The sequence below is a fragment of the Lygodium microphyllum genome, chromosome 6, assembly GCF_053477565.2.
Source record: "Lygodium microphyllum isolate KBCC chromosome 6, Lygodium_microphyllum_v1.1.10, whole genome shotgun sequence".
Taxonomy (NCBI): domain Eukaryota; kingdom Viridiplantae; phylum Streptophyta; class Polypodiopsida; order Schizaeales; family Lygodiaceae; genus Lygodium; species Lygodium microphyllum.
This window is the reverse complement of record NC_141140.1, coordinates 145,279,970-145,424,148: the sequence shown is the minus strand read 5'-3', so window position 1 is coordinate 145,424,148 and position 144,179 is coordinate 145,279,970. Positions and strand designations below refer to the sequence as shown.

Here is a 144,179-nt window from a genome sequence, read left to right as displayed (position 1 = left end):
CTTTTCAGCTCCGGCCTTGGCTCCAGTTCAACCGTGGCTGCCCTTTTGGCTCCTAATGCTGGGGTGGTCATGGCCACCTCCCTTGCCAGCTCCCGTTCCACCAAAAATTGTAGCCAAGTGACCACATTGCTCTCGTCGACTTTTGGGGTGGAACCTTGGGTGGCAGTGGCCAGGGGTGTCGTCATGATAGGAGTGGCTGGCATGGAAGGTATGAAGAGGGGGAGAGTTGGCATCATCGGATCCTTTCCTCTTCCTTCTGCAGGGGGCAGGGGTGCAATTTTCGGCACGCTGGTACTGGGACCGGGTGCCTCCGTTTGGTGCAGGCCCTCTACGCCTTCCTCGTCTCTTCTGTGCTGCTCCTTGATGGAGCGACGGGTTGCCAGCTCTATTTCTTCCTCTTCCTTCCTTCTCAGCTCCTCCTCGATCTTCTTTTTTCTTTCCTTCTCATCCTTGACTGACTCCCTTCGAGCCCTTTCCAGATCTTCCTTCTCTTTCTTCTTCCTCTCTTCTTCTCTTTTTACATGCAAGGCTTTGGTTCGTTGTTCCGCATGCCTTTATGGTGTAGCCTGGGATTCTCTCTCTTCATCTGCGTCCATCTCCGTTTCATCAGACGACCTCTGCTGCTCTTCTATGTGAGGCGGGGACTGTGACAGTGACTCGCCACTTTCTTCGTCGCCTCCCTCTTTGTCTTCTCCTGCTTGTCCCTGCCCTAGTGCTTCTTGGATGATTGCCATAAGGACACCTCCAAACCCTATGGTGGAGGCCTTGGAGGATGATGCCTTGCGGGTCGATCGAGAGGATGGGGACTCCCCTCCCATGGCTCTTCCTCCTGTTGCCAGGGCCTTCGCCAAGGCCTCAATTGTCTTCCTCACGAACCCATCAAGGTTCACCTCATCCAGCGATTGCGCCGCAATGCTGTCGAGCAGAGGTACATTGATTCGGGTCATTATGCTGTTGTACCTCTGGCTTGAGAACAAGGCAAGCACCATCTTTGCCTGCAACTGAATTTCTTGGTTGGGGATGTCCGCCAGGCTAATTCCGTCATTGGTGTGAACCTTCACTTTATCCATCCCCAACATGGCATAGATGTCTCTTTTCGGCTTCCTTTCCACCTTATTCGGCAGCCCTACTGCCCTTTCCACCAACTCGGGGGTCAGCTCGATCTGCACCTGTCTGGTGGCTTCATTGTCACGCACCGTGACGGTGCCCCTGTTCCTATTGAAGGTGCACAAGAAATTAGTGCACAGTGTGTAATCTACCCTCCGGCCCACTACGTCCAGGTACTTCTGCAGGTGGCACTGCTCTATGATTTGGCATACCGCCGGCTCTTCGATGGCTACGTCTTCAAGGTTGAAGACGTGGCATAACTTTAACTGGTTGAACGCTCTTGTTTCCACCGTGAGGCCGTACTTTACTTGTTCCTCCTCCGAGAAGGGAAGCTTGCCCGCTTTGTCCTGGCTTGCCATGGTCGCCACCTGCACGTTCAACCATTTCCATCTTTAGTACTTTTGGCAACTAATTTGCTTGAAGAATAAAAGCATAGCAGATTTTATTGAACATAGCCTTAACTTTGCCTTTCAGACTTTTACCACCACCTTTTACCCTTGCATTTCAAATTTAACAGGCGTTTCACACTTGGTTTACTTTTTAGATTCTATTTCATTTATTTTTTACATTCCACCTTCCACTACATTCCACCTTACTACCCCTTCCCCCTTTGGAAAAGAAGAATCCGTCCCAGGATTGGAGGTTGCGAGGCCAAGGCTTTCATCTCTATTTATGTAGGAGCCAAGCATAGAAGTTGGGGTTATATTCCAGTTGAGCGGCGCGGTCCAGATCAAAGGGTCGAATCCTGACGTGTGTGATGTACGTGAGGACATCTATGAGGAATTCACCGGAGTCGACCCAACTTGCGATGTGGAGCTCTGCCTCTGTTAAGAGGTGGTCAAGATAGGGATGCCCTGTGATATGCTCGTCCATGGGTCGACCCCGAAGAGTGGTTAACACTCTATATGTTGTAGACGCGACGTAGGTGGGATCATACTCTGCCATTTTGATGGCTCGGCGTTGTTCAGCGTTGGTCATTATGCGACATCCGTCAACCTCCCATTGCAACCTAAGAGCGTACCACTGCCTTAAGAAGGGTGATCCAGTATCAGCAAGGTGGGATAACCTTGCGATCTCTTGGTCGGTGATAGCAGACGTTGTCTGTGGGTCATATGATGTGATGAGGCATTGCTTAATGGCTTGCTCTTTGGAAACCTCACTAGCGAGCAACTAGCGGGCAGAGCGAGAAGCCTGTGCAAAGGCGAATTCAAAAGTCTCCCAAGAGCAAGGCATATTGCGCACTTCTGTTGCAAAGGGTTCCGCTAATAGACCCAAGTCCAAGCAGTCATAGCTGAGGGCCAGCGATACAAAGGTTGCATCGAGCTGTTTGATGCAATCCACCACATCATCTCCGGTGTCCTCTGCAAGGCGGCCAGCATTAGAAATGAATTCCGTTCATAGGAGGGCGTAAGGCCGACGGGTGGTTGAGGTTTGCTAGAACTAGAAGTCCTGACAGTACAGAGTTGCGGGGCTGGGAGTCCCTTTGAGCCGGCAGCCTGGCTGTTTGCAAGAGGGGTGGGTTAGGGTCGGTCACAGCAGTTGGGCTGCTGCAGTCAGCTTGGCTGCAGAGAGTCGGGTTGACTTGGTCGGATGATGCCACCTGTGGTGGTGGCCGTTGCTTGGGCCGATAGGTTTGTGCGACTCTCTTGGGCCGAAGTGTAGAGGAGTCGGATCACTAGGGCTCTGGAGAGCACTGCGGCCTATGGTATTGAGGTGTTGGGGGACATGGGCTGATCAGGCTTGAAAGTGGCGTAGGACTAGTGCCTTTGGCTGTAGGGGCCTTGGGGATCCACAGCGAGGCATTCTCCTCATAGTAGCCTTGCGCACACAGGAGGGTTTTAGGGACCCATATTTGCTTAATCACACGGCGCTTCCGGTGATTGCATCTCGGTTTCCTAGATTTAGAGTTGTAGGTCTTATGCAGACAGTCGCGTCTACGGTTTATGGGAATCGGGGAGCGTCATACGCACATTACCCCCCTCCTTAGTCTTGCCTACGGATGTTTCTATCGGTGGCCCTGCGGACGGTGACGGTGTTACGCAGCCCTTGCTGAAGGCAGTGACAATGCGCACGTTGCCAATTGCTAGGTGGATGCGCTGCGACTCATAATCAACATTGCAGTGAGTCTGCTTTTTGAAGGTTTGCCCGAGTAGTGACTCCATGCCTGCGTCCGTAGCACTCGGCAACACGTAAAACAGCATTGGAACAGTTTTAGACTCGATAGAAACAGCGACTCTGCACTTGCCGAGAAGTGCATAAGATTGAGCCTCGTATGAGCTTAATTTGGCAGTTGTGGGTTGAAGCAGTGGTTTGCCAAGTTGGATCCAATGCTTGTGCGTTAAGACATTGAAATCTGCTCCCTCATCAATCAAGGCGTTGAAGGAGCATGTTTGCTTGGTAGTGACCGTGACACGGAGATAGGCGGGTTCTACAACTTCCTCCTTATTCTCGTAGATTTCAGTGATTGTGGCTACTCGTATTTTGACCGGCGGTTCTAACATTGGTGGCTCATGCAAAGAATGAGTGGGAGGGTAGTACTTCTTGACACGGCTACCATTGAAGAAGCCTATTCCTTCACTGTCCAGGGTCTCAAGCTCGACATTACCGGTTCGGCTGATTGCCTAAACCTTGAAGGGTCCAAGACCTCTGAATTTGATCTTTTACTTATGTCCTTTAACTGAGTAGAGGAGCACTAAGTCACCCTGCTCAAACTCGCGCTACTTGACATGTTTGTCAAATCAGCTCTTGCGTCGGGCTTTCTCGCAGATAAGTGCGTGGGTGGCTAGAAGACGAGATCCTGATAGGCGTTCCAGCTCAACCAAGCATTGCATCCATGCTTCCTTCCCTTCCCATCATTCTTGGAGTGCTATTCTCAGGCTAGGGATGAAGAATTCTAATGGTAGAATTGCTTCAGTCCCATAGGTCAGCCTAAAGGCGGTTTGGCCGACGACTGTTTTATAAGCTGTGTGGTAGGCCCACAAGGCTACCATCAACTTGTTGTCCCAGTCGCTTCGTGAGGCTAAGACTACTTTAGTCAGGACATTGATGAGAATTTTGTTAGTTGATTCTGTCTAGCCATTAGCCTGAGGATAGTATGGTGAGGATTTGCGATGGATGATAAGAAAGGCGGATAGGAGATGTGCTAGCACTTCGTTGATGAAGTGTGTGCCTTGGTCGCTAACCAATTCGATGGGGCAACCGAAGCGCAAGATCACTTGCTCCCATAAGAACTTGGCAGTCGTCCTAGCATCGTTTTTTCGTGTGGCTCTCGCCTTTGCCCATTTCGTGAGGTAATCCGTGGCCAACACGATGTACTTGGCTTGTGAGTACTGCGCCGCAAGGCTGATGGGTCCTATGAAGTCAATTCTCCATTTTTTGAAGGGTTGGCGAGCAATAACTGGGGTTAACTCCATTTTATCCTTACGAATTGAGACTTTTGTCCGTTGGCACTCGTCACAATGCTTGACGAATCGCTTAGCATCGCAGAAAAGTGTGAGCCATCATAGTTGGGACTGCAGCACCTTCGGTACTGTCGTGTCTCCGCTTAAGTGTCCTCCTGCAATGCCGTTGTGCGCCTCTGAGAGCACATCGTGCATCTCATGCTCACATACGCACCTATGTAGCAATCCGTCTTGCCCTAGCCTATAGAGTTGGCCTGCAATCAGCTGGTAGGGCTGGATCTTCAGGATCAAGTGCCTAAGTCGTGCCTTTTCTATTGGTCGCTCAGGTAGTCCGTGCTCGAGCACTTGGACTATGTTGTCTACCCAGTATGGCGTCAAATCAGCCTTAAATAGGTCTCTCTCGCTGGACAGGTGGAATAAGTGGGTGTCAGGTAACTCGTCAATGATGCCCTGTCCAGCGGCTTCTCCTGTGGATATACGGGACATGTGTTCAGCCATGTAATGCTATTTTTCCTTTCGTACCACCACGGAGAAATCGAACTCCAGGAGCAGGAGGAGCCATCGACCTATACGTCCTGTAACACAAGGTTTGTTCACTAAATAGAGTAGGGCTTGATGGTCCACAAAGAAGATGAAAGGGGTGGCCAACAGGTAATGTCGGAACTTCTTCACGGCGAACACCATGGCTAATCCCTCTCTTTCCGTTGTCGAATAATTCATCTCCGTCTCAGTGAGTTGCCTCCTAGCAAAACTCACTCGGTAATCTAGATTATGCTCACCAGGTTGGCACAACACTGCCCCCATGGCAAACTTAGAAGCATCGATGTGTATGTGGAAGGTAATGGTCCAGTCTGGGGCTCATAGAATCGGTGTTGTTGTCAGAGCCTTTTTCAATTCGTCGTATGCCCGTTTGCGTAGTTCAGCACAAACCACCGATAGTATCCTGTGTGACCTAAGAAGCATTGAAATCCCTTGTAATTAATTGGGGGTGGAAGGTCAACGATAACCTTGACCTTCGAGAAGTCAAAGGCAATGCCGTTCTTCGACACCACGTGTCCTAAGATGCATCCATGCTTCACCCAAAACTGACATTTCAAGGGGTTCAGGGAGAGCCGTTCAAAGACTGCACGGAGTTTGTCTAGGTGTTCAATCCAGGTCGAATGGACACACAAATCGTCGACAAAGACCTCTAACTCCTTGCAAAGCATGTCTTTGAAGATGGTGCACATGAGGCATTGGAAGGTGGCAAGGGCATTGGTCAACCCGAAGGGCATGACTATGTATGCAAAGATGCCCCACTCAATGGCAAAGGCGGTCTTGTGCCTGTCTGCAGGATGCACTTGCACCTGGTTGTACCCTGAGAAGCCATCCAGAAAACTGTAGGCTTCCTTGCCTACCACCCTCTCAAGCATGTGCTCGGTGTACGGCAAGGGATAGTTGTCTCTCTTTGTAGCGGCATTCACCTTCTTGTAATTGACGCACACTCGAATTTTGCCGTTCTTCTTCATCATAATGACTATGGGTGATACCCAGTCTGTGTGCTCAATTTCGTAAATGAATCCAGCTCTCATTAGCTTGTCAATTTCCTCTTTGACAGCATGAGCGTGTTTTGGATTCATGGGGTACGGCCGCTGCTTGACCGGCGTTGCGTCCGACGTCATGGGTATGTTGTGAGTCACAACACTCGGATCTACCCCCCCGTAGCTCTTCTAAGGACCAGACAAATACATCTATATACTCCCGCAAGAGGGCGACAAGACTCAACTCTTCTTCACCAGTCAAGTCATCGGCAATGAACACTGGTCAGGGTATCTCCCCTTCCAGGGCTAGGTTCACCTCCTTGACCTTGGCTGGTCCTTCGATTGGTTCGCTCATCTGCCCTTGACGCTTGGCACCTGGCAGAACTACTACCTTATCCCCTTTTTTGAATTTAGTGAAGTGTTTAGGGGGGTCTTGCGGCTTTCACTGCTCTTCTGATCGTGCATCCCTGGGGTGCTTTTCCCTATCCTGCTTTGACCGTCTGCGTCTCAGGTGGACGGGTAAGTCCCCCTTGGTGCGTCTGGCCATGGGCGGCCTAGGGATCTCTAGGTTGCTATCTGAAGTAACTTCTGATTCAGAGTCAAACCCTCCATCTTCGCTAGAAGAGGTGGTCTCCCCTGGTGGCCACCATTCGGATGGCGATTCGATTCTAAGTATTGATGTCGTTCCTGATTGGGCTAGGCCTACTTGCTCAAGGTCTATGGCCCCTATACATTCCAACCACGCATGATCACATTTCATGCGCATGACTCCTTGCTCCAGTCTAAGGGCCTGCCTTTTCTGCGGCTTGGCGTCTGCTCGTATCTGCTCAATTTCCCATCCTTCAGTGTCGTACTCTATGGTATCCACTTCACCCTCGCTCTCATCACACTGAAGGATTGGCAGTCTTCGTATTCATCGCATGAATCTTTGTCATTCGACTGCCCATCATCTCCTAGGGCTTGCTATGCCCCGTGTCGTTGGTCTGGATCCAGAGCCCAGTTATACATGAGGTTCAGCTCATGCACCCTGATCCATTGCCACTTAGGATCCTCTAAGAGATCCTGAAGCGGTTTGAAGTTGGCAGCCAGGTTGCCTGCTAGCTGGTCTGCTAGGTATTCCAGTACCCCTTGGAGTTCCCTTTTGTTGGATGGCACTTGGAAGGTAATAGGCTTAGGCCTTCCCTGGAGGCTTGCTGCCATCATGTAGACTGGTGTAGAGAGCGCTTCGTTTGTCTTGCCGATCGTGTAGAGAGTTCCCTTTTTTTGGATGGCACTTGGAAGGTAATAGGCTTAGGCCTTCCCTGGAGGCTTGCTGCCATCATGTAGACTGGTGTAGAGAGCGCTTCGTTTGTCTTGCCGATCGTTTTGATGGCCTACTCATACGCCTCATGGTCTGAGAATGGCAGGTCAATTGTAGCGAGAACGTGCATCCAATCCCGCTCATCCTCTGGGCATGGGACATACTTAGTCAAGGACCCATAGGGCTTCCTGACCTGAGTGTTCCCTTTGAGCATAGCAGAGATGGCGTCTAGGTCGACTGGTGAGGTCTTCCAAGTGTCCATCTCTATTCTTACGGCGTCAGTTCTATTGCCAAGGAAGATCAAGCCGTTACCCCAATCTTCGATAACTCTAGCATTGCGCATCCAGGATCGGCCTAATAGGACATCGTAGTCCACGTGTCCTAAGATGCATCCGTGCTTCACCCAAAACTGACATTTCAAGGGGTTCAGGGAGAGACGATATAAGCGGCACCGTTCAAAGACTGCACGGAGTTTGTCTAGGTGTTCAATCCAGGTCGAATGGACACACAAATCGTCGAGAAAGACCTCTAACTCCTTGCAAAGCATGTCTTTGAAGATGGTGCACATGAGGCATTGGAAGGTGGCAGGGGCATTGGTCAACCCGAAGGGCATGACTATGTATGCAAAGATGCCCCACTCAGTGACAAAGGCGGTCTTGTGCCTGTCTGCAGGATGCACTTGCACCTGGTTGTACCTTGAGAAGCCATCCAGAAAACTATAGGCTTCCTTGCCTACCACCCTCTCAAGCATGTGCTCGGTGTACAGCAAGGGATAGTTGTCTCTCTTTGTAGCGGCATTCACCTTCTTGTAATTGATGCACACTCAAATTTTGCCGTTCTTCTTCATCACAATGACTATGGGTGATACCCAGTCTGTGTGCTCAATTTCGTAAATGAATCCAGCTCTCACTAGCTTGTCAATTTCCTCTTTGACAGCATGAGCGTGTTTTGGATTCATGGGGTACGGCCGCTGCTTGACCGGCGTTGCGTCCGACGTCATGGGTATGTTGTGAGCCACAACACTCGGATCTACCTCCTGTAGCTCTTCTAAGAACCAGACAAATACATCTATGTACACCCGCAAGAGGGCGACAAGACTCAACTCTTCTTCACCAGTCAAGTCATCGGCAATGAACACTGGTCAGGGTATCTCCCCTTCCAGGGCTAGGTTCACCTCCTTGACCTTGGCTGGTCCTTCGATTGGTTCGCTCGTCTGCCCTTGACGCTTGGCACCTGGCAGAACCACTACCCTATCCCCTTTTTTGAATTTAGTGAAGTGTTTAGGGGGGTCTTGCGGCTTTCGCTGCTCTTCTGATCGTGCATCCCTGGGGTGCTTTTCCCTATCCTGCTTTGACCGTCTGCATCTCAGGTGGACGGGTAAGTCCCCCTTGGTGCGTCTGGCCATGGGCGGCCTAGGGATCTCTAGGTCGCTATCCGAAGTAACTTCTGATTCAGAGTCAAACCCTCCATCTTCGCTAGAAGAGGTGGTCTCCTCTGGTGGCCGCCATTCGGATGGCGATTCGGTTCTAAGTATTGATGTCGTTCCTGATTGGGCTAGGCCTGCTTGCTCAAGGTCTATGGCCTCTATACATTCCAACCACGCATGATCACATTTCATGCGCATGACTCCTTGCTCTAGTCTAAGGGCTTGCCTTTTCTGCGGCTTGGCGTCTGCTCGTATCTGCTCAATTTCCTGTCCTTCAGTGTCGTACTCTATGGTATTCACTTCACCCTCGCTCTCATCACACTGAAGGATTGGCAGTCTTCATATTCATCGCATGAATCTTTGTCATTCGACTGCCCATCGTCTCCTAGGGCTTGGTATGCCCCGTGTCGTTGGTCTAGAACCAGAGCCCAGTTATACATGAGGTTCAGCTCGTGCACCCTGGTCCATTGCCACTTAGGATCCTCTAAGAGATCCTGGAGCGGTTTGAAGTTGGCAGCCAGGTTGCCCGCTAGCTGGTCTGCTAGGTATTCCAGTACCCCTTGGAGTTCCCTTTTGTTGGATGGCACTTGGAAGGTAATAGGCTTAGGCCTTCCCTGGAGGCTTGCTGCCATCATGTAGACTGGTGTAGAGAGCGCTTCGTTTGTCTTGCCGATCGTGTAGAGAGTTTCCTTTTGTTGGATGGCACTTAGAAGGTAATAGGCTTAGGCCTTCCCTGGAGGCTTGCTGTCATCATGTAGACTGGTGTAGAGAGCGCTTCGTTTGTCTTGCCGATCGTTTTGATGGCCTGCTCGTACACCTCATGGTCTGAGAATGGCAGGTCAATTGTAGCGAGAACGTGCATCCAATCCCGCTCATCCTCTGGGCATGGGACATACTTAGTCAAGGACCCATAGGGCTTCTTGACCTGAGTGTTCCCTTTGAGCATAGCAGAGATGGCGTCTAGGTCGACTGGTGAGGTCTTCCAAGTGTCCATCTCTATTCTTACGGCGTCAGTTCTATTGCCAAGGAAGATCAAGCCGTTACCCCAATCTTCGATGACTCTAGCGTTGCGCATCCAAGGTCGGCCTAATAGGACATCGTAGTCCACTCCCTTCATGACTATAAAGTCGACAGAGAACTGGACACCTGCGATCTTCACTTGCCAATTCTTCAAGACCTCGAATGGCTTCACTCTCATACCGTTTGCTAGCGTGACATTAAACCGAGCAGCTTCGACAGGCGGGTTTCTCCAAGTCTGCAGCACTGCATGGCTAAGCACACTAACCCTGGCTCCCGTGTCTACAATTCCCTTCCTTGTTGTGTCACCCAGGGCTAGGACCGGGGCAGGACTGTGTGCATCTCAGAGCCCTCCCAAAAGGCGTTGACGTGCAAGGATTTAGGCACGAAGTGCAGCATCAAACTTGGCAATTGTGTTTCTGCATCTTGGTCTTGAGGGTCTGCCGTGGCCTGCTCTTGCTATCCCTCGACCCACTACTTAAGGTCTTGCCATAGGGCAGGGTGCTGCTTAAGCAGGTCCCCCAGGCTAAGTGTTACAGGCGTGGTCAAGAGGTCGTCAGACACTCATCCTTCTCTTAGCCTAGACTGTCCGAGCCAATGGCCGCGGCTGATCTGCAGCTCTATTGCGTCTAGACTTGGTCTCAATGGCACTCCTTGTGGCGCATTGGCTTCGGCCGACTTAGGTTGAGGTGGTGACATTGGCATGCTCATGCTAGAGAGATCATCGATCTCGTCCTCTATGATGGGTTCAGCATCTTTGAGATGCTGTTGATCCTCCCTCACCCATTCCTTCACCTTTTCTATGTCATCTAATTGTCGCTTTGGATGCGGGTATTCCCCTATCTTAGCGCTTCCCTTTTCGACTGTCTTAGGGGCTGAAGTCTCTACCTCTGCGTCTGAGACTTTCTTCCCAGTAGGTAAGGTCATAGCACTCTCGGTCTTTAATGCGACCTTAGCTTCCGATCTCTTCTTTTTCCGCCTGCGGCTTTTCTTTCCTATTGAGGTTGCATCAAGATTGCTAGGCCCTGGCAGAGAGATGCCAGCCTGCTTCGTTTGGGCTCGGGTCATAACTCGCAAGGGAATAGGTGTGGCCTCCCCATCGGGGTTTTCGACACCAAACAGCCCCAATGGGATGGATGGCAAATTAGCTGAGCTAGAGGATGACTTCCGCTTTGGGCAGTCTATGAAAAGATGGGTGATTCCGCACTCTGCGCACCTTTGGTCAGCCTTGTCCCTGTTTTGCTGCTCTCTTTCAGGGCAGCGTGATGAGACATGACCGGGGTGCCCGCAAGTCCAACAAGTGACCGGATCATGTGGCTGCCCTCTTAGGCCTCTACCCCGTCCTCATCCTAACACCATCACCACCACAGGTTGATAATCCATGAGGACCGCATTGCCCTCATCGTCATGTGAGACGTAAGGGTTTATGTAGGTCTCTTCATCATTCGGCTCCTCCACATAGTGTACTGGAGCGTCACTCGATGGGTGGGTCACATAAGGACCAAGCAGTCTAGGAATGCCAGTAGGATTTATGTCCATTCTAGGGACTGTTGGTTTCATATCGTTAGGTGCGGGTAGAGCCAATGGGGCTCCCCTTCCGAAGAATGGCTGCGGCCTGTTAGCTAGATAAGGTTGGCCGTAGGGTTGCGAGTATGGAAGTCTTCGTGGCAGTCTGCAATGTGTGATATCGTGGCCGAACCGACCGCAATTATTACAAGGTCTTGACCTAGGGTCTTGACACTCGGTCAGCAAGTGGTTTCCACCACAGTACACGCACTGGATGTGCGGGCGCATTGGTCATCTCAACATGTCTTGTATCTTGGCTAATTCCATCCTGACCACAGCCAAGCCTTGGTCTGTCTCGGTGGCCTTCCCCTTATCTTGGGATGATGGGTTCGACCGCTCACACTAGAGGTTGACGTTCTTTCTAAGCTTCGCGGGTTAGTCTCTTCTGGAGTTGAGCTCCTAGAGCTTCGCTCTTTCAGCTGGTCATCGACTCTAATGGCTTCCTCAAAAACTCTAGCCACCACGTCCCTCTGCAAGCTTGAATTGCTTGCCAATGCCTAATATAACTCCTCATCTCTAATTCCGTTGATGAATACAGTTGAAACTGCTCTGTCAGTCAGTCGCTCGCCTAGAGGGATTCTCTTAAAGAGACTTCTCACATGGGTCACATAGTCGCGGATGTCCTCCTTCTCTTTCTGCTTGACATTCATCAAGCGTACTAGCAGGTTATCAGAGTATCCGGGCTCAGCGAACCTCTTGACGAAGAGATCCTTGAGATTATTGAAGTTGGCTCGTTCCACAGCATCCAAGCTTATATACCATGTCCTACCCTTGTCGCCTAAGCAAAGCCCAAATGCTTATGAACATTGAGTCTAGTCGTTGAGGCCGTTCGCTTCGCAGACTTGCTCAAACTGCTCAACAAAGCTGTATGGATCGTCATGCGGTTGGTACTTGTCGAGTTGTTTGGCAATAATCGGTATTTTGGCATGGCTCTTTGAGCCCTGGTTTGCCCCTAATCCTGCAAGCAGAGACCTCGCTAGTGCAGTGGCACTTTGCTCTACTGCGGTGTTATTGAGCAGCTGTTTCATGAGGAGGTTGCTCAGCGTTAGGTCTCCCTCTAGTGCTCTCTCATGGTCTATTCGGTTCCGGCCAGTCAAGTTCAGCACTCGCTACACCTCATGTAGCTCCATGCTTTGCCTTTGGCTCCTAGCATGTTGATCCCTATTATAATCAGCTATGCCTTGCAATGCCTTGTGGGCTAGCCTTCTCTCCTCCTCTAGGTCTACAATGATTGCATCTGTCATCCTGCCACGGTGCTCATACCGGGCGTGCGCATCCTAACTGCTCATCATCTGCTGTATAGCATCTGGGAATACACTCAAATCGAGCTCCTCGGTAGACCGATGGTTTGAGCTCTCTTCCATCATGGTCGAATTCTTGCGCCTCGCTGCACTGTCGATCAGGTTGACTAGTCGTAACAGATCCTTGTCATTGGTGCTCCTTGCTTGGTTCTACCCTGCACTTCGCATGTTTGTCTATGTCTTGGGTCCTCTCCTATTAGTGGGTTCCTTGAGCGATTTATCTGAGTGAGTTCCTTTGATTATTGAATACAATTCTCAATTTATGGTCACTCGGTGAGTGTGTTGTTCATCGTGCACTTGTGCCCAATCAGGCTTTCAACTTTCCTAAGTGTACTTCAAGTGCGGAAATTCAATGTGAATGATGCAAGCAATTTCCCAACATCTTACTCACTCTTGCTTGTTTCAGGCCTGGTAGGCTTTGTTGCTCAAGTCCTGGCCGTTCTAGTGGGTTCTAGGGTCTACGTCGCTTCTCACCGTTCACTAGGGGGTAGGTCGCTGGGGAGTGCTCCAGTACTATCCCTTGGTCTTAACTCCTACATCGGGAACTACCTACAAGGCGTTCACCATGTCGTCCTAGAGCGGCTTGCATTCCAATCGCTCGTGGGGGTTAAGTTTTGATGTTTTCCCCCTTTTCTTTTCTTTTTTTGGGTGTGTCCAACTCTGGGAATCGGACGTCTGATTTACCAGTGGTCTGATTCTAAGAATCGGACCAAGTGGGTCAGAGTTGAGTAGTCCGAGTCTCAGAGTCTGAGTGTCCGATTTTCAAAATCGGACGGGCGAGTGTCCAATGAATCGGACAAGGGTGGTCCGATTCTGGATTGGTCCGATTTTGGGGTCCGATCGGACAAGATGGTCCGATTTCTAAAATCGGACGGGCTGGTCCGAGTGTCCGATTCTGGGTGGTTCGATTATGGGCTGGTCCGATTCTAGGAATCGGACCGGACTGGGTGGTCCGATTGCTGACGTGTCCTAATTCGTCCGATCGGACAGGGTTGGTCCGAGTCCGAGCATCCGAGTTGGGGCGTCCGAGTGTCCGAGTATCCGAGTGTCCGAGTTGGACGGATTGGTCCGATCAGACGGTTGTCTGAGTCCGATTCTGGGAATCGGACACTGAGTCGGGTGTCCAATTCCGCCGGCCCGACGAACTTTCGAGCACGGATTCGTCCAAAATCTCCAAATATCTATTATTATAGACCACAAAATTCACCAGTAATGATGTTGGAGTGGTGAGGGAGAGATCTATGTACCTGGGGATCACCGAATGTAATGTCACTCCGTGCCCTGATCAATCGAACAGTCGCCCAAGCTCTCTCTCTCTCTCTCTTTCACTCACTCTCAGTTGGTTGCAAATGAGGATTCCCTTGCCCTTCCAGAACTTATACCCTGCTGATCATTCCCTGGATGCTACAGATCACTCTCCTAGTGATTCCTACACATTCAAATGCGCATTTCCTCCATTTTTCCCCTGTTTTTTCTGATTTTCTCCCTGTTTTACAGCAACAAACCCTCTGCCTCTCGAGTGTGATTTCCTACTGTTAACCTACTCTAAACACAACATAAATCGAAAGCAAAACACTGAACTAATTTCTCCATGTTTTCCAATCATCAAACAACCAGAATATCCCAAAATACTTGCTTGTTTTGAAGATCGAAAACACCCAACTTCCTACCTATCTCAAGCTCCATTTCGGGGATGAACACCCTACTTCGATGCTCGATATGAGGTGCGCAAGTGCTCAAGCTTGAATCCATTGGTCCCGACAAACGGAACCAAAATGTGAGAGCTCTCGCTCAATCGCCAAGACCCACGGACCGCTTATTATTTCAAGAATTCCAAGTGAGCTCTAATGGCTATCTCTCACCTAGCCGATGCGTCGTCGATCCTACGAGTGTATGAGCTTACCTTGATGCCTGATCGAGTACCCTTCTCTCTCTTGCACTCCGATAGCTCCACAATTCTGGATGCTAGCTCAAGCATCCTCAAGCCTCCTCCATCTCCAAGCTCCATCCTCCATAGCCGTGCACGCAAGAGAAGAGGAGAGAAGAGAAGAGAAGAAGAGAAGAGGAGATGGTGAAGAGCTTCACCCTCTTGATCCCTCACTCTCACACACACTCACTTCCTCACTCTCTCATGCTCCCTCTCTCAAGAGCACACAAGCAAGAAGGAGAGAAGAAGAGAGGAAGAAGAAGACTCTTTTTGCCACACACCAAAGAATGAGCTTCTTATTCTCTTTTCAACTTTATATACAAAGCCCTAAATCCTTTTTGGGTGGTCATCCCTCTTTTACATGGCCGGCCGTAGCCTACGGCCTTTTTCCCATTTTCCACCATTCTAATTTATCCTATTTCCAACTAGTGCATACACTTTGCACAGGAGCGAGCCTAGCGCTCTTTTACAAAGATTCGGGGGCACTCCCACATTTTTATGGTGCGCCCTTTTTCTCTTTTGTTGTCTCGGGCCAACACCGAGACTTTCTGAGGGTCGTGCTTGAACATTCAAATTTTTCAGGGAGCCTTTCTCTGCTTTTATCCTGCGCCTTTTTGCTATTTCCGTTTTTTTTCCATTTTCTGCTCCTCTGTGCTACGGAAAACATGGTAACACCTACACTCAGTAAGAGCCTAATCTATGCCAGTCAGTTGCATGGTGCAAGACATTATGTCTCTCTTGGGGATACTTCATGGAAAATCCATCGTGGTTGCTTGATATTGGCCAGAGGTGCTAGATATGGCAGTGATTATGTAGTGTATGTCTCTCATGTGGGAGATTTGATGGTTGCAGTTACGCAGATACCACATGCATTGTTATGGCATTGTCGCCTAGGCTATGTACGACACACTGAGATGAATGCTTTATGTGATATGGGCTTATTGCCTGCTCTTCCTCATGATACATTCCCTCATTGTACTCATGGTCCGTGCAGAGCCTCTTTGGCTTATGGCGATCGTGTGAGGCATGCTCCTCTAGATCTAGTCCATGTTGCAGTATATGGACCTATGCCTTCCCAGTCACTTGGTGGAGTGTCGTATTTTGTGACCTTCATGGATCATGCTACCCACCGTGTTTGGGCTTACCCTTTGGTACGGATTGAGAATGTTGTTACTATGCTTGACAGGTTTATGGATTCTGCTGGTAGCAAACCTAGATGCTTGCAAATGGATTATGAGAGTCATGCTATCTCTCCCAGCTTACGGATGTTGTTACTATACTTGATAGGTTTATGGATTCTGCTGGTAGCAGACCTAGATGCTTGCAAATGAATTATGAGAGTCATACTATCTCTCCCAGCTTACGGATCTCTTGTCAGCAATATGGCATTGATTTCTTATGCCCACGGTATTATGGGATTGCTCATGGCATGTGCCTGACTTTACAGGCAAAGATTGCTTCTATGCTTACCACAGCTAGGTTGTCTTATGGCTTTTGGGTTGAGGCCCTTATGATAGCAGTCTACTTGGTTAATCAGACGTCGTATTTCTCTTTGGATGTTATTACTCCGCATGAGGCATGGAGTGGCATGAGACCCTCCTATGATCACTTGAGGATGTTTGGCTGCCATGCATCTGTCAGTATGCCACATGAGCCTATGTCATGCAGATGCATACTCCTTGGTTATGGAGATGGTGACTTTACGGCTTATAGGTTTTGGGATTTAGATGCCCAGCAGGTTCTACGCAGCCGTCATACTGTCTTTTATGAGACGCAGACACCTCTTAGGCCTCTTGATGTGCATTCAGTGCGCTTTATGGCTGGTTCTACAATCGTATGTCAATCTTTTGCTTTGCTGAGGTCGCATATTGTCTTGAGACCCTATTTGACTTGTGTCCAAGATGCTGGCCCTCTTTTGATGATTGACCTTGGAGAGTCTGTATGCTCTCCACTGTCTTTTATGCATTGTGATGATGCTATGTGCCACTGTGATGCTTTACAGCCGTGCACTTATGAGTTGTGTTGCTTGCTTCATGGGAAGTAGTCATGGATTGCTCTATTGTCTAGATCTATGGGATCGCTTATCTCCTGGATGTCATGGACTCAAGGATGCTTGACTCTTCTTGTGAGGAGGTTCCCACCACTTATTCCACAGCTCACTTTCTGATTGGGCGTTGGGTGAGATGTTATGATTCCTCACCCTGTCTCTTTTCTTTTCTTTTGTTTTTTCACCCCCTAGCCCATTGGCCTTTTAGTGGGAGGTTATTGGGGTAGAAGGCCCTTGGGCCTGCCCGTGTACAGTGACCACCCATATTCTTTATTCACATATATATGAAAGTGCAATAAGACTGTCATAACATTGTTGACATCACCTACATTGTGTGTGCTCTTCTCTCCCGCATCTCCTACATCCCTTTCACTCAGTCACATGCATTAGACTATTGGATGCTACCTTCACCACACTAGCTAGGAGCTATGAATGACTAGTAGGGCTCCTAAGTGAGACGTTAGCAGCAGATGTATGCTCCTTGCCATGCACCCGAGAGGAGTTTGAATTCATGTTTGTCAAGATTCCCATGGTACCGAGGAATTGATCACCACCAAAATCTCTCGAGAGCAAGCTTGCACACAACGACTGATCACATCCTATAATAGGAGCAAAGTCTCTGCAACAAGCCAAGATCTAGAAGAGGTGAAAAAACTAGATGGCTCTGACTTTTCTTTTCTACATAAATGGTATGCTCTTCGTCTCCAATGGGAACAAGAGGGTTGCCAAATTATGACCAATGCCGAGCAAAGATGGGCACCCCAAGTATGACCCAACCTATGTGGCTCCTACCTCTTTTAGAGTATTGGCTATTGATCACAACTGACTATTAGAAGACCACATCATGGACCACCCCTATTTTGATCAAATCCTGACTAAGGAAGTACTTCATATCGCTAGTAAGATGAACTCTAGGGACTTCCTCATTGATATCCTGACCTACATTACACACATAGGCATCAGATCTCATGACATGGACCATCACGCCCACTTGGAGTATAGCCCAAACTTCTACAATTGGCTCCTAAGACGAAGTAAAGCATAGCACACATGTGCTTCATGCCCTTAACCCTTCGTCCTCCAATCCTATAAAGTATTTTCATTACTCCTAGGGGGAGAGGGGTAAGGTGGAAAAAAGGACACAACTTGAACCTTAAACCAAACTTTAAAAAGTAAAAAGGACTAATAAAATTCAATTCGTACTTAAGGGTTCATGGAATTCTAGGTTGAACTACGTGGACTGCTTGAAGCAAAAAAATTCATTTTGTACTTGAGCACTTCATCTTTTCATAGCATATATTCATAACCCCCTCAACTTTTCGCAAAAAGTCATTTCAAGTAAACTAATAATGAGTTGTTGAATCATGACAGGAACCCAAGATAGTAAGCTCCCATTCATAGAAGAAGTGCAGGTAAAATACGGCCTAACAATGGAAATAAGGGCCTTTAATCAGCTTAAGTTTAGAAGCATCTAGAAGTTAGAAAGCGTGGTGATGAAAGACCAAGTTGTAAAACAAATCGTCGACTAGGTAATCTTGGCAAATACATGGAGAAGGTTGGTCAAGCCATCGACTACAACAAGTGCATGGGGTTTCTGCAAACTTTCGATGAGAACATAAACCATGGCATTACAACAGTAATAAGACAAGGAGGAGAGACTTGCAAAGTAGAAGTGGAGTTGAGCCCCGAAATAATGGAAAGAGCTCTAGGGTTGGTCAACAAGCCTGAGAGGCATCCAAAAGAGATATCTACATTATGCTAGGGATGGACAAGGCCCAAGTGTACATGAATGATGGATTTAGCCTAGCCAACATCCCCAACCTCGACATCAGGCTACAAGCAAAGACAGTCCATGCTCTATTCTCCAGTGAGAGGTACAATGCCTTGATAAGAAGGATTGGAGTGCCACCATTCAAGAGCCTCATCCCAAAGTCTCTCAACAAAATCAATTGGAATGGCTACATGAACAAGACCATGGAATCCTCAGCAAAAGTGCTAGCCACAAGAGCCAAAGCAACACGTGGGGAGTCTTTGACTTCCATAGTAGAGATGGCAAGGAAAAAGCTAGCAGCTAAGGCCTCCAACATAGGTTTTGGATGTGTGCTTAGCGCCATCATCTAGGAGGTTGTGGGGGACTTGGAAAGACAAGAAGTGGTAGAAGAAACCCCCAAGTGCTCACCAGCCCACAATTCACCCATGCAATCACCCAAAAAGAGGAAAGCTCCACCCCAAGTCTAGCAGCAACAAGAGGCCTTGAGCGAGAGAACCATTAGTGGGGAAGGAAAGGAGGGCTCAATCCCATCGTGCCAAGGCACAAAAAGAAAAAACAAGCTGAACATCCTAGGGAAGAGAAAGAAAACCATGGCAAAAGGAGACAAAGAAGTAGAAGTTGCACAGAAGGAATCAAGAGAATTAGAAGATGAATGGAGAAAGAAGTAAGAAGAGGAAGAGGAGCAAGTAAGAAAGGTGGAAGAGAAGTCAAGAAGATAGAAAGAGAAATGAAGAAGGAAGCAAATAGAAAATGAGGAAAGGCTGAAAAGAGAAGAAGATGAGAAAATGGCCCTAGCCTTGTGGTTGTTGGTGGGGCAAGCCTTCCAACCTGAAGAGCTCACAAGAAGAAGCCCAGGTGATGAGCCAGGCTCCAACACTGCAGCAGAAGAAAGAGATCAAGGGCCCATTGTGCCAGGCAAGGGAAAGGCCCCCATGAACCCACCACCACCACACTAGTCACCACCTATGAGACTTCAGAAAGGGGAGTGGACCAAAGCAATGTGGTGGCACGGGTGTAGTACTTGCTGTACTCGATAAAGTAGCTTGGCCAAGTGCCCATTGGCAAAGCCCCAATAATAGGGACAAAGAGACATGCTATCGTGGATGTAGAATCTAGAAAGGACGCAAAGAAGTCCAAGATTGAAGCATCCACAAAATCCATGACATTGGTCATACCGGTAGTGACCAACTACGACAAGTATGTGCACAAGATGAAAGAAAATAGGAAGGCCACCATGGCGGAGTTGGAGGTGGAAAAGGATACATTCATTGCCTACCAACTAGAGAAGACAAATCAAATAATCATCTATCAAAGGCAGATAAACGACCTAAAGAAGGAATTAGAAGCAAAGAAGAAAATGGAGGCAAATAAGGAAGAAGAAAGTGCAAAAGAGCTACAAGTGGAAAAGTTAGAGGAAGGAATGGCACTAGAAACAGATTTCTCAAGCCTCATACACGAGCAAAAGGATATGGATGAGCAATTTGAACAATTAAAGAACCTAGGAGAGGAGCTCATCAAGGAGTTGAAGAGGGTAAAGATACAAGCCCATGTAGAGTTCCAAAAGGAGAGGAGGCAAAAGAAACAAATACTAAAGGAACTGCAAGAGATTAGGGCCTAGAAGACATGGAGTCAACTAAAAAGCTGCTAGAGATGGAGAAGTGACTCCTTAGGACCCTCCAAGAGCAAGAATGGCTAAAAGAAGAGCTAAATCACCACAAACACAACAAGAAAAAGATGCGTTCAATATGGAAAAAACAAGAAGAGGTGGTGACAACACTGTCACAAGAGCTACGGCTAAGTCGAGGCAAGATGGAGGAGAAGGCCAAGCCTGGGAAGAAAGGAACCTTGAAGAGTCGGGGATCTATCCGAATGCCTTGCCCTAACAGAAAGCAAGAGAATCATGGCGAAAGCAAGGGCCAAAGCAATGAAGGCAAGGCTAGAAGTCCAGCAACATGCCTTCCTAAATACAGTACTTCATGTAACTATAACTAAGGCCGGGGATGATGGCCCTATGGAAGGGCTAAAGAGGAAGTTGGATGTTTAAAGGAGAGCCATAAAGTATGGCTCCAAGAGCACACCCCAAGATCCAGTAGTAGCCCAAGGCTGGCACAATAGAGGCAACTTTTGATGCAAGTGGGGCTCTCAACAGAGGAGATAGAGTAGCTCAAAATTGGAAAGCATGAGCACCGAGAGCAACCAACCATAGTGGCCCAAGCAGAAACACCAAGGGATGAGGGGCTCGATTTTGAGCAACCTGATGACATTGAGGTACATCCCGATAAATAGAGCCTTCCCCCACCTCCATCAACAAAAATAGAAGGCCAAGAAGATGAAGATCCTACCACTATAGAGAGAATGATCGAGGCCAAAAGGAAACACAAAGAGTTGGCTGACTTCATGAGGAGAAAGTTTAATGCCAGAACACAAGACATGCCCAATGTCTAGATGCCACAAATCAAGGAACCATTGCCTATCAATTGGGCATTAGAATTAAACCATTGGAAGCAGCAGGAGAACGGGTGCAAGCCATTTGAATTTCAATTCTTCTACACTTTTGCCTTGAATCAAGTGCTACCCCCTCAAGTGATTGAAGGAGTCATCTAGGTCGGAAGAGGCTAGGGAAGCAGTGGGTAGATGAGAGGGCTAGAAATCCCACGTCATGGAGAAGAGAGCCTATGAGGTACTGGGAAGATAAGGTCACAGAAGATCCAAGAAAGGTTAAAGGCTATGAAGCCCAACCTAAATGGTGCTGAAAGATCTAGGACACTTGAAAGAGAGCGACGGATCGAAGGTTGGACTCGAGAGCTATGGCGGGAGAGCAAGAGCAAGAAAGAGAGAGACAAGAAATGGGAACTCCAACAGTCATAATGTGTGATCGGGCCTTCCTTTATTCAAACTGTCACTAAAAGAATAAAGAATAAAGTGACAGTGACGGGCGCTCGCCACCTGCAGTGTGCAGTGGCGGTGACTGTCAGTGTAGTAATACACAAGCGGCTAGGCAGAGGCGCCTTTACCCCCAACAACCTCCCACTTAAAGGCGAATCTGCCCCAGTGAGGAGTGAAAAGAAAAAAAAAAAAGACAGCACAACATGTACACGTGTGCAACAGGATGAGGAAAGACGTTATCTCATCCCACGCCCATTGACCTCCTGAGGAAGGCAAAGTGCTCTGTAGAGAGGCTTTTCGTGAGCAGATCTGCAGGATTCTGGTCAGTCGAGATATTGACAAGATCAACAAACTTGTCCTCAATGACCCCACGTATGAAGTGATACCTCACCTCAAATGTGTTTCGTCTTCGCATGGAAGACCAGATTCTTGGCTAACTGAATAGCACTCATAGAATCTGAATGCAGTTTAGGGATAGCATGAATACCAAGGTTAGCAACTAAACGACCCAACCAAATGGCCTCCTTGCAAGCCTCAATGGCTGCAACATACTCGGCCTCTATAGTAGAAAGGGCCGTGCATTTCTACACCCTGGACATCCAAGAAACAGCACCTCTAGCATAGGTGAATACATAGCCGGAAGTGGACTTCCTACTATCTGCATGTCCTGCATAATCAAAGTCAGTGTATCCCACAACTCCTGTATCCTGGCTGCCATAGCATATGCACATATCTGCAGTGCCCTTCAGGTACCTCATGATACCCTTCACGGCATCCCAATGCTTCTTGCCAGGTGTAGCCATATAGCGTGCCACAACACCAACTGCAAAGGCAATATCTGGACAAGTGGCTATCATGGCATACATAAGACTGCCCACTGCGGATGCATAGGGAATCTTGGCCATCTCCGCCCTCTGCTCATCTGTCTGCGGACAATCAGCCTGTGATACCTTCACATAAGAAGGCAATGGATAGCCAATAGGCTTTATGTCCTGCATGCGGAAGCGCTCAAGGACTTTATGAATGTACTCCCTCTGTGACAAGTAGAGGAGTCCCTGATGCCTGTCGCGTCTAATGCGCATACCAAGTATGTGAGCGGCATGTCCCAGATCTTTCATCTCAAAGCTCTTCTTGAGCTGAGCCTTAAGAGCATCTAGCTCATCATGAGCTTTTCCTGTTATTAGCATATCATCCACATAGAGTATCAAAATCAATAAAGAACCATCACGGGCTTTCTTCATGTAAAGACACGGATCCATAGCACTCCGACTGTAACCATGTGACTGCATAAAGGCATCAAACTTATGATACCACTCCCTAGGTACATATTTCAAGCCATAAATACTTTTCTTCAATTTGCACACTAGGTGTTGCAAAGCCCTTAAGCTACTCCATATAAATCTCCTCATGCAAGTCCCCATGTAAGAAAGCCATCTTGGCATCCATCTAGTATAAATCCAAGTCAAGATGAGCAACCAAAGCCAAGACTAAGCGCAGGGTGGTCATCTTAACCACAGGAGAAAAGACCTCGTCAAAGTCCACACCATGCTCCTGCTTAAAACCCTTTGCTACCAATCTAGCCTTCTATGCCGGCTTGGGCCAGGGGTACTTTTTAGCTTGTACACCCCCTTGCATGGCAAAGCCTTCTTGCCCGTAGGCAAGGAAACCAAATCCCAAGTGTCATTCTTATGTAGGGAGTCTATCTCAGACTGCATAGCCCTCTCCCAGGAGTGACTGTCACCACTGCGCATAGCCTCATCATAGGTGAAAGACTTTCATGTATCTGTAACCAAGACATAATGCATCGAGGGCTGAAATCTATCAGGTGGACATCTGTCTCTAGTAGACCAGGCTCTGCTGCCTGCCCAGCTGCCTGTCCAACACCCTGACCATGAGCATCAGCTGCAGCTGTAGGTTATCCAACTGGCTATGCAGGAGCTCTCGGCTCCTCCTAAAATATGACCCTGCAGATCTCAACAACTCTCTTAGGCTGCCTATGCATTTTGTCTTCATGGAAGACTACATCATGACTACGGATGACTTTCCGTGCTTGCGTATCCCAGAGACGATAACCCATCTCGCCTGCATCCCCATAACCAAGGAAAATGCATTTGACACTCTTGGGATCCAGCTTACTTCTCTTGTCCTTGGGCACATGGCAAAATGCCTCACATCCAAAGACACGGAGATGCACATAAGACAGAGGTTTTCCAGTCCATACCTCCTCTGCAACCTGGAAATCCGAACCACTAGAGGGTGATCTATTTATGACATGCACAGCTGTACTAACTGCCTTAGCCCAAAATCTCTGTGGTAGGCCTGCATGGCTAAGCATACTGTGTACACGCTCCTGGATGGTTCTATTCATCTGCTCAGGCAAACCATTCTTGGGGGGTGTAGGGGGTGGTCAACTGGCACTTAATACCCTTCTCATCACATAACTGCTCAAAAGCACGTGAGACATACTCACCCCCATTATCTGTCCTTAGGCATTTTAGCCTATACCCAGACTGGTTCTCAACCAATGCAAGCCATCTCTGAAACACAGCCAAGACATCGGATTTTTGCTTAATGGGATAAGCTCAAACTTTCCGTGAAAAATCATCTATGAACGTAACAAAATACTTTGCACCACCCATAGACTAACAAGGCATGGGCCCACAGACATCCGAATGTACCAATGCCAAGGGCTCACTCATGCGTGGCCTATCAGACTTCTTATGCGTAGACCTAGTCTGCCTGCCATAAAGAAAATGCTCACATGAATCAAAACATGCATAATCAAGGGGCGATAAGTACTGCAAACCAGAAAGAATTTTCATTCCCTTCAAAGACATATGGCCCAAACGGGCATGCCAAAGAGATACATATGGGATAGAACCCACAGACAAAACATGATCAAGGGAAGAAGCTGATACAATCAAGGGGTAGAGACTACCAGCCCTGACACCTCTCGCAATCACAAGTCTGCCCACGAGTGATCTTCCATGCAGAGTCTCCAAAACATAGATGATATCCTACATCATCAAGCTGTCCAGCTGACATGAGACTACGTGTCAAAGCAGGTACATGATGTACATCCTGCATAACAAAATTGCTGCGAGAAGGGAACTGCAATCTAACATCACCAATGCCCACAATATCAAGAGAGCTATCATCACCCAAGCACACAAAACCCGAAACAGTACGGTATGAATGAAACCACTCTCGACAAGGTGTCACATAAAAGGACGCACCTGAGTCCAAGAGCCAACACTATGCATACATAGAGTGTATCTTTGTCATCTGCGAAGCACTAGAAGAAGCTACTAGGATATAATCATCATCATCAACATTCTCAGGCTGCATAACATTGATCTCTTCAATTTTAACATTGGACTTTGCAGGTACTATGCTGCGATCAAAAGACTTATCCTGCACTTTGTCTTTTCCCTTATCTTTGAGCCTTTCATTGCGCAATTCATGGCATTGTGGCCTAATATGGCCCTTTTTCCCAAAATTATTATTCTTCTTCTTCTTCTTCTTCTTGCTTACTTGAGCTTGTGCTTGAGAGAGAAAGTGAGGGAGTGAGTGTGTGTGTGTGTGTGTGTGTGTGTGTGTGTGTGTGTGTGAGGGTGAGGGACTACAGTGGAGAAGCTCTCCCCCTTCTCCTCTCTTCTTTTTCTTCTTCTTCTTCTTCTTCTTCTTCTCTCGTGTGTGGCTATGGAGCTTGGAGCTTGGAGCTTGAGGATTGAGCTTGCTTGAGGTTACACTTTGTATCATGGAGCTACTAGAGAGCTTGTGGGAGGAGGCAACTTGATCGAGTATGAAGGTAAGCTCACTATACTTATAGGTGTGACAGTGTGCACAACTATGTGAGAGGTATCCATTGCAGTTGGCCTAAAATCCTTGAAGTAATAAGCGGTTCATGGGTCTTGGTGGTTGAGCGAGAGCTCCCATAAAAAGTGTCAAAAGCGCTTTAAAAAATAAGAGTTGCCATGGAACATTATTCTATTGAGCCCTCATGGAGTCCAATAGCCTTTAAGGGAGAATAAGAGATGAGAGAAACATCATCCAATGCCCATCAACACACAACAATGCAGAAATAACTCACATGTTAATCTTTTTGTAAGTATATGTATATGATTCTCATATCTGAATATCTTAACAAGTCACATAAGCTTGTCCTCGAGAACCTCCCTAATGAAATGATACTTCACATCCACATACTTTGTCTTTGCATGGAAGATTGGGGTCCCTACTAATGGTAGCACTTTCATTGTCACTATATAGAATAGAATCTTTATTCAAACTTTCCATAGACAAGAAAGCCAAATAGTCTCTTTACACTCTCTTGAAATTGTAACATACATAGCTTTGAAGATAGATAAGGTCATCTATTATTGTAGATGAGAGACCTAAGAAAATACACCTCTAGTAATAGTAAATAAGTATCCTATACTAGATCTCCCAGTGTCTACATTCCGTTAAAGCTTCCATTTGAGTAACCAACAACTGATGCATCTTTCCTCCCAAATGAAATGCATTAATCCTTTATACCATTCAAGTAGTGCGAGATCAACTTCATTGCCTTCCAATGCTTCTTGCTAGGATTAGCCATAGATTTGTTGACAACTCCTACTACAAAAGTAATGTTTAGACAAGTAGCTATCATAGCATGTATATATCAAACTATCGATTGTGGATACATATGAAATCTTCTTGGCTAAGTTTCACATATGGATGCAATAGAGTAATGCTTAAGCACCTTATTGTCATAGTTCTTTTGACATAGAAAGGTAAGTTTTTGTTCTCTATCTTAAATTACATTCATGCCAATAATATGATTAGCATCACCCAAAACCTTTATGTCAAAAGTTTCATGTAACTTTTTCCTCAAAGCATCCATATCATGCATGTGCTTTCCAACATGGTAGTATATCATTTGCATATAGAATTAAGACAATAATACTCCAGTCAAGTAGCTTCTTTATGTATATCTATTTCATCTCTCCCCATTTTATCTTAAGACTTCATGAATTCATTGAACTTATGATGCCATACCCTTGAGGCTTGCTTGAATCCATAGAAAATTTTTTGAAGTTTACGTACAATCCACTCTCTACTACCAAACACAACAAAAGCTTTTGGCTATTTCATACAAATGTCCTCACATGAAGATCACCATGCAAGAATGCTATCTTGACATCCATGTAAACAAGCTCCAAGTCCTCTTCAGAACCAAAGTAAGAATGACAAGTCAACCATCACTAGACTTGCCATGTACTTATGTAATGCATCTCTTTGAGTGATCTTCATCATGTAAACCCATTTAAGAACTTTGTTATATTTTTGTAATGATCCAAATTGGTGAGCATAACATAGTCCCTAAAGGGAACAAATCAATCTATAGGACAAGAGACTCTTGTAGATTATGTCAAGAATGGCTCTAGATTTTCAAAGTGACCCATTGCTATTGGTCTTGCTCACTATTTTCAAGTTCATTACCAATATATGACCCATTTATTGCATCTCTAAATGGTTGATATACATGTCCATCATCCTAAAAGATAATCTTATGGAATTCCATAATTTTCAAAGGTTTCTTGTAGATCTTATCCTTAATAAAGATAGTATTAATCCTATATACAAACTTCTTATCTTTAGGATCCCATAATTTATATTCCATCTCACCTACATCATCATAGCCAAGAAAGTTGCATTGCCTGGATTAGGATTGGTGGGCTTTTGATGCTTCTCTTTTACATGAATGCATATATGGATAGAAAAAAAATAAAGTTCCATACAGGGGTTTCAGATTAGCTTGATTGGTAGAGCTTCATAATTGAAATAGAATTTTGAGACTTTCACAAATGGAAAGTGGAATCGACACGATAGATTCAAGGAATTACTTTTTTTTTTGTTGATTGATTATATTATATGGCTTGTAATGGCAAGGATTGGATTAGCTACGAATAGAATGAAAAATTTAAGGTCAAAATCTAATTTGTATAGCTAGCAAAACCTTTTTGGGTAGGAGTATAAGGAGCTGTTGTTGACACTTAGAAGAGAAAAGATATTGAAAATAAGTGGAAGGAGAAATCAAAGTGAAAAGAGGATTGATCAAGGGTGCCAAACATTATTTTTTCAGTTGTGTAAATTTTAAGGAGTTTAATGTATTATTTTAGGCACCATTCAACTATAAGGTGCTCATATAATATTTTCCAACCCATCATTTACAGGTGAAATATATTTACTTTTGTAAACATTAAGTGAGAGATGGACTCACTCCCATGTAAATTGTAAATATTTCTTGAGGTGACATTAGAAGACTTGTAATGAATGTGAGGGTTGTGGATAATCTCCATTTTCTTTTACTAAACCATGTCCACAAAGGGGAAAGTGTCACAAAGGAGGAGGATCTATCACAAGACCAATGAAAAAGGGTAGGGCACCCAACAAAAAGTAAAAACCCTAACCCCAGTGTAAAAATGAATAGAGAGCTCATTCTTATATGTGCAACTTTTAAGTTTCTACTCTTTTGTTTTCTTATTTGCTATCTTGTGGTAACCATTACTTAAGAGTGAGGAAGAGAGTGAGAGTGTGAGTTAGGTGAGAGTTGGAAGTGATGGTGAAGCTCACCTTCAACTCTTACTTACCATCTCTTCTTTCCCTCTTGCCTTCATAGTTCAAAGGATAAGAGGTTGAGGGAGAGAGAGAGAGAGAGAGAGAGAGAGAGAGAGAGAGAGAGAGAGAGAGAGAGAGAGAGGGGGGGGGTAAAGGCTACTCCATGACTCTTATGAGCACCAACAATTGGTGAAGAAGCCCACAAGTGATAGCAACTAACCCCACATCTACTAATTATTAAATCTAATAGCCCGTGAGTGCAAGAGGGAAGTCGTGAATGATTATTGCTTGCATATGACTACTAATAAGGAGCTCACAATGAATAATTGCCAGCATATAACTAATAAGAGGAAGCCTACAACTACTAGAATGTTGCATACAATCCCAGCAAGTGCCCATGATTGATCAAGCGGCCACTATATTCCTAGTGACTCATGAGTGCTTGAGAAGCCATGATTGATAAGAATCTATCCATTAAGTTTGCTCGATATCAATGGAGGGAATCCATATATGCCAAACTAATTCTTATGGTGTAGATATAGCAATCCTAAGGGGAATCCCTCGTTCCATGGCAATAAGAGGTGAATCTTTCATGATTCAATCTGATTTTCCCTAAAAATCCTTTTTTCCAAGGTTACTATTGAATTGTCACTTACCTTCAACAGGTGGTATATCTAACGTGGTAGATAATGTCTCAACCATGTGCTATTATTAGCTCAATCCATTAATCATACATGAAAATGAAAGTGTTGGAATTGTCATATTTGGAACATTAGCAATGATTATGCAACATTTACCCATCTTCACACTCCCAAGTGGTCTATTTGGGTGTTGATTTGTGAACATATGAGCCCAAAATACACCCTTTCTACAACCTTGGGCTTCATCGTGCTATGCTCAACCAAGGTGGAGTCGAAAGGATGTGACAATGGGAGCATAAGAGGAGGGCATATAATTTTGGGAGGTCGCTAGATTTTATATATATATATATATATAGAGAGAGAGAGAGAGAGAGAGAATAGGGATCTCAAGTTAGTTGTACTTGACAACATGGTACATCAACAAGTTGATGTGTTGTGTCATGAGACACATGCTCCCAACCTCATTGTCAATACAACATAGCAATGAGTTGCTCAATCGATCTCACTTGGTAGCCACCACACAACTAGAGTAAGTTAATACAATCATCCAACTTGGTCATCACAAGCTTCACACTCAAGTTCATCAAGTGTTGACTTGACCTTATCTAGCATCCACTTAATCACATTCTTCTCTCATTGCCACATGTACTTGGGCGCTACCAACATGCACTTATGATTGAAGCACAATTTATATTAGGAATGATTTCAAGGAGATGTGGCCACCACTACCAACACCACCATTTCTACAACAAGCATGTCTACAAAGTGGTAGCACGCGGTTTCACAAGAGGTATCCAAAATGGTTGGAAGTGCACAAATTATGGTCTCAACACTTGTGCATGAAATAAGTGATGATCCATGTAGCTACACTAGTGATGGGCTATAGAAAGTATATAGACTAGACTAGATTGTGCTTGTATATGCCTTGATTTGCAAGAAATGGAGAGTGCTTGGAAGCCATAGCTAGCATGCAAACATTTGTACTTCATATTCATAAGAGTTCTAGGCCTTCTTGTGAAAAAGAAGACACACTCATGCACCAACCCTAAGCTTTCTTATGGAGATGTATCAACAATTCTTTATTGACCTAGATTGCATCCATCCTAGGCCTATGTTGTGCAACCCTTTCTTTTTTGGCCTATACTTATTTTGCAACTCATCTAGCTCCCATGTTGGACTTTCATCATGCCCCAAAATGAATTTAGTATGCTCACACTATGTTACTCATTGTAATAATATAATTATGTCTACTAAGCCATCTTTGATTGATGTAAACAATGGAGTGAAAGCTTGCTTAAAATAAAAATATACCAAAGAAGCTCGCATAAGCAAGCTCGCCAAAAAATTTCCCCCTACTCATAAATTATACATAGGTATACCAATCATTACTATCACACAACAATTATTTGTATTCCTTCCTCCATGACATAACACCATTCAAATACTCTAATCGCAAACCTAAGGAGAGGCCACGTGTATAGCACAACTTATCTTTAAAAGAGAGATAGTAGATGGATTTAGAGTTATGGAAAGAGAAGAAGGAATAGTTTCTAACTCTTTAAAATGCTACCAAAGTCATGTGCACACCATGTGTATGCTCAAAATAAATGTATTGCTTGCAAGCATCACAATTGGTTAGTATGAAGAAAAGTTGAAAGCCTTCTTGACCATGTGAAGCACACATACGTACCCATACATTCACTTGTATCAAGAATAAAAAGAGAAAGGAGTTGGTTTCCAATTTAATTGATAATAAAATGTAAGCATGTCAACTTTGAGAAACATCATTTTGAATAACCTCACAAATTAGAACCCAAATTGTAAGAATTATTGGACCACACCCATAAAACCACAAATGAATAATGGCAAGTTTACATCAAACTCATTAGATCCAATGCCTAGAGAAATCATGGTGACCGATTAGGGGAAAACACAACAAGAGAATCAAGGAACAACCACTGGAAGGGGAACTATAAAACACATTACAAACCTACCAAAACAAGGGATACAAACAAGATCTCAAGAAAACTACACAAACTTGTAGTAGCCACCATGCACTTTGAAACCTCAAAACTTAAAACTTGCAAACAAGCAATAGTGAGTCGATAGGCTACTCAAGAACCAACGTGCAAGTGCATATGCTTATGTAGTGATTTAGAGATCCTAACTCCCAAGGGTAGTAGGACTTAGAGTGTTGAATATGCCTTAGGGAAATGTGAGATTGAGGAAACTCCAACTCTACACCTAATTGATGCATTTATTTGACTCATAGAATAGTAAATGCTTAGATGCAAAGTCTACATCATGGAAAATAAATGGTACTTGGGAGATTTCCCTCAAGACTTGTAAAAATCCCTAGAGAGCTTTTGCAATGTGGCAATCTTTGATGCAAGTCATATGACACAAATAGACTTAGGATAATGATACCAAAATTATTGTGGATCAAAGAAAAGGTACTTTCGATAAGCTTATGGATCTAACCATAGTAGTTGCACAATGGGGGGAATCTAACATTCAAAGAGAAATGGATTTGAACCAGAAAATCCAATTTCAAACAAAATGAGATTCTTTGGCTCGTTACCGAGTATGAACCGGAGAAATGAAGGAATCTATAAAAATTATTTCACTCCCAAAGGTCCGTATGAAAATCTTAAGGCTTAGCATATTGTACAATGGAAAAATCACATGAAATGGAATGATTTATCATTTCTCTATTAAAAAATTCTCCTATATTCTTATTATTGTTTTTTAATTCATTTTTCAAAATTTGATGTGCTCGCATTAATAGAGCCTAAAAACAACCACATGCATAGATATTCCACCCTAGACTGGTGGGACTAAAACAATGGGATGGACCTATTGTTAAGGGACTCATGTTGAACATGGAATCGGGAGGGTCTTCTAACATTTTCCTCATAGACCTTGTTTAAGAAAGTCACTTGACAATTCAAGTGTGCTTTATGTAGGAGTACACATGGCTAACACATTAATCATGGGAATGGGTGTCATGCCCAAAACCAAGGAGTTGATGAAGGTCCCTTTTATAGCCAAGTAGTTTTAAGTATAGAATGAGGAGTGACCCCTCCTTCTTTAAAGACTAGTTCAAGCACATGTGTGTGGCAAAAAATCTCACCTCAAACTTGAAGAATGCACAAGAATTTGGGCTATGCTTAGGAGAAAAGGGATGCATATGGCCCATAAGATCGAATGCTACTAAGAAGTCACAGTTCTCAACTTTCAAGGACATCTTTGTAATGAAAAACTATGTCTCCAAGGTCTCTAGCTTGTAAAAGAAACTTTTGATGGCAAAATGTCTAAATGCTAAGGCCCTTTTCAACGTCATCCATGATGAAAGGATTTAGACAACCATGGCTATCAACTCAATGTTGGGTAGATCCAATGTTGCATACTTGATGAAAAAATTTAGATTAATGACCTCCATAAGGAGATGAGCAAAGATAAGAAGGGGGAAATGAGCTAGAAATCCCAATCTAGTGGAATCAACACTAAGCTCAACATGACATAGGACCTCAAGCACTTGTAGCTTGAGCCCTCTTAGCTCACTAAATCCCTAAAGCAATTGAGAACTTATAAAGCAAATGTGCAATTCATGTGTTTGTGGCAGGGATCACATGCCATTAAAATGCCTAAGGCCCACTTCAAACATGCACAAAATTCATCTTGAACACTTTGGGCTTGAGGCAACATATCATTAAGCCCCAAGAAGGCTTCCCTTTCATACTCCCTATGCCAATACTCTTATAGAGAAATAGCAAAATCAAGGCCCATTCTACGTAAGGCCTCAATAATTCACAATGCCTACCCCACTTGAATAGAAGTCAACAACTCTAAGGGCAAAAATCCACTTTTTGAGTGGGCCTAGATTTTTCAAGCCAATCATGACTCACCCTCCTAGTGATGTTTCTGTGCACTACATTGATGGACCCTTAGAAAAAGAGGATTTGTGTACTCCCTACATCACATCAATGTCATGATGCTAGGATGTGGTCAAGGGAGAGGGATGATCCAACCTCAAAAAACCATAGAATGTTGGAATTGTGGAGAACCATGACACCTATCCACAAAATTTCCACAAAAGTTATAAACCCCTAAGGATCATTATGCAATTCAACATTGTGTTGAGTGTGACATCGCTCACATGTATCTTGACTGCCTTAAGTGAAAAGCAAGCATCAATAAGATAATCATACCATTAGTACCCTAGCCTAGTGTATCACATCTAGAGGTGATTGATAAAGTCAAGCATTAGGTGAAGAAAATGCCAGCTAAACTATAAGTACAAGAGATAGTAGAGACATAAGTGCAATTGGCTTGTCTGATATAGCACCCTTGTCCAACCCCTACAGGCCCTCACACCTTTGGGAGATCTGCCTCGGATCCACCTAGATAAGAGTATTACAATGTTTGAATTGAAACATCATTGCAAACCTAGCATGTATTGACATGATGATTTCATATTAGGAACACTATTAAAGGAAGTCTTGCTCTATAGAAGATTTTTAAGCTCTTGATTGAAGGCATGGGTGCAAAAATAGATGAAGCAGTCCCCCAAGAGCCTCAAAGAAGTGAAGTACCTAGCTTGATTTTGACTTTAATGTTAGGAGCACTAGGTATTAGCAAGTTTTGGAAAGGAGCTCAATGACATGCCATCCCTCTAGTGGAAGCCTGAGGCCCACTTTGTATAAAAGGAGATAATCGATATTAGACTAAGAGTTAGCATTATGTATCAAGAAATTCTAAAGCTTGTGGAAACCCACCCATTAAAAATGTGCACTTCAATATGACTATAGCCAACAGATTTAAAGTCCACCCATTAGACATACTAAAGGATTGACTAGTTAAGATTGCATGTATCAAGTTCTCTATTAATTACACGGTCATGACGGACATAGACTATGACCTACTACTTTAACATCCTTAATGAAGATTGTTTGAGGATTTGGGGAAATGGTCTAGTTTTCTTAGGAAATAGGAAGGATGCAAATTGCATAGAAATGGAAAGCTGGAAGACTATACTCGTTGATTTAGATTTCGTCTCCAACAAGTTGAGAGGAGAATCAAACTACCCTCCTATGCTAAGACCACTTAATGAGTATGTCATTTGTCTTGAGGATGAGTAGGAGTGGATACACATTCTTTCAATGTTGGACTTGCCATTCATGGAAGAGGGAGAGTACTAAGAGGCACATGAAAAAAAGAGCCACATGGGAATATAAGAGGCAACTATGCACATGATCAAACCTAGCATGGATACACTCTCCATGTTATACTCATGATGAGCCCCAAACCATTTATAGCAACCTAAGATGGAAGGATTTTGCAAACCCTTTGAAAAACTTGAGCTTTGGAATATAAGTTATGGTGGTGGTGCCTTGAAATTTTCCAAATTTTGAAGAGTTGTTAGAGAGACCCAATTGATGATAGACCAAGCTACACCAGATGTTGTTTGATTATCACGACAATATACTACTATTCCTAATGAGGACAAAAGACTTTGATGCTAAAGAATTCAATGAATTAGGCAATGTGTCACTAGATTATGAGGACTTAGATAATGGGACAACCTATGATATAAATGGGAGGAATATAGAGCAAACATAGATCCAAAACCCTCAAATTTGAAGGTCTACTTATCGAAATTGGTATAGTCAATGAAGTTAGAATGGCTTGCATGTTTGAAGGTCTTAGAACATGAACACATAGGGTACAAGCATGTAAACCTCATTCCAACTCTTGATTTAAAGGTCTTAGAAGCCTTTAGACCTCATTTCAACTCTTGAAGGCCTACGACTAAAAGGAATTGGAACATAGATCTAGATTCCCCACAAGAGTCAAAAAATTTGAGCTCATTATTGGAACGTAGCATGAACACTAACCTTGAGATTCCTAAACTAGCCAATGTGCAATGAATGATGATAGAATTTCTTGTCCACCTATGAAGACCATAGTTAAAGAGTACTCCAAAATAGGCATGCTCTGATGCAAAAAGTCAAAAGCAACCATAGGATCTCTCCCTAAGTGCTTCACAAAGTTCATGAAGGGAGATTGTGTCATCATGATGCTCAGCACAAAGAGAGCGTGTGAATCTATGAACTCATAAAAGTCAAGGAGGTGAATCTCACTAAGGAAGGAGAGACATTGGGACCCATATATATCATTGAGGATCTCATGGAGAATGGTGAGCACAATCTCATCAACTTGCTCAAGGACTTCTAAGACAAGTTCACCTAGAACTACACTAATCTCTAGAGAGATTGATGCATATGATTCCAACCAACCTAGAAGTTAAGGCCATTAAATAATAAAATTATCTAATGCATATGTGACATACACATTGTATTCAAGAAGAGTTGGATAAGCTCCTCAATGTAGGATTCATCTATGAAATTGAGCATATGGATTTGTATCACCCATTCTTGTGGTACTTCAGAAGAATGGTAAATTTAGAGTATGCATGAATTACAAAGGTGAACATAACAACCAAGATAGACCACTACCCACTACCCTACATCAAACACATGATTGAGCATGTGGCAAGCAAGGAGGTGCACATCTTTCTCAATTGATTTTTAAGGCTATAATCAACACAAGATAGCCTCACTATAAAATCATATGTGTTTGTGTAAATTGTCGTACCTTTTGGTTTGATTAATGTACCAACTACTTTTTTGAAAATAGCTCAAGGTGTTTGTGGATGAGCATTGTGTTAGCTCTAGTTAAAAAAGCAACATCTAGGCAAATTGAGACTAGTCTTTGAATGGTGCAAGCAATATTAGCTCTCTCTTAATCCCCCTAAAGTGCCAATTTTGGGTAAAGCATGCACTATTAGGCCATGTTATATCCAAGAATGAAAATGTAGCTGACATAATAAAACTTGGGTAATCACAAACCTACCACCACCCAATAATCCTACAAGCACCAATGCCACATATGCAATATTGAATATAATAGGCATTGTATGTTAACTTAAGCTACAATAGCATGACCTCTATATAAGCTCCTTGTTATTTAAAAATGGACCAAGGAGTGCAAAGCTACTCGTGATGCCCTTAAGAAGGTTGTAACTACATGTCCGTCTTACGAGCCCCATATTGGATAGAAACATTTCATGTGCATATTGATGCATCCAAAGTTACTATCATAGTGGTTTTGTGCTAACTTGGCAAACATAATATGGAATTCCTAGTGAGCTTTTCTAGTAGATAGATCACTAATGTAAAGAAGAACTACTAAAAGATTGAGAGAGAAGGATAAGGAATTGTGGAATACCATTAAGAAGCTTCCTCACTCCTTGCTTGCTACACCCTTTAGCTTCTTCATGGCTCCTTCTTCTACTAGAGTTTGCCTTTATTGCAATCTTGGGAAAAAGAAAACAACCTCATAATCTTGTAAAAAGGAAATCAAACTTGCATGGCTAATCACATGTCTAGAGTGTGACAAATGGTGAGAAGGTGACACGAATCAATGATAATGTTTCCCACTTCCACTTATCCAAAATCTAAAAAAAGGCTCAAATATTCAAGGCCGATCTTTAGTATTACCTTCTCAAGTGTTACTACTTATTTATATTTTTTAAAAAAATCGAAAGATGCCTTGCCATGTTTGTCAACCATTGCTACCTCTTCCTATCCCTGATCATTTTTAAATCCAACTCATTACTCCCTTTTCATTTGAATGGCCCTCATAATCTTTGAATCCATCAAACTTTCTTCACAACAAAGCATTTGCTAATCATGTAGTTTCAATAAACTAAAACATGCTAGTCACATTGGTCTTTAGGCAAAAATCACAAATTTCCTTTAGCAAACCATAACAATACTTCTCAATTTACTCAGATAGTGGCATAGTTAGATAATAGTAATAAGCAACAATGCGCATCCCAAAAGTTCTAATGTACTCTTCCAAGTTAACACCCAATGAAGCATCCAATTTGTGCCAAGCAGTCATTACATCCACCTCAAATCTACTTGTTGTCAACCAATCTAAAGCATACACTTGCTTGAATTGAGCACAAGTGGATGGTGCTCTACTTTGCATCAAAGAGAAGTCCACCTCTACAAAGCATTTCCCTTAAGGAAAGTAGTGGCCTTTCGCACTTTTGATGACCTAATGAAGTTTCCCCCAAAGTAAGCTACATCAAGTTGCTAAACAAAAGTTAAAGCTTTTAGCTTATCTTGAGTATCATGAAAAGCGTCAAACTTAATAGCTTACCCCCATTCATTGAAGTCCTGTTCTTTGCCCATTGGTGCTGCATTATCATAAATAAGTGACTATAAAAATGATGCACTTTTTGCAATACCATCTTAACCAACATTAAACATAACATTTTGTGGACTAGCCCCTATACCATGAGCACCAAACATGCGATGAGCACTAGATGCACAACCAAACCTTCCCATTTGCATTTTGAGGACCATACCAAAGTGCTATTGGCTGTGTACCAAATATGTTTGTGCCATGCATACCAAAAGAATCAATATCATAACCAACCATAGCTTGAAACATAGATTCACCTCCACAATCACCCAAGTGTCCCATGTTTGGATGCATATATTGCTAATCCAAAAGACATGGTTTTGTGCTTTTCCAAGATGCCCATACATTTGTGTTTTCCTAATCCAAAGCAACTATTAGTATTTACTTCCTTGATGCATTGGGTGCATTTTGAGGCAACGCAATATCCACTTTCAAAGTTATGTGTGGACTCCTGTAATTGAATGGTTTACTTTCAAATTGGATTACATTTTTGGCCATTTCTTGGACACTTTTGATGCTTTTGGTTTGCTAAATTTTTTTGTTATAATCATGTTAAAAACAACACAAATTGTTGTGATGACAAGCATATAGTGTATGGTCTTATAGGATGAATGACTTATTGATGTGGGTAGAGGTCATTGCGACCTAATTGCACGTGAAGATGCATGTCTTGAGTTGCTGGATGGACCCATGAAGAACCAAAAAGAGTGCATAAAGTTTGGACAAGTAAAAAATAAAGGTTTTGCATTGTATTTTTATATGCATATTAGCGACACTTATTACACATATAACGAAGGCTAGACATGTAAGGATGCTTGGGAGATTATTGAGAAAATATATGGTACATGCATCGAGAGTCATAAAACTTAGCTTTAAGTAGAGACTATAAATCCTAAAGATTTAGTGTGTATAAACGCTCCAACAATTCATGATGATGATGATTTGGTTTCTATCATTTTGAATAGCCTTAGTCTAGCATCAAGTCTTTAGATACTTCTATTTCTATTAGAGGTGGATCCATGCCAAATCTTGAGGAGCTTATTTCCCTCCTACTCACTAAGAAGATAAAGATTGGGCTAAATGCATTTAGAAGCAAACAACTAGGAGCCTATATGTTGTATCACCAACATGGATATGATGGTAATGTAAGAGGTAGAGGACCTACATACGGCAGAGGAGATGTATTTCTTGTGGTCATGGCTCTTATGGACATGGCAATTTTGTGCCTAGAGGCATGGGGAGAGCTTATGTATGTGCTAGAGGACACTATAGCCCTTTGCAAATAGATAACACAATGCCATTATTATGGTCGCAATGGTCACTTTGAGAGAGACTAGTTTCATAAGTAGAATAGTATGTCTAGAGGTCCTATAAGAACTCAATATGGTCACCATGCAAGTGGCTATGGAGGCACATGTTATGCATCTAGAGGTGATCCTATTTTAGAGGACATCTATTTGCTCTGGAACATGTATTAGGAAGCATGGCACATCTATCAAGAGATGATGATTGGTTCCTTGATTTAGGAGCTACAAACCACGTGACCCATCACGGTTGGTGAGTAAATTGATATGAAGGAAGAGATGCACAATGATGAGTATGTAGCCACAAGTGATGATACAAGGCACATGATTACTCATATTGGTAGTGTTCCCTTGATCATAAAAGTTGGGTTATGTCCTCTAATGCATACCATTATGAAGAATTTTGCATCAGTTGACCAAGGGATACAAGTGAGGTTTAATAAGTATGAATGCTTCATTAAGGAGTTTCATAATGGAAGACATGGCAAGTTGATTGCTAGGGGGGAAGGAGGAAGACTTTTTGGTTTGGATGTAGGTAAATCGATGACACAAAATCCATGTATGTGGAAAATGATCATGGACAAAATAAAGATGTTGAGTTATGGTATAGATACATTGGTCATGTAAATCTAAAAAGGCTCAAACAAATGCAGTTTAGACTAATAGTTTGTGGCTTATTCACAATCTAATTATGTGAGCTATGATCATGTTTGTGAGTCTTGTTAGTCTGGTAAGCAATCTAGACTACCATTTCCAAAGAGGGGGAGAATCAATATGTGTTGTTTGGCTGAAAGAAAGTATCATATTATTATAGAGGTGGAAAGAGCAATGATGAATTAGGTGCATATGCCCATGACTTATTGGGTAGGAGTAGTGTATACAAAAGTCCATATCATGAATAGGACATCCATAACTATTACTCATAGTGTCTCTCCTTATGAGAAGATGTATTATAGAAAGCCTACAATATCTTACTCTTTAAGGTCTTTAGGTGTGTATGTTTTGTATATGTGCCAGATGATTTGAGAAAGAAGATGAAACCTAGGGTAGTGAAACATATCTTCCTTAGGTATCCTAATGAGAACAAGGGATACATATACTATGATCTATTTTTAGAGAGGTGTACATTAACAGAGATATAAAGTTAAGTGAATATGAGTCTTGGTATAAGGCAAAAATACCTATATGAATTGAATGCATGTGAAAGTAACAAAGAAGAGGCTCATGGTGGGAATTTTTCAATGAATAATTCATCTAGAGATTTACATATTAAAGATGTTTCTAGACCACATGATCATTTAGAAAGTAATAGGAGTGTAAGTCCATAGAGTGGTAGGTTGAGAGACAATCAAAAGAGGACTGGAATTACAAAAGAAAAGAGGCCAATCATTCAATAGCTATGAATATGAGTCTTTAAATGAAGAACATGGGATTCCACAAGTTGAGACTCTTGATATTAGAAGTGCAAGAAAGTATATACCCTCACATGCTAGAGCAGTAGAAACTCTAGAGCACCACAGTTTTACAAAGGTCAGAAAGGGTGAGATACTCTATTGTACAAGTTGACATATAATGGGCATATGAAGATGCACTATACATATGCAATTTCTCATAAAGAGAGGCTATGGATGTTGAGATGGATGCATTATCAAAGAACCAAACATGGAATCTTGTGAGATTAGCCCATGGCAAGAAAGATGTTGGAAATGGGTATATGAAGTGAAGCGTAAGGATGATCGAACCCTTGAAATATACAATGCTAGGCTAGTTGCAAAAGGATATGCACAAATATATGGCTTGGATTATGACAAGACTTTTAGTCCAATTGCTAAAATGTTTATGGTTAGAACAACGATTGTATTGACTACTATATAAGGTTAGAAATTATGGAAAATGGATGTCAAGAATGCTTTCTTGAATGTCTCACAAAACTCTAATTGGGTAAAAGATAGATCGAGGATAGCTTTGGAGGGGTCTTCCTTTTATAGTCCAAGAAGGTAGTCTAGTCGGCCTGTCTGACCATATTATGAACCTTCATTGGTTAGCATTCTAGGGAATATTTCATTTACCATCAAGCTAGGGGCATTGCTCCTAGATCCCCATCAAGGGGTTGCTAGCCTCCGTGAGATCCCCTAGCCAGGGGCTACTTCCACGGCCCCGGGACCCCAAAATAGGGGTCCCTAATAACTCCCACACCTTGCAACTTGATGCATTGTGTCTCAAGTTGCTACCATCATAACTACTTTATCTAACCTGAAGGCTAGATCCCAATTGATATTTACAGCGGTTTGATATGTGTGAAATGGCCCTTTCTAGCTTTGCATGGCTCCCAAACATGGATCATGCCAAGTCTCAAACTTGCACATGCAAAACTTAGCCCTTAGATTGAATGTCTAATGAATAATAATTCAATAAATAAAGAATTACATGGCACTGCCCAAACTTTGGCCATCGCCTAGCCTCAATTGTAAATTCTTAAGCAATCTAAACCTAAAAGTGTTGAAACTTTCCACAAACTTTAATTAGAGATATTACATGATTTAAATCCCTAATTGGCAGGCACCAAAAGTCATTTTCAAGGGGCTATTCAATGTTCCTAACCAAGATCTAACCTCCTAGGGAACCCATTGGCACTTGTGACCACAACTTATACCAACGTCCCCAACTACCCAAGCTAGGACTGTTTGCTCAATCCTTTCAGCATGAGTAGACTCATTTGCATAGGCTATCAAACGATAGGGTACTTTGTCTACCCCAAGAAGTCTTACATATGTGGCTCGCTAATGTGGTTTGTCAAGGTTGGTTTTAAAAAAAAACCCATTTCTAACTTCAGTTAAGTGGTCCACTTAGCCATGAAATGTGTAGATATCTTACTTTTCGAGAAAGAGGAGTTGATTTTTAGAAAATTAAAGAAAAAGGGCTTTCTCTCTCTCTCTCTCTCTCTCTCTCTCTCTTTCTCTTTGAAAAAAAGGATAATACTCTTGCATGCAATAGTGTGGCCTTGTTTGTGCCACACATCCAGGATGTGAGATGTCAACTCACATGTGGTGGCATCTAAATTCCATTCACGAGAGCTCATCCCACATGTTGGTTGATTGGTGTGGGGAGCACCGCATGGGGACGTGCTCTAATGATCATGCTGTCCTCTGTCTAGGACTGAAATACCGAAGTGACATTGCATGAGACTGCTGAGAGGGAAAGGGGGGTGATGGTCGTTAGGTGGGATTGCCATTACAAAAGGGCCAAGTAGATACAAGGCATTGATTTTGGATTCGGAAGGAGTTTCCTTCCTTCCGTCCACGGTCCGCCTTCCTTCAATAAATTCACTCTTTCCTCAAAGCGCTTTCCCTGCAGCATCCCATTCATCAACACCATCGCCATGTTCTACCCTCTCTCCCTCCCGTGATCCCTCATTTGCAGCTACTGCCGCCATGGCCGTCCCCCTCCCCCCTTTCCTTCAAAATGTGCCCCCGCAGTATCTCGCCCTCCTCGCTCTCGCCGTCCTAGGGTTTCTCGCCGTCCTCCGCTCCCTGTCTGCCTTCCTCTCCTGGACTTGGATTTACTTCCTCCGACCAGGCAAGAAGCTCTCCCGCTACGGCTCCTGGGCCCTTGTCACCGGGTGCACCGACGGCATCGGCCGCGCCTTCTGCTTCCAGCTCGCCAAGCGCCGCCTGAACCTCGTCCTCGTCGGCCGCACGCAGGAGAAGCTCGAAACCCTAGCCTCCGAGCTCAAGAGCAAGTACAATGTGCAGGTGCAGTTTGTGGTGCTCGATTTCCTGGACCCTGACCTCGAGGCCGGGCTATTCAAGATTAAGGATATTGTCTCCAGCCTCGATGTAGGCATCCTCATCAACAATGCGGGGCAGTCCTATCCTTACGCGCGGTTCTTCCACGAGGTCGATGCAGAACTTACGGCCAACCTCATTCGAATGAATGTGGAAGCGGTCGTTAAAATGGTGCAGGTGGTACTTCCAGGCATGCTCATCCGCAAGCGAGGCGCCATTGTAAACATTGGATCCGGTTCTGCATCTATACTGCCATCGGATCCTCTGTATGCCTTGTATGCCGGCACCAAGGGGTATGCCTTGTCATTTATTCTTTATTAAAGAAACATAAGTGAAATAATAGAATCAAATCAGCCATTTGTTTCAGCATTCACGTTTATCCCAGCCAGAAGCCATAAAATAGTGGCCAGGAGGACCTGTGTCGTAGCTTTCTCAAGAATAAGCGTTTGCCGTGCATGCATTTCTGATGCTTATCTGGTTTTCTTTTCCATACAGCTTCATCGAGAAGTTCTCCAGAAACCTTTATGTGGAGTATAAGCATAGTGGAGTTGATGTGCAGGTTCAGGTATGTTGATTGTCCATTTCTGGCGTGTACAGTGTTCGTAGTTCTAAATGATTTTTTGCTTTAGGGAGCTGAGATGCCTAGTTCTTGACGAAACACTTTCTCGACTCACGGGAATGTTTTGCTTTTTTTGGTTAGGTGCCATTGCATGTGGCTACTAAGCTAGCCTCCATAAGGAGACCTTCATTCTTCTGTCCATCTCCAGATGGATATGCGCGCAGTGCAGTTAAATGGATTGGTTACGAGCCTGTATGCACCCCTTACTGGCCACACTCATTTTTGTGGAAGTTGGTGGATGTGCTTCCAGAGTCTTTGGTCGATGCTGTTCGTCTTAGGTCGTGCATGGATGTTCGCAGGCGAGGCAAGTTAAAAGAGGCTCGTAAGAAGGAACAGTAAAGCGAACATCATGAATGCTTTAGTTCTTTCTGATGTTCATTCGCAATTTATACCTATTAGCTTTTACTAGGTGATCCTTCAGGACCTCCAAACCTGCATCATTCATGTGATCAAAGGGAGAATCTGAGAAATTCGGATGTCTTTTCCTCTGACATTGCCTCTCATTGCTAGGCATTTTCTGCCAATGTCTTAATTTTTGAGTTTCATCTTCGCTAAGTGTCGTAACTCTGGAATAGGTTACTATTGTAACTGTTTTCGAAAGGTCATACGGAACAGTAAAAGACACTTTTGGTAGTCGATAGAACAACCTTTAACCCAAACTTTTACTTATAAAAATGGCAAATACACGTCTTAGGATTCAACTTTCTGTCTAAAAGTTTTGGTAAGATTTTAATCTTGTTTTCAAAATTTTAAAGGTTTGTAATTCATTTTACATGAAACCTTCGTTATGTGTGAATCTTGGTTGATCATATGGAATGTATTTGCAGATTGACTTGGATGCTTTGCATTGTTGCTTCATGGTGGACTTCTAAACCATTTTTGGATTCACTTGGGGCCTTATTTTTGTAGTTTGCATTATGATACCATAATGTCTCATTGGTTTTGACTTACTTCATCTTGAGTAGTGTCCTCCCAAGAATGTTGCAAGTGCTTCATGCGTAGATTCACACATTGGGGATTGCATAGTCTTAACTTTTGGCTGGTTTTAGTGCTGAGAAAAGGATTGCGTGTCAATGTATCTATACTGTTGGAATTCTAAAATACTAGTTGGAACTTTGCTATACCCCTCAAAATATTGGTAGAGTTTTCAAGTAGGTCAGTTATGAAATGAAATGCTAATTTGCTAGGATTTTGAACATAACTCCTTTGAATGGGGAAAGAAGTTAAAGCTGAATATATGTGTTGGGGAGCATCTTGCTCTTTTACTTCGAACTCTTGTTTTGCTCTCCACGTTGTGCCACTTTTGCCTCCACTTCTTGCCTTGAACTTTAACATATTGCCTTCTACATCTTTTTCTTATTCTTGCAAGCTTTGATTCAAACGTTCAAAACTTGCCTTAAACCTTAACATATTGCCTTCTACATCTTTTTCTTATTCTTGCAAGCTTTGATTCAAACGTTCAAAACTTACTCTTTCTCAGGTGAGTGTACATCGATCACTCGTCAAATGCTACCCGTTATGTTGATGCAAACATTCCAGGTTGAAGAAAGCTTGTAGGTCTATGGCTCTTTTTCCTGGTGTGTTAATATGCTTTCAGATCTTTTACTAACCGAAGTGCACACAGTTCCGTGTGGTAAGCCAGAACACCTTTTAGTTGAATTTTCAATGATCTGAGTGGATTTGTATCCCTGATATACACAATGGACTGTCTTGCACAGTGTACTATAATATGTTCTAGTAATCGATGCAGTGATTTTACCCTCGTTGGTTCATGGTTCAAAGCTGATGAAAATGCTTTTTGCATGCCCATTGAGCTTGAGAGGATTGAGGATGTGCATTGCTTTTGTTGGCTTTACAATATCTTCACTTACCACATTATCGACACATTTGGCAGCGATGACTCCATTGAGTGTAAATTTTGTTGAATTGTTATTGACAGTTTGGCCAATGACTTAAAGTTGGGGTCTACATCTCCTTCATTTTCCAAGGCTTGTTGCTATTGATAGGGCTCATATAAAGTATGTTCAGATCTTAACATGAAACAAAGATTGGTTCAATATTGTTCAGATCTTAACATGAAACAAAGATTGGTTCAATATTGTTGTAGACAACACTTACTATGTATGTTATTATGCAATCACTTTGTGATGCATAGAGAGGTGTATTGGGTATTTGTGTTTAGTCTCTTGGTGGACCCAATGATGTTGCACACCAAAAAGGGTTCCTCTATTCAGGAGTGCTTTAGGAACACGATTGTCTTGCTAACACCTTGCTATCACCCTTAAAGGTATGTATATGCTCTCTTATTTGCCAGTGAATTCAAGGCATGGAGCGGTACGGAGCTTGTAGTTGCCTAGATAACCCTCTTTGGAAAACTCATGAGAAGCATTACGATGAGGGATTTGATCGCCATCTCAATAATGGTTATTTGTGTGCAATGCCATTAGGTTAGAGTATGAGCCTTGTGTGAAGTGGTTTTTGAGATACGGTTGCATTAGATTTTTTGTAGTATTGCATCATGGTACCTATGATCATGTTACCTTTATTCTGCTGTATCAGCCTATTATGATGTTAACTCACAATTGATTTGATACTTATCATCGCATGGTTTTCCTTTTAGGAGGCGGAAGCTAAGCGCATGATTGGTCTTTCGGTTTCATTGGCTACATTCTAACTTATGCTAACTAATGTCTTATGTCCACTTGCCTGGGATATGCTCTTGAAACAAGTGCTAACATTTGAAATTGAACAATATCACTTTGAAGGTCAAAACATGAGAAGTTGCAAGACTTTGTGAAGGAAAGGTTAGGTGCATGGAGAAGGTGATAGAGCTTATGTGGAGATGTAGGCCCTTTGTAAGCTGAAGAAATAACTATGCAACATTGAAGGTGAATGTAGTGCATACTTGACAAATGCTTGTTGTCAAAACAAAGGTATTTGACCTTCCATTGCCTTAAGCCCTACCATGTTCCCCTTAAGCCCTACCATGTTCAAACATTTAAAAGTACATAATAAGTTTACACTATCAGCCTTACAAGTAAGAGAGACCCATTCACCGTAAAGGTGATTGAACATCTTTATGTATCCATTGTGATGTAAGATTGTAACAACCATAGAATTTCTAACTTGGCAATCAAAGAACGAACATTTGATAATGTAATAGTACTAAGTTACTCGAACAATCAAGGTAAAAGAATATTGAAAATGAAAATTATGCATTTGCAAGTACAATGATTTCACTTACATGAAGATATAGAGTATGCACAATTTGCATAACAATTCAATGCGATCAAGAAATCATGAATCTTGGAGGGTGCAACTCTACTTTGATGAAAGGAAGAACAAATTCCATAACAATTCAATGTTATCAAGAAATCATGGATTTTGGAGGATGCAACTTTACCTTGATGACAAAGGAAGAACAATATGGACACCCTCGCAATCTCTACTTAAAATGTATATATGTTGCAAAACTCTTTTGTTCAAATGTACAATTGAGAAAATCTTTTGAAGGAAGATGCTAAATTAGCATGTTGGATTAGATATTGATCACTTGCATGGGTTGCTTTGCTAATGTATTTTTATGTGTAACATAACAAGAAATTAGACGACGGTTATTAAATGTATCTTTATTGATTGCAATTCTAAAAAGCAAAGGTTACATGTTATATAATACACAAACTCAGCCTAGTTTAGGCCATTGGGATGTTTTTTTTGGAAGACGTCATATAATACACAAACTAAGCCTAGTTTAGGCCATTGTGATGTTTTCTGTGGAAGATGTCATGTAGCCTTTAGTTTTTGTATGCCAAGGACACACATATGCTCACAAAATATATATAGCACTATATCGCCTCTCTGATATTGGTGGATAGTCAAATGTAGCAATGAATGTGAGAAATATTTAGCACACAAGTCTTTACTGAATCCTTAGATTAGCCTATTTTTTTATGAAGAAGTGAGTAGTGCACTCGTCTATGACAGCAAAGATGGAGAATCCAAAACTATGCCAAAATGGATAGTAACTTGGATGTGCATTTGTCTAGTTGTACTTTTTTTGCTTTGACAATGCATCTTACACATCAAATTGTTATGCATTGGCTACTATGCAATCTAGATATGATGTAATTGTTAAGAATGGCACTTGATTCTTGTGTGATTTTTCTCTTAGCAAAAAGTCCATTGGTACTAAGTGGGTTCACAAGTTGAAACATAAGTAAGGTCATAGTTTTGATCGCGACAAGGCTAGACTTGTGGCAAAGGGTTGTACTTAGCAAAAGGGCATTAACTTTGATAAGACATTTTTCTCCCACTTATTGCGTGAAGAAAATTCATAGCATTTGTGCATTAACGGCTCATATTGGTTGAAACACATAGCAATTGGATATTAAGTGTATACTTTTAAATGGTGATTTATAGGAGGAAATATGTGTATTTTAGTCTCAGTTTTGTTCAAAAAGGGTGGAAAAAACAAATTCCAGAGTTTGAAGAAGGCATTATATGATCTAAAGCAAGCACCTCAAGCTTGGACCATGTAGTTTAAGGATTATCCAATTGAGAGTATATTATATATCAAACAAGAGAGTAATGTGTTTAATAATTGTGGTTTTAACAACAATGTCCAACAATAATATGTTTCTCACTATAGTTTTAATGGGATGTATATTGCTAATTTTAAGGTTGGGTGAGTTTGAATTTTGATATGTTAAATTTAGGCCTATTGCATCATTATTTAGGTATTTAAATAGAGCAATGTGATGGAGATATTTCTATGTCGGACAAAGTTTATTGAGATATTGCTGTAAAGATTTAGTCTTAAGGTCTCCAAGTCAATTGCTTCTCCTATGCAAATATTAGGGAAAACTTGAGATTAGAAAATGGGAGTTTGACCATAGTATTCCCTCAAAAAATGGGGCACAATAAACTTTTTGTAAATGAACTCCAAACTAATTAGGGATTGCATTTTTAGAATCTACTCTTTAAGAGCTTTTCGTTGATATACGAGTTGTTAGGGTTTGGAAGTGGTGCAAGGAAGTTCCATCAAAGATTTATTTTTGTATAGGCAATCTTTGACAAGTTTGGAGTTCATTTGCGAAAATTTTAATGTGCTTTCGCCTTTTGAGGGAATATTTTAGTCAAACTCCCTTACAAGGCCATTTTTGGACCTCAAATTTCCCCTAATGGAGGTTTGAATTTGAGACTTCATAATATCGAAGATTACTTTGATAATTTTCTTTATAAGCATACTATTGGATGCTTGATTTATATATGCATTTTGAGCCATGATATTTAGTTTATAGTCTCAAAGACTAGTAACTTTATGCATAGCTCAAGCACACCAAGCATTGGTAATAGGGGAGTACATCTTTCGCTATTTGAGTGGTATTGTACATCTTGGATTGTTTTTTTGTAAGGGGGAATCGTTATCACCAGATTTACATGCTTTTTTGAATTCTAACTTGATTTGTTGTTAAGACTCTCATGCATCCACAAGTGCTTTTTGCATCATGCTTAGCAACTCATGCATAACTTGCTTGAGCAAGAAGCAACCCACTTTGGCCACTTCAACTTGTGAAGTTGGGTACAAGGCGATTTTTACAACTACAATTGAGCTTGCTTGGTTTAGCATCTTTTGGTTAATCTAGATGTTGGAGTATGATCTATCATCACTATTTTCATTGCCATTCAGAGCACATTGGTAATTGCATGGAACCTAGTGTCATGTTGCTAGGAAGATTTTTGCGCGTATGCGGCCAATGTTTCTAGCTATGAGAGTTTGAAAAGAGAAGAACCAAGAAGAGAAGAAGAAAATCACAGTTAACCTTTTATTTTCAATACTATTGCATAATAGTGTGCCATTGCGTTGAAATCCTGTCAATAAACCTTGAAATAAACACCCTTTTGGTAAGCTTAGACCTTCAACTGCAACTAAACCTCTTTCATCAGGCTCATGGGTAAACGTCTCCAAGTTCCGAAACCCAGCTCCAAAATAATCAAGAACCTAGGCATATCTGAAAGATAGTTTGTCTCTACTCTCTTCTTTTTTAATCCTCTTCATCACACCTCAATCATGTTGTTTCCCACTTTGAATATGCCGACATCTCCTTTATAATTTCATCATAGCAGTCCTTTGAATGTTTAGAGTTGTTATGTTCATCTCGTTGCAACAAGATATCATCTGCATTTTACCAAAAAGTATGATGAAAGAAGAGCGTGTTTATCTGGTATGTTGATGGCTGGCTTTGGTTTACAGAGTCACCTCTTTTTCACGATGAATGCTATTGCAGCTGCAAGTAGAGATGCTGCCTTTCTTGGATCACATCAATGCCCTTCGTGAGAAGCTACCAGTTTCATAATCGATGCTGAATTTTCACCATCGATGCCTTGAACTATTGACGACATTCTAGCATCAACGGACACTGTACCCAACATTGTGAAGCTCGTATGGCAGCAGAAGCATTCATCCCACTTGCAACATGATAACATCAATGATTTCCTCCCCCCCATGACTTTGATTCTGGCACTTGGCGATTGCAGACCCTCCCAGACCTGTCGACAGTCTGCGCAGATTTCCCCTCCTGAATCAATCGGACAGACAGAGAGAAGAGGACTCGTGATCTAAACGACATGGTGGCGAGCATTGCTTCTCCCCAATTCATCATCACGATGCAGGATCGCGGGACCCGTAGCCGTGTCTTCCTCCTCGCATAGCCCTCCGTATTCAGCACTGAAGCCTCCCCATGCTTTTCTCTTGGACCCTCCGGAATAGAGGTATCCTCATTGGTTGGTTACGACAATTATAATTATCTTCCCACCATCGAGTTGACAATGGGTGGTAATAACACCACTTCCAAGGCAATCATCCTTATTAGCATGGGTATTATACATACATATTCATGCTTATATGTCCATGATCATGAGTTCTTTTGCACAAGCATACACTTGTATGCTCAAAGAGACAACAAGGTCGTGATACCCATTAATTCAAAATGACATAGAAGCCATGATATAGTGAACATGACGTAATAGTTTTCTCACAACAAGAGATAGTATGAACTACTTATCATTCATAAATTTGGTAATTGGTTAATCTTGAAAATTGCAAAAAATGATAACAAATCTTTTTTATCCCTGGATATCCTACGACTTAAACTCACACATGCAAGGACCATGTAAAAAAAGGGTCAAAATTGCACTTTGCACTAAATGCTCACTCTCTCCTATACAACATTTTCAGATGTTGAATTAGAACGAGAGGTATCCACAACCTCTAGTTTAGGATGGTCATTAATGATCTCTTGCTTAGCAATACTACTAAAGTTTTACAAGTGATTTTCCTTCTCATCCTTATTAGCCTTCTTTGGACACCATTCATAATTTTCTACTTCCAAAATAACATATAGCCTTTTCTTTGCATTTTTGAATGCTTGATCTATAGTATGCAAATGAATCTTTTTTGCTGAGATTTTTCTTCTTATAACTAAACAAATCCAACTTGGCAAACGACAAAGAATTGTGATTGCCTTCCATCATCAAACGAAGAGTAGAAATAAAAATATGATAAGAATCAAGAAGTCCATTGAGGACAATCTACACGTGACTTATTTGGCAAAAACTCATTTGTGGGCAACCAATCGTTCCTTAAGATCTTTGATCTCTATCAAAAAACTATCCTGAGAGAATCCTTCATTCATATGTTCACTCTCTAGTTGCTTACACCCATGCCTCTTTAGCTATATTGTATGAGCATTTTGGGATCATGGTGCATTTAAGAGATAGTGCAATCAAGGAATGAGCCTTTGCATATTTACCATCATAAAAAAATTGCTTAGTAGTTGGTGGCATTGCTCAAACATTAGTTGCAATGGAATTGGAACCTTCGACATCTTCGTTACCTGTTTCTACTACAGTTGTAGCTTCCATAACCATAAGATGACGTACATCAAGTTACTACACAATGTTTGTACACAATGTTTGAAAACCCATTCCAATGAATACATGAAGCATCATATAAGCCTACAATGGATAGTTGGTTCCATCCAACTTCACGTCAATAGCCAACATATGAAATGCACTTTTGTTATCATCCATGGCCATTGGCTTCATTTGATGTGAAAGTTGCATGTATAGGGAAAAAGATATGCATAAAACCAACATGCCCTAAGAATAGACAAAATAGACTATAAAATACATTACATGTAATAATGATTACTTGCAAAACTCTGCTCAAAAGGGGAAAATAGCCTATAGAGCACTTCTCATAGTAGTGTAAATAGAGTTCGAAATGCACTCAAATTACAAAATTGGGGATGCATTACAAAATTGGGGATGCCAAGCCCCAAGGGTAGTCTCGCAATTAGTTGACTTGCAATCACTCATTAAATCTTGACTAATCAGAAGAGATAAAGCAAAGGGTCTTGAGGATTTTGTCCAAGAGGTCAAAGCGTGTTGTGATGGCAATGTTGAATTTAGGATTGTAAGAATGCTCATATGCAGCTTGGGAAAGAAGAAGCTTGAGAGCTCACAACATAAAGTATAAAGAAGGAACTTGAGATCTGACAACACAAAGTGTATTGAGAAGTATAAATGTAGAAGATTTGTAGATCTATGTTTATCTTAGAGTGTATGAGCATATGTACAACATCGGGGATAAAAACCCCCCCAACTGATAAAACCCTCCCTAACGAGGGAAAAAGTGCCTCAATGGTCCTAAGTGTATTCATACACATCATTATCAACACACAGTAACTAACCATTTTAGTATAATAGAAAGTATGCACTAGCCCATTGTGCATCTCATAAACCCTATTATCACACAATTGCATACCATAATTATTTGGTTGTTATGCACAACCAACATTCTTCCAATACTACAAATCAAAAAGTTAAAACTTTTTCAAAGATTTATAAGTTTACTAAGATCAAATGATAGTCAAAATCCTTAATAAAATGAACATAGCAATTAATGTGTATTGCAACATGTGGTTGAATTATTGGGTCATAACATTCAAGCAGGTAACAAGTTGTTTGATTGCATATATAATAGTGGCCCAAAAGTGCATATTATCTAGCTCTAAGAGATCATGTACTTAATATACATTTAAAAAAATGTTGAATATTAAAAAATGTGGGGTTGGATTAATCCATTGACTTGAAAGAGTGCTACGTTGATAATTTTCAAGCAAAAAAAAAAAGGGAAAATATGGGGAAACATAAAAATTGAATCACAATCAACAAAATATGCGATTTTAAACTTAGACAAAAAATCTTATGGAAGTATGTAGGATAGAAATAAGGAAAGTACTTAGGATACTATACTATATAGACAAATATTCAATCTTTTTAAAAATGAAATTGAAAAGTTACGATAAAATACTACAAAACCAAATGTTTTAAACTGATCAAAAGTGAAATAGTATCCTCATGTAGAAGTAAGAAAGGATTAAGCCCTAATAGTTAGGTCTAAAACTATTTAACCAACACACTACTACACAAAATAAAGTTTGATTAATAAAGTCTCATAAAAGAATTGAAAAACATGCATAAAAAATACTTTTTGTCTCAATTTTATACTGTATATAATTTTAGTTGGGAAGTCCCAAACCTCCATAGGGCCTCTTGAGCTTTACCCAATGTACCAAATTTGAAATTTGAAAATCCTCATACTCTCTCTAGCTGTATTTTTGGTAGTGGGCCAAATATACTTTTGGTAATGAGCCAAATATCCTTGTTTCTCCATTCAATCCACCAACTATGACGATGTGCCCTTTGTGTCCACTAAGCATGCTACACCCTCTTCTCTCTACCCGCTTGCCCTCACCTGCTCCCCTCTTCACTTGCTGCTGTCTCCAACAGTGAGCTATTTATAACTCAATTGATTTGTAAAATAGCATGTCATGAAGTGGCCTAGTCTTCCAAATGCTAGTTTATACTAAAGATTTGTGTTGCCCCTTAATATTGAGCGAGAAACCATCCTTTACATTAGTATTTATTTTGACCAATTTGGCCATGTCACATGTTTTGAAAAATTCTATTTCACTCAAACATTTATCTATTACATATTCACAACCTTTTTTTGAACTTATTTGTGCTCTGATTTTGGGACTTGCGAAGACCATCTCGCCAACCAACCCTCACCACCATAAAATGCAACCCTACAAAATGTGTAACATTTTTTGCTAGAAGCAGGGCTAAAGCTTATGATTGCTTGGATTGATAGGTTGAGAAACACGACTAGGATGACTCAATTTATGTGTAAATACAACACCCAAGCTAGTTTAAGAAGCAAAGCACAATCAATGAAGCGATTGCAAAGACACTCAAAAGAACAACGATGAAATATGATCTCCCTTAAAAGTAAGCCACAATCAATAAACATTAATACAGGTAGTGAAAGCATTACCAAATCCTAGGTGGATCCAACTTATTCATGCTTCCAGATGCACCTAAATTTAAACATGTGACTCATGTGCCCACTCAACAAACTTTCCATTAAAGTGATGCCTATACTTCTCCAAGGGTATGGACAATTCCATACATTAATATGAGAGAGAGAGAGAGAGAGAGAGAGAGAGAGAGAGAGAGAGAGAGAGAGAGAGAGAGAGAGAGAGGCATACTTAGAGGTCAAGAAGGTGCATGTGGGTGATTTAAATGTAGTGTAAATCTCATATAAGTGAGCAAATAAAATAGAACTCCTATTGATTAAAGTGTGAGTGGGACTTCACTATAGGTTTCCTAAGATAAAATTCTACTATGCTTTTTTCTAGATGAGAATTTTGATAAAAAATTGTGTGCACATGTGCATGTGTTATCTTAGAAAAAACTCCTAGTTTGGCAACCTTACTCCTAAAATATTTACAAGTCAATGTGCCTCCTTTATGATCAACCTCAATGTACATGTGGTCATGAGTACAAAAGAGTCTCCCAAATTCAACATGTACCTCATTTTGCGTTGATTTATCTTTGCAAAAGTGATTTGATTGTCCTATTTTTACAATGCACCAAAAACACTCAAGAAAAGGTAGGTCCAACCATAATAGTATGCTAATGGTTGATATACATGGGTTGACTTAATCTTATCCACAACATACCCAAGTAACTTAGACAAAACATGTCATACCATAATAGTGGTTAATTCTTCATATCCATGGGTTTTTCCAAGCTTTATAGATGATATAATGGTGTCCACAAAATCATTGTGGCTACTTGTGGTATAACATGAATAACATGATTTGAAATATATGAAATTCTCTAGACTTTTACAAGGTTTATTATCACTCTATGGCCTTCTTTGGTACCATTTTTGGGAATAAATCCCATTTAACCTTGTTTCGAGGGTACCAAAAGCTAGCTCATTCCAAAGAGTAGGCAAACCAAGTTCATTACTTCACATTATTGCAACTTTTTAGTGGAGACAATCCCTTCTTCTCGCCAATGATGTGAGAACAAACATACATTGAGCAATAAAGAATGTGCACTTTATCTTTTTACCTTTTTTGGCCCCTAGATTGATGTAATAAGGGATTGACAACAATCAAGGAGGCAAAATCTATATATAGTAAACATTAATATTAAACTTTTTCAAGCAATATAGCCTTAATGTATACATTAGAAGAATGCAAAATTGGCTAGTTGTTTATTTAGTACAATTTATAATGGTTGCCCCCTTGTGTTACTATTTTGACTCCTCTACCCCATTATTTTTAATGCTTGACCTAATATGGAACATGATGTAATTTTACATATGAAAAACCCTCTCTACTAGGCCAACAAACAAGACCTAGTTAATTCCCTAATGAACCCTTAGGGCTAAGATTGAAAAGCCACCCAATGGCCTTACACCTACCACAATATATTATGTTAGTACTACAAAGGTTGAAAGCAACTAAAAATGCAAAATAATGAAATATACAAGGAGCTAAGAGAAATCAAACCTCATTTGATCACCACTATCAATAGAGATGTCTACAATGCCTTTGTCAGTTTCTCATGCACCCTTAAAGCCAAGTTTGGAAGCACAATACATAAAAGCACTTGAAATTAATTCTCCATCGAAAACAAGGGAGCACACCACAATGGATGTAGAGTTTACATCAGGAGGGACCATGTAATATAGAGCATTGTGATATTACATCCCTTTCAATGTGGCATAAAGTTTTCCAAGAAACATAGTGCATTCCTATTGTGATGACATCTTCCTTTATTCCTCAATTGAGTTGTAGCAGGTTTGGACATTTTGGAAGCGTCCCTGGACGTTCACATCTATCAACCCGTTGGATTCTAATGAATATCAAAACACAAAAGGTCATGCTTTCTTGTTGTGAATTCCTATTGTGATGGCATATTCCTTTACTCCTAAATTGAGCTGTAGAGGACTCCGACATTTTGGAGGTGTCCCATAGCATTTGAATGTATGAGCCCACTAGATTCTAATGAATATCAAAATATAGAAGGCCAAGATTTCTTGTTTGGACAGTTTGGGCTAATTTATTAACTGCTAGTGGCAAGCCCCCCTTGAACAATTTGGGCCAACTTGTTAACTGCCAGTGGCAAGCACCCTTAGTGCGGAAAACAAAATACACAAGGTCTCCTAACAAGTGAATGCTCTTCTTGCACCTCAAACTACATAATTAGACATTGCTTCCATTTTGTGGCATTTCTATTCATCCATAAATGTAGCCTGCAAAGTTAGCAACTCCTTCACCAAGCTCCTTGGAAGTACGAGAAGGTTCAGAATCTCAGCACTACAAAGAGAGTCAATCAACATAATTTCTCCAATGCTTGAATATAACTCTCTTTTTATACCAATCAAGGATGTTACAAAGGGAAACCACTTCACAGCCAAAACTGGGTTGTATATTCACATCCCTCAAATAAAATAAACTCTTGTCTCAGTTCTGATGAGGATCAATGATGGAATACAAAGGGCACAAAAATGAGAAACTGCATTGTGCACCCATTGACAAAATGTACAAGGTCAAGTGTATCACTCGTATAAATCATTTACATAGCTATAACCTGCAAGGATAAACCTCAAATACAACAGACCCTGGGCTCTACAGGAAAATATTTTGGTAAACTTGCTCCTGCCGTGGGATACATTACAAAAGATGAAGGGTACAGCTTCAGAGCTAAATAGTGAACGGGTCTGTCACCTACAGAGTAAGTTGAGTTAGCGCGTGCAGCACACCTTCAGTAACAGTGTCATGACATCTGCAATGTTGACCTTTTCCTATCACCCTAAACTGGAGCTGAGTCCAAGGGTGTGCCAGACCTGGCCTGTTATATAAGAAAGGGTTAAATTCAACAAACACAGACCCAGATGAAGTGTGCCTTTCTACCATACAACTTCTTATACCTGCGATATGCGATTGGCATATATAGTGACCAGTCGCAATTGTGTGCTGCTCAGGCTGCCCAAGTAAGGTAAAAATGCTTTTCCAAGGACTATATAAATGTCTACGAGGCAAAACACAACTGTCTGCATGTAAAATAAAGACAATATCCACAGTCAAGTCAAAAACAAGAGTTCACAGAATGAATTATGCTAAAAGAAAGCATGTATTATGAATGTCCATATTCACTCACCTTCCGGACATCAGCACTTTGATTGCCAAATGCATCAAACAGTGCAGGTAAAAATGAAGGAAGCTGTGCCATAAGGTCTTCAGGTGGGAGTCTACCAACAATCTGTAACAATGTAAAACAGAAAATTCCTAGCCTATTAATCGTGATTGAGTGGGAAGTACTTCTCTTTGCAAATCTTTTGACAGTATTTTTGAAGTGAATCATTTTCACACGAGGGGGTGGAAAGGGGTAGGGGCTAGCAGTGATGTAGATCAACTCATAGAATCACACACATTCAAACAGCGGCTTGATACATTAGAAAACAGTGGCAAGTGTTAGCTTTTGTGGACTCCATAACAATCCTACCACAAGTTTGGACAGGCTTTGACTCATATCCGAAACAATAATGCGACCAGCTCTATGACCCATTGTAATCTGTAAACATAAGCTATGTGCAGTAAACCTTGATTACTGCAACCCACAATGCTCTAAATTTATGAGAATATCTGTTTTCTAGGCTGCATTTGTGATTCCCAAATTAAGGGATCAAGTAGACACACAAAAAAACCCAAAAATGCAAAACACATATAGGCACAGCAGGGTTTGGTGTGGGGTCCACTCTCCAGGAAATAGGCACACAAACAAGATAACACTGCACGCCACAGAGAGAGGGGGAACATATATTCATAAATAAAAGACATCTTGATAATGAAAAACAGAATATGCTGAAACACCACCTTTGTAAGGCAGTTTATGCATGTAACTAGTGTCTTCTCATCCTCACTTGTCAGAAGGGGAACGACTACCTGCACATAGGACGTATATTACCACGACTAGTTCCAAGTGAGCATGCATTAAGACCATAATACCATGTACAAATACAGAAATAACCAACCGAAAGGCATCGAAATGGATCATATTGAGTTAACACCATTGATAGGCAGCGATCAGCAGCACTTGACACCTGTCATAAACATAAAAAACCATGAACAAATGCAATATCAACAACAAACAAACCCTGCATACAGATAAGGTCAATAATGTTTCATATACCTTAGCAACAAGATCACGGGTACTATGGATCAGTTTTTCAAGCAGCATTTCCAATGAATCTTCCAACATGTCTTTCTGAAAATGTCACATTCAATGAAATAAAGCAATCAATATATGCACGCTTTAGCATATGCACAATTCATGTAAGTATATCATCTTGTAAAATACTATTAATGATGTACACAACCAACCTGGTTGCTCAACATCTCAAGTATAGTGGACAAAGCCAGTTCCCGAACTGAAGCATCAGGATCATCAAGAACCTCAAGCAAGCCTGTCAAAATTTGATTAAGATACTGCAATTCACATTATTGAACAGCAGAGTTAGACTCGTGAAGGTTTAATCACTGCAATTATTTTTTTACTGCAGACAACTGATAAAACCTAACTCAACTGATATTATACACACACAGAAAAAACCACCAAACATTTAGAGTAACTTGTGGGGGCAAAAAAGAAAAGCATTTGGGCACATGCTTCACAAACAATCAGGCAAAGCAATAAATCCTTTTAATCTGTCTAAAACCTCTGCACACGGAAAACCTGCATCCTCAAAGCAAATCTGATGAACCATTAACTTACTTAATATAGATCATTGCAATCTAGCAAACTGCTATCTTATCACAGAAACAACAACAAACATGCTCAAGCTAAACTCTTGTTCTCAAGACAGAACATCAAAACATAGGCTTCTGTACACTATTTGAAATAACAGAGTTGTTCATGCAGCATTCGAAGTGCTACAAGACATGCCACATCCTGTGATTTAGCCACTTTGGCCCATTCACTGGGTATATGTCAGACAGCTTAGACACATGCAGTAGTTCAAATGCATTTGTCAAGACTCCATAATCTTGAAACTGAGGATGCTTCACATTAAATAGGAAGCCATAAATTTGTTGTCAACTAAAGCACTCAACTCAATTGATATGAATGTTGTCAAAAATCTCAATCATTTTAAACAGATCGTTCGTGCTTGAGATGTGGCATGCAAGATGATATGGTGAAGCACTTAAGCCTTAATCACTTTTATCACATTTCGTCAGAGAACATCAAGCACAACATATGCTCAAGATGGTTGACACTAGATGAAGATTGGAATAAGTCTAAGTCATGCTTTGAGGGAAGCCTACTATGCAAATGAGCGAAAGAACTGAAGTGAGTATCATAACATGCATAATTGGCCCTCTCATCTACAAAACCTGTTATAAACTGTACATCAAAGAGAAAAGGTTAATCATAACACCTTTGATTTCCTACAAGAACTAGACCAGCCCCAGAAATTCAACCATGAGCTTATGATAAAGTAATAATTTGGTTCTAACTAGTTGTCAGCATAGGTATTACTAAAGAATAAAGTGGTCATCTGCAAAAACAAGCAGCATCAGTGAAAGATTGATTATAAGCTCAAGATCGAGTAGCTGATCGCGACGACAAGTAGCATTTCCCAAAGATTGGTTATTTCCATGAGATTGAAGAGAAACACTGAGTTTGGAACTAAGTTTAAAAGCATACTGGATAAATTAAGACCATGAGAGTTTTAATTCCATAGGCAGAATAATGCCTAATTAAGTAATATATGAAAATGTAGAGCTTAGACCCAAAGAGCAACATCACATTTAATAATGAGGTTCACTATCACAGAGAACATTTGCTGGTTTTACAGCATTCACATGCAACTAGATGTCTAGGTGAATCTAATACTTGTTAATGTGTGGACTAATGCAACGATTGTGATTTTGGTGATTCATGAAAAGTAAGTGTCTGAACGAGAAGGCATTGGGCATTACTTTAGACTCTAGCAAACAGAGCCAACAATTATCATGAAAACATGGCAGCATCACATCATTTTAGAGACATTTGACTGCAGTTAGGAGACAAAAATGGCCAATTCAAGAGCTGGATCCAACCTGTGACCAGATAGAGCTCAGATTAGCTTTTGATATCTGAATGAACTCATGTAGAGCTGTACGTTTCTGGTCGACAGATTTCTCGTCATTGCCCATGGACAACTGTACACACAGGAAATGTCATGAAAATAGAAACGCTGCACTAACTTTATAGGTTCTATAAAATATAGTTTGTGAAAGCCACTACTTGAAAATTTCAAAGGATAGTTTTTCCAAATGACTGCATACCTGATTCAGCAGTGATGGTACATTTGCAACTGCATCTTCAGCTGTAATCTTCTTGCTTGACTTTGGCTGATTGACTTTTTCAGTTTTCTGTTCCCCATCAGATAGTCTCTCAGTTACAGATTTTTCTTCAAGAGTTGTCCCACGTTGCTTGCCACTCATATATAAATGAGTTTCCAAGGTTGGAGATACAGGGTTTTCCAAATCACGTTTTGTATCAGAGCTTGCACGAACAGCAGCTGATGGACGATCAGACCAATTCTTCAGGCCACCATCTGGACTTTCATCCAAACCATTTCTTGCATCCTTGTTCCTTGTGGGTATAGAAGAATCATGTAGATTATTTGAAGGTTCATAATTTTGGTAATACACACCGTGGATGTCATCAGCACTTTGACTTGATAGCCTACTTCCATATTGAGTAGACTCTGCTTGACCACTGCCCCATTTCCGAATGCCGTCATTGTTTAAAGATGATGAATATCCCCCAAGCGATTGACTTTTGGCAGTAGAGAAATTTGTCTTCCCTAGAGAAACTCCATACCCATCATCTAATGCAGGAGAATTATCAGGTTGCTCATGCATTGACTTGGACCTAGATCTCTGGCTCCTATTTTGCAGGAAATTCATCAACTCTACCTCTATTCTTGGAGTATATTGCTTTAACGCTCTTCGAAGTGTGCTTTGCTCTTCAATAGACAGACCAAGTATAAAATTCAATACAGTAGTAGAATCAAAATGAGAGTAAACAGATATAATACCGCTGACAGCTGTTTCCTTCAACTTAGCATTCTTGTCGTTTGCAAGAGGTGCGAGCTTGGCTAGCCACATCTTGAGTAAATTGCTACCAGCTGCTGCTTCACCATTCATTGCCAGCTTTGCAAACGCAGCTATTGCAAATTCAATAACTGCCATCTTTGCTTTAGGGGACCTTTGTTCATCAAGAGATCTTAACAGTGCTGGCAGCAATGAGTCAATACTGTACTGATTACCCACAATCTCTAGTGCAGAAGTTCCTAACTGTCGAATAAACTCTTTTGGATCTACCAGGCGTGAAAATACATGAGGAAGAATTCTTTCTAAGTATGCCTCAAATGGCTTTCGACAAGTAGGTACTAGCTCAGCAAGAGTTGATAAAGCTGCCTGAGCAACTTTATGGTGTGGATCATCCAAGTGTTGAGAGAAAAGCTTCATAACTTTCTCAAAGCTCTGTGTCACTTCTTGAACTCCCTTAGGGCCTTGCTGTAATAACTTTTTCAAATAATTAAAAGCAGCAACCCTTGCAGACCAGTCTGCACTTGCACTTAGACCTTCTGTTAAAGCATCATTCAAGGACATCAAGCCATCCATGTAATTATAGACTTCGCCAAAAGGAAGCTGCGTATCTTCCATGCTGCTTCGGCTACTTACTGAAGACCTGGTTGATGTCCTCAACAGTGGCCTTTGGAAACCTGGTATAGAGCTATGAGAGCTTTCTTTGTATAGCGAGTCTTTGCTGGAAATATCCATCATCAGCTTATCAGAATGTGAATCCAACCTGGGAATTCGTCTGAGAGCTTTAGTGTCATTGCTCTCATCATTTGAGCTACCCTGACTTGACCTGTCAGAATTAATAGGCACTCTTTTCACAGAGTACATGGGTAACATTGAAGAGGTCACATCACGAGAATTGCCACTAGAAAAGGCACTTTTGACAAACTCAGTAGATGCCGAAGGATGAAGACTGGTTGAATTCCCTACATTTGCAAGCACGGAGCTACCAACTTGAACCCCTCTGAGATAGCTGGGAGAAGCCCCAGGAATAGAACTTCGAAGACCAACTTGGCTTAATGCTGGAGTAGATGCAGGATGTGGAGGATCACGGGCAGAAGGAGGATCAACCCCACCTCGTGAAGCAAGAGCTAAAGCATGTATTTTTCTGTAACTTCCACCTACTGCAATGGCAATGAAGCAAATGAGGAAAACCGGAACACAAAAGCAGATTACATTCAACTTCTGTTAAATTCTAAAACTGCTAGCAATATCATAGACCACACTTCTAAGGTTATATAATCAAGAAGAATTATATCCAAGAGTAACTAATTCTTCAAGAGTAACGACAGCATGTAGAAGTTGGAATTTTCGCTGCATTCATACACCTTTTCCAAACATCCTAAATTTGCCCCTATAGAACCAGTGAGGTGTTTGATACTTGGGACCAGTATAGACAAAGCTGACATTCTAGGAAGTGACCAATCCTGTACTACATTCCTCACATTTATAAACGTCCCTTTCTTGTACCCTCCACAATGAAGGCAGCTCACAAAAGCATAGCCATCATACTATGAATGAATAAAGGTGCTGATTGTCAGTCTGAAAAGAAGCACACAAAGCCATACAATTTTTAATCATGTGATGATGCCTTCCACCTTGTTTGAGAGCCCCAACCTCAGGTCTCAGAACTTTATGTTCTAGTTGTGACGACTTTACCCAAGGTACCTTATTGTGTTGGAGAGACCCATTACATCTCATAGTCTGCTGTTTTCCTGTGTTTGAGAGCCAAAGATAAGAAATAAGCTATGGGGTGATTCCTCAAAGGCTTAGGTACTACAAGGAAAAGCAAGAGCCAAAAACAATAAACAAGCTGGCTGCCATCAGATCTCTCTCTCTCTCTCTCAGATGTAAGCTTGGCTTCTTGCAGTTTATTATTTACTATTTTCCATCATCTTGTTTCATTTCCCCTTCAGCCAGAGTTTTTAATGACATATGCACAGTTTGTCATGAGACTCAACTGGAACATGTCTCAAGAGGCCACTACAGGACATTTCACCACAGGTCACTACCTATATGTGAATTCTTTTAGGATATTAAAGATCATGAGTTTCTCAAGTGCAGCATGGACACACAGCAGTACACTAAAGAATCTGCATCTCAATGACAGGGGTGCTGAATTTGAGTGTCAAGCAAGTAATGCAAACGGACACACAAGGCCACCGAAACGTGTTTCATGGAGTTCGGCGTCTCAACAGAAAACTAAAAAGAATTTTGATATCAGGCAGTTCAAAGCACAATCATCCTCTCAACACCTTAAATCAAGAGTTAATGGATCTACTTGAGGGCACAATCAATATGTAGTGGTATTGAGGTATTGACAATGCAATGACATAGAATGCAACTACATACAATTTGGACACAAAACACTGCTTCCTTTCCTTTTCTTATCTTATATAAAGCCATTCACCTATATGGGCATCCCTTCCCTCAATGCAACTCCAGATATGCCAACACTCTCTAAGCAGGATCGGTGTAATATCCATGACTGGTTGCCAGTTGCATTACGAGGCCTTTTCATATGAGAAGAAGAACAAGCGTTTGACTCTTGTGCTGTACAGGCAAATGCACCTAATTGTTTTATGGGCGTGCTCACTTAAAAAAGCCCCCCAATTATTGCCCAAGCTGCAAGATCAGTTAGGAAATCTCAGACCATGTCCAGGTCTTGTTAAACCACAGGTTTATGCTGTAGTGACGGTTAGGCACAAAGATCGAGACAGTCAGTCTTTACGTGCAGAGAGACAAAGTGTGAGAGAGAGCAATAGCAGATAGTGAGCACGTTTGTAGGTACAATGACAAGTGTGTACCTTTAGGTTTTTAGATATATATATATGTGTAAGTACCAGTGCTGAGGGTGTGTTCACACTTGAGCACATTTAAAGGCACGAGGCCTTTATTCCCAACAGCCTTCCACCTAAAGGCAATGTGCCTTAAGAGGAGAAAAGAATCAGCTGAGTCTAGTATGTACAAAGCTGAAATGCATATATCTATCCAACTCCCATCATCTGTCGGCAAAGAGCAAACCCCTCTACTGTGATTTGCATCACCAAGATCTTTTATATCAAAGCTGCCATGAAGACTTTGCTTCAATGAGTCCAAGGCATGAGTATCCTTGCCAGCAATTAGCATGTCATCAACATACAAAACCAAGATAATCAGGTTGCCATCTGTTGCCTTCTTGGTGTACAAGCAATGATCCACTTGACTTCTATGAAAGCCTTGGGATTGCATGAATGCATCAAACTTATGATACCATTCTCTTGGTGCTTGTTTCAACCCATATAAGCTCTTTTTGAGTTTACATACCATCTTTTCTTTCCCTTTTTCCACAAACCCTTCAAGCTATTGCATATATATGTCTTCATACAGATCATTATGTAAAAATACACTCTTTACATCCATCTGTACGAGTTCCATATCTTCAATTGTAACCAAGCGCAAAATGGTTCTCAATGTAATCATCTTGACTACAAGAGGGAAAATCTCATTAAAGTCAATTCCATGCTTCTGCTTGTACCCCTTTGCAACCAATCTTGCTTTGTACTTAAGGTGAGGAACCAGAAGTGACCTTCATCTTGTAAACCCATTTGCATGAAAGTGTTTTCTAACTTTTAGGCAATTGCACCAAGTCCCAAGTGCCATTTTTCTCAACAGATTCTATGTTTGACAACATGGTTTTATACCATTACTTGCTGTCTTGTCTGTCCATTGCTTCCTTGAAGCAAGACGGTTCACCACAATCTGTCAACATGACATAATCAACCACATAATTTGCACCAAGAATATATCTGTCAAGTTGTCTAGTAGCCCTAGACGATCTCCTAACCCAATGATCATTGTTTGTTGACTGTTGAGCATTTTCAGCTTGCTGTCATGGCATTTCAACCTACAAATTAGCATTAACAGCTTGCTATCTTGGCTGTTTCTGCACATGTAGTGACTCACTATCATGGACAATAGCTAGCTAATCATTTCCAACATCATTTTCTGCATTTAAAGGTTCATTTACAACAGGTATTTGCTACTGTACAACGGACACATTTTGCTGTCCAAAAGATATTTCTTCCCAGAATATAACCCTATAAACCTCCTCAGTTCTTTTGGGCTGATTATGCACGTGATCTTCCTGCAAGGTAACATCATTGCTTCCTACTACTTTCCTTTTCTCGGGATGCCATAATTTATACCTCCTTTCACTCTCGTCACTATATCCTAGGAAAATGCATTTATAGGACTTTGGCTCAAGTTTGCTGCATTTTTCTTTACGAATGTGCACAAAAGCCTTGCAGCCAAACACTTTCAAATGAGCATATGAAGGTGGCTTGCCCGACCACACTTCGTGGGAAACTCCACTCCCCCCAAAGACCTGTATTCCAAGTATGCATGTCATCATTTGTATCTGCAAGTAAAGCATGTGCACCAAAGTGTGAAGAGACAAAGAATACGTCACTCCTACTATCACTGTCATGAGTGACTACATTCATTGCTTCAATTTTTACATTGCTTTTCTTAGACTGATTGTCGTTTTTCTCTTCCTTGCTATCATCTGTCTTCTTGCCTTTTCCTTTCTCTTTCTTCCATTTGTAGCAGTCACGTTTAAAGTGACCCTTCTTGCCACAAAGATGACATTCAACATCTTTGCTACGTGATTTACTACGTCCCTTGCTATTATATTTGCCTTTCTGCTATGATTTGCCCCTAGTATGTAAAACACTGGAAGACTTACTGGATGCAATGTTTTGCTAATTCATTTCTTTCATGAGTAGAGCACTCTCTACATCATCATATAAAAGGATCACATTAGAATTGCTCATAGCTGTCCTAAATGTATCCCAACTCTCTAATAGAGTGCAAGGAAAAAAAATAGCCTTAAATTCCTTATCAATCATGAACTTCAAGGCAACCAGCTGGTTGAAAATGAAGTTAAACTCACTCAAGTGAGTAGACATTGCTGAACCCTCTTTCATACGCAAATCCATAAGCTTTTTCAGCCAATACACTTCACTTGCAGTACTCTTTTATATATACAGTTCTTCCAGTCTAGTCCTGAAAATGGAGTTAAACTCACTTAAGTGAGTAGACATTGCTAAACCCTCTTTTATACGCAAATCCATAAGCTTTTTCAGCTAATATACTTTGCTTGCAGCACTCTTCTATACATACAGTTCTTCCAGTCTAGTTCAAATAGCATATGCAGAATCCAAACCTTCAATGTTAAACAAGGCATAAAAAATCGATAGCTCAATGGTTGAGCGCACAAGCTCATTTAATTCAACCCAATCGTCTTGTTCCATATCTGTGGGCTTTGCCCCTTGTGTTTTGATCGGCTTTGCCTACTTCTTTTGCAACAAGATATTGTAGCACTGTTTTTGCCAAACTGCAAAGTTATGTGCTCCTTCAAGCTTCTTTATGTGCATGAGATTACTGCTATCACTGCTCGATAGCTCGATGGTTGAGCGCACAAGCTCATTTAATTCATCCCAATCGTCCTATTATTCCATATCTGCGGGCTTTGCCCTTTGTGTTTTGATCGACTTTGCTTACTTCTTTTGCAATAGGATATTGTAGCATTGTTTTTGCCAAACTGCAAAGTTATGTGCTCCTTCAAGCTTCTTTATGTGCATGAGATTACTGCTATCACTGCTGCCAGCCATGATTTTCAGCCCAAATGTGACCAAAAAACAGTAAATGCAGGCCCAAAATTATCACCCAAGTGACCAAGGTACAAACAAGTACCAACCAGCAATAAATAACCACGTAGAAGAACAGATTTCAGATCTGTAATTAAATTTTCAGAAGCACCAAACCATGTGCTATAGCATTCCACAACTGATTACAGCTGTTCCAAGGGCATATACATCACATTACATGAGAAATCCCAAAATTTAGCTGCAATTTCTGCTGTACATGTACCCACGGGCATAAAATTTGACACGAACGATCAAAAGCCCCAAATTTTTTGTGCTCAAAGCATCAACCACACATTTGTATTTTCTCTCTCATGCATAAAATAGGCCAATTTTGCCAAAATATAGCAATTTCAGCAAAACCCCCAAAATTTACTAAGTGTTGATGTCCAAATTGCGTGGAATTCAACCTACATGTACATAAAATGACCAAATGCTGCACAGATTTTGCCCAAATTGCATAAGCCCCAAATCGCACAAGGTCCAATGTGCATCAATGTCAAGAAATTGGGTAAATTTCAGCCTAATTTGTGCATGTACATGAAAAGCCCCAAATATCGGGGACAAAATGTCACAAATTCCTGCAATTTCTGAGACAAATATTGCTGTTGCATCTTGCTCGCACCAAATCTGGACAAATCCCCAAATTTTCCAAGACTTGCGTGCACTAATTTCAGTGAAATTGAAGGAATGTCACTAAAATGTGAAAAAGCACCAAAATTCCCGAGCAAATGCGCACGATTTTGCAATTTCTAAGTCAGATTGTCAAATTCTGCATTAAGATCCCCAAATTCAGGAAAAGCCCCAAATTTCTGGCTCAATTTTACACAGGTCTGACCCTATCAGGAAAGAGGTAGAAGCTGATTTTTCTTTTTAAAAAAAAGAAAAAAAAAAGGAACGTGGGGGGGGGGGGGGGGGGGGGGGGGGGGGGGGGGTCCGTTGACCCGTGCTGTGCAGATCGCCGCCTGGTCACCTGTGAAGTCGCGCTGGTGCCTGCTGGTCCACGCTGGATCAGTCGCCTGGTCCTGCCCGTGTTGTCTGGTCCTTGTTGCAGGCTGCGCGCTACCCGCTGCCCGTTGCACGCCCGCTGCCCACTATTCCTTGCCCGCTGGTCCTCGTTGCCTGCTATCCACTGGTCGTTGCACCTACTGCACGCCCGCTGGACCACCCTGGTCCTGCTGGTCAGCAGTTTGTTGAACCCAACTCCAGTTTGGTCAGGAACTCCAGCCGATTCCCTGCTCGACACGAATTCCAGCTGTCTGCACACCAGCTGTCTGCACCTTACACTCTGATACCAGTTTGTAGTGATGGGTTAGGCACAAAGATTGAGACAGTCAGTCTTTATGCGCAGAGAGACAGAGTGAGCACGTTTGTAGGTACAATGACGAGTGTGTACCTTTAGGTTTTAAGATAGATATATATGTGTAAGTACAAGTGCTAAGGGTGTGTTCACACCCAAGCACATTTGAAGGCACGAGGCCTTTATTCCCAACATATGCCTTTTAAACATAAAACAGCATATTCTGTTAACAGCTTTTGAGAAGCAAGATAACATCTTCCTTTGCCACCAAGTTACAAACACTCATATTGTTGACCACATTAAGTGTGCCCATCCAAGTCTTGTTAAAGCACAAGTCTATGTTTTTGAAACATTAAACAGCATATTTTGTTAACGTTTGAGAAGCAGGATAACATCTTCCTTTGCCATGAAGTTATCAACACTCATAATGTAGGCCACTTTCACTGTGCCCATCCAGGGATATGGAAGGAAAAGAAGACACCTTAAGGTACATATACAGTTTTGAAGTGTCCCTTGCTTTGTAAGGAGTATGATTTGAATTCATAAACAGGAAGGGCTTACCACAATGTTAACAATGGTTTTTTGACTCACCTAACTACAAATCAAGGTCTATAAGATTTACTAAAGCTCACATTTCAAGTGCTCAAACATTTGATCTGCATATTCCCTCTTTCTCTGTAAGGTTCACAATGTTGAGCATTATAAATGAACACTGTCATGCAAATTGATGTATAATATCACTCAAATGTTCAAAGTCCACAAGAGTAATTCATTCAATGTCACAGCCATCACCTTGATCTTTTCCATTTGAGCGTGTTGATGATGGGTCCCCTTTTTCCAGCATGTCCATACCCTTAAGCATTGTCTCAATAGCAGTGACCTGCTGTTGACTTGCCTGCAACACACTCTCCAGGCTTCTTTCAGATGGTGCCTTTTGATTCGCAAGCAGATTCCCAGTTCGATCCATAGCAACAATAGGTGTTGTCCCAAATGAAACCAATTGGCTCCCCGCTGAAGCAGACTGAGTCCCTGCAGAAATTGTGCTGGCATGTCGTAGCTGGGGTGGATTGCGATCACGGATGGAGGGAGATGCATACCTTTTATGGAGGCCACCCTCCTCTTCATTTATTAGCTGAAGGCATAAATGACAAATATCCCAGTTATTGTAAACTCACTCAAGGGAGCAAAGACAGTACTCATAAATAATATATTGCATATACTTACTCTCTGAATAACAGGATCAAAGCTTGCAAACAGTCGACGAGCTCTATCAGGCCAGCACTTGGCAAAAACACGATAACACATTCTTGCTGTGGAGCGGACCTGTGGGAAAATCGATAATTGTTTGTGACTTCACGGGCAAGTAATTCAGAATAAACTAATCATAATGCAATTCAAATCTGCAATGCTCACTTAAACCTTTCCATCCCCAGTTTATGGAGATGGAAAACCAGGTTGGGAGTATCTAATCAGTCTGTGTGGTCCTCTAAGTCAACAATTTAGGAATTGGCAATTTAAACAGTTGTACTTTAAAGCACTGTTGTGACTTAAAAGTTAAGATATGAAGTAACAGGTATATGAAGATAAAGTCACACAAACTGTGAATACCATCCATTCCTTAAAACGGTCGTATCTTTTCTGTAAACAGGGCCAAAAATGGTGTGTGTCAAGAAATGTCACAACTTCAAGTGAGAAAAGATTTGGTATTAAAGAACTTGGAAAGTGAGATAAGAAGCCTTAAATGTGTCATTTGAAATGTGGAAGTTGATCTAAATCACCTCAGCCTTAACATTTCAGCTCCTAAAGACAAATTACAGCCACTAAATGGCTCTTGCCCATACTCCTATTGTCGTAAAATTGCAGTTTGTGAACTTAATTGCAGCAAAGGCTCAACAAAGACATAGTGACCGTAGCAACATTTTGGGTGTCCTCACTCAAGAGGATAAATTGGACGGCACCAACTACTCCTTGTGGAGTTTCATGGCGCGCAATCTACTTGTTGCTAAGTGTCTTTGGGATTTTGTGACTAGCGATTAAGCTAGACCATAAGGATTTGCACCTAAGTAGCCTCAAAGAGGGGCTAGAGGTCAGCAAGCTGCCCCTGCTGCTGCCCACATTCCTCCTACATAAAAACAAAGGAAATGGGACTCTTAAGGATCATAATTGTCACGTATGAAAGGTACGATATGGTATGGTATGATATTAGTATGAAAAAAAAGTAACAGGATTTAAAAAAATAAATCATCAAATGATTAAACACATGTTTAAAGTGGAAATAGCCATTTCATTACAAAATAAGATGAACACATGAGGGTGGCCATCGTGGTTGCATGGGTTGTGCACAACATGTGATACAACTACAGTCTAGTACATACATCATCCATGGATGATGCATCGTAGTGGCATCATGCATGTGGATATAATGATAGTAGATACAAAAAAGAGAGAGACCTATGAATCTATGATGAGGTATCACTATCATCATCGTCAAAACCATCTGAGTGCTCATCAAGAAAGTTTGAAGATGACTCCTCGACATCGAATGATGAGACACTCTTATACTCATCCTAACTGATGAGGTTACTATCATAATCAAATGATGGCTCCTTAGGTGATGGCTGTGTAGGCAAGGGGGGGATATCATCATGAGACACAATATGTTTACTTGCTTTATACTATCCACGCTCATCATAGCCCTCATCATGCGTAAGTTAGTGGTGCAATAGACTAGCCGCTCTAACTATTGTGTGCTAAGCCAATTGCGAATCTTTGTGTGAATAAGAGAATAGGCACTCTAGTTTCTCTCACATGCACTCGAGGAGCAATCCTTGGCGAGGACCCTCATGGCTAAGGACTAAAGGATCTTCAATGCATATCCAAAGTTTTACCATCAAAATAAAGGCTTCAGAGGTGACTCTCTCCTCCAACAAGTGGGAGAAGCAAAAGCCACATACTCTCTCTAATATGCATAGTATCCTAGCTCCTCCAGCACTACATTGTGGTCATCCACAGAGACCACATGAATTACATAAGCAAGCTGATCCGAACGAAGCTCTCTATCATCCATGACCGCCAACCATGGATGGGCTTATACATCCATACCCATCTCCTCTCTACTATCTCTCGAACATGTGCACATTGTGTCTCTATGATCATTGTACAAGCACATGCTTCCACCAATGCCACTCTAAAGAAGTGAACAAGAAGACCCATGGTGGACCCCTCACAATCAGTCATGCGTAACACACTATAAAAGAGAGTCATGACAATAACAACACAGACTTTTCGCTAAAATTGCTCATTAAGGCACAAGCGTTGCATGGCTTTAGCTTTCCTCTATCTCTTGCTCATCCCACTCATTTCATAAAGTGGACACCACTATCCGCACCTCATAAAGGCACTCCAACAATAACCACATGTAAGCAAACCAAGTCGAAGAAGACTTCTTCAACTAGAGTGTGCTATGCTCATGATACATTGCAAGCACCTTTACCTTTACCATGAAGAAGGTGACAATTGATGTAGCTTTGCGAACCATCCTTTTCACCCACTTGAGCTTCCCAATGACTTGGACACACTCGATGAAATATCTCATTGGCAGATAAATCTTCTAATGTCTCCAATTCTGTAGAAGATAGAGGAGCTCTCTCACTCTGCGGGGACTCAGGATAAGCATCAACCACCACACGCTGGGCACCTCTGCCGAATATTAGTCGACCGGCAGGTATATCTACTTGGCAATCCGCTTGCAAGATCCAAGGTCGTCCGAGTAATACTTGGTAACTTGGATGCCTTGCAAAACGAATCACCCTAAAGTCCAACAGGCATTCTACATTTGCAACAGTGACATGGACCTTAGTAATGCAGCCTTCCGGCTGTCTCAAACTATCATCTGCCATTCTGAGAATTGTGGAGGTATAGAGTCTACACAATCGTGGGAAACTCGGCCTCAAGCAAACACCCCATGCACCGACAATTCGATGCATTGTCACAAGTAACAATACTTGGGGATTAGAGAGAGTTGAGCCTTTCAAGTTTCAACTTTCAAGATTCAAGAATGAAGAGAGATGGGGGTTGGGGGAAAAATAGAGAATCGAGATAGATCTTAGAGAGAATAGGGAGATAGATAGTTATGCATAAATTATAATAAAAGAAAGTGAAACAAATTTAAAATGCAAAGTATACCTCAACGATAACTTGCCTAATGTAATAGTGGGCGCCCATCGTTTTCCTTCCCCTCTTGCCGGTATCTCTGGCCCACAAAAAGTAAGTGCCAAGTGGACATGAGATGAGTATACTGATGATGCCTCGTTTCTTAGAATCACTCCATCCATCGGTGAGAATGGAGCAACCATATTTTATGCATGCAGTCCTAATAGGATCAAGGGCTCTATCAATCCTCTCCTCTTCATCAATCTTTTTCGTCCTCATGTCATTGTATGTGACACCGGCCCATCCTTCATATGGACCCACTTTCGTCCTCATGTCATTGAATGTGACACCGGCCCATCCTTCACATGGACCCACATTGACAATGGCTTTTACCATCTTCTTCCATTGCTCTTGCATTAGGACATAGAATGCAAGATTGCACTTAATCACTGTGCGTGCAATTTCAATGTCTACAAGTCGTCGCCTTTCTCTAAGAGAGACAACCAATCCATGTACAAGACCAAGAGCTTGAGAGAGAGAGAGAGAGAGGATTGTCTCTCTATTGCCGCATAAGTCTCCACTCTGTCTTTTGTTGGAGCCGAATGCGGATGTGGAGCCCCCACCACCAATGGTAGAGGTTGCTCGCATCCATTGAAGATATATTCACATTCGATGCTTTCTCATTAGTAGGCATAGGAGTTGGTGCCAATATGCCACTTCCTCCTCTTATGGATCTCCCTCTCATCTTGGTGGAGAATCTCATCTACGATGTTTTTGAGGGGTTTCCTTGCATGGAGCAACTGTTGAGCTAAGAAATGCATTCCATACTGATTAGCCACTTAAACACTTCCAAAACAAGCTCAATTGAATGAAAATCCTAAAACGAGACACGGTTCGAGAGAGTTCAGTGAAACCCTAATTTGGGAGGGTCCATTTTCACACTCCCTCTACTTGTGTTTAGGAGTTCAATATCAGTTGACACTTGCATTTACAGCATCCTCTTCTTCTGACACTCCAACTGGTGGTCATAAACTTGGGATCCGTCTCCGGTGGATGTCACTCTCGGGCACACTACTCTGCCCTTGGGCACCCTGCATGGTCTTACATTCATTCACTTCAAAGTTGTGTTCTCTCTCCCTTCTTCTGTTTGTGTTTAAGTTTCTATGTTAAGTTTTGAGTTTTGTGTTTAGGGTTTGAGTTTTGCTTTTTGTGTTTTTGTCTGTCTCCTTGTGTTTTTGTCATGGTCATACACTCTGTATTTCCTCAAAGCAAACCCTAGCAATGACTCCACAGTCTTCTTCACATGATATCAAAGTTGGTGCTCTTATAAAGAGCATCCTGCGGATATTGTGGAGTGCTAGTCTTTGCATGAGGCACACAATATGACTTGTAACCAAATCACAATGTCATAGACACCTTTTTCTCACGACCTCGTGATGTCTTATCAGGCTTCTCTATCAATAGAGGCCTTGAGAAGGCATTTTAGACTCAGCGAGGAAGACAATACTTCACATTCACCCTCACCATCACCGCCTATCTTTACATCCATGCCATATATTTCAAATTTTATTAACCTCATCGAGGAGTTTGAGGAGTACCTATGCAACGAGTATGGACCAGAAGACATCCCTTCTTCCAGTTTTGCTACTCCTTCCAGACCAGCTGTTGAGGTTGGCCAACTTTCTAATCATGGAGGAAATACAACATTTGGCACAACTAATGGCGATCCATCTTCATCACTTAGGCCAAGCCTTGCGTTAAGTTTTATACAACTCTTTTGAGTCGTTTGAATCAAAACCCTCTCCTTTTTTGCCTTTTGGTGTGCAAGATCCGAATGGTCAAATGTATGTAAATCTTATTAAAGGGGGTTCAAGAAGCAACATTTATCATTAGGTATGCCTACATCTTTTGTTTCATTTGAGCAAGTCAATTACTCTTATTCTCTCTCCCATCCCATCCCCTTCTCTTCAAACCATATCACACTCATTTCAAAACCTCAACATACATTTCATATCTGCCTCTACTACACTCGGAGTTGGACCTTTTATCTCCGCTCCTAGCACATTCTCATTCTCTTTTCCATATTCACACTTCCTTACCACTTCACATCATGGTTCCATATTTCTTTATATACAAAGGCGAAGGAACAACCTCCCACTTAAAGGCCCAAAGTGATACTTTTATGCTAACCAACTCCCACTAAATAAATGCAATGCTCATGTTGAGCCTTTACAAGACTCTTAGTGAGAACATCTGCAAGGTTATCTTGAGTTTTGACCTTAGTTAGCATGACTAGACCATTATCCAAGACCTGTCGAATAAAGTTGTACCGAACATCTATGTGTTTGGTATGTGCATGAAACATGGCATTCTTAGCCAGACATACTGCACTCTGGCTATCACAACCAAGCAATGGAGTACGTGAAAAAACACCAAAATCCTTGACCAAACGGCCAAGCCAAATAGCTACCTTAGAAGCTTCGGTGGCTGAAATATATTCAACCTATGTAGTACTCAGTGCCACAATTTTCTGCAACCTTGAACACAAAGAGATAGCCCAACCCCAACCAATGTAAAGACATATCCATTGGTACATTTTCTAGTGTCAAGATCTCCTACCATGTCCGAATCACAAAATCCCTATAACTCTAGTGTACCCATTCCATAGCATATACACTTCTCTTGTATATCTTTTACGTATCTGAAGATACATTTCCTTGCTTCCCAATGTGGCTTGCCATGGTTAGACATGAATCTACTAACAACTCCCACTACATGAGCAATGTCAAGGCGAGTTGCAACCATGGTATACATCAAAGATCCACAAGTTGATGCATAAGGTATGCCCTTCATAGCACTAGCAGCTGTATCATCCTTTGGCCAATCAGCTTTGCTAAGTTTTGTATGTGGTGGTAAAGGCACACCAAGAGGCTTAGCATCAGCCATATTAAACCTGTCAAGTACTTTGCTAATGTACTTATTCTGTTAGAGAAACAACAAGTGATGCCCTCTATCTCTTTTAATGCGCATGTCCAAAATGTGTTCACCTGCCCCCAAATTTTTCATTGAGAAGGCTGAACTCAACTGCCTTTTAAGAGCATTCAAAGTACTCTTATGCTTTCCTGCAATCAACATGTCATCCACATTTAAGACCGGCACAATAAGGCTTCCATTATCAGCCTTTTAGTGTATAAGCAGTGATTTGCATGACTGCATTTAAATCCATGGTTGAGCATAAAGGTATCAAAAATTTTATACCATTGTCTAGGGGCTTGTTTCAGCCCATGTAAGTTGCATTTCAGCTTACAAACCAAATGCTCTTTTCCTGGAATTACAAATCCTTCTAGCTGCTTTATGTACAGCTCTTCATCCAAGTCACCATGAAGAAAAGTAGTCTTCACATCCATCTGATCCAACTCTAATCCAAGGATACAGTGAGAGCAAACAAAACACGGAGCGTAGTCATCTTTACCACTAGTGAAAAGACCTCCTGGAAGTCTATGCCTTTATTTTGTGTATAGTCCTTAGCAACCAGCCGTGCCTTGAACTTGGGCTTCCCATCAATACATTTCACTTTGTAAACCCATTTATTAGGAATAGCTTTCTTATCCTTGGGCAAAGGTACAAGCTTCCATGTGTTATTTGCATATAGAGACTTTATCTCTTCCTGCATAGCAAGCTCCACTTTCTCTTGTTTTCACATGACTGTGCCTCTTTAAATGTCTGAGATTCACCCTCATCAGTCAACAAAATGCAATCCAAAGATGGTTGAAACCTCTATGGCTGCCTTCTAACACGTGTAGACCTTCTTAACCAATGATCTGTATTATCAAGCACTGGGCCTACATCCTGAGGAATGTGCATACCATCAGCAAGTGGTTGATTTTCAGCATTTTCTTCTTGCTGTAATCTGTTTTCAGCATATTCTTCTTGCTGTCCATGATCTTCTGGCTATAGCACAATAGGTTGCTGCTCATTTTCAGCATCAAAAGGGACAATACTTTTAGCTAATGGCTGCTGAATGGCTGGCTGTTCTTGCTGAAATTTGACATTCTTTTTGTTAAGATCACCATGTGTAGCAATTTTCAACAACTTTGCCTCATTAAATACTACGTCTCGACTGCGTATTATCTTCCTGCCCTGAGGGAGCCAAACTCTATAAACCATCTCTCCCTCATCTCCATATCCCATGAAGATGCCCTTAATGATTTCATGTCTATCTTGGTCCTTTGTTCTACAGGTACATGCACAAAGGCATCACAACCAAAGACACACAAATCCTCATATGAAGTAGGTTTGCCAAAACAAACCTCTTCAGGAATGCCATTTTCCAATGCATGATTGGGAGAGCGATTGCATACATGAACTGCAATTTTAAGAGCCTCTCCCCAAAATTGCTGTAGGAGATTAGTTGTGGACAGCATGCATCTGACTCTCTCACAAAGTGTGTGATTAACTTTTAGCCACGCCATTTGATGTAGGATTATAAGGGGTTGTCAACTCCCTCTTAATGCCATGCATCTCACAGAGCTTGTTAAACTCATTTGAGGCATACTCACCCCCATTATTTGTTCTTATGGCTTTCAACTTAAGCCCTTTCTGTGTGATAACAAAAGCATGAAACTTTTTAAAAGCATCCAACACTTCCTTTTTGCTCTTAAGTACATACACCCATGACTTTCTACTGAAATCATCAATGAAAGTAAACAAAGTATCGTGCACCCCCATACGAATTAACAGACATAGTGCAACATCAGAGTGTACTAAGTCAAGAGTATTAGACTTCTTAACGACACCAGAGTAATAAGGAGACTTCACTTGTTTTCCATATAAGCAATCGTTACAAAATTCGAGACTAGAGCCTTTTATATCAAATCTCCCTAAAGAGGAGAGAACCTAAAGGTCTTTCTAGCTCATATAACCAAGTCTTTTGTACCAAAGCTCCATCTGTGAATGGACTACAGCTATAGCCAAAAACTTGCCAAGTAATGCTTTACAATGTAAGTAATATAAAGTCCACTTTTTCTTGCCTTTAACAATCAGCATAGAGCCCTTGTGGACCTTCCAAGATCCACTACCAAAGGTAGTAAAGTATCCTTTAGCATCAAGCTGCCCAACTGATAGTAGACTTTTCTTTATGCCAAGTACAAGTCTAACATCGTACAAAATCAGCTCTTGGCCATTTTCAAGGGCCAAATGAATGGTGCCAACACCCTCTATCTCATATGCATAGTTATTACCCAAGTAAACCTTGCCTAGGCAACCTACAGTGTATTCAAAAAATGACTCCAAAGAGGGGGTAACATGAAAAGAGGCACCACTGTCCATTATCCACCATTGTGACAGCCCATGAGTTGAAAGTAAGGCATCAATTACCTCCTTTTTAGTGATATACATATCACCTACTGCTGCCATAATATCTGCATCATTACATGAGGCTACAACAAGTATCTCTTCAGTGTTAGGAAGCTCTTCAATGACCACACTAGATGCAACATTTGCCTTTGCAACTTCTTTTGAGGAAGAGCTGTCATTATCTTTATTATCATCCTTCTTTTTCTTACCCTGCTATTTCTTTCTTTCTTGCTCTTTCTTGAAGTACTGGCAATCGGGCTTTTTATGCCCTTGCTTTTGCTTCTACTTTTGCCTTTATTGGCTACATTACCCCTCTTTTTAGACCTTCCTCTTACATGGTAAGCTGAGCCACTGCTTTCACCACTAGACTTTATTCTAATTTCTTCATTAAGGATTGAAGCTCTAACACCATCAAAAGTCAAAGCAGGGTTGTTGCTAAGTGACACAACCAAAGATTCCCAACTGTCACGCAAAGTCGTCAATAAGAAAATAGCTTTCAATTTATAATCGAAAGCCGCCAAATGAGAGTCCTGCAAAATTGACTCAAAATGAAAGTACTCAAATGCTTAGATGCTAGCTTAGACTCATCCAGCTCCATGTTCACAAGTTTACGCATAAGATGCACTTGATTCATAGGAGTTGTATTTTCATAAGTATCCTTAAGCTTTTTCCATATAGCATAACCTGTATCAAGACACTTGATGTTTGTAAGTATATCATCAAACACTGTCATCTTAATGTATGCAATGGCCTTCTTGTTAAGTCTAGCCCAATCCACATTTATCATAGCTGCAGGCTTAGTCTCTAAGAGAGCATCTTCACAGTCCTTGAGAAACAAAATGCCTTGCATCCTATCCTTCCACAAGTCAAAGCCAGTGCTATCAAACCTCTTGATTTGAAAGAGGGATTTAGTGTCATTGTTGCTAGAAGCATTTGCAACCATTTTTCAGCAATACACCAGAAATTCAATGCTGCAATTTATGACAACAAAAATGAGCTGAATATTCAGCTAATTTCAGCCCAATTTTTCAGCAAATAATAGCAAGATTCAATCCAAGTACATGTACAGCAGTAGAACGAATGACTTTCAGTAGTATGACTGCAATTTCAGCATACATAAAATGCATACATCACTGCTAGGTAACTCCCAGTTCAGCAATATCACCAAAAAATGCATCTGCAACAATCCCAACTCTGCAAATGATCACTAAGACTGCTGCAACATGAATAATCAGCAATACATCAACTCAATGGGAGCTGTCCAACATGTGTACTGCATACATATGTGCTTGTATCAACTTCTGATACACAAAACACCAAGAAATCTTTGCAATTTCTCCAAAATCGCACAAGCGAGAGATAAAAATTCTCAAATCTCTCTGCTTATGGCAACAAGATTACTTCAGCAATATTCCCAAAGTGCATTTCACGCATAAACTTTGCCAAAATCCACAGATTTCAGCAAAAAAGCCCCAAAATTTCACTGACCGATCTGCCTCGATTGCATTAATATATCTTCCCGAAAGCATAAAATGGGCAAAATTAGCAAAATTTCACAAAATTTTGCAAAAGCCCCAAAATTTCCATGTCCAACTGTGCATGAATGTCAACCAGTTTGACTCAGCTGAACAGAAATTTCACCAATCCAGCAAAAGCCCCAAATTTTATGGGTCCAATGTTGAGAATTTTCACTCAAATGAGTAAAATTTCACTAAATTTGGCGAAATCCCCAATCCAAAAGCGCATAATGTCTGCAATTTCTGACGCAAATGCCTCAATTATGCATGAGTAACACTCGATCTGGAAAGCCCCAAATTTTTGGGCCTAAATTTGCACAAATTTGTGCACTGTGCTTGCACGTGCCAACCCCCGTCAAGCCAAGGGGAAATTCAAAGAAGAAAAAATGGGTTTTTAAAAAAAATGGAGTGACAGGGGTCCGTTGACCTGCCCCTCTGACGTGACTGCCAAGTCGTTGCTGCATATGCGGGTTGCTGCCTACTGGCATCCATCCCACACCTGGTCGCTGCCACCAAGTCGTGGTGTTGGACACGAAGTCCACTACCATCCTTTCCGCCACGCCTGCTGCTGCCCGCTGGTCCACGCTACACTGGTCATGTTGGCCCTGCCACCTGGTCCTGCCCGATTGTCGCCCGTCACCCAACAGTCTCATTGACTGCCTGCGTCAGCCGGTCACACACTCAACAGCTACCAATCACCTTGATTGGTGCTCAACTGACCTTCTACTGCCTTGAGTTGTTCGCGAGCTGCCTTTGATCTCGGGAAGCATGCACTTTGTGCTTTGATACTAGTTTGAAGGGGAGAGAGTGCGCAATAGAGTGTGAGAGCAAGGGGCGAGTTGTAGAGCTGAGAGTTAGAGAGAGTGAATGTAGAGATAGGTGTGCTAGATCGTGATGGTACACAAAGCATAAAAGAATGTATTTATATGTTAGGGTACAATAAGGGTGTGTTCACGCCCATATATCTTTATACACAGAGACGAAGGGACTTTACACCCAACACAACAGAGAGCCCACAATGCCACAATCAATGATGAGTTAATATAGAGATTGCTTCCTAAGTTCTACTCTCAATTACAACATTTTTCCCTCACATCTGAGCGTTGGAGTCATCTCATTGACCATTATGCGACTCAAGATCGCACTCAATGTATCAATCTCGATTTTGAACTTCAAGAGTTTTCCAGTAAGAAAGGGGATGATCTAAAAATCAAGTTGGCTGAATATCGGCTATTACTCACTGAGTTTGCCACCACTGGCTCTCTAAAGTCAAATGATGATCATGTCACGTTTTCTTGAACAAGTTGCCAAAAAAGTACTTTCACTTCATTCAGCACATTATTTCACTACCTATGCTATCGACCTTCTATGAATTTTGAGTGTCAATTTTTGTGTTACACCAAGGTACATGACCAAGTCCACAAGAAAACCCGTATCCATTCCAAATTTGCGTTAGCTGCATCTTCTTCGCAAGGTAAAGCTCGTAGTGGCAAGAACTCACAAGATACGAAGGTAAGCCAAACCAATGGTAACTCCTCTTCAGACGAAACCAAAGATAAAAAAGTAATTGCCTTTAAAAAAAAGGTATTGCACCCATTGTCACAGAGCAGGCCATGTGGACGAGAAATGCCGCTCCAAGGCCTAAGGTTTACCACCTAGAAAACCACAACAAACTACTACGACTACACAATCTAGTGGGGCTACCCCTCCCACTGTTGCCCCATTTGCTCCTTCAACCCCCACGACTGCTCGACATGTGGCACACACATAACCTCAACAACCATTCTTCTCTACTCCTGAGGGGTTGACTGATTGGTTTGCTAGTACCAATCCCATTGCACTTTATGCATCCACATCACATTTTCCTTCATCTAAGACTACCTCACCACCTAGACAAGTGTTTCACACATAGCTCCTTGCTAGTGGGTGTACACGATGGTAGCCGCTCTCTTAGCTTTTTCTCATTATCAAACTCTTGGTACTTTAGGCTATAGAGTCACGCCCATAGGAATCTTGCCTTTTTCGGTTGCTTCTTCTCATCATGGTTCTAAACAACACACGAAGATTGACATTTGACTCCTCTTCCTCCTTTGGCATCAACATTCAAGGTTAAGAGGGGGTTTCTACTCTTCTTGGTATTTTATAGATTTTGGCAATTCTCTTCAATATCAGTCTTCTTGTCCATTGTACCTTCACCCTTTGCATTGCATGATTTCATCATCTTTGCATTAGGGCGCTTAGACAAGTGAACAATTTTCCCACGAGGGACACTGTCCAAGTGGCACCTACTGCATGAGCATTTCATAGCATATACCATACTCATTGTGTAAAGTATCACTAGATGAACCTAAGCTATTTCAACCCACAAATGGTACAACACACTACCGTCTCTTCATTACCATTCCCTTGTCTTCGCCATCCTCAGGTGGATGCACAGCTTGTCTGTTTTGTGATGGGTTGAACCTAACAATTCCTTTTCATTCTCTTGTTTTCGACTGTCACTCAATCAACCGCAAAGCATCTCTCACTTAAAAACAAACCCAAAAAATAAAATAAAATCAAAGCTCATTGTAGTTCCATCCGTCTTTGTAAGGCTTGGTAAGCCATTGGGCAGCTAACAAGCACCCTCTATCTAATGCCTTATCCTTTCTTGGGTGACTACTTGGACTCTATTGGTAAGATAACCATCGGCTCTCTAGTCTTGGTAGGCCACTGGGGAGCCACTGTGCACCCTTTGTCTGATGCCCAAGGTGCTTTGGGGTGGGAGTTGGGATGCCTTGGGCAAAATGAATTGGCCTACTTTTCTCACCTTGGTTTGGACTTGAGAGGGAATGTTGAGCTAAGAAATGCACTTCATGCTGATTAGCCACTTAAAGAACCCCAAAACAAGCTTAATTTAATGAAAACCTTAAAATAGAACGCGGTTCAAGAGAGTTTAGTGAAACCCTAATTTGAGTGGGTCCATCCTCATCTATAAATAGACAGGCTGCCCCCAATTCAGTTTTATCCCTTTCTATGCAAGTTTCTCACCCTTGTTTGCAGATTTCATTCATCAGTCCCCCACACACATGGTTGTCCAACCCCATCAACTACTGTCACACCTTCCTCTATATCTAGCGCTCCTCCATCAGCATTGGCGATAGTTTCTGACCCTCTTCTACTTACATTTGGAGCTGCCACATCTTGGTAACTGCATACACAGCTTTGCATCAATCTTTCACAACTTGCGACACCCTCTCCTCTTCAAGCGGCAGCTTCTCTTCATCAAACGGCTCTTCATTGGCTGCATTTATAACCTTTGATTGTCACCAACCCTCTTTCACACACCCTCTGCTTGCGCTTAAGTGTTCAGCATCAACTGACACTTGCGTTTATAGCATCCTCTTCTTCCTACACTGTGGCTGGTGGTCACAAACTTGGATCTGTCGCTGGTGGATGACACTCTAACACACTACTTTGCCCTTGGACACACTGCACACTCTTACATTCATTTACAGCATTCATTCACTTCAAAGTTGTGTTATTTCTCTCCCTTCTTCTATTTCTATGTTTAAGTTTTGCTTTCTATGTCTATGTCTGTGTTTGACTCCTTGTGCTTCGATTGTGGTCGTACACTTTGTGTTTCCTCAGTGCAAACCCTAGCAGTGACTCCATAGCCTTCTTCACAATATCTTGCCCCCCTGTCTTGAAAAGATGTTGGAGAAGCTGGGTTGCACTACTTGTACAGCGCTTCCCACAATACTTGTATGTCCAATGGTGGAAATTGGACTTCTTTGTGTCCCTCTCTATATGGATTGCATGCAGATTAAAGGCCTCGTTCTTCTCACAAGTCATGGTGCTGATGACAGATGGAGAGGCTCAGGTAAGAGTGAGAGAGAGAGATACTTAAGTCTCAACTTTTGAAACTTGAAAGAGAGGGAGAGGATTGAGGTAAACTTTAAAGCTAAAAGATATAAAATATGAAATACCACTGGTGAGTAGATATATACATAGTCCAAAGACACTACATTGGCAAGCTATTAAGTGCATTTTTTGCTATTTGCAAGGAACACAGTCATATGGTTTGCTATTTTCCAAGGGGGGAGACTTGCAAATGAGTGCTTGCAGTGATCTAGATTGGGCTCGTAATCACAATACAAGGCATTCCACTAGTAGATATTGTTTCTTTCTAGGCCAGCCACGCCTTCTTGGCTAAGCAAGCACTACTATGGCTGCCTCATGTTGTAAAGCTGAGTATAAGGCAGCTTTCACAACAACAGTCAAATGTGTTTGATTGTGCCATGTATTGGCTGATCTTCATGTTCATTTGGAGGGACTCACTCCTATTCTTTCTGACAATCAAAGTGCTATTTCAGTAGCACAGAATCCAGTGTTTCATGCTTGTATGAAAGACATTGAGATACAATATTACTATGTCAAAGAGAGATCACATGCAAGGGAGATTAGCATGATCTACATCCCCACATAGGTGAATGTTGTAGATATTTTCACCAAGGCACTATCACATGAAAAGTTTAAGGATTTTCAAAAATCCTTGAACTTACTTGAGTTAGGGATAGGTGTAACTTACTTAAGACCTATTGTACTTTCTTTCTATCATTCTAGCACTTGCATCTTTTGAGTGTAGAACTACTGCCTACTCTTGCTCACTATCTTGTGTTAACTCTCTCTCTCTTCCTCCATTTCCAACAAAGTGTCTGTGTGTGTGTGCACACACGTGCACATGTGTGTCTGTAACCAGAAAAATAGGTTAGCTCCAATGAAACAAAGAAAGGTTTTCATGTTGCTTTCAATTAGACCTCACTCATGGCATCTCCAACGCAGCACTTGATAAGGTCCTCATACAGGTCCACCAGCTTTTGAATTTCTGGTGAGTCAGACCATTGCTCCAAAACCAAGAGAGCGTACTCGCAACATCTGCACAACATTTACCCAGCTATATTTAGAAACAAGGATGACTATATAATCTCTCCCTGTACAACCACACACAAGAATGTAGGGAATGTATGCAAAGCAACTCTGCACTTTCTTAATCCCTAAAACATTGAGCCCATTGCATACAGTTACCTTGCACGAAGCACAGAATTCCTGTCATTCTTTGCACAGTCAACAATCCGAGGAAGAACACGTGCAACTCTGCAGTTCCTTAACATCTGCAAAGAAACGAAAGACAAGAGGAAGATTTATGACCAATATAGGGCTTTTGTGGGCCTAGAAAAGGGAAAAGAATTCATGCACTATTATCTCAAATAGCACAGTATTTCTCACTGTTTTAATGCATGTATCTGCAGATTCAGCAATAACCAACACTGTGATGACAACAAGCTTGAACAAAACCTGTTTCAGAACCAGAAAGCAAACAAGTTCATGACATTATACCATAATAACCATTTGTGAAACCAGAAAAGAGCAACAGAAAAAAACAGCTACTGAATGGAAAGGAATGAAAATATGTAGGTAAAAACCAACAGGTATAAAAGCCTCTGCACATGACTCAAAATCTGCTAACAGCTCCTTGGATAATAAGCTCAATAAATGGCAAGCCTGTAGACAAAACAAAGTTATCCATTGACAGAGATTTGATGCATCAAATGGCATGTACAATTGGCAAAACAAGACAAAAATACAGACAAAACAGGCAGAAAGATATTCAAAGCTGACGGAGTTGCTAGTTCTCAAGATAAAGAAATCTTCATAATGACAATCGGGTCAAACAATCAGTATTACCAGAAACAATTAAAAATAGATGTGACTGCTGAAATCACTGCTGGGTGTCGAAAAATATTGTATAAAATGTAGCTTCAGACTTGGAAAAATTTTAGTGCAATAAGCATACTTAATATTCCGTTATGTCAAAGTATTTTAAGAACAACAGAAAGCTAACCCAGGTAATCTCTTTGACTTGACGCATCCTTTCTGCTGAAACATCAAGAGCCCACTCATGGCTAAGGGGACTGAATCAAGTCTCATAAAAGACACAATTTGTGAACAAGGCACTTTGTTTTTCAGGTGTATCTAAAGCACAGCACATGCACCACTTTTGATGCTCAAGGCACTTAATGCTAGACTTCTTGGACTAGCAGGGCACATGCATTAAGGCTTGCTCTATATTGCAAGTTTTGGTAGTGTTTCAATATGCACACAGCAATGAATATTAAGACTGGACCCTAATTAACTCCCATAGATTCGCGACCTTAACATGTCTCCACAAAGAGGAGGATACTCTATGGCACCACACAGCTAAATGCATAAGTCAAAGCAGAATGAGAGAGAACAGTTGTGGAGATCCCCTCAAAATTTAACATTTCACAGAGTAATAACATGGTGTACAAGGGTGCAGATCAGATATACAGAGAAAAACTGCAAACTGCAAATCCAACCAGGTCCCAAAGCTGCCCACCATCCCACACAGCACTTGGTTGGCTCAGCACATTGCAGACATTTGCCTATGACCAGCCAACACTAATTTAAGACTCCTAGAATTTCTAGGAACCTCCTAAAATGTTTGAAACCCCAATATGGGTATCAAAGGAAACCCATGTCAGGGTACAGAAACATAACAATATCCAAATCTTTATTTCTATGCATTTTAAATGCCATCCTACATATGCGCATGAACAGCTTGCATGACTCATGTCATCTGATTCCAAGCGACTTTTGTTTTGGAGCTCAGTGGCATTAGGATTCTGTAGAACTCACATAGTTTTTGAGATTAATTTTGCACACAAACTCAAGATGTAGATGATAGATCAATGTTAAAGCTTAATTCCAATATTGTACATGAGTACAAAGCATCTCTTCAAGAGCACAAGGGAGAAGTACAGTGCACAATGCCGGGTTGTGGCTGTGAACAGCCAATCTTATGTGCCTAAGAGAATAGCCCATCCATCTTGAAATACTAGAGAGACAAGAAATCTCAGAACAAAAGACAAAAGCAAAATGACGACAACTCTGGCATTAAAGAGCTAAGAAGTCCAACTTTAAGTTACACAGGACCAGATCATTCAATTCCACTTGCTGGTTGGTAAACAGTCAGCTATAGCCACTGATAAAATAGAAAACTTTGGCAATTCCTTAAACAGGTGGATGAATGTGATTGTCTTCTACATCTGCTCTTGGCCATCATCTTGTCACTTGTCAAATAAAAACAGGGAAACAGGTGTCTTTCATCTTTAGGTCTGGAAAACGCACCAAAGAACTCGGACATATTGGATCCATCAGGCTTATATGCTTAACTCCATACTAAAGAGCTTTACTGCTCAAGGAATCACAAACTCTCAATATAGCCCTTAACTGTCAATCAAATCTAGTACAAGGATCAGAACTCAGACATAATGGCTCCACCCAGCTTAGATCCTTAACTCCATACTAAAGAGCTTTACTGCTCGAGGAATCACAAACCCTCAATACAGCCCTTAACTCCCAATAGAAAAAGGACTGGATGCAGTAAGGTATCTTTAAACTCTGTTCCAACTTCCAAGCACCACCTTTCACAAGCAAAATTTGATACTAGGAAGAGGATTTCCAAATCTAGCACTACATATAAGCACACATATACTTGGTGAACAAATGGTACTAAGTATGCCTTACACATCCCACCCTGTAGGCAAAAATAGACACCCAGAAACACAATAAACAATACATAATTCACCCTATGGTATGTAGTTACCAAGATATGCTTTGAAAGTTGATGCATGATGTGCTTTTGCTCTTGATGAAAATGCATGCCAGAAAACGATGGTGTATGCAACAAGGAAAGTACACCTCACACAACACATTGGATGAAGAAAATAGATATCTCTAGCTTAGCTACACAACTGGTGCTTGATGCATATGTGGAAAAAGAAGCTTCTTGTTAAATTAACCTCCCACACAGTTCTCACCTCTCATACATATGGAAGAAACTCCACTTGCACAACCCCCCTCACAATCACACTTGTGTATCTAAAAGGAAGCTCTCCACCTCATTGGGGTTCAACATGGATACAGCCTACACATCCCTCTTAGAAAACTATTTTAAAACACGTGCCTTTTGAGATGTTTGGCCTTCGAAAGAACAGTTTCTTGTTGAAATAGATGCAATGCACAAGGCAAAGATGCTTCACATGGGAGACATGGATGAGTGGAACTTTTAATTGGAGCAGCATCAAACATGGTTGCTCATGTGAGTGGACCCGCTTGAGATTCTCATCATTTCCTTTGGGCTTTCCCTTGGCAAATTTGACACCATGAAGATCACAAATTTCAGTGTTCTATTAGTGTCACAATCAAGCTCTAAATGGATAACTATGGACCATGTTGGCTATAAGTGACTGATGCCGAAGCACCCCCACAAAGTCCAGTCTGCCATTAATGCACTCATTATACAGTCAATTGTTAATAAAGTGGAGCCATATCACACCTTGCAAAGACACCCGTTCCTATTTCTCACAACATTGCTACAGGCAGTCCTTCCAATAGCACAAAGATCCACTCTGTGGCTGTAACAACCACCAGTTCAGCTGATGAAACTTGTGTTCCACTGTATGGCTGTAACAAACCACCAGTTCGGCTGATGAAACTATCTTGACTTGTAGAAGCCATCACACACCAGCTGACCATCAAAGAGTCAAAGCAACCAGCTTGTGAGTGGCAATATCTTTCATTGTGTTTCAGCTTGTACATGTTTCGTCCTCAGTGAGTTTTCTGGTTAGCTTAGAGAAAGATACTTTCTCAAGAGGCAGGACAGGACCTACAAACTACCAAAACACCAACCTAAAAGAAGCACAGCTTTTAAAAGCACAAAATCTGTGCCCTAAACCATCTCACTAATTGTTAAACTGATCAACTACACCAACATGCCAACACTATTGAAAGATGACAAAATAACTGGCATTGTTCCAATTGAAAAGTGCATTTTCCTGCTGGTAACATTAGAGATTCAAGATACTTAACACTACCTGCTTTACAATACTTGATCTTCGGTCTGAAAGTTGAAGACTTAATGGGTTAATGAGATGTTTGAGAAGTAAAGGAAAACATGCATACTCAGCAGCCCCTAAAAAAACAAACAAGTGAATTGTCTTAGACGAATTACGTTAAGTAAATTGACCATATACACTAGAATAGTAACTTTAATACTAGATATTTGAGTTCACAAATGCAGCAAAAAGTAACAAAACACAAGAAGATAAAACTAAAACTTTTTTTTCAGTCACAATACTCCCCCATTCCCCCAGGGTTCACATGCCTGATACCTGCAACCACTTACTGGATCATAACAACAGACTCTAATGCATTGAAAGCCTTCCATAAAACAATTGAAAAAACAGGCCTTCACAGCATTTTGTCATTGAAGGGTTAGAATCTCTTCCTCGTTCAATGTCATCCAGATCTCCTTGATTGTTAATGGCTATATTCTGATAGAAACAGTTCGTAAACCAGTCACTCCTAGACTTTCCGACTGTGTTTTCAGGGCCTTGCCTAGGTTGACCATCAGCTCATATAACTGCCTTAGTGCCAGTCCAAAGTGAAACTGCTATCTGACCAGCTTAAGGCATAAACCTCCACAATCATGCCACATATCGCCCCAATGCAACATAAGCAGCTGTGAACACTAGAGTCTTGGAAACATAAGAGTGTCTATGGTTTAGGATTTTTTAACCCTCTTGTTTGGGGATTTTTCGCCTATTATACTAATTGGTTGGCTATGGACAGGGCACTCAGCCCACTCTCTGTTTTGGGTCCTCACACAACAATCAGGGCTTCTCATGTCACCTCATATGGGTCTCTCTCTCTCTCTCTCTCTCTCTCTCTCTCTCTCTCTCTCTCTCTCTCTCTCAACAGGTGCAGGCTGCAGCATTGTTTTCCTTTCTTCTATAGCAGCAGTTGATTGATGGTGATTGCAACAGGATGAACAGAAAGCATGGAGTGACGCAACTGACAGCAAAGCCAAAAGAGGACTATACATGCTAACAAGTAATGTCTCCGAGCAGCCCTCTTAGGTAGTCACCCAGAAGGCAGTGCTCCAACAAGTGGAGATGCATCAGGCAACCTTTCAAATGAAGTTCAAATCAAAATGATGCAATGCGGAAGTAAAAAATAAGATCAATGAGATTAGAGATCGAAAAAAACACATGATGCATAAAACCAAATGAGAACAATGTGAATTAATCCACTAGTGTACAATCAAAGCAAATAGGATAGCCATCACCAAAGCCAGGAAGAAGCAAGAACAGTGCAGCCTCCCTTGAGTTACCACATCCAAGCACAAGAATTTTACACCCAAGGATAACCACAATGGGATGCAGAAGTACAACTGATCCCCAAAGGGCAAGGGCACTCAAGTGAGTGGCAGCCTCATGAAAGAAATGTGAAGTGTCCAAAAAAGAGGGCACCTTGTCCTCCTATGGTGGACACACATGAGACTGTAACAGTTAAAACATCTCAGCTCATATGCAGAACACCAAGGAATAACAAGTTACTAGGTGCACATAGACACTCCAGCATAGTCACAAGTGGCAAGGGATGAGGACAATGACAGAAACAAGGACACAATGGAGGACATTCAAAATCAAGGAAATAGGATGGAGGATGGGGATGGGGATGGGGATGGCACCAAATTAATATTTTGTACTTGAAGAGCACCAAAGATTCACCCCAATTTAAAAAAAAACTTTGAATTTTGAGAACAGGGACCATGTGGTGTGATATCATCAAAAAATTGTGGGGGATATCCATTGCTACCTTCAGTTAACAAAAGGGCACAGAATTTTAACTTGCAAGCACTTAATCTTAAAAGCAGAAATTTGCAACGAAAAATCAAATCAAAAAATGGAGCTGAAATGCTCTTGCACCCAAACACAAAAAGAAACTAGTCCAAGGCCAGGCGCCCCTTGTGTATTTCTATATCATTAGCATCAGAAAGCCAAACCAAATAGTGGAGCTAGAATGCTCATGTACCTCAAAGTAAAGAAATATCGGCCCCAAAGCTTGGCACACCTTGTGGTATGATATTTATCATAATTGAAGAATGAGTACAGATGTCACGGATCTGTCATGCTTCAGCACTTGTCTCCAACTCTCACCAGCTAAGACCAAGAGCACTAGATATGAGCCAAAACCGCCAACATTCCATAGAGGCATAAAAAGAACAAACTGCCCAACATCGGATCTTGCACGAAAACCCTGATCTGACAAAACCTATCCTGAGGGATTTCTCCACAAAATTTCTAATCTCAATGAAACAACATATAGATTTGAGACCACCTAGGTCCCAAAAGAGCATCACTCAACTTTAGACCATAGCCACGTGGAATGGGCAGAATGGGGCCTTGGAACACAGAAACATCATCCCCTAACAGACCAAAGTGGGAATCATGTTCCCCACAGTTGGAATGTTCCATGTGCAAGGTGTCACAAGGAACGTTACAACAAGGCTATGTTGGGAACAGAACGTTCCAACAGGCACTTACTGGTTGCATGCCCGTTCGACAGTTTGGACCATTCAACCGCATCATCTCCTTCTCTCGCTCCATCTGCGACTCTGCCCACAGCATTTGCCCACTCTGTCTGTGACTCTACCCACCCTGTCACATAGCCAGCTGCCACACAGCACGCTACTTGCCCAGCACCTGGGCCCTGCTTGCAACCTATGCAGTGCACTCTAGCCTCTCTCTCTCTCTCTCTCTCTCTCTCTCTCTCTCTCTCTCTCTGTGGCTTCAGCCTGCTGCCCACTCATCACAAAAATCATAAATGGCTGCTGCTGGTTCCTCCCATGGCTGAGCTCAGCGCAATGCACCTAGAGATTGGTTATGGTGGGAAGAAGTGAATGCTGAGTGCTCTGCTCGTGGTGGAGTGCGTCGATGGATGTGCAAGCTATGTCCTTGTGGGCGCGCAAATGGGGCTTATAAGGTGTGCGCTCATTTCTTGGGAGAGGAAGGAAAAGAGGTGCACTTTTGCACACAATTGACGCATGAGAAAATCAGTTGCACCCTCTTTGAGAACAACTACAACTACACCCTCATCCTCCCATGTCTAGAGTGTATTGGAGGTTGGGGCATCTACTTCTGATGTACCTCGCATATGATGACAAAGCACCCTTGAGGCTTCGTGGGATCCGCAGAATAAGGAGGAGATTGATGCTGCCGTTGCTCGCTTTTTCTATGCAAATCACATTGCCTTCCATACTGTGAGGTAAAATTTGTAAAATAATAAATGTTTGTTGCTTATCTATTAAAATTTAATGGAATAAATCTTAATTTGTAATGATAAATCCTGATTTGAACTTTGAAGTTTGTATTCGATACTATATGTTTGAAATCCGAAATCACAATGTGTAGTGTGTCTAATAGTCCATTAGGTCAGACTTCTTCAAGGGAATGCTAAAGAAGGTTGTCGAATATTACCCTACTTACACACCACCATCATCAGAGCACTTGCTACTACTCTCTTGGAGAGGGAGACGCAAGGTTGAGCAAGCTACAAAGAATATGAAGATGCTTTGGGCACACCATGGTATGACACTGATCGCAAATGGATGGAGTGATAGCCGCAAGAGATCCATTCATGGTCCAGTAGCATATTCTCATGGTGAGATGTACTTTATTTCGTCTCATGATGCTTCAAGCACATATAAGAGTGCCAATGTATTTGCCCATGACTGGATAGACAGCATTGAGACGATTGGGTCACAAAATATTGTGGCATTGATGGCAAAAAGTGAGCCAACAAATACAACAATTGGTGCCATAGTTGAGAGCTACTATCCCCACATTACAATTTGTTTTTTCATGGCTTGTTGTTTATTTAATCTTTTCAAGGATATTGGTTAACTTCCGTGGGTTGAGCCGACCGTTACTAAAGCTACCGAGATGGTGACCTTTGTCCTCAACCATCAATATGTTCGCCATGAATTTTCAAAGAAGCATAAAAAAATTCTCCTCAAGTACTTCAACACTCGCTTTGCTTACAACTTCTTGATGCTAGATCATTTGAGGGAGTGCAGTGGTGTGGTGAGCATAGTCACAAGGGACGTAGGGGACGCAAGCCCAAAATGCAAGAAACCCATCCTGGAACGTGGGGCCCATCTCCAATGCATCCCGAAAAGGATGCATCTCCATGCAGTGGTCCATCACAAGGGGACACGGCCTGAGACCTCCTGAGGGGGGGGAGGGGGGGGGGGGGGGGAACAAGACGCAACCGATGCCATGTGTCATAGGGTTTGTACTTTTGTATTGTTTCTTATAGTCTTCAATCCACTAGTTTTATTGTTTCTCAACTTGTATTGTTTCTTGCAGTCTTCAATACAAGGACTCATTATTTAGTAGTTACTGTTGGACTTTAGTCTTTGTGTCATACAGCATTTATGATTCCTCAATTTTAACTTTTACTACATTTCTCGGTTTGTACTATCTCTTGTAGTCTTCAATCTAAGTACTCATTATTCAATGTGTACTATTGGACTTTAGTTTTTAAGTTATAACATTTTTTAGCCACCATTTGGCATTGAAAATTATTACTTCTACACTTTAATTTGAGTATTCATTATTCATTTATATTCCAACTTTCAACTTTCATGGCTCCTATATTGTTTAAACTATTATGGGATATTTTTAAAAGGTTTTTGAGTTAAGTTGTTGTATTTGTTTAGTTTCTTTATAGAGTATTTCAATTATGTCTAGAAAACCTATAACTTTTAGGTCCCCATCCCTTATTTTCCTCCATTCCCCCATCCCCTCTGTCCCCCATCCTTCGTGACTATGGCATGGAGACAAGTATTCATCAATGATGAGTTTAGGAACTCCCCTTTGGCTTCTACTCCTACAAGGATGTCATGCATAAATACAGCTAAGGATGTGGGATTTTTGGATGAGGTGAAGAGGATTGATAGCATGGTTTAGCCTATCTTAAAGCACATCTTGGAGTGCATGGTTCCTGATATTGAGATGAGGCACATAGTGAAGGATCAACTTGCACTCTACAGGAATTTCCATGGTTCATATGGTTGTGGTGATGCAAAGGTGGACAAGTTCACTAGAGGCAGTCCTCTGTGGTGGGAGGATTATGGCTATGATGGCCCTAAGCATTGATGCCTAGCAATTCGCATTTTGAGCCAAGCTATTAGCTCCTCTCGTTTGAAGCAATTGTGGCGCTCTTATAACCACATTGCGTCTAAGAAAAGGAGCAACCTTGGTATGCAAAAGGCCAATGACCTTGTCTTTGTCAATGCAAACTTACCTATGCTTTGCAACAGTGTGATAGCAAAGGCCGATCCCTTTACTGAGTGGGAGGTGAAGCAAGAGAAGGAGCAAAGAGTACAGCAAGTCCCAAACTTAGAAGAGATTAAGGAGGCAACAGAGGAGGCAGCAAAGGAGAGCACTAGTGATATGGTCGATGAATCTTGAGGTCCTAGACACATGTATAATGTATAATCATTGATGAGAGATTTATATTTTTCATGTACTAGAGACTAGTCACTATACTCTAGAGTCTAGTTCCTAGTGTGATCGTGACACATGCGATGTATCTTTTTGATAGTTTATTGAGTGCTCACTGCTTAGTATTTATAAATCGTGGCTCTTGACTCTTGACTCTTGACTCTTTGATTCTAAAGTTAATTCGTTACAGTTTTAATTTTTTTTACTTGCATACACACTACACTTTAGTCTTTTTAATAGGTGTTCAAGTCTTATTTAATTTTTTGTCTTTTGCAACATTGATGGCTTTAATAATACAATATCTTACACACAATTGCCAACACCATTCATGGTAAATGCAATGATCAATATGATGTTTAAAGTATTCTTTTAAACTCTAGTGTCTTTGAATACTTGTGAAGTTTTTTGATGTATAATTATTTTTTAACTTCCAATTTCCCCCGTTCCCAGAATGGAGCCTCCCCGTTCCAATCATGTTCTTGATTCCCCCATTACTAGAATGGGCCTCCCTTGTTCCAACTGCATTTACCATTCCCATTACCATTACCATTTCCCGTTCCCCATTCCATGTGGCTATGCTTTAGACAGCTCCACCCTAGTTGGAGCAACCATCGCCTAGCTTCTAACAGCTCCACTTGTAGAGTTGAAGCGGGAGCAGAGAAAGAGGGCAGGCACAATAGTCGAGATACTCAACAGTGCTGAATAGTGAGATAGTGTGAGAGTGAGTCGACGGATAGGTGTGTACCAATGTGGCACACACAAAGAATAAAAGAATGTATTTTTACTTAGGGTACGGTACACTGACACCCGCTAGGGTGAATTCACATGTGTGAAGTAATATATACATGGAAGAGCACGTAAAGGGCTTTTACATCCAACAACCTCCCATTTAAAGGTCTGAAGCAAACCTTTAACCAACTCCCACAAGTTTGATGCAATGCTCATGTGGAGCCTTTGCAAGACTTTTAGTGAGAACATCTGCAAGGTTATCTTGTGATTTGATCTTAGTCAATGTGACTAGACCATCAATCAAAACCTGTCTGATAAAATGATACCGAACATCAATATGTTTGGTATGTGCATGAAACATGGCATTCTTAGCCAAACATACAACGCTCTCACTATCACATCTAAGTACGGGTGTTTTGGATGGAAAACCCAAAATCCTTGATCAAACGACCAAGCCAAATGGCTTCTTTTGAAGCTTCAGTGGCTGAAACATATTTAACCTCGGTGGTAGAGAGTGCTACTATTTCTTGCAATCTAGAGCACCAAGAAACTACCCACCAATCAAGGTAAAGATGTACCCGCTAGTAGACTTGCAAGTATCCAAGTCACCTGCCATGTCTGCATCACAATACCCCTGCAAATCTAACGTACCCTTGCCATAGCAAATACATTTTCTTTGTGTGCCCTTAAGGTACCGTAAGATACATTTCATTGCTTCCCAATGTGCTTTGCCAAAATTTGATATGAACCTGCTTACAACTCCCACTGCATAAGCAATGTCAGGTCTAGTGGCAACCATAGCATACATGAGTGAACCACAAGCTGAAGCATACGGAACACCCTTCATAGTACTGACTGCCTTATCATCTTTCGGGCAATCTGCTTTGCTAAGCTTAAGATAAGGTGGAAAAGGTACACCAGCAATAAGCATATCATCCACATAAAGCACAAGTATAATAAGGCTTCCATCATCAGCCTTTTTAATATATAAGCAATGATTTGCACTCCTTTTAAATCCATGTGAGAGCATGAAGGCATCAAACTTTTTATACCATTGTCTAGTAGCCTGTTTCCAACCATACAAGCTTCTCTTAAGCTTACATACCAAATGCTCCTTTCCTTGTATAACAAAGCCTTCGGGTTGTTTCATGTACAACACTTCTTCTAGATCACCATGCAAAAATGTAGTTCTAACATCCATCTGATCAAGTTCAAGATCCATAGATGCTACAAAGGAAAATAACACTCAAAGAGTGGTCATTTTGACAACATGAGAAAACACTTCTTGAAAATCAATGCCCTCCTTTTGTGTATAGCCCTTGGCCTCAAGTCTGGCTTTATATTTGGGCTTGCCATCCACACATTTGATTTTATAGACCCATTTGTTAGGAATGGCTTTTCAATCCTTGAGCAATGTAACCAAATCCGGAGTATCATTTTGATACAATGACTTCATTTCTTCCTACATATTTAGCTCCCACTTTTTCTTTAATTCACATGATAAGACCTCTTTATACGTAAGAGGCTCACCTTCATATGTGAACAAAATGCAGTCCAAAGAAGGATCAAATCTTTGTATAGGTCTTCTGACACGTGTAGACCTTCTTACCCAATGATCTGTGTTATCAGGTAATGAATCCACATCCAAGGGAATCTCAATGACCTCATTGTTTGGCTGCTGAACTGCCTGCATGTTCAGGTTGCTCTAATACAATTTCAGACTGCTGTAATTCATTTTCAACATCCCCTTGCTGCCCATTTTCATCTGGCTCAATAATGATACACTGATTGTCATAATCAGCATCAAAAGGAGCTGAATTTTCAATGGCTTATGGCTACTTAAGTAACTGATCATGCTGAAATTTAACTTTCTTTGTGTCTAAGTCATTAGATGAGACATTTTTCAGCAGCTTTGACTCATTAAATACCACATCCCGGCTGCATAGCACCTTTTTAATGCTTGGAACCCAAACTCAATAGCCCATTTTACCTTCATCTCCATAACCCATGAAGATGCCTCTATGAGATTTCATGTCAAGTTTGGTTCTGCTATCAACAAATACATGTACATAGCATTTGCAACCAAAGACTCTTAAGTGGTCATATGAAGCAGGTTTGCTAGACCAAACCTCTTCATGGATGCCACTTTCAAGTGCACGATGTAGAGATCGGTTGCAAATATGCACCACGGTTTTAAGTGCCTCTCCCCAAAACGATTGCGAGAGATTAGCTGTGGACAACATGCACCGAATCTTCTCACATAACATGCGATTCATTCGCTTAGCCACACCATTAGATGATGGATTGTAAGGAGCTGTAAGCTCTCGTTTAATCCCATTGTCATCACAAAACTTATTGAATTCTTTAGACACATACTCTCCCCCATTATCTGTTCTTATGCATTTTAACTTTAAGCCTTGTTGAGTATTAACCAATGCATAAAGCCTTTTAAAAGCAACCAATGCCTCACTATTCTGCTTAAGCAAGTAGACCCATAGCTTCCTAGAATGGTCATCAATAAAAGACACAAAATAACGGAAACCACTATAAGTTTTTATTGACATAGTGCAAACATCAAAATGGACTAAATCCAAAATACATGCCTTCCTAGAGGCTCCATGAGAGTATGGACTTTTTACATGTTTACCAAGAACACAATCGTCACAAAAGTCAAGCTTTTTACATATTTACCAATACACAGCTTTTTATATGATTGTGTTCTTCAGCAATACACAGCTGCAATAAAGGGTTTACTAGCAAGGTTGCTGAATTGTAACAGCAAGTGCACACTCTTGTACTTCCAAGGTGTCCAAGAAGCAGATGTTTAGCTGCAAATTTCAGTCTCAAGTTGGAGATGCACAAATCAAATCTGATACATTTGCATTAAGGATAGCTCCCACTTCAGTAATACATCACCAAAATTCCCAAATGCAATGACACAAATGCTGTATTTACCACTGTTTCACTACATAATGAGTATTCAACAATACATGTACCAAGAGAAGCTGCCCCTTTTTTTGAAAAAATATTTGAAGCATCCAAAACTCAAAAGACTCCCACTCAGTAGTGAATCTGCTGCAAATTTCACTGTCCACTCTCAAAACGACTCAAAATGCATCACCAATGTAAAAAGTCCCAAAATTTCTGCAGTGAATCTACTCTAATTGCATAAATACATCTTCCCGAGCATCAAGTACGGGTAAATGTTAGCTTGATTATTTTAGACTAAAGATAATAGAATAGATGTCTCAAGTCTAAATAGCAATGCTATTAGAGTATATAATATGAATACTTGAGGGTAACATGCCAGAACCTCATTCTATGTGTGCAATATACGCTACTACTATCTACAACTTACAACTACATAGATGGAAGTGGATGCATTATACATGAATGATCATACAAATAAGAGAAGTGTGGGCTTGAGAGAGAGAAGGTTGAGAGAAATTGTTTGAATCTCAAATAACCTAGTCTCATGGGAGAATCATATTAGTATAGAAAGCATTTAGCTCATCCCAAAGTGCAGTTCAAACAAGAAAATATGTATCCATTAAGTTGGTACCTTATGGTACTAATACGTAAGGTACGGTACCTAAAGTATGGTACAGTATGAAACCTTTCGTATGTGATACTAGTGCAACTATGGTGCAACTTTGCCACTTCGCATTCCTACATGTCTTTATTAGCCATCCATTGCAGTGAAAATCTGTGAAGGCTACATTCTCTAGAGTATAGAGAATCCATTCTTGGCTTACAGTCCCTTTGTGCAATTTGCCCCCTTAGAAGGCAGTATCACAAAAGGGACAAAAGGAATAATGCAATATAAACCTGGTATAGGATGTCAAAAAGATAAAACAAAATAACCAAATAGTCCACAGGCTAACTGCTCACAAGGAGAGAGTCTAAGGCAAGTAGAGAATTGGAGATCAATGATGCCCAAATATATGTTACTCTAGGTGAAAGAAGGTTCCAAAATCCCATATATCAAGAAATTTCAAAAGCATCTCCTCCTCATGCACTGAAATCACCCCTGCAGCCTCTCCCACCACCCACAGAGAGTATGAACGATGCCCATCCAAGCACTACAAAGGTTCTCTGTTGTGGACATGTAATGTCCCTCAAGTGCCTCACTAAACCTTAGTTCCACCTCCAAATTTTCTCATATAGGGTTGCTATTGCAGTCATTAGACCTAGTGCAACACCTATCTACAGCATCCTATGCCAGCAAATTTCCGTGTAAGCATGCTGTCTTTCTGCTTACTGGGTAACTTTTGACAACATTATTTGCTCTAAAAACCAGCTTGCCAATCACAACTCATGCTGTACTCAACCCAACCATAATAGCCTTGCAATACATGAGCTGATTTCTACCTACTATTTTGTGCAGTGTCTGATCCAGTTCCTTGTAGCTCATGAATCTGAGCCATTACTTCGTCCACAACTTCTAAGTTCTAGGTCATTACCTGTGCCCCTTTTTGAAAGTACAAATGTTTGACATTTCTCAGTTTGGACTGATGGGCTCACCAGTCTTGATTTTGTTACAAGGTCAATGCTACAATGTTGAATCCATTCAGGGGGAGAAAAATTAACACATAGCATATGTAGCTTATTCTTTGGATTTGTCTAAAGAAAGTTACATTACTAATTTTCTCACCTCCATTGTAGGTGAGATAGCAGAGACAATTGGTGCTTCGAAAAGGCCTGTTTATTAGACTTCAGATATTAGTGATGTGCAGATAATGCTTTGAAAGGAGTTTGATGTAACCCATCCCAACTGTCCATCTGCCACTTTACCTAGCGCCTATGCCTTCTTTGGAATTTCTTGAAGCTAGAATATATTTCTATTACTGTCTCAGTCACAATTTTCCATTGCTTTTGGGATTTTCTCCAATTTTCGGATAGACTGAGCTAGCTATCTTGTTTTGAAATACTCACAAAATTCTCCCACTTAGTAGCATGCAAACAACAAAAAACAGCAGATATGAGTGAATGTGCGCATTAGAAAGACCATATGTCATACGCAAGTTGTTTCTGTATGTTTATGTCTTTGAACTATGGAGACATCACCAGCATGAATTCCCTCAAATTTGGAGATCAAACAGTGTTCACTTCCTCACAAGTCCAGGAAGCAAACCCAAGAGATGACATCACACAGAAACAACCCATACCTCCAGCAACAAGCCCTTCTATCCGTTGCATGGCTGCCATACGTACTGACCAGTCTTGTTCAGGAGTTAGCATACTGGAAATTTTCTCAAGTTCTTTGTTGAGCTCCTTCTCAGAATAGACTCTGATTGGCTCTACTGGTTTTTCTGCCACATCGCCATCACCTTCAGCAAACAGAAATCAATAAAGTAAGACAAACATCTATACATTTAAAATATGGAAGCATATACATAGCTGCAAAGGGCACCTGCTTAGCATATAAGATGTGATATGCCAACACACACAACAAAGAAGTGAAAATACTTTCCTTTTGCAAGCCCCTCTCTTATCCAGGTGTGACAAGTGGAGCTCATTGAGAGTTTGACTAAGTAATTGAAAAGGAAGATGCCATGTAGAGCTTGACTAGGTAATTGCAGAGGATGATTGCATATAGTACATCACTGACTAGTCTAAAATGAAGTGAAAGTGCCTTAGAATATTCTAAACACTACATTTCGCATTTTAATAAGTATCATATTAGAAAAAAATTGTTTTAGGCCATGGCATCTTGTAAAAATATGTCTAAGAGCTTATCCAGTACCACAATCCATAAGGCCACTGTTATGACTAATTACTTATAACAATTGTCAGTGAGGAACTTTCCTCATTAACCAAAAACTTACTGTAGCTTAAAGCAACATTTACTTGAGCAGTGAACATTTATTCACAAAAATGCCAAGAAAGGAAAAATAACCATTGAAAACCCTCCCCAGCACAAGGCATTATGTATACACATCTAAAGGAAGGCATTACCTCCAAGAGAATTCATATCCATGACAGCTGGCTTTGCTTTAGGGCTATTCCGTCGCATTGGCCCTGTCGAAAGATTTGAAGGCACTTTGACCTCGGCTGCTCCATATTGGCTTGTAATATTATCAAATGTGGAGACCTTTGGCTCAATCTTCTCAAATCTGGCCATTATTTCTTTAAGCTGCATTAAATGAAAAAGACTAAAATCAAAGTCTGCACAGTTTATATCCATATTCTGGTTAGCACCACGAAGCAAGAACAACTATACACAATGCCATTTATTCTGGATGGGGAAATAATCTGTTAATCCTTGCCTGTGACGGCCGTAAAGAGTGTTGCTGTAACTCATCCCGCAGCTGTGAGCCTCCTTGCCGATACATTTCCTAAACAAAGACAGTCACTGCTAAAGATTAAAAACCAGCATCCACAACTTTAATAACAGTTGGCTGCAGTTAAAACTTGCACTTTACTGCAAGAGTTAAATACACTTCAGCTTTGCAAAGTAGGACATCTCAACATTTTTCCAGACTCTCCTGCCGGCTCTCATTCTTAAAGTACAATGAATACATGCATTGACATGGATCCTTCCACTAAATAGCACTTCAGATGCAGTCTGGGTAATAGTGGTCACTTGAGCGAATGCCTTGTCCAATGTCAGGGAGTCTAAAGATTTAGCAAGAGTCCACAATAGAACCAACAATTTTATAGATGATAACATGACCTAAAGAGAAGAAAGTAAAGTATGCTATTATTAGCAGCATGTCCCTATTACTCCTCTCTTATCCACTAACCCATATTTGGTGTCAATAGTCTTATGATATGTTATACCTTAAGGCTTGAAGCATCTTGCATAAGCCCACATGTTCAGTGTTAGTCAATCAACTACCAGTGCAACACACGTCATCAGCATAGCTGCTACATCCGCAATTGTCAATTTCAATTGCTAGACCATCATGGACACCACATCAAAAATATGAGCAAAGAGAAGTGAAGAGAAGGCACAGATGTAACAGCCCCCCCTGTTAGATGGACATTCCCTAGACAGGCAGGAGCAGCAGGTACAGAAGAGTGCCATGTGGCGGCTGATGTGTCACGCAAGCAGAGTGCAGTTAGTTGTGCTCCCAATTTTCAGGCTACAGACTGTGGAGACTGCCATCTCGGTTCATGGAGATTGAGATCTTCGAGGCGGAGACATATGCAGACATTCTCTCTGCCTCCATGTATATTTTTGCATCCTTATACAGCATTCTTCACTGCAGATTTTGTGTGTTTCTTCACTGCAAATGACGGTGTGAGACCTATGGGACCAGCCTTGCAGTGGCAGTTTGGAACTGTAATGGAGCCATCCAATTGGATGTGGGAGCTTGGAGGAGACAATCAGAGGGAGAGATATAGTGTTCTACTCAGAGACACATCAGGGACCACATACTACACTTCCACCGGTGATAGGCTACAAGTGGGACTCAGCTTGCAGGAAGGAGACACGCACAAACCACAGTAATCGCAAGTTGGGAGGAGTGGCAGTGAAATTCAGGGAGGAGCTACAGCAAATGATCCAAGTAGTCCATAGAGATGAGCAAGCCAGATACATGTGGGTGAGAGTGCGTGGTGAGGAACGCACTTTGTATGTTGCCATATGCTATTTCCCCCCTAGACGTCCTGATACGCCCCACCCAAGGGGCAATCACCATATGTGGCTTTGGATGAGGATATTTGGGAGTTCTCGAAGGAGGGAGAGGTTATCTTACTAGGAGACTTTAATGCCAGGACAGCCTCCCATCAAGTGTCTTTCTTTGATGCAGCTGAGGAGATGCTACAGGAGCAAGACGTGTCAAAGCTACAGCTGGAGAGGACATCTCAGGATATGGGGGAAATCAGTGAATATGGGAGATACCTTGTGGAGATGGGCACAGCACACAAGTTGGCCATTCTCAATGGCTTGGCTAGATACCCCCTATCCGGCGCCTTCACATGTTATCCTCACCGACACGGTACCAACACAGTAGACTATGTTCTTGCCCCACTGATGCTAATATCTCACATCCAGGACCTCTCAGTATCCCCACGCCTTCTCGGAGTTGCAGTGGATCGTGCCTACCTATCCTTCCCCATCGACCTCCAATTCACTCACACGCAGACCCATCATGCAGCTCACCGACACCCGAGATACCTCTTTTCTAGAGAGAGAAAGGATATCTATGAGGCGGAGATCTTTAGATTGTTACAGGATGCAGACCTCGACATTCCATTACAGGAGCTGACTCAGCAATTCAATGAGGCCCTACACATCGCTGTAGGTGTAGCCTTCCCACACTCACGGCCCACACAGAGAACCTCCACCGGGGTGACACCTCGGAACAGCTGGTATGATGATGAGTGCCGTGAGACCAGAGCACAGCTACAGAGAGAGATAGCACTGGGGTCCACTACCCACAAACAGGCACAGATACTCTTTGAGGAGTATGCAACTAGTCTTTATATTGTGGAGGGTCAATCACCTCTTCCTGGCCCACTTGAGCCTTGTCCAGAGACCACCACTTTCTTCACAGAAGGTAGGGTCCAAGAGACCATTGACAAACTTAGCAGAGGAAAGGCACAAGATCATGATGGATTAGTAGCCGAGCACTGGATCCATGCTAGAGATTTGGTGGCAGGATTCCTAGCTTGCATGTTTAACAGAGCCATGTGTGAAGGCCTACCAGAAAGCTGGAGCACGAACACTATTGTCCCTATCCTCAAGTCAAGGGACACTACTCTACCCAATAACTATCAGACTATTATGGTTGGGCATACATTGGCTAAGATATATGCTTCCATCCTTGAGCATGAGTTAAGCAGGTGGGCAGAGATGTGGGGTCCTACAGCACAAGGACAGGCTGGCTTTAGGAGAGGCTTCTCCACATTGGATCACATCCTCACACTCAAAGCGATCATTGAGGAGGGAAAGGCCCATGGCCGACAGACCTACTGCTGCTACTGTTGCTTTGTGGACTTCCGCAAAGCCTTTGGCACTGTACCGAGAGACAAGCCGATACACAGATTGCTTGCCATGGGAGTACCGAAAGAGCTCAGTTGGGGTATTTCTGCACTGTATGAGAGAGTTGTGGGCAGAGTCCGGAAACCTAAGGGCCTTTCGGCACCTATTTACTCCACCATTGGGGTGAAGCAAGGATGCCCCCTCTCTCCGACATTATTTGGCATGTACATTGATGGGATTACTGATTATATTTCACAGGAAGAAGATAGAGGAGCTCCACTAGCTCGCACTTGGATACCTCTCCTATTGTATGCGGATGACATTGTATTGATAGCTGACTCTCCAGAGGGTCTACAAAGACACTTGGATGCATTACACTCCTATACTTTGGACACCGGGCTTTCAGTGAACCTTGGTAAAACCAAGGTGATGGTATTTAATACTACACCACAGTGGGTCAAGAGATCAGCACCTAAATTCACATATGGATCTGAGGAGCTGGAGTATATGGATTCTTATATATACTTGGGAGTCTTATTCACAGGGCCCACCTTTTCTATGCGAGAGGCAGCAGACACTAGACTGACTCGCGGATACACAGCACTAGGTGGTTTGGAGAGGATGTGCTCACATGTGCAATTCCAAGAACCCCGCACCAAGCTATGGCTCTTTGATACACTGGTCACATCCACACTACTTTATGGAGTACATATAGGGGGACCCAGTCTTGACCACCGTAGCAGATCAGGGCGCACTTAAGACGGATGGAGGTCGATGGAGAAACCCCTAGTGTCCATGATATCCAGGATGATCAGATGTAAGGCCTCAGTGCCACATGAGATCATTAGAGTCGAGCTAGCAGCTACACCGGGCCCTCGCCCGATTGGTCGCATACATACATAGCATATCACAGATGTCGGCCTCTGGTTTGAGCTGCATGGCTTTAGCATGGACAAGTTACCCCCCTTCCAATACTCCCTTGATGCACCATCTCTTGATTTGAGCAGGTCAGAGATTCACAAGATCAACAAGATGGATCTCACCCAATTGAATATCACGCGGACATGGTTGATGCCAAGGCAGGCGCTGGGGACAACGATGGCTTTCTACCGCGAGCATTTCCTCCATACTACAGATGATGGGTTTATTGTTCGCTCGAGATACATGGACACCCACCTTTCCCATGGGATCAAATGTACTATTGGCCAGTTGCGCACCTCCTCACATACCAAATATAGATTCATCCCACCAGAGGAGTGCATATGCCAGATATGCCAATTAGAGCCAGAGACAAAGGAGCATTATATCTGCCACTGCCCAGCGTATTATGAGGTCCGCGGTCGTTTCCACTATCTCTTTAGAGAAGGATTTGGACCACTATCCAAAGTCATGGATTTTATCGATCAGCGATGCCTTGGCCTCTTTCTTCTTGAGATACAATGGCTTCGTGACATGTGCCTCAGGAGTACAACTGCTCCAAGACACCAAGGACCTTCAGAGAGACAGCTCACAGACTTCTTTGCAAAGAAGACCCAAAAGACTTCAATACAGTTACAACCACAGTCCACACGAGAGCCTCTCTCACCACCACAGTCCACACACTGACAAGGAGTACTGATTGATCGAGCCGTTCAACTTAGCCAATCCAGACGTCTTAGGCCTCGACAGAGACACCGACGACACCTTAGTAGGCGAATACAGGGGATTATTGCTCACGCTAGAGCTAGGCCCTCCATATCCACATGAGATTGTACCATTTGGAGCTCATTGTTACTAGACAGAGCTCTATGTTTTACACATAGCCATAGTTAGTTTTCTTTCTTATTTTGCTTTGTGCTACATATTTTGCTGAGACAGTTGTACCATCATACACATGTAACTCATGGTCTCATAGGTCATTTTGGCCTTTTGTAGACGTTAATATATCATTTCATTTCATTTCTCTCTCTCTCTCTCTCTCTCTCTCTCTCTCTCTCTCTCTCTCTCTCTCTCTCTCTCTCTCTCTCTCTGTGTGTGTGTGTGTGTGTATTTGTGTGTGTGTGTGTGTGTGTGTGATCATTCATGGAGATTGAGATCTTTGAGGTGAAGACATATGCAAACATTCTCTCTGCACCCATGTATATTTTTGCATCCTTATACAACATTCTTCACTGCATATTTTATGTGTTTCACTATCTCTTTCTCTCTCTCTCTCTTCATTCTTTGTCTTGATCGTTCGTTTCCGCATTGCTTCACTCTAACATGGTATCAAAGCATTGAAGGACTCACCTAGGGTGGACCTACCTGAAGAGGAGATTTCAGCGCAACACAAGGCTATGTGTTCAGCGTTCAAGGGTGAGCAGGAGAGCTACACATCAAAACAAGGCTAACGCGAGCGTAGGCATGCAAGAAAGGAGAAGATTTGCTAAAGTTGTTGCTGTTTTATGCTGTTAAAGAAGGAAAAAGGCTGTGTTTTGGGCCTTCAAGTGCAGATTCTACCTTTTCATCACCTACGACGGGTGAAGAAGGAGCGGGACGAGCGGTGAAGAGCCCTAGCATGCTGCATTCTCACAGTCAAAGGGGGCTGCTTTTGTGTTTTGTGCAGGCATTGTAGGCGAAGATGTCTTTTGAGGCTGAGACAAAGTTTCAAGCGATCGTGGACCGGAAGGTGCCCGTGTTACCAACTCTTCCATCAAATCAAAAGCTCAATGGCGAGAATTACTGCATCTAGCAAGTCATGATGCTTGCCATTTTGGAGTCCTATGATTTGGAAGAGCTTGTTACGGAAGCTATTCATCATCCTTATTCACGAGACGAGTCCAGACTCTCTTCTACTAATAAGGTGGAGTTGGCAAAGGCTCACACACACTAGGATAAACTCAATGCTTGCATCTGCTCATTTTTACTTCTCTCATGTACTACAACTATTATCTCTCATATTGAGCATTCGATAGTGGCTGGAGAGATGTGGCTGGAGCTCAATCAGATGTACAATCCTATGGCCATCATGAAGCGAGTTTCTTTGGGAGTGCAAATGAGGACCATCAGTGTCAACGAGTCAACTTCTATGCAGGAGTATATTAACAAGCTAGGGTAGCTTTAGATGCAAGTACAAAACGTAGGAAAGGTGATCACTTCTAAAGACATGGCGATAACTCTTCTTTCACAATTACCACTCTATTTTAGTGGTTTTTATTCCGCCTTGATTGCCTCAGGGCAGCCTAAGACTCTTCGGTGGAAAGAGTTGGTTCTTATGGTCTTGGACCAAGAGGAGCAATTGAAAGGAACCAATGCTTCTAAATCTAAGGTTTTGGTTGATCAATCCTCTCAGAAGAAAGGGAAAGACCAAAAGAATGAGGAGGAGGACAAATCCAAGAAGAATGAAGACAAGGAGTCCACTTGTCACATCTGTGGCAAGATAGGTCATTGGCAAAAGGATTACCCCGACAAGGAGAAGAAGGACAAAGAGAAGAAGGAGAAATCTTCAAAGGATTCCGAACCGATGGTTGCTCCCTCATCAACTGCTTTTCTCCACTTGAAGATGGTTTAGGATTCTACTGTGACGGCTTCTGATGCTATGTTGACGGCCCCATACACTCGAAAGTGGATTGTTGACAGTGGTGCCTCAAGGCACATGACTCCTTCTTCAGCAAGTGTTGCTCATTTGCAACCTTCACATGGACAAATTCTCATTGGTGATAGTTCATTTATTTCTACACAAGGACAGGGAGACATGCATCTTATGGTGCCCATACATCCAAGGCGCTTTATGTGCTGGCCTTGGGATACCATCTACTTTCGGTGCACAAGATTTGTGTCCTCGGCCTCTTGGTCAAATTTGATGTGGATTCTTGTCGGATTCTTGATCGTGGATTGAGACGTGTCCTTTCTTTAAGTTATGAGAAAAATGGAGTCTATAAGTTGTGGTCTTCTTCTGCCTTGATTTCTCTTCTTCTTACCTAAAAAACTCAATCCGAGCTTTGGCATGCTCGGTTTGGCCACCTCAACTATGATTACCTTTAGAAGGCACAAAGGGACAACTTTTTGAGGTTTGCCGGATATTGTGGTGAGCCAACAACCTTGTGTATCTTGCATCAATAGGAAGCAAACTCTTGATACTATTCCTAACAAGGATTTGAGGTGGTCTTCAACACCATTGAAACTTGTTTCTACTGATCTTTATGGACTGATGAGAATGGAATCCCTTAGAGGGGGATTGTATTTCTTCATGCTAATTGTGGATGATTACAACAGGATGACATGGGCTTATTTCTTGAAGCTGAAGTCAGAGGCTTTCTCCAACTTTAAGGATTGGAGCTTGCCAATACAAATACTCCTTAGGAGAATGGCATATTGAAGCACAAGAATTGCAGAATAATCGAGATGGTCTGTACCATGATGGAGCATCATCAAATACCTCAATGTCTATGGGCTAAGGCTATGGCTACTGCAATTCACATCCTTAATCAATCCCCTACTTCCGTTGTTGTTGGTATGACCCCTTATGAGACGTACTTTGGGTCTCAACCAAATGTTTCTTATTTCAAGGTTTTTGGTGTGATGCCTATGTTCACATCCCGAAGACACAGTGTGACGAATTTGAAGCAACTTCCAAAAGACAGGTGTTTGTGGGCTATAGCTTGCAATCTCAAGGCTACCGATTGTATGATCCCATTAAGCAAGATGTCTACACGAGCCGTGATATTAAGTTCGTGAAAGTTCCAACCTTAAAGGGGAGTGAGGAACACCTTGTTCTTGGAGATCCCGGTGATAGCTGGGCACCAGCGACTATTCCTCTGGAGCTTGTGCCTCTTGAGGACTCTTCGGATGAGGAGCTCGGTTCTCAGTCCCCCATATTCATCAAGTGCTCCCTCACCGTCAATGGACCTTTCCAAAAACTTCAACAAATGGAGAGCAATGAGGCGAGATCCGACCTCCTCCTCGTTGGGCTCATGACGCTCTTCGTGATACAAAGATTGAGGGGATCCCTGAGAAGTGGCAGCCACAAGATAACCCGTGACATCCTTGGAGGAACCAAGCACACCACACCGAGCTTGTTTATACTAATTACTATTTGATGACTCATGTCATGCAGGATCAGGAGCCCACCTCCCTTAAGCAAGCTTTACAACATAATCATTGGCGGAAAGCGATGGAGCAGGAGCTAGAGTCGATTGAGCAAAATGGCACTTGGTATCTTGTGCCGAAGCCTCCCCATAAGAAGATAATTGGAGTCAAATGGGTCTTCAAGACCAAGTATTGCAATGATGACACGTTGGACAAGCACAAGGCCTGCCTTGTTACTAAAGGTTTTGCACAATGCCCAATGATTTCCATTATACTTTTGCCCCTACAACTCAGATGGTTGCTATTCGTACAGTCCTTGCCTTAGCTAGCCATAGGAGATGGCCAGTCTATCAGTTGGACATGAAGTCTGCCTACCTTCTTAAATGGGAAGTTAAAGGAGAAGATCTATGTTGAGCAACCTCTAGGCTTTGGTTCTTCTAATGGTAAGATATACAAGTTGAGGAAGACTCTCTATGGCCTTAAGCATACTCCCTGAGCTTGAAATGAGAAAATTGACTCGTTCCTCTAGGAGAAATCAAGGTAAGCCAACCCCCAGCTTTATGTTCACACCTCCGATGGAGGTCATGTGTTGTTTGTCCTTTATGTGGATGACTTGATTGTGACAGATGACCATACTCAAATAATTGAGCAGATGAAGGCAACACTTCAAGAGAAGTTTAAGATGACAAATATGGGACTTCTTCATTTCTTTCTAGGTCGTGAGATCTATCAAACTTCGAGGGAGATATTTCTTTCCCAGTAACTGTATGTACAAGAGCTCTTGACTACGTGTGAGATGGAGGGATACAAGTCTCTTATAATTCCTATGGACTCGAATTGGAAGGCTACCGCTCATTTTGATTCTCCTTTGGCGAATACTACCCGTTATAGGCAATTGGTTGGCTCCTTGATCTGGCTTCTTAATACTTGCATTGACTTATGTTATGTTGTAGGTGTGATGGCCGAGTTCATGAGTGAGCCTAAGACGGTGCATTGACAAGTTGCTCAACAAATTTTGCGGTTCCTACGGGGAACTCTTGATCTTGGGATCTATTATCCAACCGGTACCAGTGATGCAAACTTGGTCCTTACAGGATGGAGTGATTCAGATTGGGCTAGCGATGCGAGTCATCAAAGGTCCATGACAAGTTATTACTTTACCTTGGGTGTTGATGCTATTTCATGAAGCAACAAGAAGCAACCCATGGTTGCTTTATCTTCGATTGAGGCGAAGTATCGAGCGGCATCTTCTACTACCTATGACACAGTGTGGCTTCGCAAGTTCTTGGAGGACCTTGACTGCCCATAGAGAGGTCATGTTGTTCTACATTGCGACAATGAGAGTTGCATTGCCTTGGCCAAGAACCCTGTGTTTCATGCTCGAATGACGCATATTGAGATCCAGTACCATTTCATTCAGGAGAAGATTTTGGATGCAACTATTTGCATGGTCTACTACAAGACTGAGGACAATCTTGCAAACTTGTTTACAAAGCCACTTCCTCAGGCTTTACTTCAACAGCATTCCAAATCCCCTACAAATCCCTTAGTCTTCTGCCGTGTCCAAGATCTAAGAGGGGGTGTTAGAGCTGGACATTCCTTGGACAAGCAGGAGCAACAGGTACAACAAGCGGAAACAGGTACAACAAGAGTGCCATGTGGCAGCTGAGACGTGTCATCAGACAGACTGGTTGAACTGTTTTGTTGTCCAATCGGCTGCATTTTGTTCTTTTTGTCATTTTCTTACTGCCCTATTTATTGGCCTCGGTCTTCACTGTTTCAATTAGTCGTGCTCCCAATTTTCAGGCTGCAAACCATGGAGTCTACCCTCGGAGTTCATGGAGATTGAAATCTTCAAGGTGGAGACATACGCAAACATTGTCTCTGCACTCATATATATTTCTGCATCCTTATACAGCATTCTTCACTGCAGATTTTGGGTTTCACTATCTCTTTCTCTCTGTCTCTTCGCTCTCTGTTCACTCTTTATCTTGGTCATCGCTTCCGCACTGCTTCACTCTAACATCCCCGCCCCCCCTAAAAAAACCCCCCTAAGGGATGGTGTGCTCAATGTTCTACAAACTTCCTTCTGCATGCACTGCTCTTTTCATTTGTCCTCACTTTTGCAAAGCTCGTTCTGTCCTCTGCTACCATCAAGTCCCGTTTCTCCTAGGTTCAGATTGCTCTACAGTCACAAACAGCTTAAAGTTCCATACCAACAAAAGTAACTGTAATATGTCTTCTGGCTATTTCTAAATATTCTCTCATCAAATTCTAGCGGACTCAGTCTCATAAGCCCCAGTACCTCTATCATGGCCTCCGTATAAATTGTATCAATTAGCCATCTTATACGAACCATGGCACCTTCAGTATAGTATTTATGTTGTATTTGTACATTTTGTTTGAAAGATAGATAAGCCATGAGCTTTGCTCTTTGCTTAGCCATAAGAGGATACAAAGAGAACATAAAAATGTTGGCAGCTTAGTTCTGAAAATAATCTTACAAGCTGCCATTTCTGACAACATTATTGTAAAAATTACACGGCGCAGTGAACAGAATCTAAGAAAGAGATAGAGAGTACACAACAGATAAGAAGAGAATTAAAATTTTTCTTTAGCTCCAAACAATTGATACAAAGATGGCTCTATCCACCCGTGCACTTCCACTGTGAAGCTTAGATGGCGATCTAGACAAAAGATAGGTGAAGAGCTCAAGGCTAGCTAGAACAACTCTAACTGGGTGAAAGATAGATGATAGATGGTTGTGAAGGGTTTTAGCTTTTATAGCCTATGAAGGGGATCATAATGGATGACCTTCCATATGCACCTGTGTCTGTTGACCTTCCGTGTCCACATGTGTCTATTGACCTTCCATATGCACCTCCACAAGTTGGCTAGGAAATATTCTAGTGAATATTCCATTTCCCTTTTACCGTTGGCTAGGGCCTCTAATAACTCCCTTACCTCGCAACTCGATGCAATGTGCCTCGAGTTTCTACCAGCTTAACTACTCCGTCTAACCCAAAGATTAGACCCACAACGGTCACCTTTTTACCATCCGATCACATAGACCTCATCTGACATGCAAGTCAGGACTCAACCAATATCCGGACTCACATATGGCTTCTCCTCACAATGGGGGCCTTGCAACTTTGAGCACGATGGATCATTGGTGGCACCTTGTGAGGGTGGGGCATTGAGCATATCGAACACCCCTCCTCAATGTCCATCCGCAGGTGAACTATCTCCTCAACCCAATGTCGAGTCTCTGAAGATGAACTTGAAGCATATCCTTCGTAAGTGCTTTTGTGAAGATATCCACTCCATTCACCTCTGTTGAATAGTAAACCAATTCCACTATCCCATCATCGATCAAATCATGCACATAGTGATATTGGATCTCTATATGTTTGGTGTGCACATAAAACACTAGATTTTTGGCAATGGCGATGCAACTTTGATTGTCACATCTCAACACAATTGGTTCTTTATCCTACACTCCCATATGCCATAGATCCTTCTCAACCATATTGCTTCACATGCAGCAAAACAAGCTGCCTTGTACTCTGCTTCAGTAGAATACAATGCCACTATTGGCTGCTTCTTTCTAATCCAAAGACAAAATTCATGAACCCAAAGAGAAGCATCAGAAACTGACTTTCTGAAATCACACTCTCCTACCCAATCTGAGTAACATTTCCCACAAGAGAAGTTCTGAGACTATATGTGATACCATGGTCAAGAGTTTCCTTCAAATATCTGAGCACCCGCATCCTAGCTTTCCAATGACTCTCATGAGCTTTATTTGAGAACCTGCTCAAAACACCAGCAACAAAACTGATATCTGGTCTGGTGTTACACAAGTAGATCAAACTGCCAATCAACCTTCTATACCTCCCAATGTCTGCTAGTACTAATGTATCCTCAACGAATAACTTTGCATTCACCTCACCTCCATAGGTGTAGCTATCTCCTTGCACTCAGTCATGCCAAATGCCTTCAGGATCTCCCATACATACTTCTTCTCAGAGATGAAGATATTTCCTAGCTCTTGCCACTATCTCCCATACATACTACTTCGCTTGATGATAAAGTGGAAAAACTTGCCTTCTTCTCCTCCACTATATGCAACTGCTCCTTGAACACCACATTACGGGTCGTGATGATCTTCTTCGCCTCTTGGTTATATAATTTGTAAGCCTTCTACTCATCACTATAACCCAAGAAGATACATTTTCTGCTTTTTAGTTTTAATTTGTTTCTCTTCTCATCTGAAACATGTGCATAACATTCATATCCAAAAATTCTGAAATGTGAGACAGATGGTTTCTTACAAGTGTAAGACTCATGAGGTGTTTTCCCTTGAGAGCTTTGTGTAGCTCCGATTTAAAATGTAAACTGCAGAATTAATGGCTTCAACCCAAAAATGATTAGGCAATCCCTTGCCCTTTAGCATGCATCTTGCCATCTCCACAATGGTGTGATTCCTGCGTTCTACAATACCATTCTGCTGAGGTGTGTGAGGCGTTGTCAATTGACGCTTGATCCCTTTGCTCTTACAAAAGTCTTCGAACTCCTTTGAGTTGAACTCACCACCACCATCTGTTCTAAATTTCTTCACACTTTTCCATGTTTCATTCTCAACAAGTTTTAGTCATTCTTTAAACTTACCAAAAGCTTAAGCCTTATCACGAAGGAAGTACACCCAGATCTTCCTACTGTAGTCGTCGACAATCAACATAAAATAAGATCCCCCCAAGGCCTATGTAGGCATCTTACCGCACAAGTCAGCACGCACCAACTCCAGAGAAGACCTCTACTCTATTCTTGCTTTCCTGTGAAAATGCCTTTCTCTGTTACTTGCCCATCATACAAGCTTCACATAGTTCCTTCAATTCAATCACTGTAGGTGAGCAATCATACCTTGCTTGTGCATCTCCTTCAACACTGCAAATCCGATGTGTCCAAACCTTTTAAGCCAAAGCTTACTTATGTCCACTCTAGCGGTGGCTGTAAGAGCACTTAGCTCATACAAGTTGTTTCTTCTTTCTCCTTTGCCAACACTGTCGAGAATTTTTGCACATGTCTTTTTAACCTCACTTCATGACCAAGATCAGTTATGGCAACAACTGATAACAAATTTCTCCTAATTTCAAAAACATACAACACATTTGAAAACTTTTTGACTTCACCATTTGCAACAACAAAAGAAATAGTACTTGTGCGCGCAGCAGGGCATTTTGTATCATTTCCAACCATCACAGTGATGGATTCTTGTAGAGACTGTATAGAACTGTATAGACCTTTCTGGTCGATCATGTGACGAGAGGCCCTACTATCCAACACCCATGAGTCAGTGGTAGATTTTTCTTGCGCCGAGAAACGCACTTCCTCAATGGTCGCCATGAATAACTCTAACTCTGCTTCAGTCATATTGGCTGTCTCTTTCTCTTTACTTTTAAGGGTACCATTCTTTTCATCTACCTTCTTGACACAACAATCTACGATTGCATGTCCTTTCTTCTTGCGGTAGAAACACTCTCCTTGAAACTTCTTCTTACCACCCTTCTTCTTTTTGTCACCATCACTTTTGGTGAAGGAACCACCTTTGTCTTTTACATTGGCAGAGAATGCAACATCTCCATTGCTGCTTCTTTCTCAAGCTTTCAACCTCAACTCCTCCTCCATCAATAATGCACAAAACCCCTCAAAAGTCAAAGCTTAAGGTCTCACCTGAGTATTATGAACAATTACTAGTCTATCAAACTTTTGTGGATAAATCTAAAGACATCTCCAAGCTAGGTCCTCACTAGTCTTTTGTATCTGAGCGCCAGGCATCTGGTCACGTAGATTCTTAATCCGAGTGATGAATGCTTCACCCATCTCTCCTTCGACTAACTTCTCCGCTGCTAGTTGATTCTGCAAGTTTTGGATCCTTGTTTGGTTTCACATTTCATATTGACTCCTCAATATATTCCAAGCCTCTGATGATTTGGTTGTATGTCGAATCAAAGTCTGAACACTGTTAGAACAACATGTAACTAAGGTACACAATGCATCTGTATTCCTCGTTTCCAAGCTCGTAGAAGATCTGCGTTCGAAAAAATCATCACATTAGAATTTGATGGGTCGAGGATAGGCTATATGTAACCAGCCTTCCTTCCATGGATGGGTGGTAAATCCCTCATTACAACTTAATTACAGCAGCAAACAATTAATGCAAATTTGAAAATACAAATTTACCTACTGATCTTGGACAATGCACACCCGATTGGCCCCAAAATTAGCGCCCCTTTCGATATTTCTTTAATCATTGAAGAAGAAGTTCATGTACGATGGGATTCTCCCAATCCCTTTCGGTATTCAAACTCCCCTTCTTATCCAAAGTGACCAGTAAGTCTTCAACCTATTTTACACCTTGATTCAAGCATTTAATTGGCCTTCACCCACTTCGTAGACGATGGAAACACCCCAAATTCAATGGCTTGCTAGTCCTCCACCTGAATTTAGTTGAAATTCACCTTCAGCCTTGAAAAATCCAAGTCTTGGAGCTTCCAATTTCTCGCACGCTTCTCGAGGCTGCTACTAAACCCAATTTCTGCTGTAAAGTAGGGTTTTCAGCAGAGAAATTTGCAATTTCTCAGCCTCCAATAATCCAAATGCTGAGATCTCCGGAGCAAGGATGTGAAATGGCTGGGAGATGAGAGAGAAAGCTATAGAGAGAGAAAATTCAGAGTTTTGTTGCGAAGAATGACTGAAAATCAGTCAAATGCAGCTGCTGCCCTGCCACAATAGCTTGTAGATGCAAAGAACTGAAGAAAATCAGTCATTTACAGCTGCTGCACTGTCTCGATATCTTGTAGATGCTGTCAACTGCTGTTGATTGGCCTTCTCCTGCCCCTGGCTGCCTCAGAAGGTCCTCCAATGGAGGCAAATCAGACCAGCGGCATCTCCTCCCTCTCTTTAGCAAGCTGAATACACTAAAAATGCCTCTCTCCAACCTCTAAAGACGTTTTTCAGTCTTGCATGGGTATTTTTCGACAAGTGGCAGCCTTCCCAAATGGTTTTTCCAGCCTTATCAATAATTAAATATTAATTTTCAGTTTTTAAATACTGAAAATTAATCTAATAATTATCTGGGTGTCCTGAAAAATAATCTGATTGGCCAATAATTAAATTGGCTAGGCAATTTCCATTCCCGAGTGTCTTTGCACCATCTTTGACCATCAGACTGGAGTTAGGTACCATTAAACGCCACTTCTCGAGTGTCACCAACTAACACTTATGGCCAAATGAATGACCTAGGCAGAAGATTGTCTCCGTACATAGTACAGATTGATCTTTACAATACAGTACGTATCTGTACGATTTAGTACGAAAAAATGGACACTTTTTTGCCACTCTCCTCTAAGTCTACAACTTTTTTTTTTCTTTCTCCTTTCTTTTTTTTTCTTTTTTCTTTCTTATTTCTCCCCCAAGCCTCTCTCAAGCTTCTCGCTCCCTCTTTTTCTCTCAAGCCTCTCCTCTCTCTCTCTCTCTCTCTCTCTCTCTCTCTCTCAACCTTCTCTCTCTCTCTCTCTCTCTCTCTCTCTCTCTCAACCTTCTCTCTCTCTCTCTCTCTCTCTCTCTCTCTCTCTCTCTCTCTCTAGTTGCACTAGTACCACGTACGAAAGATTTGATACTATACCATACTTTAGGTATCATACCTTGCGTATTAGTACCATAAGGTACCAACTTAATAGATACATCTTTCCCATTCGAACTGCACTTTGGGACAAGCTAAATGCTCCTTATATTAATATGATTCTCCCATGAGATTAGGTTATTTGAGATTCAAACAATTTCTCTCAACCTTCTCTCTTAAGCCCACACTTCTCTTATTTGTATGATCAGGCATATATGATGTATCCACACCCATCTATGTAGTTATAAGTTGTAGATAGCAGTAGCACATGTTGCGCATGCAGTATTAGGTTTTGGCATGTTACCCTCAAGTACTCATCTTATATACTCTAATAGCATTGCTATTTAGACTTGAAATATCTGTTCTATCATCCTTAGTCCAAAATAATCAAGTTATTTTTTTTGTACTAATATCATACCGTACCTTATAAAATCTTAAGGTATCATTTAGTACCATATTTTATCGTACCATACCGTATCGTACCTTTCATACCTGACAACTATGCTGAGGCTAGGCCGACAACTGGTGCAAGATACCACCAAGTACCTATATGGCATAACTCATAGCAACTTTTGCCTTTGACATCACGTGATTTTCTCGGGTCTAGAGCTCATAAATTTACTCTAACTCCAATTGCACCTCACATGTGCAACATTTACTTAATCATGTGATTAAAAATTAATCCACATGTTAAGTGAGGTTTCAAAAATACATGTCCTCAAGACACTGTGGTTCTGTATCAATCCTCAACACAGTATCCAAAAGCTCATAAGAATCAAGGATAGTTGTAATTTTGAACTTCCACAAGGTGTAGTTTGTACCATCTAACTTGCCTTTGCTAAAAGTTAGTGGACGAATGCTCAGTGTTTGAATAGCCGGTACTCTGTACCACTTCCTGATGTGCCAGAACCGCTTCCGAAAGATGACATCGTTTCTCTTTGTTGTTGAAGCCTTTGCCTCTTGCGCACTCTTTGATCCTAAGAGCCCCTAGGCTCTGATACCATGTAAAAATTACACGGCACAGCGAACAAAATCTGAGAAAGAAAGAGAGAGTGCACAACACATAAGAGGAGAATTAAAAAATTTCTTTAGCTCCAAACAACTGATACAAAGAGGCTCTATCCACCCATGCGCTTCCACTATGAAGCTTAGATGGTGATCTAGACAGAAGATAGGTAAAGAGCTTAAGGCTAGTAGGATCAACTCTGACTGGGTGAAAGATAGACGATAGATGGCTGTGAAGGGATTTAGCTTTTATAGCCTGTGAAGGAAGTCATGATGGATGACCTTCCATATGCACCTGTGTTTCTTGACCTTCCATATGCACCTCCACAAATTGGCCAGGGAATATTCCCTTTATCGTTAGCCAAGGCCCCTGATAACTCCCTTACCCCGCAACTTGATGCAATGTGCCTTGAGTTGCTACCAGCTTAACTGCTCCATCTAACCCAAAGATTAGACCCACAACAGTCACCTTTTTGCCATCCAATCACATAGACCTCATCTGGCATGCAAGTCACGACTCAACCAATATCCAAGCTCACATATGGATTCTCCTCATAATGGAGGCCTTACAACTTTGAGCACCATGGATCATTGGTGGCACCTTACGAGGGTGGGGCACTGAGCATATCTAACAATTATTACATCAGTTCAACCATATTCCATTTTAAACCACTCCCGATTTCCCAAAAAAACCACTAACTTCTGAGGAGAAGAAAATTTACAGTCACGCTGCAGAGATTACTGCACAGCCAGATGAATTAAACTCAGGGATACAGCATAAGATTGAACAAGGTCAAGGGTGCAGGGCCCAGGCCCCTCAGAATTCACACTACTGATGAGGCGCCCTGAACTGTCCACTGTGGAAATGGCTGCTTCATCTCCGAGTAATCCTGCCAACTGCAGCAGGCCCAGGCTGTCTTCCTAGGATCAGCTGACCCTAGCCTACTGCTGCTGGCTATTCAAAGCTGGCTTGTCGTATGTACATATGTTATAAGATATTCAATCAGGTGAGTCAGAAAGAGAGTTATGCTCTTATAGAGCTTATTTTAGAGCCTCTTAGGCTTACATTCAGAGAATCAATATTCCACAGTTGCATTCATACTTTTGGTGACTGTCCAAACTTTCCAAATAATTTGTTTTTCTTGAACTAACTTTGGTCTGAACAATAAAAGTCATGAACCCTAGACAAATTGACTATATATGTATTTCTGTTTATGTTTAATCATAAAAGCAAGTACCCCATATGCTTGTAAAGTGCAGAAGTAAACAAGTTCATCCATCAACAAACTCCAAACTACACTCTTGCTTTTCCCAAACAATAAACTGACTGCTGGTGCACTATCAAATATTCATGTATTGAATGGTGAAAGTATCAACTCTTTGTACCGGGTTGACACTGTTAGATGCCAGGAAGAACAACATCCAGATTTGATACCTCAACTTTTGAGTCTAGAAATGTTGCTGAACCAGATTGTACAAAGTTATAGAAATAAAGAGGAGCCTTGAAAGCTCCAACGGCATTATGCTACATCAAAGACATCCTACCTCTAAACAGACCATAGCTGCTTCCCTTGCATTGCTGTTAGAATCCTCCAGCAATTGAAGAACCTGCTATGTACAGGGGTGCTGTTAAGTTTGCAATCAAAACTAACTTTAGAAAGTCAAGTCATTAATGCATGCAAGCGAATAATGTATTTCAAAAGTAAATCAATTAGAATTGAGTTACTCCATTACCGATGGCAGTAGCAAGCGTTGAAATGGGAGCTCAGTAGCAGCAAAAAGATTGATAGCTGATGCTACTGTGCGAGCAAACTCTTCTCTAACTCGCCAATTTTTGTGAGCCCAAGCATAACTACCAGCTCTTTCTACAATAATAGTAGGTGATGAGATCTGTAGATAGAAGTCAAACACACAATACAAACCCAACCATGAGTTGATATATCTTCCATAACAAGAGAAAATGCATGCAAGAACATTCAAACATAGAAGGATAGAGGAGCCTCATGTCCATAGAAAAAACATTTTCCATTCAAGATCTTACAACCATAAGTAGTTGTAGAGTTGTTCTTTAACCTATCACATACATGCATGCAATGTGCGATATACACACAAAAAAATGTTTTCATCTCAAGTTCTCGGTACCATACATGACCACATGAATGTTCTCTAAAGTGTCATAAAACGTGTGAAAGTGCACAATGGAAGCGGAAGCAATAAATAGAAGGTACAAAACGCAATACAGTGAACAGTGAACAAGAAAGAACAATGAACTCAAAAAGAACTCACAACGGGCAATCAAATCCATAATAGAAAACATGACAATGAGTGCCATAACACCAGGGTAATTAACACTCAATGACCAGCCACTGTACCTCTAATCTCCCTCCCCCCCCAAGGACGCCAGATGATACAAAAAGGAGTGGAGGAGTGCCTAATACAAAGGCAACAGTGGAACCAAAAACAGCAACAGATCATCCAGCCTAGACAGACCTGAGAGGATCAGATCAGCTATTCTGAATGCAGCCACCTAGTGCCCACCTAAACCTACTGAAATGTACATTATAGGGCCTAAACCCATAATATATATGAGGTTAACACCCTCTATCAGATCAGAGGAAAGGCACAGAAAAAAGCCACCCAAGAAGATCCCCTGAATGTCCACCATTTCACATACCACAGTAGACATTAGAAAAGTTGAAAACCCCAACAACAGAGTACATACAACAAATCACAATATATAGAATCATGGATACCCCAGCCTTCAGTGATCAAACCAATGCTCAAGTGCCTCGAAGAAGACACTGGTGTCCATGTCAATCATACTTGAACCTGAAGACAGTAGAAATAGTCAAATCTCCTTGCATGTCATGAACAGCCTTGCAAAAGCACATAATGGCCAGGGATTCCCCACCTTCAGCCATCTTGCCAAAGACATACCACATGTGAGAACCAACTAGGAGCAAAGCCAGCTCATTGTCATATCTCTCATCATGCACATAAAGGCACACCAACTTCAAGATTTCAAAACCATCAGAGAAAGAGATGCATGTAGAAAGCGGGCTCAAGGAACCACCACACCAAAGATATAAGTGAGGCTGGGATGCCCTACTACCACCACCCTCTCTGGCCTTGAAACTCTTGAGTGACAACATCGCTAAAACCACAAGATGGATTCTAAGGTCACATCAACCTTGGCTGCCAAATTGAAATCATGGTCATAGTCAGATGAGATTGAAGAAGTTGAGTCACCCTTGCCCTCTTGCCTCCTCCTACAAAGCCACTAATTCCTGCAATACTTTTGAAGATGCCTCTTCTTAAAAGTAGCAGTTCCCCTTCAGCTTGTCACCCATCTCCCCAGCTGTAAGCACTGTCAAATCAGTGCTTCCATCTTGAGAAGGAATCTTCCCTATAACATGCAAGCAGATTCATTTTGACCTTGGAGCTTGTCCTTCTTGTAAAGGCATAGTGATGCCATTAGAAGAGGAAACCAGAGACAGAAATGAGAGATGTAGAGAGAGATACATGAAGCAACTAAGTGGTCAAAGACACAAACAAAAACAAGAGTACATTAGTTCAAGAAAACACAATTCAAGCATGCACAAAAAACACATGATGTACTAAGGAGATGAGAACCAACAATGAAAAGAGTTGAGTGTTGCACCAAATCAAAGATAGAAAACCCTCTCATGCACAAAATGCAGATGTTAGAGAAAGTGTTGAAGATGCAGGTGGTAAATCAGTTAGGAGTAGCAGTCATCAGCACATGACAGCTAAACATAAATTAAAGCAATCAAACATCAACATAGGCAATAAAAATGTCAACATAGCCAATGTGTAAACTCGAAGATAATCAAAAGCATGAAAGAGAAAGCATGAACACTTACAAAAGGAAAGAACACATGAACACAAGAAACTCAAAATGAATCACAATGGAATCCGTAAGATGAAACACAAGATGTATAGTGCAATACTAGCAAGGCCCCCACACAATGATGACCAACAGCAATACCTCTAGGCCCCCTCTCTCCAAGGATGCAAGATGATGTGATACAACCATGAGAGAAGTGGAGCATATATAAAAGCCTCTAGATGAGACACGAGACAATTAAAGAAACCCTAAAAGTCTCAAGAAGAAATGCCAGACAACTGAAAACGCTAAAATGTGTTGCCTAACTGCCCAAAAGGCTAAAACACACTACCTGAAGCCCATGATACATACTAGACTAACACCCTCTCTCGAATCATGGGTGATTAGTATGATGAAATATACAATGATCGGGAATGTACAAACCTCTAGGGACCACCATCATATCCCATTCCATGACAATGATCTACCAAAAGCTACAATGCCATAATACATACAAGCGATGACAATTGACTAGGACCATGGATACCCAAGCAATGAGTGATCAAGCCACCACTAAGTTGTCTTGAAAAAACACTCATGTTGAGGAAACATACAAACATCTAGGGATCCATGTTTGCTGAGTTCACTCTATGTTCCTCCACGCAAACCTATTGTCTCGCCGGTACATTATTTTTTGACACCTGCAGCCTAGCAACTTCCTCTTGAACCCCTAGAAGCAGTAGATAATCTATTTTCTGATAAAGTCATCAAAAATGCAGGTATTCTCCAAGAAGAGCAGGTTGTTCTCATCATTCTGCACATTTTCTTCCCAAATGCAGCTCACAGCAAGGCTCCCTCGTCAAAAATGCAAGCTATCATAGCCTTCCCAGCAGCCCTCTCATCCATCTAAAAGGTCACCTTCATCCATCAAGGCCAACTGACATTATAGCACAAACTTTGGAGCAAAATAGCAAGTCGTTTTCACCTTTTCATAGGTTGTTTTTACTTTCCCAAGGTACTAAAGTCAAAATTCAGCAGGAAACAAAGTGCCGCTCCTTCCAATAGACAGTCCTCATCAAAGAGGGAAGCATATTTCTTGCTTTTTTGTAGGTTATTTGAAGGATAGAATGGCAGACCAATACAATTGATAAGATCAGATGGAGAGGGTCCCCCAAAAAGATTCTCACGACCATAGAATCAATGATCAAGACCGTCTAGATCAGTGTTTCAACCACCGTGACTGAGGTGTTGGTAATGAACAGGATGAGGGACAATAGCTCACCTTGGGAGTGTGCACAACAATAGAGAGAGAGTGTGTGTGGTCACTGCTCAACAGTCAATTGATTGAAAAGTGAGATACAAAGTACCAAGTACAACCCTTAGACTTGAGGGTCGTGTAAGCGACTTAAAGTGTGTTCATACACAGATGTGTGTAATATGTTGTAAGTGACCAAAATGTGTAACATAAATACACAAATGAGGGATAATGTGACTAGGGAAAAAACCTCTCTTACAAAGAGTAAAAAGTGCCCGAGTGTCCTACATGCGGATCACTAGCACTACTATGTGAGCATAGGCGTGAGTAAAATCCAACAACCCCCCCTGGAGTGATAAGTGATTAGCATACAAGGATCATCCACCGAAGGAGATCAAATTCAAAGCATTGTGAAATGCTTCAAATTTGTCACAAGGAAGAGCTTTGGTGAAGATGTCTGCTACATTGTTGATGGTAGGACAATAGACAAGGCTAATATCTCCTGCACATAGCCTCTCTCTGACAAAGTGATAATGTATCTCAATGTGTTTCATGTGTGTATGAAACACTAAGTTCTATGCCATTGCAATGGGACTCTGACTGTCAGTAAACAAACGAATAAACTCTGTGACAGATACATCAAGATCAGCCAACAAGCATCTCAACCATACGCATTCAGCTGTAGTAGTGAAAGCTGCCTTGAATTCAACTTTACAAGACGATGTGGCAACAGTGGATTGTTTCTTGCTAAGCCAAGAAATGCAAGAAGAGCCAAAAAAGAAACAATTTCCACTTGTAGAGAGACAAGAATCAAAATCTCCAACCCAATCGGAATCACTATAAGCATGTAACTACAACAACCCCCCCTTGGCATAAAGCAATCCAAGAGTCCTAGTACCCTACAAGTAACGAAAAATACACTTCACACCTTGCCAATGTGACATGCGTGGGCTGTGCATATATTTGCTCAAGGCTGAAACTACAAACTGAATATCTGGCCTGATGTTGCATAAATAAATAAGACATCCAACTTTTGGAGCATATGTATGAATGTCAAACATATTATTGTCATTATGCAAAGACAACTTAAGTCCAGTCTCAATCGATGTGCTTACTGGCTTGCAATCCTGGAAATGAAATCCCTCAAGGAGTTTACCAATATATCTAGATTGTGGCAATCCAATGCCTCTAGTATCATAAATAAACTGCATGCCCAAATAGTAATGCAAAGTCCCCAAATCTAATGTATCAAAAGTTTGCTATAAATTTTCTTAAATATTGAGATTTAACCGATATGTGGCCTTTGTGAGTAGATCATCCACATAAAGACAAATGACTAGCAAGGATCCCCCCTCTTTATATACGTAAAGAGTAGACTCTAATCGGTTGTTGATCAACCCTTGACTGAGTAGAAAGGCATCAATTTTGGCATACCAAGCTTGTGGAGCTTGTTTCAAACCATACAGCTTGTTTCAAACCACACACTTTTGCACATAGCCTTTTGCCACAAGCCTAGCCTTATACTTATCAATGGATCCATCCGCGTTTCATTTCAGCTTATGGTCTAGACCCATTAAGTGAAAATGGCTTTCTTTCCAATAGGCAAGGTAACTAAATCCCATGTTTGATTCTTCATGATAGAATCACATTCAGCTTGTATTGTTACCATCCAATACACACTCTATTGTGCATCCTCACAAGAATCAAGCTCATCATCATCAAGTGTGTTTGCTGCCATAACAAACTCCATAACATTAGCATGATCATGCAAACATGTTTGTCTTCGAGTATAACCAGCAAGAGGAGCATCTAAATAACTGTCTTGTAGAGCCTACAAGTACCATCTAGCTATATGTCTAGCCTTCTGATTATGTACATGCTCTTCATGAACCTCATGTTCAACATCTTGCTGAATGTTCAAATCAGCCATAGGATGAATTTCTGCATTATTTAATGAAGCAATTGGCTGAACATTTTGTTCATTTAATGAAGCTCTAGCTATATCATCAAAAGAAATAGGCAGCAACCCTTCAAACACATCTTTTGCAGCCAGCTATGTGTCATAACTAGCTACAGATAATTCTGATTTCTCACCAAAAACCACATCTCTTCTGACAAAAACTTTCTTGGAAACAAAATCATACAATCTATACCCTTTGCTTTCACTACTATTCCCCACAAATATGCACTTGACAACCCTATTATCCAACTTTTTTCTCAATACTTCGAGAATATAAGCAAGACACCCAAAAGTACGAAAGTGACCAACTAAAGGTTAACATCTATTCTAAGCCTCAAAAGGCGTTATATTTTTTAATGCCTTAGTAGGACACTTATTCAAAACATGTTGAGCACACATAACCACTTCCATCCAAAATCCATGTGGCAATTTTTTAGTTTCTAGCATACATCTAGCCATCTCCATGAGTGACTGATTCTTCCTTTCTGCAACCCCATTTTGTTGTGGGGTATATGCAATAGTATATTGATATGCAATGCCTTTTTGCTTCAAAAAATTATTCAACAAGGAAGACATATTCCCCCCCTCAGTCCCAATTGAGAGTCTTATGGCAGAAAAAATTTCCACAAGTGTAATAAAAGTCAAAAAAGCACCATACACTTTTGACTTTTTAACCAATGAATAAACCCAACAAAAACGTATAAAGTCATCAATGATAGTGACAAAGTAATAACATCCAACCGATGACTTTGTTTGCATGGGCTCACATACATTTGAATGCACAATCTCCAACCTGGCCGTAGTTTTAAAACCAACATCACAAGGAAAAGAAAACCAATGCATTTTTCCCAAAATGCAATGTGCTCATGAGGTCTCTCCAAGAGAGGTAAGCCTTCCAACAAAACCGAGTACATTGCATAAGCATCAAACTGTCATAACTCACATGCTCCACACGAGCATGCCATAACTCTGCCTCTGGCATAACAAGAGCAAAAGTAGATGCCAAATGAACTAACTAATCAACTCAGTGAACATCTAACTCATGAAGTCCATGACATAATGTGCTAGTGAGTATCAAGAATTCCTTATCCTTGACCATGCATTTATCATCATCAAAAGTGACTTGCATTCCACATTTTGCCAAACAAAAATGAACAACCAATTCTTCTTTATCCCTGGCACATATAAAGCATCTTGTAAACGGAGAGTAGAGCCATCAATGGCTTTAAAAAAATTTCTCTCCAACACCTCTAACAAGATAAGATACATTGTTGGCACATTGCACTGAGTTGCCAACAGGAGCTATAACATCAGAAGTAAACAAGTCCCTACAGGATGTAATGTCCTTAGGAGCACCACTGTCAAAGAACCAAGTGCTAGCATCTTCTATAGAGTTGAATGCTCTATCTGCCCAAGAAGAAACTACAAGTATAAAAATAGTAGTCACGGTCAATGACAAACAACGCTACCATCCCAAACTCCTTTTTCTCCTTGGCAATGTGTTTCTTGCATTCTATGATATAATGACCTAGCTTTTTACAATAATGGCACTTGCCCTTCTTAGCTTGTGTGCCCCCTGCTTATAGTTGTTCTGTGACATTCCAAAACTCTACAAAGCATTCCTGGATAATTACCCTTGCCCTTCTATCTTGCCATAAAAGCTTGTTCAAAAGCTACAACATCCACCCCACTATTCTTTCTTGTTTGTTTTTTTTCCAATAATAAGCTAACCAATAGAAGAAAAGTAAGTGTCTACATAGAAACCCACATTCTGAGATTCAATGCTATATGAAAGGTCAAATAAGAAGGTAGCAAAGAGTTCAAAGTCGTAGAGATCATCTAAGAATCAAATAATACTCATCTACATTCATCATGTCACGAAGACATGTATTTTTGAAACCTCACTTAACATATGGAATCGCGTGGCTAAGCAAATATTACACATGTGAGGTGTAATTGGGCTTAAGAGTAAATTTATGAGCCCAAGGAAATCACTAGATGTCAAAGGCAAAAGTTGCTATAAGTTATGGCGCACAAGTACTCGTGCCAGTTGTTGACCTAGGTCATTCATTTGGCCATAAGTGTCAATTGATGACACTAGAGAAGTGGTATTTAATGGTACCTAACGCTAATTTTATGGTTAAAGATGACGCAGAGACACTCGAGAATGGAAGTTGCCTAGCCAATTTAATTATTGGCTTATCTGATTATTTTTCAAGAAACCAAAATAATCATTAGATTAATTCTCAATATTTAAGAACTAAAATTAATATTTGATTATAAATAATGCTAGAAAAACCATTTGAAAAGGTTGCCGCTTGTCAAAAATGCCCATACAAGACTGAAAAACGTCTTTAGAGACTAAAGAAAGGCATTTTAGTGCATTCAAATTGCAAGAGAGAGGAAGGAGATATTGTTGATCTAATTTACAGCCATTGGAGGACCTTCTAAGGCGCTAGGAAAAAGAGAAGACCAATCAACAGCAGGTGACAGCATCTATAAGCTATTGAGACAAGGCAACAACAATAAATGACTAATTTTCTTCAATTTGCATCTACAAGCTGTTAACACAAGGGAACACCTGAAAATGACTGATTTTCTTCAGTTCTTCGTGAAGGAAGTTTGAATTTTCTCTCCCCTCAACATTCTCTCTCATCGCTCAGCCTTTCTATAGCCTTGCTACAAAGATTATAACATTGAGATCACTAGAGACTGTGAAATTTTAGATTTCTCTATTGTAAACCCTAATCTGCAGCAACAGAAATTAGGGCTTAGCAATAGCCTCAGGAAGAGTGCCAAATTTTGGAAGTTCCAAGACCTAGACTCAACAAGGCTAAAACTATTTTCAATCAAATCTAGGTGGAGAGACCAGCAAATCAATGAATTTGAGGCATTCTCCATCTCCATCAAAGCGGGTGAAGGCCAATTGACTGCCCAATCAAGGGGCAAATCACATTGACAACTTGCTAGTCATTTTGGTCAGCAAAGAGAAGTTAGAATATCAAAAGGGATTGGGAAAATCTATTGTCCATCAACTTCTTCTTCGATTAAGTTAAAGAAATACCGAAAGGAGCGCCGGTTTTGGAGTCAACACGGTGTCCATTCTCCAAGATTGTAAGTTATTTTGCATTTCTTAGTTTTGTAAAAAATGTTACTGTTGTAACTAAGTTGTAATCAAGGAATTATCACCCATCCACGAAAGGAATGCTGGTTTCACATCAACTGCTCGCGCAAGTCCTGAATTTTATTAAGGTGATCTTGCATAGCATCACCTTATTCCATCTTCACATTTTCAAGCTCCTTCAAAAAAAAAAAATGTGAGGATCATTTTTTCCAACAAACATATGCTCAAGTGTAAGCCATGCTATTCGTGAAATAGTAACAAAATGGATATGCCGGATTATTGACCGCTAAACTGCTAATCCAATAAGTGACAGTGCTTGGGCATCCCTAGTGTCACAAGCCTTCTATGCAGCTGTTCTTTGGGGTGTTGCTTGAACAGCAACTTGCCTTTAACCACAACCTCCTTGTGGAGGAGTTGCTAGAGCCAAATCATCAAGACGTACTTCTTTCCTACTGACATAATCCCAAAGATTTTTTTAGACGAGCACATTCTTCATCATGAAGGACCACAGAGAATAGTTATTGCCATCCAATCTATCCTCTTTTGATACATAAGTGAAGACATCACTCTATCCTTGATTTGCCATGACAAATGTCACTCTTTCAAATGCACAAGAGTGATAACAAAAGCTTGCCTGACCTGCAAATTTGCAAATTTCTAGAAATTACAGCAAATGCCAAGCTCTAATCAACTAAATCGTGTTACCCTTGGCCACTATTGCCTCAATGTGCTGAATTTTTTCAGATTTCAGCAAACGCCATGCTGCCCAATGCGATAAGAGTGCTCAACGACACTAAAAACACAAAAGCCCCAAAATTTGACCATCCAATGTGCAAAATTTCAGTCAATTTCAGACTAAAACCACGATACATATGCCAATGTCTACCAAACATACAAAAGCCCCAAATTTGCTGACCCAAATGTCTACAAATTTCTGCAATTTGTGAACTGAAGCACTTGCTAAAGTAGAAATTGACCTTTCCCTACAAAAGCCCTTTGCTTTGGCTCTCATATTTTGAACAAAATAATAAAACATACCTATGGCAGCTGAAGACAAGCCAAATGTATGCTGACATGGCAGGGCGGAGCTGTCCAAAACAGCTAACACAGCTGTCCAAAACTGATGGATGGAGCTGCTACTAGTGGGCAGACGCTCAACGGTGCCAAGGCACAACAAGGCGATGCATCTGCTGCAAAGTTGGCATTTGGCAAGCGAGCAAAGCTACAGGGCCATTGCAAAGGTGGCAAGAGTAAGGCCAGAGCTACCGATTGCAAAGCGGCCTGCAAATGACTACAAGGTGGCAACCTGGCTAAGCTGGAGGGCAAGGCTGCAGTTGAGCTGGTGGGCGAAGCTACAAGGTGGACAAGGTGGCTCTTGGCTTTGATACCACTTGGTGATGATGAACACGATGAGAAACAGCAGCTCAGCTTGGGAGAGAGTGCACGACAGTAGAGAGAGAATGTGTGTGGTCACTACTCAACACTCAACTGATTGAAAAGTGAGATACAAAGTACAAAGTACAACCCTTAGACTTTAGGGTTGTGTAAGTGACTTAAAGTGTGTTCACACACAAATGTGTGTAATATGTGGTAAGTGACCAAAATGTGTGACATAAATACACAAATGAGGCATAATGTGACATGGGGAAAAACCTCTCTTATGGAGAGTAAAAAGTGCCTTAGTGTCCTACGTGCAAATCACTGACACTCTTGTGTGAGCGTAGACATAAGTAAAATTTAACATGAGGATCATCAAAAAGGTTGCCGAGAATAGGAAGATCAATGCTAAGAGATCATTTACGACAATGGGAGGATAACGCACAAACCACAAAGGATGTGACATGAATCAAGATGTGAGTCCTGACTGGCCACCATCCCTTCATCACTCCCATCTTTCTTCATCATCCACATATTCCATTCCATGGATGCATTGGCGATCATGTTTGTCATTCATTGTCATCTCTTGCCTATGAGCCTAAGTCTGAGTCACACGGAGACATTAGGTGTTACATTAATAAATGTAACTTATGGGGAAACAGCACGAGAGATGACCGTCCGGGAGCCTTGGGCGCCCATACAGGGTTCGGGGGGCTTAGGAATGGAAATAGGAACAAGGCAATTCGAAAGAGAGTTATTAATTAGTATAACTCCTAAGAAATTGACAACTGGCAACATGCTAGACACGCACGGTTCCTGAATTCTCCTAAGCGTGGCTGGGTGGAAAAACGAAGACACCCCTCTCGTGCTTCAGAAGGGAGTCGGCTGAAGAAAGCTAAATTGAAATTTAATACTGGTATCAGAGCCACTGCGATCACGTCCTGACTCTTTTCACCTCCAGTTCAAGACACTATCTCATGGGAGGAGTTAGTTCCCACGGTTCTTGAGCAAGATGTGCAATGTCAAGAGACAGGATTAGGAGGAGCAAGATCTACTAGCCGAGCCTTTGCAATAGGCACTTCATTGAGGAAAGGCCAAAAGAAGAAGAAAGGGAAGAAGACTAAATCAAAGTCATCCTAAGATCCTATTCTAATGACAAGCATAAAGGGTCCCAGTGTCAACACCATGGGAAGACCTTACATCCCTAGGAGTGTTGAAAGAAGTATCCATCCCACAAGTTCCCACCCATCCCCCATCATCTCCTTTAATGGATTCCTTAAACCCCCTATCACTTTTAGAGGGGGTTTTTCCATGGCCCTTCTATCAACTTCAAAGGAGGAATCCCATGATCATGAGGAACTCTTTCATGGATACATATTATCTCAAAGCTTTTATCTCATGCAACGACTACTTTCCCTCTTGTCTAAGCACCCTCATTTGTTGCTAGCATCCCCATCCTATGCTCTTTAATCCCATGATGTCTTTGATTGGCAAAAGTGCTTTACAATACATTCAATAGCTCCTCACTAGAGTCTTTTGGTCAAATCAGAGACTTCGCTTATCCATTCCCAATCGGATACATCCAATATGACTTGTTTGAGACCTCTCCACTCCCATTAGCTTGTTTCAACGACCCTTAGAAATGGGTTTTCCATCTAGAGAAAGAGACATGCTATTTGACTCAACATCTACATCAACAAACTTCATCGACATACACATGGTCCAACTTCCATCGAATCTTTCACTTGTCTCCTTTGACCACACCTAATATTTGAGAGAGGATGTGAGCAAACATGTTGCTGATTTTCTTTTTTTGTGTACATTTCCTACTTGTGAGCCTCAATTTAAGTGAAACGATAACTTAGGAAGCTCTGTTACTACCTCACTCTGTCATTTATTGCCGTGTGTCAATCTCCTTCAATTCCAAGCATATTGGGTGGAAATTAGAGTGCATTTGCCATTCATCCACTTCAGCCTATTGACAATACACAGTTATGATCAATTGAGTGCATTTTGTTTTTGGCCATGTTTCCAACCTCTGGGCAATCAAATCAGCTGGTCCAACATCATCATCATTATCAAGTCAGCTTATTTGCTAGTCATTCCCTATTTATAGCCGATCAATACATGCCTCCCATAGATCAAATCATCATTCCAACGGTCATCATTATCTCACATCCTCCTCAATCAAACCTTCTTCAATCAATCTGGCCCCCTTGCTGATGCACCTTCGCAACATGCAAGGGTTGATTGTATGCAGCCTGGTATGAATGTTTTTCATGTCAATGCTCTTTTTCTTTTGTGTTTCGTCTTTGTTATTTTAGTTTTCTCCATGTTTCTCTTCTATTGCACCCTCTCACAAATCTTTCATTAAGAGCCAAGAGCAAAATACTTGGAACTATGTTAGCAACATTATATAAGAATATTACACGCACTATAGCAAAAGAGAATGCAAGGAGACACTAAGAGGCTGACATAAACTTGCAAAGACAAGAGCTCAAGAAACTCGTAAGATGTTACATTTACAGTAATTTTATATGCTCAAATCAATCTCGAAGTCACTACACTTGATATATGTAAGATATGGCCATTAAGAAAAGATCCAAGTGGATCAAATTTAAGAGATGTTTGACACAAGAAATTGTGAGGATACACAAGGGCTTGCAAAGAAAACACGGTGTTCGAACACAACTAGCAAGTAGACTCGAAAAAATGCAAAAAGAGAGAAAAGTGAGAATGATTGATAAGATGAAACCCAACATACAAACCGACTAACCTGCGTGTGACACAAGAGATGCTCAAGGAGCGGAATCTCTTGTGGGAGCGGGCTGTGCTAGGCTGAAAGAGAGTGTCATCCTTTGTAAGTTATAATGGATCCCAAATGCAGCAAACCAACAATGATAGCTATTAGTAATGCTGAAGGAAAATAACAAAACACAACAATTCCTAAGCAAAGGATGCAATCAATGCTAAGAAAAGAACACGTCGCGCTGCAAATGCCAAATGCAAGTGTCTAGAAGCGTGGGTAGTAACATAGATGCTAGGAGCTATTGGGAAGAAAAAAGGTGGTAGTTGCCAAGTGCCAAGGTGACAACTTTTGGGAAGAAAACACAACTAAGGTATGCTACCGATAACCAACTGCTGATGATGATAGCTACAGCAAGGACGCCTCCAATGATGGCAACAACACCTCTAAAAGATCGCAATGCAACCACAAGGTTCACCTAAAAATGATGGCAATGATGTGATGAAGGCAAGCAGATGATGGTGAGTTGGCAAACATGTGAGATCAAAGGGATGAACTATGACAATGCCCATGATCCCCTTTTTAAGAACTTTTGTAAGCCCATTGTCCTACAAAACTCTAGAAATTGGCAATTCCCTTTGAATTTAATTGAATTGGATTCAATTGGGCATTCTTTTTGGGATTGGAAGAGGGCCACAAAAAAATGCCCCCTAAAAGTGGCCCAAGCCAAAATGCAGCTTGAAAATTGTTGTACATTGTATCTCCACATTTCACTAGTATTTATCATTTCAAGCGATCATCACCAAGTAGAACATGGTAAGGCTTTTCTAACTTTGACTCTAACATTGTAGATTTGTTTTAAACAAATGGGCAAATGTCACAGGACTACAAAAAGCCTTCTCTATCCTAACATCTAGAACTTGGCCTTTTTGTAACTTATGGAATATGATGTCTGCAAGTCAATGGGACACACACACAAGCTCATGACAACATAGCAACATCAGGACAAAACATGAAATCTATGTTGTGATTTTCATAGGGGTTGCGTGAAAAATAATTGCGCCTCTAGCTTAAATGAAACAAACAAGAGAGCATTACACATCTTCATTCCTTGAATCTTAAATACAAGATACCCGACAACCTCTTGCTCTAATTTCAAATGCAAAGGCATAGATCATTACAAAAAAATTCCACCCAAGCACCATGAGTTTTCTCCAAAGTAGCTTCTACCATAAGCTTCCTCCATGATAGCACCTACTACTAGCTTCTCCATAATAGCTGCTTCTAAAAACAATAGCTTCCTCTAGAAGCTTCCTTCAAAGTAGCTTCCTAGAAGCTTTCTTCACAACATATTCTTCCAAGAAGCTTTTTAATAGCAACTTCCTGAGCAACCTTTCTTAAGAATAGCATCCTTGCATGACTCAATTTGCGAAATCACCCTTAAGCAAGATCATGTCTATTCAAATGTTGACCTCAGGATTGAATCATACATTGCCCTAATTTTTATTGAAATGATCAAGAAGTATGTAATTGAAACTGGGCGTGGGCGTTTATATCACATTGATAACTTTAATCATCAAGTTGAGTAAAAGCTAGAATTCATGATTCAACCATGTGAAGCCTTGTACATAAATTGACTCAGGAGTCAAGAGTCAATCATTCATTTTCCAAAATAGGAGATTCGCATATCAATTGTCTAACTTTAAAACTCAAGGGTCTCGACTTGCAACTTCAATTGACATAGATATAAACTCCCATATCCATTTCCATGAAGGCTACGAGGTAGATGATAGGGAGTAGATACTAAAAAAGACTAATAAAGTTCAAACCACAAAGACTAAAAGGTTTGCATGCACTTCATTTTGTGCAATACGAGAGTTTGGAAGGGAGGAAAAAAACGCAAAAAACTTTTGTCCCAAATGTGGTCAAGTATGATTGCCCCTATTCATACTCGTACAGAATCCACATATGAAAACATATGGAATTTGAATCATACGTGTTGGAACGCAACTATGAAGGCAACATCAACAATCGTTTTAGTTATCTCCATAACATGGGCTAGCATGAAAGGCATCCTCTAATGATTTGCTCACTTCAACCACAAGGCCGAGTCATTGGAGGATTTATTCAATCTCACAAACTCACTTTCCTTCCCATCTCCATGCTATTTGGTGGAAAATCTCATAGACTGACTTTTGTTGCTATCAACCTCCTCAATCTACCTTTCTAATACTTGAGTTGAACCCAATGAGTTGTATCACTATATAATGTTTAATGATTGCTTTTGTTGTTTCTTTTGTGACTCTTCATTCACAGCCTTAAGATGCAAAAGCTATCTTTGTCTATCACAAACTCGCCTACACCTAAGGTCTCATGGTTCTTGTTATCAACAACAACAAAGTATTTCCCATGAATCAGCTTAGCAGTAGCTTTGCTAAACGATGACTGGTTTGTATTGTTCAAAAGCAAACTCCATAGTGGCTAATACTTGCTAAATTTCTAGATTTTCATCATTGACTCATCGCAAAACATTTCAAGAGATCCAAAGTCTGAAATTTGGTATGACTGACAATGCTCTTAGGCATTCCTTGGATATTGAAAAACCGGCTATCTGTGATATCCTGATCATAACCTTCACTAAAAATCATCCTGCTGATCTACCTCAAATGGCCCATACAGCTGCTTGTGTCTCGAGAAATCAATATCGATATCTTCCCAAGGTTCATGGAATCTTCCAACAATCTTCCCAAGGTTCATGGAATCTTTCACCATCGCACTTTATTGTCAGATAAGCTATGCATCCCTGACCAAATGCTCAAGTCTTTCTTTCTTCACAGCCAAAACATAACTGTCTTCCAATCATTATGATCCAAGATCTGTTACAAAACTATGTTGACCTGAGGGTTTGCCTACATCACACTAATGCATGTTGACAGCCTATCTGGTCTGGTCAAGACCTATTTCACTCCAATTTTATCAGACTCCTAGCAAAATGACCTAAACTAAACATCATAGTGGGTAGCTGCAGTAACATAATGGGGGATTGCAAATGAAGGTTGCATGCACAGAAGAAAGAATCAGCAGATAGTGAGAGCCCAAACTGACAAACGTCCGTGCAGTAAGAGCCCCTTGAACAAATATCATAGGAGTGCATGGGTATCTTTTACAGGCATAGGCCTGCATTCAAGCTTTTCAGCCAACAAACATGTTCATGAGCAGCAGTCCATAACATCTTGTGACAACATTGTCCAGTTACAAGAAATCAAAGGACATTTATCACATAAAGCTAGATCCAGGGATCATTCCATATTTCTCATTTGAGCCAAGTAAGGGAGATTCAACGACAGAGACACCATGATGCCCCTCCCACCCTGCCCGCACCCCCCCCCCCCCCCCAAGCACAAAAAGGCAAGCAGATATGAAAGTATGAAGATATAGTTTGCTAATATTGGCTGGTCAGATGTGCTCTTAAGCACACATAAACCTCTTTTTTAAGGAAGAATACTGCCCAGCTGGAAACACAAAGGATGCGGGACAATATAATGCACATGCTTCTTGCAGGTAAACAGAAAGCCGTGTTTAGCATTGTCCCTTACACCATTGCAAAGCCCAAGGAGGCAGGAATCCTTGATCTATACATGATTATCCCTGCACGTTGGACCATCTCTACTTTTTGGAGGTATGTGGAGTTTCATGACGTGCAATAGGCAATAATAAACAGGGAGTCAAAGCTTAATCTTAAAGCATTGTTTTGTCAGTACAAGAACTGGGAACGAGATTACACCTCCATTAAAGCCAAAAGTAGCCGTCTTCCTGCATCGCGGACAGGCTGCTTGCCATCACCTAGCCGTTCCACGATTGCTGGCAGTAGCACATTGAAGTGCAGCTTCAAGTGCTCGCTGGACAAAGCTGCAGCAGACGCAAGCGCTTGCAGGGCTCCTTGACAAACTCTAAAATTATTGTCTTTCAGGAGTCCAAGAGAAGCATCCACCAAACTTCCAACCTCTGTCGCAGTAAGGCTTCTTCTACTCTGTTCCAGGAGGGTCTGAAGCCTCTCCACCCCTGCCATTCGTTCCTTCGTATCCTTCGCTTGGAGAAGTTCTAAAGCTTCCTCCATTTCCAGTCGATGATAAGGCGTCAAGGACCATAAATAAGCAACTATTGCTGCGCAGAAGAGGAAAATTGCGCATCACACTTGACTCGTGGTTGCATATTTCGCTCCAAATCAACCCTAGTTTGCACAAATTCTCGAATCAGAACCTGGCAAATCCCCCATTGCTGCGAAATGCACTAGAACTAGCCGAGCAGGACACGATGGTACGAAGACCTGACCTCAATGCAGTCGATCTCGGGATGAAGCAAGGGCGAGCTTGATCTGGGAATGGCGGAGCCGGATCAGGCGCGATTCAAGGACACACGGCTGGTGCGAGGGGCGGAGCAGCCCGGAGAAACGGAGACCAGTGGGGCGGGAAACCCTAGGGAGGGTATAAAAGTCCTGGAAGCGAGGGCACCGGGGGGGAGGCGAAGGAGGGGGGCTGGCACTGCGATCGGAGAGAGGAACGGCGATGGCGCGGGGGCGAAGGGGGGTGGTTCTCTCGAGAGGAAGAAGAATGAAGAATGGAGTAGACGAAGAAGGAGAAGGAGAAGAAAGAGAAGAAGGAATTCGTGTGTGTGTGTGTGTGTGTGTGTGTGTGTGTGAGAGAGAGAGAGAGAGAGAGAGAGATGCAGGAGCAGGAGAGGGGGAGGAGAAAGCTGTTGAAAGGGAAAAGGGGGCAAAAAAGGCAGGGGCAGTTTTTGCAGGCAAAATTGTGTGTGTTGAGAGAGATTGAACTACCAATTATTAATCATGAATTGGTTTGGTTGATACGATTGCTAATTACACTAAACTCTTGAATTACTAATCCGATTGCTTATGATATTACTATATTCTTATTATTCTTAATTTGATTGATTCGTGCTTGTGTGAAATTTTGAGAGAGAGGACATGGGCCCCGGTGGTTGGTGGGAGGGAAAAACTCGGGCCTCCAAACCCTTTCCAATTTTCCTTTTCTTATTCTCGTTCCTTATTTGTCACCTTGCACATCCAAAACCTTTGCTCCTGACCTTAATTAGGCCACTAAATCCAAGTATCTAAGTAAGATAGGCATCCTCTTTGGTATTTTCTTAGACCGCTAACCCGTTCCACTTGCAAGTTGAATCGACTTGTACATGTCACAATAGTAGCCATCGTTCACACGTGGACTAGTATCGATGCTCAAATTCCAAATGTGAGTTACTGATTATCCCGTACCCCTTCAAAACAAGGTACTTTGTGTATATATCTCAAATGGATGCAACATGGTGAGATTAGTTACTATCTTTCTCTCTCCTTGTGCATTCATATGTTCTAAGGTAACCACTCTTGCACATGGCCCCTTAAGGTTCAACTAAACTAAGTTGACCTACCTATGAAACTGTTCTTGTAAGCACTCTCACTGTAGCTCACTAGACTTCTGGAGGAATCAAAAAGTATGAAACTTCAGGCAATTGCATTGTGAACATCTTATCAAAGCGAAAAGAAAAGGAGTTTGAGATTTGCTTGCTACCCATTTGTAAGGAGACCAAGGCCTCTTCTGGTCCAAATATATGAAAAGAGAGAGCTCAAATGACAAGAGACTAATGGCTATTATTGATAACATATCATATTCCATTGGTCTATTTAGATACTATTTTTTAAGCACATCAAAAAATATTCTTATCACTAATAATATATTTTAAAATATAGTCACCTCTTGTGCATGTTTTAGGGTGATTAGTCCTCCTGGAACCACAAAAGACAATTAACCTTGCCTAAGTAGCCTCACATTTACTTCTGTATATTTGTCTTCAATTGCTTGCATATCTCTAAGCACAAGGGAGCAAGTGCAAAAAGGAAGTAATTGGCTATTTTCCATGCAAAGCTCTAATCCCCTTGCAATCAAATGCATTGTTTGTTTCTCACATGGAACATCCAGAAATGCATGACAATACAAGAAGGTGTGTGCCAAGAGTAGTAAAGGGCAACTTGTATATGGGCAAGAGAGCCTATCCAAGCCTCTACACTCCATTCTTACCAAATATATCATAGCATTTGGATGAGATTTTGTATTCTTACCAAATATATCATAGCATTTGGATGTGATTTTGTATTCTAACAAAGGTAGAAGCTATTTGTAAGCCTTTTACTTTATCAATCCTCACCCTACTATTTCAAAGGCTATGCTTACTTAATCAAACTACTATTTAAAGAGGGTGAGCCACCCCCACTCCCATCATATTGCACAAGGGTGTACTAGAGTGAGTGGGGATCATCCTCAATAGACTCTAAAGCACCATTCAAAACGAGGTGCTACATGAAGGATGAAACTCTATCTAATGGAACGGCCCTCTCTCTCCCTTTCTCTTTGACTTGCCAATCACAAATGTGATCTCTCATTCTCTCATGCAAAATTCATCTTCATCACATTAGGTCCTAGATGTGCAACCTAGTGTGGAAGTGTGCTCTTTCTCTCATAATGTAAGTTCTCACTCATGCTTAAAAGTCACATTGCGAGAATAAGAACTTCAATACAACACTCTTTCCTGCTTATGTAGGCTTTAACCCTAGTGGCTCCATCCACATCCACTTTGGTGGGCCACATTAATGGCATCATCCTTGTCTTTATGTGCTCTCTGCCTTCATAGCCAAGACATCAAGCTGCCAATATTATGTACCGTGACTCAATTACATAGCACTCATCCTTGTGCCATCACTTATGTCTTGGCATTGTGTAAGTCCTCGCCTCTAAATAATGCCCACATGCTTGCTTTATATGCACTAAGCTCACAAATATACATCATGATACCTTATCTCCTTGCTGGACCAACCTCCTTGCTATTATTATGCCTTCCACACCATATCTACTCTTACCCATATTATTGCCACAATCTCAAGTCAAGTGCTTGGATATGTGATCAACTTGGAAGTATTCTTTGGGTATTGAGGACATTGGCTTTCATGCACGGCCAATTCTATTAGATAAATGCTTGAATTGGATAAGAATGATTAGTTAAAACCGTCAATTATTCTTTGTTACCTCTAAAACCTTTAAAGTTTCTACATGTCCTCAAATTTTTATACATGAGATCCAAAGTGTGCAATGTTTCTTTCCAACTATGCATGTAGATGCATTAAGGTTATAGCTTCATTATCTAATTTCTACAATTCATGGACTCAAATGACTTGAATGCATTGAAATGTTTTTACCCATTATTATGCCTTGTCATTTTAGACTTTACGGTGTCAAAATGCCTATAGGAATATGTATAATTCATGCACTTCCTTGTCGTCTCTCTTCTCTCTTTCTTCAATAAAGTAGAAAAGTTTGATAATAGTTACTTATAAAGACACCTCTTCCACATGCTTACAATTCAAACATAGAATGAGGTATATTGCTAATGTTATGATGTAGACTCTCTAGCAAAATATAGAATTGTAAAAAGCTCAGATTTGATATCCTTCCCCTTTCTTGCTTCTCCCTTTAGGATGGACCCCCTCGTCCACCAAACGAAAAGCAACATCACTTGGCACTTCTACCATGACTACATGATTAAGACAATGGCCTTCACAACACAAAATCTTACACCTCTAAAAGATATCCATCGCCAATTTATTGAAGATAGCCTTTCATCCCACAAATCCATCAAGTAACATGTACTTACACTTCTCCCTCACTGGAGTCACCACCATCTATGAAACACTCAAGTCCTTCCATCACACATTGATGAGACAAGTGCTAACGACTAGGTTAAGATAACAAAGCATGCTAAATATACAAGATTTCAGCAACATGATATTGTTTATCTTATTGTTTCCTTTCTATCTTGCTTAGAAAGAAGGACACCCACATATTCACATGTAAAAAGTGAAATGTACCATGCTAGAAATTCAATGGTCTTCTCCAACTGTTGAAATTGTAAAAGGAGGATGATAGGGGTTAAACATCAAGATGGTGACACGTGTTTCTTGGACAAAGTTTTGGGTATTTTAGAAAAACTATGTTGTTTCTCTTCTTCTTCTACCTCCAATCTCTTTATTCTATGGTCTTAAAGTACATCATTCCATTCTCTTTTGTTACTTTTCTTTATCCTACATCCAAAGAAAAGGATCCCTTACATCTTCAAACCAACTAAGAGATTTACTATAATTAGTTTCTCTTTATCCTTCAACATATCAGTCTTTTAAAAAAATAAAGCTCGTGATCCATCAACAACTCAATGTTGTGGTACTTACAAAAGGACAAAGTTAAAGCAATTAGACATTAACCATACACATGGATTATCATTGTTGATATCTATATTGTGTCAATGGTCTGTACCAAGGCATGCATCTTAGGCATGGTAAGAGTTTCTATTCGATTTAATTTTGCTAGAGCTAATAGGGTGTTATATTGATAAGGAGTGACTATTAATCCATGATTTTCATATCCAAATCACATTTTGCCCCATATCCTTATTACATAATCTATAACAATTAAGTGATAAGTTCCCATCTAGTTGATTACTTAATAAGTCCCCCTTTTGTTGATTATACAATGTGCTTTAGACATTGGCTTTTCATTGACTTTCTGATAAATAAAAAACTTTAAGGTTGTAAATACCCTATGTCATAATGTTAGCATGTGCAACCCCTTCTACGATAGGCTATGATTTATATAAATGTGTAAAGTTGTTCAAACATCACAACCATAAATCCCAGTGCCTTACAATCATATATATAATAATAACAACACTTATATTCCCTAGTGAGTGCATGATTCAATATTTCTAAAGTCAATAGTGTTTCAAAGATTAAACACAATAACAAATTATGGCTACACTTTATGATTGTGAATTTTTGTATAAATCAATTATCTACTTCTCCCATTTACATTATCTATATACATGCATTGTGTGTATGTATGTATGTACATATACATACAATTTGGTTTCTCTCTGGCCTCCTCAACCTCTTCTTCTCCTTCCAAAAAGGCACCGGTGCCACAATGACATTCAAGTTTTGGTGAGTGACAAAGTTGCGAGCCAACATAACACATATTTGTCATGCTTTGATGCTATATATACAACAAATAAGGTTATGTAAAACTCAAGACAAGTAAGTATTAGAGGTAAAAAGGAGAAAAATATATGTGTCACTTGGAAGGGGTTTGTGTAGGGAATGAAGTTGGGTTGATTTTGATGTATTTGCATTGTAGTTGGGCTTTTGGGGATTGGTAGGTAGGATACTAGATGATTGTTAAATTATTACATGTGCTAAACAAATTGGGTGCAAAGAGTGAAACTAATATTTTCAAGCACTTGGAGACATAATTCACTTGATGAGTACCAAGGCTTTGTTAGAAATAATGTGATAAGAAAGAGGTGATTAATTGTCCATTATTTGAATACAATTGTAGAGTTTTTGTAAGTGGATGGATTTTGCACTTGTGCTCAGCCACATTACATGTGAATTCTTGAGCATGTTTATTAGTATAATGTTGTTTGTTGTGTGGATTTTAGTTGAGCTAATAAGGGTGATGAATGTATGGTTGTTTATAAGAAAGATGCAATTGTGACCATTAAGTCTCCCAAAGTTGTTATTTTCACCCTACAGCTCGAGAAAAGTTTAATTCGATGGATCAACCCACATTTTTCACCAGTTATTATCTCTCCACCATTTATTTCTTTTATAGAAGTAGTGGTGGGCCTTGAGTTCATAAGACTAGGAGTGAATTTAATTCAAGGGGTGGTATAAGCCCATCACAAATGATGAAGTATGTTAATAATGTGGAATGTAGCATCTCTTATTTTCCTTGAAACTTGATTAACTTTGGCCAATGTTGCTAGCCCTTTTGTCCCACACGACACTTGATAAAAACATCTTAACAAACTTGATTGGTAAATCATTGATACAAAAGTGGGGTCTAAATTATAGAACCTAGCTTAAAAAGTAGCAAATGCATTTAATATACATATGATCATTGCTTCTTTCCTTATGAGAACAATACATTGCTAATAAATGTTAATGTGTGATTGCAAACTTGTCCAAATTTGCAACCTCTCAATCTTTAAACGTTTCTATATTTTACCAAGAACAATGGAGCTAATAAAATAAAATCTTCAATAAATAGAAAGCCAAATCAATACAATATGTAACTTGTTATGAAATTGTATATGACTTAAATGAAAGACTATTATGGACTTCTTGAGGAAAGAATCAAAATATTTAGCAAATCCTATCCCATTATTCTTCTTTGCTTTAAACATGATGCATCACATGTTGTATCAAGTTTAAAAGCTCTTAGAAATAGAATATCTATTCGTCAAGTGCATATATGATTTGGTAATAAGGCTTGATGTCAAACATGGCATTAGTAGTCGAACTGGTCCTTCATAACATGGTTATATGTTTAGGTTTGCATACTTAGAAGGCTTAAATTCAAATATTGCAACAAGTTTGTCTATAAGCTTGACCAATTACTTCCATTTGACAAGTCATACTCATAAGTAATGTAAGAGCTTTTTGGTAGCTTGTCCTTACCAAGTTTTGAGGTAGATGAATAAACTTGGTGCCTTGACTGGTATGTCATCCATGGCATAGAAAATCATTAGTACCTTTACAACTTTGGATTAAGATTGTTAGTACAGTAAGAGAAATTTTTGATAAGTCAAACAAGATAAATGTTTTACTAATTATGGAGATCATCATCAAATATACAAAGAGTGCATATTGCATTGAGATTAATCATACTTCTATCTTTGCACACCCCAACCTATTAAGAGATTCCTTGGAAACTGATTAATCACCTTATGAGGAGGGCATGAATAAACCCTTAAGAATTTTGAATTTATGATGTGGTCATATTGCCTTTCATAGTAGGATAAATGGAGGCTAGGTGAGGGAAACTATGCCATGAGAGAAAATACATCTATGCATGATGACATTGAGTCATTTTGCATAATTTGGGAGGCTCGACGAGGATATTAGATGGAACAAAATGACTTATGTAGTCTTATTGCTCCCTTGTTAAGAAATTCAATTATGTCACCCTCCACTTGTATATTGCAACTCTAGTGTCTTTAGTTCCCATTGTATGACATCATTGAATACATGTAGAGTCATGAGTATAGCCTTAGTTCTTGAATACTCTTACCTCGTCTTATTAATGGAACATTGAAAGGTGTAGACAATGTAAAGGTGCTGTAGGTTATTTGAAGCTTGGGCCAATCATCTTATCTACATTGAGAATTACAGATCCAATATACCTTTGTGTCCTCCAAGTCTACCCATTGTTATTGTAAACAAGCATATATATGGCCAAAAGCCTTGGACATCTTTTCTATATATTAACAAAAGCTTTGGTCATGTGTTTCCAAACCAAGGACATTACTCCCAAGCCTATGTGGCATAACAAGAGGAGAGGAGGCTAAATGAAAAAGAAAAAAATCAACAAATATAATTTAAAGAAGAGAGAGAAAGGAACAAGATGAGTTCATAGTAGTTTTTTGAAAAGAAGACTATACACATATACTAATCATAGTCCTCTCTCTCTCTCTCTCTCTCTCCCCCCTAGTGCCAAGGAAAAATCAGAAGGCTTCTCTCTTCCTCCCCCACTTAACACCTATGCATGGTAAAAGCAACTTTTGCTTCTTTTTTTATCATCTCTCTCTCTCTCTCTCTCTCTCTCTCTCTCTCTCTCTCTCTCTCTCTCTCTCTCTCTCTCTCTCTCTCTCTCTCTCTCTCTCTCTCTCTCTCTCTCTCTCATTCATAGGATGCACGCATGTGTGTGAGGGGATATGCCAGGGCCAAGGATTGTGTACATGCCTATGCCTACAAGGCCACAACACATCAAAGTAGACTTTTATTCTCTCTCTCTCTCTATGTACTCATGACATGCATGTGTAGGCCTTGCATTCAACAAATATAGAAGTTAATAAAAGCTCAATTAACCTCCCAACCATCCAAGATGGTAAGCTCTTTTAGTACCCCATTGGAATCTTTTGACAGATACATGGACTATTTTTAGATCAACTTTTAATAAGTACATTCACATTGATTGCCTAGCCTTTGGCCCTTTGGTCCATATACCCTTGTGCCTTAATGTAGACTATCTCTTGACCCATTAACCCTTTGGTCCATATACCCTTGTGCCCTAATCTAGACTATCTCTTGATCCCTTAACCCCATCAACACCTTACTATAGTGGCCCATTGCCCATTGTTAGCATCACTGTAGAGCCATTCTATGGACTGTGTCTACTCACCACCCTTGTCTTAGCATTACTCCTCCCTTGTGGAAGAGTTTTTGTCCTTGAAAACAAAAGTGGAAAATCACTTCTCGAGCGTAGTAATGTTCTCCCAAGCAGAACCTTCTTTAGGTCTACCTTTCAACTTGACCAAAACTCATTTTCAAACACAATGACATGTATGATGATCATGGAAATCCAAGATCCATTATGGTTCATGAGGTTGAACTAATGGTTCAATAAGTCTATTAAATTATCATCATTACCAAGTTACATTCGCAATTGGCTAACATGAAATATTGGATGGACTCTACTAGAGGATGGTAGATCTAGTTTATATGCAACTTTACCAACTCATTTAAAGATTATAAATGGGCTACAATCCCATGGAGATAACTTAAGAACTATTCTAGACTTCAAAGTTCTCGAATGTTCTAGAACACATATTGAGTAGATCTTGTCACCTTTTTCAAAAGTGACTATATATCTACTCTCATCGACATATTTCTATAACGATATTGAGCTTACTTAACATTCAAGCGTGCTACTTTTAGCATATCAAAATGATATTAAAGAAAGTCCTTGACTAGTTGGATTTTCTCATTGGCTAATCCCACTGTAATTAGTGATCAAGGTTGAAATCCATACATAAGCATGAATGGCAGATTAAACCCTATAGTGAAATGCTTAGCACTATTGTAAGAAAACTCTTAATATAGGTAGACAATCTTCCCAATTAGATTCTTTTTTGCTTACATATGCTCATAACATGTCTTCTAAAACTTGGTTTATCCACTTGATTTGCCCATCCATTTGAGGGTGATCCGCGGTATTTAGTTTAAGTATTGCATCTAGTTTTTTGAATATAGCTCTCCAAAAATGGCTATTAAACTTTTGATCATAATCACTTATAATATTGGCAAAAGCAATCTATAGATCCAATAAATATTTGCCACAAATAGCTGGGCTAATTCAAGAGTTTTAATAGTTTTCTTTGTTGGAATAAATCTATGCATCTTACTAAGTCTATCTACTACTACCCAAATGGCATCATGATCGCAATTGGTAGTAGGATGTTCAACAATAAAATCCATAAGGAGACTTTCCCACTTGTCATTAGGAAACTCTAAAGGATATAAAAGCCCACATACCTTTAGGTGCTCGGTTTTGTTCACTTGACATATGTGGCATTGAATACATATTTCCCTTTATCCTTATGCATGACAGACCAATACAAGTATCTACATATATATGCATAGGCCTTTCTTATCCCATGATGACCTCCACTAGGACTATCATGACACTCAAATAATTTATAGTTGCGTCTCTAAGTTTGAGGATATAATATTTGACCTTTGTGAAGTAAGTACCCATCATCAATGATAAAGTTCTTCCATCAATTGAGCTAGTCATTTGCAAGAGAAGAGCCTTGTGTGAAAGTTACATCTTGTGCATGAATAGGTGAGGGATCCCTTATTTTAACCAAGTTCCAGACCTTTTCATAAGACTAATCATGCTCACAGTTGCCTCGCAGAGATTCATAAATCACTCTTTAATATTGTAAATGATAGAGTGTCAACATCATGCATTCTACTTAGAGCATCAACTACAACATTATATCAACCCTCGTGATATCATAGTGTACAGTCAAACTCTTGAAGAAATTCTTTCCATTGAGCCTTTCTTCCTTTCAAATCCTT

General features: G+C 41.2%; 2 protein-coding genes and 1 pseudogene across 2 annotated transcripts; 2 read left to right on the top strand and 1 right to left on the bottom strand.

Moving 5' to 3' along the window:
- The first annotated feature begins 41,348 nt into the window (after nt 1-41,348).
- Nucleotides 41,349-43,054, top strand: LOC148035246 (very-long-chain 3-oxoacyl-CoA reductase 1-like). The gene is made up of 3 exons (XM_087680211.1): nt 41,349-42,175; nt 42,378-42,447; nt 42,583-43,054. Exons 1-3 carry the CDS (start codon nt 41,529-41,531, stop codon nt 42,838-42,840), a joined length of 975 nt encoding a protein of 324 aa, XP_087536337.1. The 5' UTR covers nt 41,349-41,528; the 3' UTR covers nt 42,841-43,054.
- A 12,215-nt stretch (nt 43,055-55,269) lies between these two features.
- On the bottom strand, nt 55,270-134,956 carry CLASP (CLIP-associated protein). Its single transcript, XM_087680209.1, has 22 exons — nt 133,983-134,956; nt 117,624-117,779; nt 117,435-117,497; nt 99,492-99,560; nt 99,181-99,358; nt 98,391-98,552; nt 87,016-87,113; nt 83,546-83,620; nt 83,345-83,413; nt 83,144-83,229; nt 82,876-82,993; nt 68,277-68,375; nt 67,845-68,184; nt 59,259-61,189; nt 59,031-59,132; nt 57,312-57,416; nt 57,121-57,195; nt 56,963-57,031; nt 56,805-56,873; nt 56,089-56,190; nt 55,859-55,981; nt 55,270-55,779 (listed from the first exon to the last, which is right to left on the bottom strand). The coding sequence occupies exons 1-22, from the start codon at nt 134,313-134,315 to the stop codon at nt 55,741-55,743; spliced, it is 4,461 nt and encodes a 1,486-aa protein (XP_087536335.1). The 5' UTR covers nt 134,316-134,956; the 3' UTR covers nt 55,270-55,740.
- On the top strand, nt 102,227-108,178 carry LOC148035245 (uncharacterized; annotated as a pseudogene).
- Nucleotides 134,957-144,179: the final 9,223 nt, after the last annotated feature.

Bases quoted from the DNA above. Each gene is read 5' to 3' on its own strand.
- LOC148035246 (XM_087680211.1), top strand. From the start codon at position 41,529: ATGGCCGTCCCCCTCCCCCCTTTCCTTCAAAATGTGCCCCCGCAGTAT. The intron at 42,176-42,377 runs GTATGCCTTGTC...TTTTCCATACAG, and splicing joins TTGTATGCCGGCACCAAGGG to CTTCATCGAGAAGTTCTCCA. The intron at 42,448-42,582 runs GTATGTTGATTG...TTTTTTGGTTAG, and splicing joins GAGTTGATGTGCAGGTTCAG to GTGCCATTGCATGTGGCTAC.
- CLASP (XM_087680209.1), bottom strand. From the start codon at position 134,315: ATGGAGGAAGCTTTAGAACTTCTCCAAGCGAAGGATACGAAGGAACGA. The intron at 99,359-99,491 runs GCAAGGATTAAC...CATTTAATGCAG, and splicing joins ACTCTTTACGGCCGTCACAG to CTTAAAGAAATAATGGCCAG. The intron at 55,982-56,088 runs GTGAGTGAATAT...TTTTACATGCAG, and splicing joins AAAGTGCTGATGTCCGGAAG to ACAGTTGTGTTTTGCCTCGT.